This window comes from Acomys russatus, chromosome 23 (assembly GCF_903995435.1).
Source record: "Acomys russatus chromosome 23, mAcoRus1.1, whole genome shotgun sequence".
Classification (NCBI taxonomy): domain Eukaryota; kingdom Metazoa; phylum Chordata; class Mammalia; order Rodentia; family Muridae; genus Acomys; species Acomys russatus.
Window position 1 is genome coordinate 4,920,840 of NC_067159.1, and position 144,179 is coordinate 5,065,018.

Genomic DNA, 144,179 nt, shown 5'->3' on the forward strand with positions numbered 1-144,179 from the left:
GTAGCTCTGCTTCAATCTAGCCCTCAAACAATCCCCACAGATTAAGTTTAAAGGGAAAAATAAACAATTCACATTAAAAATTTACAAAGCACACAAAGAAACAAGCACCATTATTGATTGAAAAAAAAAAAACAACAGAAATGACTCTCTGGTGATTTCAGATATTTGAATGTTCTTACATGGAATAAATCCTTCAATATATTTAAAGATGTAAAAGAGGAGCTGAGAGCACGGACATGAGCAGGAGACCCTAAAGCAGTGATTCTCACCTGTGGCTCTCACACTGTGGTTCTTACACTGTGGTTCTCACCTGTGGTTCTCACCTGTAGTTCTCACACTGTGGTTCTCACACTGTGGTTCTCGCCTGTGGTTCTCGCCTGTGGCTCTCACCTGTGGTTCTCGCCTGTGGTTCTCACACTGAGGTTTTCACCTGTGGTTCTCACTGGTAGTTCTTACACTGTGGTTCTCGCCTGTGGTTCTCACACTGTGGTTCTCACCTGTGGCTCTCACCTGTGGTTCTCACACTGTGGTTCTCACACGTGGTTCTCACACTGTGATTCTCACCTGTAGCTCTCACCTGTGGGTCACAATCCATTTTGGGGCTGTATAGCAGATATACTGCCCATCAGATATTTATTTACATTATGATCCATAACAGTAGCAAAATATGGCTATGAAGTAGCAAAGAAATAAGTTTATGGTTGAGGGTCAGCACAGCATGAGGAACTGTATTGAGGATTACAGCATCAGGAAGGTGGGGAAGCACAACCCTAAAACCTAATCACACAAATTTGAGAAATGACCAAATAGACCCTTAAAATAAGAACCAAAACAGTAGAGTTAAATTCAGCGAGCACTGCCAACACCAGATTAGATGCAGCTTAAGAAAGGATCAGTCAATTGAAAGATGTGTGTGTGTATGTGTGTGTGTGTGTGTGTGTGTGTGTGTGTAAAATGCATATAATATATGGGTTATGTATAACCAGAATGTAGTTCAGCTTAAGAAAGAATTAGTCAATTGAAAGATGTGTGTGTGTGTGTGTGTGTGTGTGTGTATAAAATTTATATAATATATGGGTTATGTATAAGATAAAATGACACGAATCATGAAAGAAGGTGATAGTCACAGCGCATAGACTGTTGAGTTTAGCTCACACCCACATTAGACTTCCCATAGGAAGAATTGTAAAGACAGTTTTAGAGTTTAATGCTAATATTTTCTGAGAATTATTTGGAGTTATTTTTCAAATTTAGAAATTTAATCCAAGAAAGAAGAGAAACACACACACACACACACACACACACACACACAGACAGACACACACACACCCCACAGTGGGGAGAGAATATTAAAAACAGAAGGAAAAGGCAAACACCTTAGGGACAAATGGTCAGTTGGATGTCTTCTTAATAGTCACAATGGAGGTCAGGAGAGGGTCGAAGACACTTTTACTGTGCTAAGGACAGTTGTGTGAGCCAAGAGTAGACAATTTCTCTGAAGAATGAAAAGGAGACTCCCCGCCTGCTGCTCCTGCAGTGTGAGCAGTCTCAATACAGAAAATACTAGCATGCACATTTGGGGAGAAAAGGGATGACTCAATGCCTTAAATTCCAAAAAGTAAAGATAGTGTTAAATGTGCGGAGCAAATAAAATAGAACTTTATGAGGTAGTGGATAAGAAAACTATCCAGTCTGCTATGTAGCTGCATGTCTGGGTTGTCAGACGGGCTAAACCAGCATCCTGACAGACAGCAGCAGACAGGAAGGAGGTGCTGGGAAATCAAGCCTCCTAAGATCCTCTTCAGAGTACAGTGAAGATGCTGGCTAACTCTGGATTTCAGTCTATAACCCAGGTAGCTATTAAGAGAACCTAGAGAGAGCAAGAACCTCCCAATAAGCAATGCAAGGAAGAAGAAGAAGAAGAAGAAGAAGAAGAAGAAGGAGGAGGAGGAGGAGGAGGAGGAGGAGGAGGAAGAGGAGGAGAAAAGAAAGGAAGGGGGACAATCATCTTACTTTCAACAGAGAATGTGGGTCAAGAGGCATAGGGAAAGGATGAGGTGGATCGGCTGGAACCAAAGGGATAAGAGAAGAGCAAAGGAGCCATATGTGCAGTCATTGTGGTACATAAACATAGAGCGCCCAGAACAGGCTAACGAGCTCAGCTTCTACTATTAAAACAAAAAATTCAAAAGAAAAAAGAAATGCTGACCAGAAGGTAGGGCTACACCAAGAGGCATTAACCAGAATAAGATGGAGCCTCTCCAACAAAATCACATATAGGCAAAGTGTTTACAAGGTTAGAAAAGGCCACTTTATAACAGGCCTGTTATCTGGGCAGATAGTGACACCACTGAGCCTACCTGTCCCTAACAACATAGTCTCAACATTCAGGAAAAGTTTAATGAAAAACACAAGAAACTGAAACCTTATGACTTCACTGGGAGATTTAAAAGCAACTTATTTAGTAAATGTTGGGAAAATGCATAGGGAAAAAGTCAGAAATACAGAAAAGTTAAGCAGCATGTGACCAGGTGACCTGACATTTATTGAACGTCAAATTTATATTTGCATATCTTCTTGGCGTGCACATAGAATAATAAGGAAATGCTGACTTAAAAGCTGGCCGCACAGATAGAATCCGAAGGGACTGAAGTCCTTCGCACCGCCTCTGGGGTTAGGAATGCAAATATAGCCAGCTTACCTATAGCCAACCTGCCTTAGCTACTTTTCAATTGCTGTGACAAAGCACCATGGCCAAGGTGACTTAAAGAAGAAAACGTTTAATTGGGGGCTCCTGATTGTAGAGGGCTAGAGTCCAGGGTCTCATATCACAGTGGCAAGCATGGCAGCAGGCAGACATGGTGCGGGCGGGCGCTGGAGCAGTCAGAGTTTACATCCTAATCTGTAAGTAGGTGGCAGAACTATTAGTGGGTAAGCCACCCCAGTGAGCCTCAGTGATGCACCTCCTCCAGCTAAGCCACACCCAATTCTTCCCAAACAGTCCTACCAAACAGGCATCGAGTATTCAAGCATAGAAATCTTTGAGGATACCAGCCAGATTTGCTTAAGGATCTACCAATAGACAACGGCATTTTAACTCAGTTCTCTCTTTAACAGCTGTCCTGTGAGATACTGGCAATTAGGGTTTCAGTTGGTGAGCTGGGGGTTTTAGGCACCAGCAGCTGTTTAGAGAGATGGGAAATTGGAGATGCAGAGAAGTCAAGCAAATGGGGCCGGCCATGTGCTCACTCGGCATCACAGGTGAGGAGCACGCAGCCAGGTGACACAAATGGCTGAATGCTTCACATAGCCCCACACCTGGAGGTGGATGAGAGATGGAAAGGGGAGAGAGAGGGGGGAGAGAGGTAGGAGGTAGGGGCAGAGGGGTACGAGAAGAGAGAGAGAGAGAAGAAGAAGAAGAAGAAGAAGAAGAAGAAGAAGAAGAAGAAGAAGAAGAAGAAGAAGAAGAAGAAGAAGAGAAGAGAAGGGAAAACAGGGAGAGATGGATCAGCATTGAGAGCCCTTGCTGCTCTTCTTGGAGACCCAAGTTCAGTTCCCAGCACCCTTGTCAAGTGGCTCCTAACAGCCTGTGGCTCCAACTCTGGAACCCAGAGCCCTGTTCTAGAATCCTCAGGCACCTGCACACACATGGCCTGGACACACAAGACACACAAAGATGCCTTTATTTTTATACAAATGAAAGCAGAAACTGGCCAACACCAAGGAGCGCCGTGCAGTCAGTCCATTCTCGAAAACAATGGAGCTGAACCTGTTCAGTATCCAGGCTGGGCGGTCCTGCAGGCTCCTCTTTCAGAGCTTAACTTTGAGCAAAGCCTGAAGCTTTAGCTGACGCAACTACAGGGGGCCAGGAATTCAGCATTAGCAGAAAACCACCTATCTTGTGGGGAGCCAGGTGTGGCTTTTAGATTAAGACGGCATATCTGTTGGGCCCTAGAAAATGAAGGACTTCACATGACACGGCGGTTTTTTTTTTCCCATTTTCACGGCGGTTTTTTTTTTTTCCCATTTGTGAGTGCGTGCTGCCCTCTGCTGGCCAGATATTGGAATAGCCAGAACAAGCTACACCCTCCTGCATATCTGCTTTAATGTTTTCAGTGTGATGGCTAGAAGGCAAATCTTGGTGATTTAGCACAAGTTTTATCACTTCATACTTAAAAAGAAAATCATGCAGTTAGTGTAATAAGATAGGTTTCCTGGCTTCTAAAAGTGTGATTTACTGTGTGATAACATGAGGCTCCCACCATTTGGCTGCAGTATTTAAAAAATATATATTGATTTTTCACCAAAAAGGAATCAGAAGTGGTGGTAACGGGACTATAGTCCCAGTTACTTGGGACGCTGAGGCAGGAGGATTGCAAACTCAAATCTTGCTTGAGTTACAGAGTGAGTTCAAAGCCAGCTTAGGCCATTAATATTGATGTTTGGCTGCCCGCCAGAACGGGATGGGAAGACCTCGTTGCTGAGGACAACATTCACTGGCTGCAGGACAGATAGAAATCAAGCTGGGCTTAGCCAGAAACTTCTTCCCTAATGGTTGATTTATACAGGGCCAGAAGGCTGCTGGAGACAATTGTCACCGATGGTTCTACTCAACTGTGGACCTTGTGTGCTACCTTCCAGGCCAGATGTCCCCACTGGTGCGATAGTGGCATGATTGTTAGGGGGACAATCAATAGCTTTCTGGATGCAAGGCTTGTGTCCTAGGATGAAACCCTTGTCTGGTACTGTAGTCAAATGCTAATGGCCGTAGAGACGATAGGCCCTGGTGGGAGGCTTCTGTTGGCTTCTGTGAAACGGACACTATATGTTTGTCAAAATGCCCTCAACACACTCATGTTAATGTCTATAGATTTGTTCTGATGTCAGCGTTAGATGGAGAACCTTCTTCTTGCAATGGTCAGCAGTGACAGCATTAACTGGGCAAAGTGCTGAGAGTCAGCGGCTGCTGAAGGCTCAACCTTAAAGGGGACATCTTTGTCACCCACCACAAGGCTTGGGAAGTGTCCTGGAATGGGGGAAATGTAAGAGCTCATGGAAGGGGTGGGGTGTTGTGGGCTGCTGCCTTCAGCTACAGCACAGTCACTGGACTCTTGAGCTCTCAGGGGGTGTGGGCTCATTGCCATACCACTACCAGCAGGGGGCGCTCACAAGCGCCCTCCCTTCCTGACCGTTTATAACCAGTTAAGGGCAGCTTCTTCAGTGGTGTAAACACTAGAAGGTCCCCATTCTCCCGTTCCTAGTGCCTTATCCATGTTCTTGGAAAAAAACCCTTATTAAGGGCATTAGTTCACACACATGTACACACACACACATACACACACACACACACACACTCATACACAAAATTTCATACACGCAATGAAAATATCAGAGAGAAGCCAATAACTGTGTATGATTAATATATTCTAGTAAAAAAAAACTAATAAAAAAATAGAGCCATCCTGGGCAACTTATTGAGAACCAGCCTCAAAAAGAAAGGTCAGTGCAGCTCATCGGCAGGGCACTTGCTCAGCATGTAGAGGCCTCAGGCTCAGTCCCCGCCACACAGGTTTCTTCAAAGCCCCCAGATCCGTGGTTTGTACTTTTAGGAATATTACTTTGGTAAGCATATTTGGGGAGAATGCTCAAAATTCACCGAGGATCCCCCCTAGGGTTGAGAAACATTAAGAAGATGCTAAAAGAAGCCATGGTTTCTGAGAGGACCTGAAATCCCCAGACAGTGTACAGACGTGCCAGACGTGCCAGGCCGTGGGTCTCAGGGCTCTCAAAATGGGGGTGAGCAGTGCCTCACTGTCCCTCCCGGTGCTGCTACTGGAGCCATCACTTGAAATGTGCTTCAGACCGAGAAGTCTTCCCCAGAACACAACACTACTGCTTCCTCCTCAGCTTCACACACACAGCCAGGGGCCCCATGCCCACCCATCCCAGCCTGCCTGAGGTCACCATTCTGACTCCTTTTAGCTGTCCACACTTTCTCCCTCAGGATTGTCCTGTGACTGTATTCTAGCGGACTTCCTCCTGTATTTAGTGATGGAGTTTACGAATCTGCTGTTCACTTCCTATCTCCTCCAGGGAGTCTGTCTTGTTGTTCTCTCTTGTGCTCTCAGTGCCTGGCAAGTACGTATGTGTCCGCGGGTGAGCGAATGGGCAGAGCTAAGGAAGGCATCCAGACATGACGACGTGACATGGATGGAAGTTCTAGCCTTGACTGTGGTAGACAGGGCTGTGGAGTCGGGTGACAGCTGCACTCTTCTCTTGGATTTGCGCTACACCTCACGATGACTCCTCACACTTGAGAGAGGAACACCAGAACAGCTCCTCAGCCTGGATGGACTACTGGCCTCTGCTTGGAGTCAGAGGGGAGAGTTGTGAAGGACATCAGCCACCAGGTGGCGCTGTGTGTCACCGTGTAGGGTCCTGGTCCAGCCAGGCTGGAGAATTCTCCAGCCCAGACTCTGTGCTCCTGGGCAGACAAGAAGAGCCTGAGCAAAGAAAATCAGTCACTTGGGGAAGCTTTGATGTGAGCTGTCCCCAGAAGAGGTAGGGATGGTGAAATGCTTGCGTGGCCTGGGGCAGGAGCGGTTTGGCCTCTGATGAGCTAGCTGCCAGTGTGCTTTAGTCTCTGTCATTGCTGGCATCTCTCTAGCACAGAGTCCTGGCAGCTGACAGAGGAACCACCCTGAGCAGATGCCAAGCAGGAAGAAATGCAGGAAGGATTCCTTGGGCCACCTCAGGGTAGAGCAGCCTGTGGGTTCTTTAGGAAGAAGGCCACTTTCTGGGCTACAGCATCCAGCTCACTTGGGTTGGCTGACTGAAGGAGGTTGCTTTTTGGGACAAAATAGTGCTTCAGGAAGTGCTGGCTAACACATCTATGCAACTTCCGGACCAGGCGCAGGAGTGCTTGATGGAAGACCTGCCAATCCTTGAGGTGGGGGTATTTCTCACAAGTCCAGAAGAGCACGGTCTGAGGAGGAGAGATCGTGGGAACAAGTTGAGTTTTCACGGCTCTGGGAGAAGGAGCAAGGCATCTTGGGAAATCCGGACTCACCAGGAACTCATGATCCGTCCATTGCCTCACCTGGGCCCGGGGCTGCCTAGCTGCCACACCTCTCAGCTATCGTCTCTCCCTTCCCTCCGACACCCCAAACATCAACACTCTCCCATTGAGTCATTCCTTGCTCCGAGCAGAGGCGCTCTGCCTCCTAGCAGACAGAGAGCATGGAAGCCCTCATCTCCCAGACCAGAGAGTTCGACCAACATGGCAGTCTCATTTCCTCTTCGCATCCACCACCCTCTCACAAACCCCTGCCTCCCAGGAACCATGTAGGATCGACTCGCCTCTTAGAAGATGGCCTCTTGGCCTGGTCAGAGCCCTCCTGCTCTCCCGCGGCAGTGTCGTCCCTCCTGCATGCCTTTTTCAGCCTTATGCCTTCTCATCTTTCAGCGAATTAGACCGCCTGCCGCCCACACCCTCCTTTCTAACCAACTGCTCTCTTGGCCTCCCAGACAGTGCTCTTCCAGGCTTTCTCCTGGAATTCCAGCCACTCCTCTGCTCTGCACCCACACATGCGTGCTTTGCCTTGGGGTTCCTGAGGGTCAGTCCCTAGCCTCTTCTGCTCTTGCCCCTCCCCAGCCTGGTGCTCCTTCTCCATAAGTTGGAGGGCTCCCATGGCGCCTTCTCTGGGCCAGATTCTGCCTCTGACCTCCTTAGTCTTGGGTATAGGAAAGCTATCTCAGTTTCAACATGCCCGGACTGAACTCACGGCCTTTGTCACAAACCTGCTCTGCCTCTAAACCTGCTAATCTCACCAGCCTTGCCAGACACAACCTGGGGCAGCATCCTCCCTGTCACTCACAGCCCAACCCGCCCATCTTCCTGCTCACTGGCCTCTCAGACCTGCCACTCAGTTTCACCTCCCTCCCCCCTCCTTCTCTCCCCCCCATACACATCACTATCTTTGGTAGAAGTCTAACCTGTCTGTGCCTGTTCCAATGACCAGCCAGCCTGTCATTGTTTTCTAAAGTATAAATCTTCATTGGTTTTTGTCAAAATAACAAGTTCTCTTATGGCTGGTTAACTAAGACAGGGTCTCGCTATGTAGCCCTGGCTTGCCTGGCACTGTGTAGACCAGCCTGGCTTCATAGTCAGAGCTATCCTCCTGCACCACAATGCCTGGCTAAATATACAATTCTGAACATGCTTTGTGAGGTCTGCTCCCTGCCTTGCCTGCCAGCCTTTCAACCAACGCTGTTGTCTAGAAGAATATGGAACGATCCTAGGTGTCCTAGGTGCTTCCAGCTGTGAATGGACAAACAGGGCACAAAGACACAATGGAGGGCTGTTCATTGAGAAGGAAAGAAACCCTCTCCTGTGCAGCAAAATGGCTGGGAGCAAAACGGAAGGACATGCATTAAGTAAAAGGAGCCCGACTCAGAAAGACAAACACTGCGTGTTCCTTCCCACACATGGAAACTAAAAGATAGTGAGAGCTTAGTGTGGTGTGACGAGGACTGAGAAGTAGGAGAGGGGGTGGGGGTGAAGGGGGGGCAGGGTAAGGGCGTGTTGTAGCTTGTCCACATATGTAAAAATGTCACACCAAACCCCATTATATATGCAATTAAGCACGATAATCAAAAACCAAAAGCCGGGCAGTAGTGGCGTACGCCTTTAATCCCAGCACTCGGGAGGCAGAGGCAGATGGATCTCTGTAAGTTCGAGGCCAGCCTGGTATACAAAGTGAGTTCAGGACAGCCAAGGCTACACAGAGAAACCCTGTCTCGAAACACACACACACACACACACACACACACACACACACCAACTAAAGTAATCAAGTCCTGCATGAAAGAAGAACACCTGCCGCTCATCCAGAGGACCTGAGTTCAGTCCCCAGTCCCCTGGCCGGGCAGCTCCCAATGCCTGTGACTCCAGCTCCAGGGGACCTGTACATACATGGTATACAGTCACACAGGGACATGTACATAAGTAAAAAAAATTAATAATACATATTTGAGATTTTAAAGAGTGGATAATCCCTTCCATTAAAGTGGGCCTGGGAGATTGAGGAGGGAGGGAAGGCGAGAAAGAGATGGGGGAGAAAGAGAGAAAGGAGGGGAGAAAGAAGAACACACACCTCTCACCAGATACAAAATCAACTCAAGATGGATCGTGGTGCTAACACAGATGGCCTGAGGCTATGGAACTAGAGAAAACAAAGGTGATGCTGTGTGGTGTTGTCATAGGCAAAGATTTTTCAGGGAAGACCCAACAGTACAGGCAACAAAGGGGGAAACCAGATGAGCACGGACACATTGGGCTCAGAGGCGTCCGCACTGCAGGGGAGGAGGAATGAGAGGAAATGTTAGCAAGCCATACACTGTAAACATGCAGAATCCACTCAGAACTCAAGAGCAAAAGAACACACAGCACCATGGAAAGTGGACAAATGAGAGGAAGTGCCGCTTCTCAAGAAAAATGCACAAGCAGACAAGTGGACAAGTGGACAAGTCTCAGTCTTCTTCGGCGAAATGCCGGCAGAACCACAGCGAGATGCCGCCTCACCCAGTGAGACAGGCTGTTGTTAAAAAAGACCACAATAAATAAATAAATAAATAAATAAATAAATAAATAAATAAAATGAGAAGATAGTAAGGACTGGGGCATTCATACAGTGCTGGCAAGAATATAAATTATTACAGCTTTTGTGAAAAGCAGTCGGGAGGTTCCTACAATATTTAAAACTTAGGTATAAACTGAGCGTGGTGGCGCACACCTTTAAACCCAGCACTTGGGAGGCGGGCGGATCGCTGGGAGTTCGAGGCCAGCCTGGTCTACAAAGTGAGTCCAGGACAGCCAAGGCTACACAGAGAAACCCTGTCTCAAAAAACCAAACCAAACCAAAACAAAACAAAACAAAACCAACCAACCAAACAAACAAAAAAAACAACTTAGGTATAAGTATATTAAAGAGCTAACTAGGCTGTATTGCGGCATTAGTCAAAATAGCCAAGGGGGAAAAAAAACGACCAGCCTAGGTGTCCACCAACAAAAGAATAAAGGAAATGTGGCGTGTCTATGCGGTGGAATACTGCCCAGCCATGAAAGTGAGTGAAATCCTGTCATGCGCAGCAACGTGAAGAAAATGGAGGTGTTTGGTGAAGAAAGGAACCGGCAGACACTCACTGCACACACTCAGTCACACCAGCGAGCGCCAGGACAGCGTGCTCCACAAAAGGAGAGACGAAAACAGCGATTATAGGACGGGAGGGGAGAAGGGACAAACATAGGTTGGGCGATAATAACAAAATCCACAGGAGGAATCCGCATAAGCACTCGCCAGCACAGCGGTATGCCTGTAGTCCACAGCACTTCATTCTGTTTTGAAATAAGTAGAGGAGTTCAAAGGCTCCCAACAGGAAGGTGGGATAAACGTTTTAGGGAGAAGGGAAAACTGATCACCCTGGCTCTACACGGTGGACGTCCTGTGTGTCTCAAATTTTTATTCTACACACCACAAATACCACGCGATACAATGGGTGACATGCAATGTGTTAATCTGTACACTAAATCATCCCTAATGTCACATCAAGAAAAGGTGGGAGGCGGGAAGGAGAGAGCAGAGAAGCGGAGGGCAGGAAGGAAGGAAGGGAAGAAAGCAGAGTGGCTGTGGTGGTGTATGACACTCAGCTGAGGTTTATATGTCTCCTTGAGCAGAAAACGCAATGAGGTGTGGACATCTTGAAATCGAACACACAGGTCCCACAGCCCTGTCCTGATCCCCATCACGCATTGGGACCCACCTAGAGACAGTTGCCGGGACTCCCTCCACCACGCCCCGTGCTCACCTGCAAGTGGTGGGTGGTGATGACAGGCCGCCTCCCCGGACACCACACATCCTCCTTCAGCTGCCTCAAGACCTGAAAGCACTGCTTGCGGCAGCCCCCGTCCTCGTCCAGCTGCTCAAACAGCACCTGTTCCGCCTGCGAGAAACTCAGCTGCCAGTGATAGCTGGACCGGGCCACCAAGTTGAAGCCGAATGACTGGAAAAAGAGGAAAGGATCAGGAAAAAAACGAGAAGCACGTGGCTCCCTCAAGGGGAAAGCAGTTCACAGAGCCCGAGGGGTCCGTGGCCCATAGCACGTTGCCGTGTGTCTGCGTGATGGAACATTACTCAGCATGTAAAAAAGAATCGAATCCGTTTATCCACAGGAACATGGATGAAGTATAAGCCAGGAAAAGACACGCACGAACTGAATATTCTCACTCACATGTGGATTTCAAAACATGGAAGCGCGGGAAGACACAAAGCATCGTGAGTAAAGGGGTAGGCGTGGCTCAGACCCCTTTACAGCAGCTGCTTCTGCCCACGTCAGAGCCCTTAGGCACTGACAAGCCTTCCCTTAGGTCCTGGGCTCTGGCGCCACGCTCATACCGCCACCTGGGGAGGGGTGGTAGTGGGGCCACACACACATTGGAACAGCAGCTCTAAGGAACCCCACGTCCCTAGGAAGCTGTCACATGGCCAGTCATGTGCTCACCAAAGCTGTTAGCACTCTATAGAACGAACCCCCGCCGCCTGCTCACCCATACCTTGATGCACTCCACTCTGTCTGGAGAAGGCCACCGCTTCAGGCACCGAGGCCACTGGGCTTTCTCAGACCAGGCAGTGAGGATCTCCACAGCGGGGGCCAGCTCTAGCTCCACCTGGCCTGTGGACGTTTCCATGGCAACCCAAACAGCAGTGCGGTTTGCTAGCATACTGACCTTGCCTGATGGGAAAGAAGCAGAGAGACACTTCAGAAGAGAAAGCCTTGCTCTCCACAAGCAGCAGGGCAGGACTCGCTGAGCAGATACTCCGGGCAGCTGTCAGTGAGACTGCCACACAGTGTCCCCTTCCCTAGATACCAGTCAGCCACTGTCACAGTCTTACCAGGAAAGCTCACGGCCAGTGGGTCTTTCTTCCTACTCCCAGAGCTTTAAAGCATGGCTGGCGCTCGTGCATATGTGTGTGCACACATGTGTGCGTGAGTGTGTGTGTCTGTGTGCGCGCGCGCGTGTGTGTGTGTGTGTGTGTGTGTGTGTTTGAACCCAGGACACCTGCTGGTTACAATTCCTCTGAGCTATAATCCCAGCCCTGCCAGTTTCCATTTAAGTTGATCGGTTCTTTTCAGAAGGTACAATGAAGGAAAGTCATAGAATAAGTGGGAAAAGGGTCACATTGGCTACTGTGAGATGGACTCTGACACTTCTGTTTCACTTCCTGCTCTGTCCCAGCAGAGCACCTGGTTGGCAGGGAAGGCGGGAGTAAGAATAGAGCTCCTCCCTCTGGCCTCAGGACCTTGCTGAAGGGTGGCACCTCACTGGGGTGCCTTCCAAGGAAGTTCTACTAAGCTACTTTTCATTCGCACCAGTCTTGTGGGTGGTGCTTGCGTCTTTCTTTTCTTTTTTTCTTTTTCTTTTCTTTTTTTTTTTGGGGGGGGGGCTGGCCTTGAACTTTCTAGGCATTGAAGGATGACCTTGAATTTCTGATCCTCCTCTCTCCACCTCCCAGAGTGCAGCAGCATGCCTGGTGTGAGCGGTGCTGGGGAGTTGAATCCTGGGTGCTCTGCACATCAGGTGAATATTCTACCCACTACACTGCATGTTACCCAAGTCTCAGGATTAAATAATCCACACAATCTCCTTCTTACTTTCCACGAGCTATGAGCAGGGTGGAGACTCTCGGAGTTGTTCTGCTCAGCCTAGCAAACATTTACAAATGTATCCTCTGACACCATAATTTTCACAAGACGAGTTTGCCTGCGCATGTCTCTCTCAGCAGAGGCTGCGCACTGTCTGCCAGGCAATGGCGTCATCATTTACTGGGCCAATTCTCTTGGATAGGCAATTAGATTTTTTTTTCCTACTTAGTTACTATTTTCAAACCTAGGGCAGAGGATATTTTTGGCCCTATTTCTTTGTGTGTTTGCAAAAGCTTATTTGTTGAGTTGACAAGTAAGCGCATCATAAAAATAAATAATGGACAAATTGCCCTTTAAAAATGAAACACTGATTTTTGCTCCCGGAACAACATGAAAATGCCTGTTTCACCGGAGGCACCCCATACGCCGCAGAAGCACACAGTCCTCAGTGTTCTCCTCACAGCTGTTAGCCTGCTGGGCACTTTTACTATGCTTCTATTGGTGTTGGAATTCCTTGTCGTTGTTTATTTCAGATTTATTTTAGTTTTGATCCTATGGTGTGCATGGCTGTGTGTGTATGCACATATGCATGCAGGTACCCAAGGAGGTCAGCAGAGGGCGTCTTATACCCCGGGAGCTGGAGTTATGAGTGATTGTGAGTCACCTGACCTGGGTGCTAGGAACTGAGCTCGGGGCTTTCGCGAGTGCAGCTGTTGCTTTTAACCACTGGGCAACGCTCTGGCCCTGATGGTTGAATTTTATAAGACAGGGTCTCAAACTTGTAGTAATCCTCCTGCCTCAGCCTTCCCAGTGCTGGGATTACAGACATACACCAGCAACCATGCCTGGCGATCTGCTAGGATTTTTAGCATTTTAAAATCTACCTTTCTTCTTTCTTTCTTTCTTTCTTCCTTTCTTTCTTTCTAACTATTTATATTCTTCCCCCAGGATTCCTGTTTTTGTATTGCTGATTCCTCTTTTCTCTTTTTTTTTGTGTGTCATTATTCCTGTTGATCGGCTCATCTTTTTCCTTCCTGGTTTCTAACTATTTTTGTAATTAAGGAGTTTACCCAGCTTTCCCATGTGTGTACATGTGTTTATGTATGTGCATCTGTGTGAACATACATCAATCGCCCTGTGCTGTGGCTTCAGTGTTTGCAGTTGTCAAGGTCAGTGGATCCGAAGGTTACACGCCTTCTGCCGTGGTAACTTGGTGTCTCCAAAGCATGTGGTCTTCACACCCTGTGTGCAGTCAGGTGTTTGGTGTTGCACAGAAATGTGCCGATAACCAAGGTCTAGGCTGTGTACGAGTAATTTGCTGCTTTAAATAAGTACGTTGCAGTTTGGGAAGGGCACAAAACTCACAGCCTGAGGTGTGTCTGCCAGGGCGGTAATTTCCTGAGACACGGAAGTATTTCCTGAGAATAAATCCCAGCCCTGAGGGGGTTTCATTAATGGGCACTCACGCATGCGCACAATCCCCCCTCCCCCGCCATCACTATAATGCAAAAGATGACTAGCTATATCCCCCCTCCAACCTGCCCTTGCTCAGCTCACCTGAGAGGTGACAGGCTTTCACTGCGTTTTCCACCAGCGTCCGGAACACCTGCAGGACTTTGGCTGGCACGATGTCCCCCTCGATGTTCACATCCGCCTGGTGCCATTGCCACAGGGCCTTCATGAACTGCTCTGTCTCCAGCCACTGCTGCAGGCCTTCGGGGTCCCGCAGAGGGCAGGTGAGCTTGGCGCCCTGCAGATTGTAGTACCGCCAGCGCTGTGCCTGGGCTCCCTTGTACCCTGCGAGGCCTTTCAGTGGGACTGTGACGTGGAACAGGCTAGGGGCCAAAACCTAAGGTTCAAACCGAGAGTGGGGAGCTGAGTTCACACACGGAGGGGAGGTGATAGGCAGAGGGGTGCTGTCCTGTCCAGTCAGGCAGCAATGCGATGAGGTACACAGGAAAGAGACTCCGGGGATGGCTAAGAATTACATGGTTTTGGTTGTGAGCCTAGTCTTTAACGGCTGAGGGCGCACGCCTTTAATTCCAGCACTCGGGAGGCAGAGGCAGGCGGATCACTGTGAGTTCGAGGCCAGCCTGGTCTACAAAGTGAGTCCAGGACAGCCAAGGCTACACAGAGAAACCCTGTCAAAAAAAAAAAAAAAAGAATTACACGTGTTTGTTTTGCCACTAACCCATCTGAGGCTGTGGCAGACATAGTGACTCAAGGAATTCTGGGTTTTGTGGGGCCACAAGTTAGGCATGAAGAAAACCCAGAACTCTGGAGACACCTGAAGTTTAGGAGAGAAGAAATGGCAAGGAAATAATTCCACTGAGCACCCCCCTCCCTGGCCCCCGCTGCCACCGCCACCCCAACCAAATCGCTGGCTGTGCTTATCCCTTCTCTGAAGTCACACCAAAAGGAAACTCTGATACCACTTCCCCAGGCTCAGAGGGGCTCGCAGACCACCCCAGGGACACTGACAGCAAGAGGAAGAGGAGAAACTGGCTTCTTGTGGTAGTTTTGTTCAATGGTTCTACCCTGGGTGAGTTCAAGAATCAATGTCCTGGGACAGCTGAGCATCCTGGTGTGGAAGGGAACGTGACTGAACTTTAAAGCGCCACCTCTTCTTTTCGCCTGTCACAATGACCCAGGGTCGGTATGAATGACCAGTCTGTATAGAATCAAAAGTGTCTGTCTGAACGATGTGAGCCATGTTTAATGAGGAAAATGGATGTGAACCCACCCACTCCTACTCTGCAGAAACCAGTTAAGCAGCAGCCAGGAAGAGAGCCAGCAGGCACACAGTGCAAAGGACACAGTAAGCAGGTTGAGAGTGCCGATCTGCCAGAGGGACCCCGAACTCTGCCTGCACCCAGGCAGCTCACGGACAGCCTTTTTGTTCTTTCAGCCACAACTTTTTTTGAGGAAAGTTCAGCGTTCATCTCGGGTCTGGGTGGCGACCAGCTGCAACTGATCTAGCCTCATTTTCAGCGCCCATGTGACAGATTAGATGTGGAGTCATGTGACTTCCGGCGTCCAGGGGCTGGATTAAATGAGGGTAGACAAACTCCTAAACTACAAATGCAAAGTGTTCCCATGGTGTGAATCTGCTTGCACATGAGTTCGAGAGTCCAATGGTGGGGCTGGACGGGGTGGGCCTGTCCAGGCAGTGCTTGTCACCCAAGCGCGGCAGCCTGAGTTTCCATCGCCAGCACCCACAAACATGCCAGAAGCATAGTTGCATGCCAATAATCACTGGGGAGGCAGAAACAGGTGGCTTCCCTAGGACTTGTTGACGACCCAGTACAAATGAGCCAGTGTGCTCGCTCCTGGTTCAGCGAGAGACTCTGTCTCAAAATGTAAAATGAAGAGCCACTGAGGAAAATGGCTGAGGTTGGCTTCTGGCTTCCACAGGTGCATCCGCTCCTGGAGCGCACACCTGAACAGGTACATAGGCACCCACCCACATCCACAGTCCCCCCGATATCAGCATCAAGTGAGGACAAAATCTACAGCACCCCCAGTCACACAAAGGGGGTTCATTAAATACCGAATTTAGTCTAAGGTAAAAATTAAGGCCATCTTATGTGTGTTTTGCTTTGTTTTTTTAAACAGGGTCTCCTGTCAAATTTGGTATGGATACATAGTAGTTTGAGTGAGAATTTCCCCCAGAGGCTCAGGTGTTGTACACTTGGTCTGCAGCTGATGGCAGTGTTTGGGGAGGTGGTGTGGCCTTGCCGAAGGAAGTACACCACTGCCGGCAGACTTTGAGAGTTTAGAACCTGGCTCCATTGCTAGCTCATTCTGTTCCACGTTTGCGGTTCAAAATGTTTTCTGCTCGCTCCTGCTGCCAACGGCCCCCCACCCCCACCCCCGCCCCGCCTGCTGCCGTCAGCTCAAAAGAATGACTTCTCCCATAGCTTGCTTTGGCCACAGTATTTCATCCCAGCAACAGTAAAGTGAAACGGCACACTAACACATGTCAAAGGTGACCACACACGTGTCTGCCGTCCTCCAGCCTCACCCTCCAGCTCCACTTCCCAAGTGCTGAGATCACACGGGTGCTGGGGATCAAATTCGGGGTTTTGTGCATGTTACGCAAGCATTTTACCAAGCTGTATCTCCAACCTTCTTTCAAAGCCTAGTACACAGGACACAGTGTTAGCTAGCACAGGATATATTTTGAGCTATCGATCTACTTGGGACTATAAAAGGGCCCGGGTCTGGGGAGTGGTGTGGTGTTGCTATCTCTAGTCCTGGGGTCTGGATTTGCCTGACGAGATTGGCCTGGGAAGGAAGAGGTGGGAAAGTGTCCTAGAAGGACAGGATCGAAGCTAGTTTTACAATCTTTACCCTAGAACAAGTTTCTTGAAATTTGCTTCTGCTTCAAAATCCACACGTTTTAGGACCTCGTGAATGGCCCTGTATCTGCCAGCCTGAGATGTACCAGGCCAGTCATAGCTCTCGGTACCATGCTCGTACTGGACGCCGGGAAAGAAGCCACCAATCAGCACGGCCCTTAAAATCAAGGCTCTTACAGACTAGTGGGAAAACCGGCCATGTAAAACTACTGCAAGGTGAAAGAGATTTGTACGCAGAGAGAAACTAAGACCAAGAATGGCGAGAATTCTCGGAAGGACGCAGAACCTCACTTCCTGTTTCTGGGTGGAGAAGAGGATGCAGCCCCGCCCACAGGCGGGCGGAGCTTCAGAGTGAGATTGCTGCTGACCATCCCGCACTGGCCCTGGGTCCCTCAGCAGGGAGGGGCTCTGATGCACTTCTGTAGTCCCTCAGAGCCACTTCTACCTTCTTCCTACCCCTCGCCTGTTGCCTAGAGACTATCGCCGCCTTCAGCTGCCTTCCCATCAGTCCCCTCACCTCCCTCTGCCTAGTTCCTTCTCTAGCCAGTTGTGTTTCATAAAATGAACAGGTGCTTAATGGAGCCTTGGCCACGAAGCAGCATGCCTCAGGATCAGAGTCTCTGGCATGAGATCCAGCTTTGGGGCCAACCAAATAGGACTCAGTTAAGCCCTTTGGTCTTCTCGACTCTTGCCTCTGTAATCTAGGGTTTTCAGGGGGCCTCCCACAAAGAAAAACTTCCTGAGACGTTGTAAATAATGCCTGGAAAAAGGAGCTGTGGAAACCTGGGCCAGCGCTACATTCTCAGTCAGCTAAGTACCCGCTCTCACACATGGAGGCCGCCCCATCCAAGGGTTTGGGTGCCTCCTGGAACCCCTCAGACAGCAGAGCTCTGCTTACCTTAATGTGGTCATTGTATGTGTCCGAGATGGACACGGCTTGGAATCGACTGTCCTGGTGGCTGATTTCTGCCGTCAGGCGGTGGACGACTTCCTGTACCTCCTCCACAGTCTGAGCAATCTGCTGGCGCCTCAGGTCCACCTGGGTGTGAGGAGATCAGCAAAAACAGTTATAAGGCCGGAAGCACCAGTACAAGTGACAAAGACAAAGGCACAGTTATGTCTGACCTAGAGTTCAGGGCAAAAAATCTTGCCTCCCCGGAATCCAACAAAGGAGTTCATCTACTTTGGTCTGACAGTGACCATCATGACACTGTGGTTTCTTCTGAAACAGGTGCAGTCACTCAATATTTCTCCAGGAGTTACTCCTGGGCAGAGGCTGCAGCATGGTAGCACACACCTGTAGTCCCGGCACGTGGGAGAGAAAGGCAGGAGGGTCAGAAGTTCAGGACCAGCCTTGGCTCTGCAGTGAGTTAAAGGCCGGCATGCACCAAGTGAGACCTTGCCTCAAAAAATTCAACAGGAAGTTGGGTGTGGTGGCTCATGCCTTTAATCCCAACACTCGGAAGGTAGAGGCAGGCGGATCACTGTGAGTTCAAGGCCAGCCTGGTCTACAAAATGAGTCTAGGACAGCCAAGGCTACACAAAGAAACCCTGTCTCAAAAAAAAAAAAAAAAATCAACAGCAAATCAGATATGTAATTAAAAACACATAGATGTGCATGCAGACTGTAATGGTCCTATCAGTTTTAGTAAGTGCCATAAGGAATAATGAGTTAGGAAAAAGACCGGCGAGCAAAGTATACGGCTCTTTCAGATAAAGAGGTCAGGGAAGGTGACATTTGAGTGGGTCACGGAGAGAGCTCCGGAAAGCAGATCCCAAACCATTCAAAACAGCCCGATAAGAAAATCCCAAGATTTTCAAAGACAACAGCCTTATGCTAAGTCATCCACCGCTTCAGCCACCTGCGAGCCCCTACAGAGCCATCCTGTGGACAGACAGAACACACCTATTTGCACAGGCTTCATAGCCCACCAAGTCAGTGCGTAACTAAATGTTTATGTAGCACCCACTGTATGCAGGGTACAGCTTCATGCTGGGTGACAGCAACAGCGTGGACAGACATGACTATGTACTACTGACAAGGCTGAGGAAGCCGTATGAAAGAGAAGGCAAGTGTGGGGGCTCCATCATGGGGAAGTGTGGGGTGCGGCTGGACACAACAGAGTGGGAATCCCTGACTGCAGGATGAGGGCTCTTTGATATGTACACTGCCACATACAAAGTGCTGTCTTTGGAAAGCAAACTTGTACTATTCAATGCCAAACACTGCATCGAGTAGCAAGAGATTACAACACAATACAAAACAAAACTCTACAGACCCGAGAATTTCATCAGGAATATCAACTACACAAAATGCTCTCCTCAAAGTCCATGTATTCGGCTTGATCTTGAATCTGGCAGTCAGACCTGCAGCTTAACAGGTTCTTTTTTTTACCACTAGCAGCCACTCCTCAATTTCTATTCCTGTAAGGCCCACCCCACTACGTTCAACACGAGGAATGGCATTGAGGAGGTCTCTGTGAATGGCTATGCCCTGTGGAAGCCCGGCATCTTCCAGACTTCAAGTGGAAGGAAGAAAGTCATCACAGAAGGGCGGGGAAGTTCAGGATGTCAAAATTAAAGGAGCATGCTTTTGGAAACCTTTGGTTTCCCCTATGTGCCTGATTCAACTCTATTTGGTCAGTTTTCACAGAATGCTCACTTTTTTGCAGGACTGTGTACTGCATGGTAAGAGACTTGTGGGTAGACTGTCAAAGTAAGATGGATTAAAACAGTCACAGTCAACCATAGGATGCTGTGGGACAGCAAAGGACAGTTGTCTAATCTGGAGGCCAAGGGTCCTTCCTGGAGGCAGAAGGTAAGATTTGAGGAGTCAGCTGGGAGTTAGGGATCGGCTCCGTTGGCAGAATGAGTGGCCGCATGAAGCCCTGGGCTCCACCTCCAGCACTGCAGAAACTGAGCATGGTATGCGAGCCTCTAGTCCTGGTGCTTCTGGAATGGGAGCAGGAAGGACCATTCATGGTTTCTCAGCAAGTCCTGGGCTACATGAGAGCTTGTCTCAACATGTGTAAGGTCCTGAGAGGCCAGCGCCCCACAGGAGTCCCCCAAACAGAATAGGATGAGGAGCGAATGAGGACAAACTTATGAGGATAAAAAGATCACCAGGCCTCAGGAAGCTTGACCACGGAAGCAAACAGATTAGGCAAACCCAGTGCGGGCAGCGGTCGGCCTTCTCAAACTGACCTCACGGGGCTTAGGCATGTGTGAACATGGAGGGAAATGTCAGTTCAGGAGGAAGAGGCTGCACACTGAGGAGGGATTTCCCAGGAGAAAAGCTCATGCAAATCTTCAGGAACACATCACCACATTGCTTCAGAAGGAAAGAGGATGAGGGAGGCAGGGAAGAAGAGAAAGAGAGGGATGCTGGGAATTGGAGCTATTTCCTGCTTGGAGTCTGTTTTCTTCACTGGGTGGGAGACGAGGCAATATGGACACAAGAAGCCAGAAGGGTGCGGCTTCTCAGGGGGTGAGAGATGGCTTGGGTACATGGGTAAAGATGGCCAGGAAGTAAGGAGTTGTGGCCATGGTGGAGGCCCATGAGGTTGCGGTATATGGGTGGGCTCCGTTGTAAGACAGTCTGAAGGCCCTCTTAACCCTCCAGGCTGATGGGCTGAGCTTGGGGTGTGCTAGGCAAGAACTGGGGGGGGGGGGGGGGGGAAGCTGGACGCTAGGTGTGGTTTCAGTCATTGATTTTTTTTCCAGCCTGAGGATAAAGTGTTGAGTCATGGTTGGTAGATAACAGGGCACTGAACAGGGACTAATCAGCCAAATGAGTGCAATGGGGTGAAATTATACAGGACCATTACAAGTAGCACAAGACAAGAGCCATGCGAGATGCTCTGACTAGGTAAAAATTACAAGTAACACAAGACAAGAGCCATGCGAGATGCTCTGACTAGGTAAAACACTGGAGTCAGAGTGGCGAAGTTTTCAGAAGGCATGGAGGACCAAGGCTAATAACCCCCAAACCACCAAACCTTTAAGTTCATGATTCCACTGAATTTGAATGTGAAAAACCCAATGGACACATACACACACACACACGCACACGCACATGTGTGCACACTTGAATTCAAACGCTAAGTTGCCTAGGTTGCCTTCTATTGCTATGGAGAAACATGTATATTTGGCTTACACATTGCTAAATTATATTCCAACACCAGGGAAGCCAAGACAGGAACTCAAGCAGGGAAGGAACATGGAGACAGGAACTCAAGAAGAGACCATAGAAGAGTGATGCTTACTGCCTGCACTCCTCACCTATCTTTCTTATACAGCCCTGGACCACTTGCCCAAGGGTGGTACTGCCTCCTCTCACACCAATCATCGATAAAGAAAATGTCACCATAGACTTGCCTACAAGCCACTCTGATGGAGGCATTTCTCAATCAATGTGCTCTCTTCAAAATGATTCTAGGTAGGCCAGGAATGGTGGTGAATCCCAGCACTCAGGAGGAAGAGGCAGGCAGAGCTCTGTAAGTTTGAGGCCAGCCTGGTGAGTTCCAGAACAGCCAGGGCTACACAGAGAAACCCTGTCGCAAAACCCAAATCACCACCACCACCGACAAAAAGACTGGAGCTTAACTAAGCAGCACTACACACACACACACAAAAAGATCCATTATTGTGTTGGTACTACCAAGAAGAGGGCAGGGAGAAAAGCACTCCAAGAAACAGCCGTCCTTGGAAAAAAAATTCTTCATTGTGAACTTGACCACAGACTGGCCAGTGACTGGGCAGAACAAGACTGAACGCATCCTGGAAAGTGCCTGTAATCGCTCTCATTATCCGGTGTTTAGCTCTCGGTCCTGATGTGTTCTAGTCTGCAGACATGGAAGTCAGAATAAAGGACTCAGCCAAGTCTGAGCCGTGACTACAAATTCTTCTCTGTTACTTCTTACACTCAGATGCCTTAAGCTTAGCACCTTAGAATTATTTCACCTTCAGAAATCACCTTATCTGCTGTCACTGAATGGAGTGAGTACCAGAGCAGCAGGTGTCTCTCCTATGTCACACTGGCACTTAGAAGGGGCTTCCAATGCCGTTTTCCAGCACTTTAGACATACCTTCCAAGAGGGTGTAGGTAGAAACACCCCCTATCCCCCCTAGAAAAGGAGTCAGGGCTCATGAGACAGTGACTCTAGAGCCGCTGTCTTGTGGGTGCTACTGATTGTTCTTGCATGCCACAGGCACACTAGGGTAACACAGTAGGGGCCAGGAGTAGGGGCCAGGCAGTGGTGCAGGCATAGAGCAGAGCCCCAGACATGTCTGTCCTCACAGTGCCTGGGCTGCTGAAACTGGGTACAACTCTCATTAGGTGATGCTCAGCCAATTCCTCCCACACCACTGACCACATGCGCAGTGCTGACTCTCACTAATACAGGCTCACCAAGCCATCAATAGACCCCAAATGCTTTGTGCTGAGGTTCCCAGGGTTCTGTGGCTGGTCATGTCCCCAGCCTAGACTGTGGCCACGCCCCTGGACTATTGCCCTTGCTTATCTTGACTGAGGCCCAGAGATACAAAACAAGAGGATTTGGACCTTTGGGTGAGGCAATGCAGGCATGAGGCCCAAAGGCAGGGAGTGTAGACGCCTCCAATCCCAATCCAGAATCTTTTTCCTTTATAGTCTCTCAAGTGTCAATGAGCCAGCAAAACAGACTCATCACCAAAAGTATTTCAAGCAAAGAAAAGCTTGAAATTAAATATAAGGGGAAAATAGGATAATTGGAGAAAATAGACTTAAAATATAATTCAATCCAAGTTTGATCTTGGGGGCCTATCCAGGTTTCACCTACCTCTTCTGCCGAAAAAGTCAAAGAACCAAAAAAATGGTCCAGTCTCTCTTTTCAAAGGCTGCATTGTGGGTGTGGCAGAACCCAGGCAGTACCAAGCCACCCTGAATCAACCAGGCATAAGAAGCTGGATGCTCCAAGGTCACCCAGGGCAGCAGATGACGCCTTCAGGCCACAGCTTTGCCCAGGGCCCCTCTCTCCCCCAGGTGAGTCTACGTGCCTGCACACACGTCCCTGTCTCATCCTAGGCTCCCTCCCCTCCTTCCTTCCTGGCCTCTGGCTTATTGTTGACCCACAAGTCACTTGCTACTATTAATAGTGCAGGTTTGTGAATAATTTACTGTTTCAAATACAAATTATTGGGAATTCAAGACTGCTCCCTGTAAGAACAGCATGCTGAGTCACTGGTGTTGCAACCCTCTTCCTTGAATTCCATGGAAGGGCACTTAAGCAGCAGCATGCGGGAAAAGTTGTTTGGGGCCTTGCTGCAACCGGAGCAGGTGGTCTACATGCCTGAGCATCAACCAGGTGGAAGACAGGGAGAGAAAACGGCCGAGAACTTCCTCCCAGACAACAGGAAGTCGGGCTGCTAATCTTGGAATTGCTCTGAGTCCAATAATTGGCTAAACAGAATAAACAGGCAGTTCCCCTGTCCTGTAAAAGCAATTCTCACTTAGTTTAAAGAGCAGAAAGCATACATTTAGTGACAGATGCAGGGGAGACAGGGAGTCTTCCTCTCTGCTCAGGCTACTCTTGTGAGGAACGAGGACCGCCTGCAGCACATGGTATCTGTGGCTCCAAGCACAGTATGGTGGAGCTGCGGTTACTCAATCCTTCCCGGGTACCACGCACTCCGTAAGAACAGTAGCACCTGAGCCTCCTATACTACAGTGTTTGATGATGGTTCCCATATTACAGATAGGGAAACTGAGGCTCACGAGGCAACTCACGCCAGATGTAGTATGTTACAGACAGGCCTTGTTTCCTACCTCAGATTCAGAAAGGGTAAAAGAAAGGGTAGCTTAAAAGAAAGCTTAAAAAGAAAGGGTAGCTGAATACAGAATGCCCATCAAACGGGGGTTGGTGGGTAAATTGGGTTTTCTCCTGTAATTTTCCTCTTCATCTATTGAAGCCTAACACATCCTCCAAACCCTCATGCCCATCCCTTTTTCTGTGGACCACTTCTCCCATCCAAGAGCCAAGGCCCTTCCTTTCACTCTGCAGGGCTCTCCGTTGCGTGTGTGTGTGTGTGTGTGTGTGTGTGTGTGTCTGCCGCATGCTGCACTTGGCCCTCCCTCTGACTGTACACAGACCGTCATCGCCTTCATCCTAGGCTTTCAGAACAGACTCTGCAGGAGTGGCTGGCCATCCCTCAGGCATGCTTAGCATTTCTTTCCCATTTAGTAGACCTCGCATCTCAGGTTTTGACCTTCCCCCAAACCACAGACCAGGATTTGACATAAAGAGACACAGCCTCCAGGCCCAAGAGGCTGTGCTGACACCTCAGCATCGTCACCACACAGCCACGGGACTTTAGCGTCTCTACAAACCTCGTCCTTCCTCTATAGAAACGGAAGGTGGCTGACGGCCACTCTGAGTGTTAGGTGCACCGCCACCTGTCAGCACCTCTTACAGTGTTTTTGACTTCAGTGGACTCCGACGGTATTTCCAACCACATCTGTCCAAGAAACTCTGGGAATGTGGAAGCACAGGATGTGTCCAGGGTACTGTTGGTCTCTCCGAAAAGGTAGAAGGAACCACCAGCGTTTAAGTCAGCGGCCAAGGCACTGCCAGGAGGAGTCAGGGTGCAGCCAGTAACCAGTGTCAGTTCCATGGTTCCCAGGATGACAGAAGCACTCTGTGCCCGGGTGTTAGAGAACCTTTAATCCAACTCTGAACAGCGCAAGAAGGATTAAAATGAGCCCCCCCAAAAGGTGGGGGGGCCTGAGGTTTGTTTAGACATAGCTCTTAGGGAGCCAGAAGTGAAGGCTGACCCACCTTCAGATGACAAGAGAGGAGCAAGGATGGCGCTGCCAGACTTGAGGCCAGGGCCTGCAGCCTGCTGAGAACTGGCTGGCACTCAGCCACCATTTCTGGTCCAGACAACGGGCCTGTAGTTGCCAGGCACCCCGATTCTTTTTATCCCCACAGAGACAGAAGTCCAGATTCCTATGCAAGAAGTGGCTCAGTATTTTGAAATGAAAGGAAACTTTAGAAAACGCCCTAAAGAGCAAACAGACCAGGAGCCCAGGCTAGGTTCCGGGCCAAGGATAGCATGTAGGACTTTTGGTGGTGGAAGTACCCAGGGGCAGAGGGTCGGAGGACTGGATAGGCGAGACCATGCGAATGCCACGCTAAGAAAACCGGGATGTTGTTGTTTTTCCAGAAAACATAGGAGGCCAGGAAGGGGCCAGTCAACTCTGCCTCTGTGTAGAGGGGTGACGGGGAATCACCTTGCTCACTGTTCACTAGTGCTTCCTCCTTGTTCTCCCTTGATGGTTTGGTCTAAAAAGTCCGCTCCTGTCTCACTGTGATAATAATCTTTGCTCTGTTTATATATAAAGGCATGAAAGCCAGTCCCCACCTCTCAGTTCAAACCTCTTTGTTTAAACATTAACAACAAGCCTTAGAAGCCTCAGGTGTAAGCGGGACAATGGAGCAGCTTAAATTAAGTAATATTTAAGGTCCCTATAAAGTCCGACATCAAAAGAGCCTAAAATTGAAATTAGCCCTTTTCTTTCTCCCCATGCCCACCTCCCTCTTCCCCTCTCTCCCTCCCCTCCCCTCCCCCCTCTCTCTTTTTTTTCTTGAGACAGAGTCTCACTATGTAGTCCAGGTTAGTCAGGAACCCACTCTGTAGACCAGGCTAGCCTTGAACTCACAGAGATCTACATGTCTCTGCCTTCTGAGTGCTGAGACTAAAGGTGGGTACCACCATGCCCAGCTTACAAGTGAAGTAGTTTTTTAAAGGATTTATCGTTTTATTTTTATTTTATGTGTTTAGGTGTTTTTGCTGCACTCGTGATTAAGTGCCACAAGTGTGCCTGGTACCCACAGAGGACCAAAGAGGCCATTAGATCCCTTAGAACTGGCATTACAGATGTTTGTGAACCACCATGTAGATGCTGGGAATCGAACCTGGGTCCTCTGGAACAGCAGTTAATGCTCTTAACTGCCGATACCTCTTTCCAGCCCCCAAACAATATTTTAACACTATCAGTTTTGCAGTTTTTTAAACTTTGCCTTAACTTTGTTTGCTTTTTTTCTTCCTTTTTCTTTTTCTTTTGAGGCAATGTCTTATATAGCCCAGGGCAGCCTCAACTTTTCATCCTCCTGCCTCTACTTCTTAAATGCTGACATCATAGGTGTGTGCCACCATGCCTGTGCCTGACTAGCCATTTTCCAGTGATCCCATTAGGCCCTAATTTTATGGAAAAAAAAGAAAAGTCTGAGGCTCAGATAATTAACTGGCCAAATGAAAGCCTGTCTCAGAACCTCAGAGACTCGACTCGATGGCCTAACCCTCCTCAGCACACTGAGGGTAGTGGGCCTGTGTTCCCCGAGGACCAGTTATGACCTCCGGAAGTAGGGAATCCTTCTGACCAGTGTGTGTGTGTGTGGGGGGGGGGTGGCGATTTAGAGGGTGTGCCCAGGAGAGGGCGGGCCTGGCTCACCTTACTCAGCAGGCCATCAGCTAAGTCTCCCTCTGGAAGCGACTTCATAGCATCTTGGTCAATCCCCAGTATGGCAGCCACCTTCTGTTTCTTCTCCCGGTGGAGGACGAAGCTGGTGGGCAGCTTGCTCAGCACCGTTACTCTCTGGAGGAAACTCCTCTGGAATTGTGAGCATGGATCAGAGGCTGGGCCTCTTCTTGCCTGCTCGCTGCGGTTTTCCTTCCCAACCTGGGAGAATCCGTCTGCCATCCTGCAGGGAATAACTCCCTGAAAGAGAGATTAAAAAGGTGCCTTGATGAAACAAACTGGAGCCCACCTGATGTTACCTGATGTTGACTTAGCCCAACATTGTTTTATCCTCTGGGTGTACCTTGGTTGCTCAGTATCTTTACATCTCCTCGTCCTTATCCTGTTGACAGTAAATATCCCTTGCCCGCCACTCCTGAAAATTCTGCAATTGATTTACTTCCTTACCATAAACAAATAAGAAATTGCAAACAAGCCGTCTGGTTTCCCACCATCGTGCCCAGCAAAAAGCCTTGTCAATCAGATCAAGGCCAGGGCTGGCATTTAGAAAAGCATGAAATTCACAGAGACAAGTGTACACACACACACACACACACACACACACACACACACACACACACACACACACACACACGGGCTTACAAACAGGCAGATACATGCAGAGCAAAGCAGGGCAGAGTCCTGCCTCCCACCGGCTGACCTTAGAATGTGATTTCCTTCTCCCACTTGAAGGCTGGCATTCAAAAATAAACTCAATATAAACCGGCCCCTTAAGAGTCTAGGACACATCTAGTTTTACCAGTAAAACTCATCCTGGAAAACAGCTCAGACAGTAAGTTCCCAGTCTGACTGGCTGGGGCTAGTTTCTGTACAGGGGGGGAAAGTGTCCCAGCAGCCTGATCTTCCTGAAGTTCATGAAGATCACAGTCTGCTGCTGTCTGTGATCCAACCGACAGACAGCGAAGCTGGCAGGTCAGTTCACGTCTGAGCAAGGCTTCCAGGCAGGCGGCTCCCCAAACCAAGCTCCTCCGTGCTCAACCGCAGCCAATCCAGCCTCTCAATTCTCTCCTAGTGGCGTCGCATTTGCATATCCTCCTAGACCGCTCCAGGTGAGAGCTGCACCAGACCCCACCCACCTCGTTCCTCTGGGCGTTGAGGTCGCTTCTCCCTTCCCAGGCCGGCCGGCGTCAGTTCAAGGTCTTATACGGTCCTGAAAAGCTGAGCAAATCTCCCAGAATGCCCCTCAACGCCTTGATTGCCCACCCGCTTTCCTTGTCACGGAAATCCCCTTCTTTTTATGGCACATGCTCTCAGATGGTCCAGAATCTTCTTCCCTTGGCTTCTGCTACCACGTCAGGTGTTTTGTTTTGTTTTTAAATAAATGAAACAAGTAACGCTTCCCCTTCGCCTGCCTTTTGGAATTCTCTTTCCACGTCACTTTCACCGGCACCGAAGTCCCCATTTTTCCCACATACTTTTGTTTTCTGCCCTTACTTCTGCTTTTGCTGGAATCACTACCTCACAGTCCCTGCCCTCTGGTAGGGCGTTTCCTGGTAACAGTAAAGTTGCTCTGGGTTTCAGGATTCAAATGCCCCCTCATCGTTCTCACCGCGATGCCCACTCATCTCAATTTCTCCAGTACCGCAGATTCAAATGTTGTACCTGGGACTTTCTCTTGCTCCAAGATGGAAAGATACTTGCCAGGGGTGAAGAGGAAAATCAGATCACTGAGTGACGGGAGGAACCCGGAGAAGGAAAGGCTTCTGAGCTCAGCTGCCTTCCCGGTAGATGCACAGAATATCGGTGTGTTGTATGAACAGAGCTTCGACACACTGCGTAGCCCGGTTCCTAGTGGGTAAGCTTCCACAGCATGGGGCTACGGCATAGACACGGGCTCTGGCAGCTCCTGACAGGCTGAGGAAAACAAGCTTTCCAGGCTGATACAGATCTCTAGATAATTGGACAATAGGTCAGCAAGACTCTGTTGAGTGCGCCTGAAGCACTATGCTAGGCCACCAAGAGGGACCCATTTTATTCAGGTTTTCTTCCTTCCTCAGGAAATAAAAATTCTCATTCTTCATCACTTACATGCAAGGCAGGTTTGAAGATAGAAGCCGGCTTTAGCTCAATTCAGGTTGTGGGGACTGGGCAGGTGAGATGGCTCAGCAGATGTAAGGGTCTGTCACCAAGCCACCAGAGCTGACATCTGTCCCTCTCCACCTCCCAGGACCCACATGGTAGAAGGGAAGAACCAACTACTCCCCCCACACACATATGCACATAATAAGTAAATAAATGTAATAGATTGTGAGGACCAATAACATGTTTAATGTCTTCTTACCAAAGTATTCAAAATATTTTACTTATTTATAGTTTTGTATTGAGGTCAGGTAGTGAGGTGTGCACATAGAGGTCAGAGGACAAGTTTGGGTTTGGGTGTGTCTCTCCTCAGGTACTTTCCACCCTTTTTTTTTTTTTTTTTTTTTTTTTTTAAACAGTCTTTCATTCTCCGGGAACTTTGCCGGCTAGGTCAGGAGCTGGCCCAGAAGTTCCGGGCTTTTGGGCCCTACCTCCCATCTCACCATTGCTGTATCACAGGCAGATGCCACTGCACCTAGCTTTGTGTAGCAGAATCAAAAATAAATGGAATAAGTTGAGGCCTAGGCTGACTTCAGGGGCCATGGCTCAGTCAGTGACGTACTTGCCGCTCAAGCATGAGGACCTACGTTTGACTCCCCAGCACAGTGTGAAAGGCTAGACATAGTGTCCCATGCTAATAATGTGGAGATGACGAAAGGAGGAACCCTAGGGCTTGCTGGCCAGCCAGGCCAGCCTGCTCAGAGACCTCCAGGCCAGGAAGACACCTTGTCTAGAAAAATAAAGTGGACATAAATCTAAGGAGCTATATCTGAGGCTGACCGCTGACGTCTATGCTCACATGAACACACATACACACACACACACACACACACACACACACACACACACACACTCACACACACGGCTTCAACCCAGAAGGAGCAAAGCAACAGGAGAAGATATGTCTGCACCTGAAGGGAGTCACTTTTCACAGCCTAATGCTGGCAGGAATGCTGAAAAACTGCCCAATAGTGAGAACATGCTAGAAGCCCAGAGAAATCATGTTTTTGTAACAAAACAAAACAAACAGACAAAAAAACAAACAAAGAAAAAAAAAAACAAAAACAAAAACAAAACACCACTGCATCTGGCCATCTGAAGAACGCCACAGTGTTTCCTAGCTACTGGGATTATCCCAGCACCCTTCAGAAAAAAGAAACCTATGCTTGCTTACTTAACAGCAATGGCTCTGCCCTGTGCACAGTTTGAGGTCACTAATAGTGGAAAAAGCCAGGCTGTGAGCTCCAGCCTGTGGCAACAGGGCAAAAATGATCCTGGCTTAGCTGCAAAAACTCTAAGAAATGGGTCTGGAGAGATTGTCAAGCAGTTGAGAGTACATACTGCTTATAGGACCTGGGCTTGGTCCTGAGCAACTGTCTCTAATTCCAGCTCCAGGAGATCTAACGCCCTCTTCTAGTCTCCTCAGGTACTTACACACACGCACACGCACACACACACACACACACACACACACACACACACACAGATACATACCTACAAACATGAAGAACGCACACATTCACATAATTTTAAAAAATATAAAATGTTTTTAAAAGAGAGGAAATATGAGAAATGATTCAGTGTGGGCTGTGGTAGGGACATTTATTCTCCAGGTCTGTATCCATCCAATGCACAAGATCACTAGCACTTTTCTGGATCTTCCTTATTTAGTGAACTGAGCCCAGAAATCAGCCTGGAGACTTAGTATTTTATTTCATTTTAACAGAGAATAGTCATCAATGCTGTGAGGCTCTTGATTTGGCTTGGATAACATCTTATTATCAAATCTCTTTGCCTACTTCAGAAAAAAAAAAAAGAACTGTGTATTTTCATTCACAGCTCTTCTTGAATCCAGAATGCCACTCAAGTCATGTGAGGCCAGGCTATGTTTATGTTGCTATCATCAGAGACAGTGAGAATGTGGGGAAAGCAGATCAGGAAGTGAAGAGCTTCTTATTTATATATTTAACGCTGTCTGGTAACTGCTAAACTGCTGCCCACCTCAGTTTCTGGGATGTCTGAGTCAGGAGAAAACACCTGGTTGACGGAATTTGTAGTTTTACCTCTTGGGCATTCAGAGGAAAGCCCCTCCCCACCACCACCCATTGTTGCTTATGAACCATGCAAATCCATCTGATTGCTTACTCAAAAGAGACCAACATGAGGATATAGTTGGAGATAAAAGTTTCCCCGTCATGGATTTATGCAAATATGGCCACTTGATCTCTGACGGAGGAAAACAAAAAAAAAGAGCCATTGAAGAAAAGGTATTCACAGGTGGGATGGACAAGGTGTGAGCAACAGGTCTGTCATAGGCCAGGAAGTCAGATTTTAAAAGACCGATTGGACATGGCTCACAGATCTCAGTGAAAAACGTAAAACCTAAAGCATGTAGAAGGAAAGGCAGGGTAAGCCCTTGTGACTTTGGGTTAAACAAAGAGTTCTTAGAAGTGACAATCCAACAGCCATGACATCATTCATTGTAAAAGGGGCAGGTGTGTGTGTGTGTACACAGGAAAAAAGTCTCAGGAGAAACCAAGTGTGTCGGCACCTTGACCTTGGTCTTCTTCCCTCCAGAAGTGTGAGGCTTACTTCTGTGGGTCAGCTGGCCCAGCCTGTGCTGTTCTGTAGAAGGCCAGGAAGCGTGGTGCTCCTCTGTGGAAAGACTCACTTGTGTTTGCCAGAGCTGGACCAAAGTGTCCTAGTGGCTCTGCCCTTTACTTTACCCTCGCCACCAACCAATCGATCATCGGTTGCACCTACACAGACTTCAATCTTCTAGGCAGCATCTTCAGTTCCCAGAGGACCCCATTCCTTCCACCATCTCTCTTCAGAAGACTTAGTAAGTACTCTGTCAACAGGACTCTTGAAGCCCATATGCCTCAGAGTCCCTGACAGAGACATCAGCTTTGGTATAGGAAGAGGCAGGTGCCTCTCCTAGGATTTGCATATTGAACCTCATGGGTTAGCAGCAGGGGCCTCAGTATGCTGATACTGAGAGGGAGTATGGAGCCCTGAAGAGGTGACACTACTGGGAGGTAGGTCATTCAGTCTTGGGGGCCACTGCCCTTGGATGGAATTACGACATTCTCATGGTGTCACGGGTTGTTTATCACACGTGGATTTTCACAAAAGAGCAAGCCTGGCTCCTCTCCATACTCTGGCTTTCTGTCCTACCTTGAGACTGTCATGATGCCATCTGCCACAGAGTGCTCAATCAGAGAATAAGGGCAAATATAAAGGAATTTTATGTTCTGGACCTTCCAGAACTAGAATTTAACAAGCCCACTTTCTTTAGGAATTACCCAGCTTCAAGTACTGTGTCATGGTGATTTGAAATGGACCATTCAAGATCTCTAATTAAGAATGTAGTAAAATTTTCTACCACACTTGCCCTTGGGACGTCACTAAACTAAGATGGGCCACAAAGGCTGCCCTGGAATATACTGTGTTCTTCCTGAGAGTGATAACAATCTCTCAAAAGCAGTCCCGGAGGCCTCACCAGTAGGACAGATACGCAGCTTTCACCTCCACCATTTAGAGAGCACTGTGTTTGTTGTTGACAAAGGATTGAGAAAAATCAAGCACCAGGGAAAGAGTAGCTTTTCCCACACAGGCTTACCAGAGCATAGACTCTACAACTGATGCCAAGAAAAAAAAAAAAAACACATGGCTTTTGGGCAACTCCTCCATTGATAAGGGTGACCAAGGTCAGCCCGTTCACACCAGTCAGCCTGCATTATCAACCTGCTCGTGACCTATAACCAGGGCAGTGTGTAACGACAGGTACCAATTGGGATAGCGTTAGTTCCTAATCCTACTGTGAAATAACCTGAAAGTTTTCTTGGATCAGGTCTGTGTCTCAGTGCCTAAGCTTCTTGGGGGTCACAAGCCCATCTGCAGAACTGTAGGGTTCCTGCACTGTCTTCATATAACTCTCATGCCAGCAAGGGCAACATGACACTTCATGCCCTAGTCAATGAAAGGCTATCAACAAAGTCCTATTAACAAATGATGTGTAGGCTGTTTCCATCCTCTCTAACGCAGCATCCATCATAGTCATTTCTCAATGCATTTCCCCTATCACCATGGCAACCCCCATCAATCATAAGTAACTAGTACAACAGAATCCACAGGGAGAAAAAGGAGGCCCTTGTCTCCAGTTTATGTGGCTTTATTTCAAATAATGACCTTGTCTCTCAGTTTATTCTGGTCATATTATAATCCCAGATAGCCACTTGCTGACATCGGAAGGCTTCAAGGACTTTTGGGCTCTTGGCATGGAAGACTGCTAACATTTGTTTCCTCTTTAATGTTCAATTAACAGCAAGATTGCACAAAGCCTCAACTCCCCAGCTCAGTCTCTGCCAGGCATTAAATGAGACAAAAACAGTCAAGGAAGACAATGCTGACTGGCACAAACAAGGCAGCCAAAAGTCAGAGGAAAGCGTGGGAGTGGTACACCGTTCAGCCCCACCTACAACTTTGTGTCCAGGTCAGCTCATATCACTTTTTTTGATTAGTTATTTCTAGAAACTTCTACAACCAAATTATCTATTATAATTCCTTCAGATTAATGGAGATAAGCTAGTTAGAGATACACAGAGGCTTGGCTGAAACTACTCAGAACTTATAATAGCTTTCCTCCATGAGCTGGAGACAGTAATTCTTCATATAAATGCATAAATAATACTGCTGTCTGTACTCACAGGTCTACTGATAACCTGGTAAGTGAGTTTCACCTTTCCCCATTTAGAGTCTTAAGTCAAGTCTCTCAGGGAAGTAGAGAGCAGCTGTAGTCAGCTGTGGGACATCGCTGACCCCCTGCAATGACTTTGGTGCCACAAGGCAGAGTTGTCAGCATATCAGACAGAACGGATCTGGTCAAGGCTGAGACCCTCAAATGCAAGGCAGGATGACGGTTAAATAGAAGTAAAATCCTCACATGCCAGGATATTTATTAGCTAGGAAGTCATAGGAGGAGAGTTTACATTGAATCATGAAAAGTAGAAAGATGGTGAGACAGTTTAGAAAGAAGAGATTTCCAGATAAAAGCTGGCTGAAAAATAAAAGCCAGTGAGATCAGGGAAAAGGACAAAGACCTTCAAGACTTCCCCAGATTCAGACAAATATCACCTGCTTTCTTTCATTTGTGCTTCCTGGAATATATATATGTGTGTGTGTGTGTGTGTGTGTGTGTGTGTGTGTGTGTGTGTGTGTGTGTGAAGTTGTTAATAAACCCATGGCATTACTGTAGACACGAAGCTGTCCAGCGGAACAAACATGATTGATGAGGGAACAGTGTGGGTATGAGGGGACTATGCTCAAAGTGCAGCATATATCTCCATAGAAATGTCCAATTCCAACCTACTACTATGTCCAGAGTGAGGATACAGCAGGAGGAAACATTACAAAGTTAACCATGAAAAGCGCACTATGCAAACATAAGAAAACCAGTAAACATTGACAGAATGCGGTTTTTAAAGTAGGAAATTTAAGACTTGACAATCTGGGGGATTATTGAAGAAAAATAGCTGACTCTGAGTAAGGAGAATGAATTTTGTGAGTTTTGATGTTTCTTGTTTATCCATCATGGTAATTTTACTCGTATTTCCTTATTCAGCTCTGCTGTAGCATTGTAATTTAATAACATAGACTCATAGTTTAAAAAACAAAACAAAACAAACAAAAAAACAAAAAACCCAGCATCTTGGCAGGCCCCAGGGGAAACAAAGGGGACAAGTATTCCTCCAAAATGTCACCTGCCAGAACTTCACCCACTGCACTATTCCCACCCTTCCAGGTCTGGAACCTCACCTGTTACACCACTGCATACTCCCAGGCCTGGTTCCTGCCACCCAGCTCCTGTGCCAGTCTTTCCTGGTGAGCTCCTCCAGACCCAAGCCTGTCCACACCATCTCCATATTCCTGGGCCTAGGCCTGGGTGTGCAGCTTGTACACTGGACTTGCTTCCCCCTCATTAAGGCTTTTTTATTTTCTATTTTTCAGTAGATGGAGACCATCACAGAAATCCACACCTGGTCAAAACTGCAGAGAACCATTGCCTGTGGGATGCTCAGGCATCTCCAACATAATCCTTATACCTAAGGCTCAGGCAACGTCGCAGAAGGCGGTGTAGAAAAACTGTAAGAGTCAGAAGACCTGGGTGACTGCCGTGAGATAAGCATCTTTTGGACATGACAGCTAAGCTGCGCCCATGAAGTCTCAACAATACGGTCACTGAAGGAAGACCTGCACAACAACACCAACAGGAATGCCTGTGTGGATGGGGAAACCTCACAAGGCCCTAGCCCTCGATGAGGAGCTGCAGGCAACCAATGCCTGCCAGAAGAAAGAAGGCCAATCAGTCTTCTCTACAGTCAAGCCCTCTGATCAATTTCATTATCCCTAGTGGGTGGCCCTAAGCACAGGCATATGAACAACACTAACTGGGCTCAGCAGGTTGTATGTAAACACACACACACACACACACACACACACACACACACACACACACACACACTTAAAGATGAGGTCATGAGTCAGAAGTGGAGTAGGGGGCACAAAAAGGAGTTGGAGGGGAGGGGGGAGGTGGAAGGCTCATGCATGAAATTCTCACAGATTATTAAAAACAATACAAAACAAAACAAAACCCAGCCAACCAAAAAAAAAATGTCATAGACTTGCCACTATTTGATGTTCCCTTCCTAAAAGATTTTCCTTGAGGAGATTTTTTAAAAAACAATTACAAATAATTGTGTAATTTCATAACTGCTCAGACAAATGGGAAATAAGACAAATAACATATTTATTACTAAAGAGCAAGAAAAGAAAGACCAGGGCATGGGGTGTCCACAAACACTTTAATAAGCATCTACCTATTTCTGGACTTGAAAGTTCGTGCCTGTGTGAGTCGAGCCCATAACCAAGGCTGAGGAGATCCAAGGAGGCTCCAAGTTCTCAAGTCTCAAGGCTCAGCACAGGCAGGAGAAGATGGAGTCTGAACTGTCAGAATCCTGGATACTCCTAAAGACATGAGCCAAGCTACAGCAGAGTTTCTTGGCAACAGCTGGAAATCTTCCTGATTCCTGCTGAGATAGAAATCTGCCCAATGATTAGCTAATAAACAATTAAGCCTAGTGAACAAAGACATCTGTAGTCATACACAGAGGAGAACAATTTTACAGAATTAGTTCAGAAAAGTCACTAAACAAGCAAGAAATAGCCATCATAGCAAACAGTAGCAGAAACAAACGTTTTGATAATGGGGACGATAAAGCACAATGCTGATGTAATAAATGGGGCAGAATCAATAAAGAAAAAGGCCTGACTCTACTGAATGAAGAAGTATGTCCCTTACCACAGAAACAGGGAGATGCGGAGATGTCCAAGAAACCCTCTACATGAGAAACAAAGATTCTACAAGGAGATAAAAATAAAATAAGTGAATATAATGGGTCAAGAATTAGGCAGGCCTCAGACTGCTCTGTGGCAACACATGGTAACAATCAAGAATGTGGATAAAAGGAGGGAGGGGAGAACCATACCATAAACAGGAAGGGAACAGAGATGCTCTCAGGTGCACTGGACTTCAGAAGGCTTACAAGTGCACACCTGTCCTGAAATTGCACTGCAATTGATGCTGGGGAAGTCGAGACCCCTATTTGCAGATGAGTGCTATCTGATCCCTACTTCACATCAGATGCAATACTTCAAAGGGATAAAAGACCTAGGTGCAAACACTGAGCCCGCAGACCTTAGAGCAGAAAGCCGGAGGGAAGTCTCACGGCTTTGGATTTGGCAATGGATGTGATACTGAAAACACTGGCAAACAAAACAACAACAAAAAACAAACAGATAAATCAAATTACATTCAAACCTAAATTCCTCACATCAAAGGTGCTGCAGAGAAAAGGAAATGACAACAGGAAGAGAGAGAATACTTTTTTTTTTTTTTTTTTTTTTTTTTGGTTTTTCAAGACAGGGTTTCTCTGTGTAGCCTTGGCCATCCTGGACTCACTTTGTAGACCAGGCTGGCTTCGAACTCACAGCAATCCGCCTGCCTCTGCCTCCCGAGTGCTGGGATTAAAGGCATGCGCCACCACGCCCGGCCTTTCAAAGCGTGTGTCTGATATGAAATTGAATTATAGGGCAAACAGAATTCTGCAGCTCAACGAGGATGGCAAACCCCAACTTAAAATGGGCAAAGGGTCTCAAGAATTGTTTCTCCAAGAAAGCCCTAAAAATGGTCGGAGGACCATCTCTGCTTATAGGGAAATGCAAATCAAAGCCATAGTAAGATGTCCCAGCCAGCAGGGTGGCTGGAATTAAAAAATTAGAGATTAGCTGTTGTCAAGGACGTGGATGGATTACAATACTTGTGTGTTACTAATGGGGATGAGACATGGTACAACCCCTCTGGAAACTCATAGGGCAACTCTTCCCCCCAACTAAATACAACTGCAGGCTAATCTAGCATTTGACTTCTGGGGACATCGTTGAAATGGAAGTAGAGATTCAAAGAGTTATTCATAGGACCACATACACTCATGGCGACATTGGTTACATCAGCTAAAAGGTGGACGCAATCATGACTATCAACAGTCAAATGAATAAACAAAACGTGGCATGCACCTCGGATGGACTTCTATGCAGCTTTGAAAGGAAAGGGGATTCTGACATATGCTACAGCCTTGAAGACATCCTGCTAAGTGGAGTTAACCAGTCAGCAAAGATCAATGCTATATGGTTTATTTTAGATGGAGGCCACAGAGTAGACCTGCCGCTGCCAAGGCCGTGGGGACTGAGAACAGGAATCCTGTGTTAGTGAGTACGGATGACCAATTCTACATGAGCAGTTTCTGGAGAAAGCTGGTAATGAGAGTTTCACAAAAGCAGAAATGCACTTAATGCCACACGCCCGTCCACTGTCTGAGATGGTGAATGCTATCTTGATGTTTAAATCCATCATAGGAAAAGATAGGTGATATCTAGACTCTAGCAAGAGAGCGCACAGGTAGGAGATGGAAGAGGAGCCAGGCCTGCCCACTTGGATCTCTAACTCCAGCATGGAAAGGGCTGAAGTGGGAGGACCACTGGGAGCACTCAGCCAGCCTGGGCTTCAGGATAAGTTCCAGGCTAGCCCAGAATACAAAGGGAGACCATGCCTCAGAAAACCAGACCCAGATCCCAGCAAACCCAATGAGGAAAACTGAGGGCAAAGAGGCCAGAACCCAAACACCAATCGAGACTCTAAATATCAGCGGGTTGAAGTTCTCTGTGACTCCTGAGGCTGCCAGATGGTCTGTTCTCTGTAAGGACTGTGGAGATGTGTAATTCAAATGAGAATGTTTATGAGCCAGTAGACGGTAGATAATCACATGGGGAACAGACTGCTAGAGACTCAAAGGGTGATGGCAATGGTCCCAGGAGGGTCACATAACACCTTCCAGTCCTCAACAGGAGACAGAAATATCCCCAACATAAAGGACATGGTCAGTCTTATCAAGTGCTCATAAGCAATGAGGCCCAACCATGACAAAGATAACTTTAAAATGCCTAAAAAAGAAATTCCATTTGTATGTCAATGAAATTCATTAAGAAGTAAACACGAGCTGGGCATGGTGGTGCACGCCTGTAATCCCAGCACTCGGGAGGCAGAGGCAAGGCAGATTGCTGTGAGTTCAAGGCCAGCCTAGTCTATAAAGTGAATACAGGACAGCCAAGGCTACACAGAGAAATTCTATCTCGAAAAACCAAAAACCAAACCAAACCAAACCAAAACAAACAAAAAAACAAAACAAAAACAAAAAAAGAAGAAGAAGAAAAAGAAGAAGTAAACATGTACTACATAGTCTAAGTAACTAGGAAATTAAAGAAGATAATTTAAAAAAAAATCAACAACAGAGACATTCACAGACATGTTCGCTGATCTAAACAACTAGGAGGGAGAAAACGATACGCACACAGGGGTCAGAAAGAGAGACCCGTCTCCAGAGGCTTACGCTGTAAAACCTTTGGCCATCAACTTAAAACTGAGTTAAGCAGATGATGCCCCAAAAGACAGTGAGGAAAACTAGCTCAAAAGCAACAAGACCAGCTGTAAAGGAAACAAACCATCATAAACTGCACAGTTGTTAGTTCTGTCTCTCCAGAAAATGCTGGGCTGGCTCTTTTAAACTTCCAGCAAGTGTATAATTCAAACATATGTGCAACTCATGCACACGCGTATGTATTCTGTCACAGACACTAGAGAAACACAGAAAATAAGCCCAGGCTATGCCCAGGCTCTATACATGGAAGTATCTGTCATGTTTGCTGATTTTTTTTCTAGAAAATGTGACAGACAAAGTGGTCCTCAAAGGGTTGAAACCTCCTGTCTCTTCTCTCTTATAGTCCATTCCCTTTGACCTGTACCCTTCTGGCCAAGCTGCTACAAGCACCCAAGACTTCTGGATCCCTAAGGCCTGAGGTTAGGATGTCCTTTCTCTACATAAGACCTACCTTTAGGTGCTCTCTGCCCTATGAGCTCTCCGCCCCAGCCCAGGACAGCTTATTTTATTGCTGGAGACAAAAATGAAAGACGAGCAACTGGGGGGAAAATGCTCAATCCATTCAGAAAAATGTAATCCTAGGCTATCATATCACTTAATTCCAATAAACTAAGATATTAAGCATAACAAAGGAACTAGGGGAAAAGATGAAGTCAAAAGCACGAGGGACTTTTGTGGACAGTACGGCAAACTTCTGGTAACAACTTGAAACTTCAAAATTAGAAACCGTAAATTTGAAGAGGCAATCTTCAAAAGAAAAAAAAAAATAGAAATGCTTAATCAACATTTAAAGGACTCTATCTCTAGGCACTGTTGTAACAATAACTTAGCCACCCTACAGACAACTCCTACCACAATTGTTAATTTGACAAAGATTAGGATAAGGGCCCTGTGTTCAAGAGATTGTGAGAATACAGCCTTTCTATATTACAAATAGCTGTATAGTCTTATATAAGTGTTGTCGTTAAAATGTCCTAAGTTGTGCCCATTGACCTAATATGTCATCAGAAGGTACAATGGAAGGGACGCTCTTCGTATGCCTCATTTATAGGAAAGAAAAATCAGACAAGAGCGGAATCAGTAACAGTTGGAATTTGGCTAAGTAAACTACGATATAGCCAGGTAATAAGACCTGTGACCTTGAAAAAGTAGCTTAGAGAAAGGAGAGTTAATACCAGAAAGTGTCCATGAGCAATGTGACAAGGATGCACAAACGTGTAGGAGTGGCTGTCTCTAGTTGATAAGCTTGCATTGCTCTTTCCTTTGCTTTGTTGGGGCCGGGTCTCCTGTTAAGCTGAGAGGGTGGCCTTACACCAGAGGTTCTCAAGAAGTGGGTCATGATCCTCACAGGGGTTACATATCAAATATTTATATGATTCATAGCAGTAGAAAAATCACACTTGTGAAGTGGCAACAAAAATAATTTTTTGGTGGCTGGGGAGGTTACCACAACATGAGGGTCATAGCATTAAGAAGGTTGAGAACCACTGCTTTAAACTCTTGAAGTATCCCAGGCTGGTCTTGAACTCACCTCCTGCCTATTTTGGCCTCTCCAGAGATAGGGTTATTATTTATACACCATGTTTCATCAGTGTTTTCAATGTTAGCTTTTCTTTCAGGCTCCCATAATTTGAACTAGGACAGCGCCTTCCCCCAGCACACCTGTAAGCAGAGAAAACCTTTGCCTTCTTTCTTTCTGCAGAGCGGGTCTCAGCCAGCTTGCCTCCACTGAACCTGTGTTCACATTCATGGACACACACACACACACACACACACACACACACACACACATAGCAGAACCCTCAGTTCCCTCTCATCCCCACTTACCCCTTCAACCTGCTTCCGAAGAGTGAGAGGTCCGGGGTCCTTTGCTGGAAGAAGTGTTTTTTGTGCAGCCCTTCCACTCCTCCCACCTGAAGGCTGCAGCCTGGCCCAGGATTCCTCAGAAAAGTGGGAGGGGAAGTCAGCTTGCCCCAGGGGGAAGATGGTTTTACAGACATTCTTTCCCAGAAATGACAGGATGACAGGTCTTCTAGGACCATGAGTCTGGAGGGCCAGGCGCACGCCTTTAATCCCAGCACTCGGGAGGCAGAGGCAGGCAGATCTCTGTGAGTTTGAGGCCAGTCAGGTTTACAAAGTGAGTCCAGAACAGCCAGGACTACAAAAAAAAAAAGAAAGAAAGAAAGAAAGAAAGAAAATGACCTTTATAAACATCACATTTTCTGTTATGTTATTAGTTGCCAAACGAAGTGTCTCTAATTAAAGTAAGAGGCCACTTTAGAAAGAAATTTTTATTAAAAACCACCAAAACTTTTTTAAAAAATGATTTCTGGGGATTGACACCAGGGAATCTCTCATATGCTAAGCACAGAATTTGTCACCCAGCCACACCCTATTCTATTCTATTCTATTCTATTCTATTCTATTCTATTCTATTCTATTCTATTTTATTCTATTCTACTCTATTCTACGGGCTGGCTTGCAGCTCCTAGATTCAACTGATTCTCCTATCTCAGCCTCCCCATGAACTGCCATTGTAGGTGTGAACTGCTGGTCAAAAGAAAAACATATTCAAAAGTCATCACTTAAAAAAAAAAGTGTGTCGTGGCTGGGCAGTGATGGTGCACACCTTTAGTCCCAGTACTTGGGAGGCAAAGGCAGGTGGATCTCTGAGTTCAAACCTTTCTAAAATGCTCTTTGACATGTCCTGAGGGGCACACCTCATTTTAAGTCCTACTATGTGTGGTTTTTATGAACAGTTACCATTACACAGATTTACAGATAGGCTATTAACATTTTATATGGCAGATGGGGAGAAACGAGATGCCGCCCTGATTCTACAGATTTCTACCCGACCAGACACTGAGACCTCGGGAGGTGCTAAGGCATCTTCAGAGAATGGTTTGAACTATTCCAACACTAAACAATACTGACCACAAGATAAATGGATTTCCTGTTGCGATGTGAAAGAAAATGTGATGATATTTGGCAGGCCTGGTTGTCTGCCCTGGGCTACTAAATGTGCCGATGAGAGAAGATGGATATTTCTAAGAGGAAATGTACCTTTATTCACATTTCTTCTCTGTAGCATGCATTTTAGTCTTGATTAAAGTGCTGGGGATGGGGTGATTGGAAGTTACAGATTTCTTCAACATTCTAGCCACAATTTCTAAGATCTCATTCCTCAAGATATCTATTGTCCTTAGAAAGCAAATGTTGCTATTCTGAGTGCATTGCCCAGATGCGGATATCTGAGGTGTCCCAGTAACTTCACTTCAGTCTTTACGTCCTGAGACACTTCTGGTCCTTCTCCATCTTCCCCCACTCCCTAAGCACCCAGACTCCAGTCAGGCCAAACAGTGGGAAGGCTCACAATTTGCATCACCCGTCTTGCTGACTTTTGACTGTCCCAAGGCCACTACAATGTCCTAGTCCTCAGATTTCTTGAATGGACTCAAAAGCAATGCAGATTAACAGTGTCTCCAAAGTGACTGATAAGAGCAACCTCTGGAGATACCCCCGACATCTGCCAATGGCTTTCCAACGTCTTACTTGCTGTGGCCTGTTAATGAAGGTGCAGACTCCTGATGGTCCATATCACTGAGTGACAATTGCCTTCCTTCACTGGAGAGAGAAAAATCTCCATGATTCCCGCAAACATGGGATCCTTAACTACACTGATTCCTATGTGCCAGCTCTGCTCAGCCGTGTGCTGGTGCTCAGCAAATGCTGTTCTGAGAGCCACAGACAAGGTGGAGACATTGCTAGAGGTGGTTCAAACAGCACTACTCCCTCCTGAAATCTCTTCCTTCCACAGGAGGCAGAAGGGGCAATTACTTGTGTGAGCCCTGTCATTCCCCAAATAGGTCTAGAATCAGCACTGCCATCCCTTGCTGTGACTCTGAGAAGGTTACTGTCCCTCACCTCCCTGTTTTCACCCACCTAACAGCTATGAGAATATGTTAGACCCCTCAGTGTCCTTAATGTTGTGTCATAGAGTTGGCACCCTCTGAGCAGTAGTGACAGTGTGTCAGGTCTCTTCATCAAAGCCCAAGGAAAGATGAGCTCAAGGGGAAAACAAGTGTGTTATCTGGCAAGTCCTATACCTATTCTAATGAGACCCGGGATACAGAAGTCGCTGAGGAAACACCACACTTCCTGAGAGCTCTTGGGTTCTAGAAGCTTCTTGTGTTTTTCTGATCATTGATATACACCCACACAGGAGTACACTTCCAGCTCTGTGAGGCAGCCTGGAATGCTTTGATGGTTGAGATGTACAAGCCCTGGACTGTCTCCTCACTGCTCACATGACAGTGTCACATCCCCTCACTGCTCACATGACACCATCACATGGTGCCTTTGCCAGCTGCATTGCTGACCATTCCTTTCTCTGAGTAACCTGTTCTACTTATTCCACGTGACCCAAAGAGTAACCATTGCCCTCCTTCCCTCTAGGTGTCCCCTCCAGGGCACTCCCTAGGGTGACTGCTGTCTGAGGCCTCACCTTGCCATCACATGTCAGCTGACTGCGGATCCAGCCCTGCCCTGCCCTGTAGAATGGATTGGGATCATAAATTCTTTCCCCGTGAAAGTGAGCCTGTAAAACTGTCTCTGCTAGGATCTTGCTGAGTCAACAGTGTAGAATTCCACAGCACAGTGGAATCTGGATGTGATCTTTCTTTCTTTCTTTCTTCCTTTCTTTCTCTGGTCTCAGGTATGTTTGGGGGCCCACTACTAAGGAGTAAGTAGCTTTTTCTTGGGGCGTGTCTAGATGGAGAAATAAACACAGGGAGCTTGTCAAGTGTCCTCTTAAGCCTCATTTCCAGCTGTTTTCATTTTTCTGACTAATCTAAAGTGATGTGCATTTAAGTTAACCTTTGAAAGGCAGCTTTTGGGTCCTAACAAAGAAATCTAAACACTGATTTAACCTGGGGTTTTTTGTTTTGTTTTGTTTTGTTTTGTTTGTTTTTTAGTTTATTGATCTTTAAATACCTGGAGCCAAATTGACCGCATTCCTAAACTTCTGATGTGTATGTAAGCTGGAGTGGTGGCGCACGCCTTTAATCGCAGCACTCATGAGGCAGAGATAGGCGGATCTCAGTGAGTTCAAGGCCAGCCTGGTCTACAGAGTGAGTCCAGGACAGCAAGAACTACAAGAGAAACAAACAAACAAGCAAAAATTAAAAGCAAACAAACAGACCAAAAACCTGTCTGATGTGCTATTTCCATTAGATGAGTTACTTAAGAGACATGGACATTATAGTGTTGATGATTAGACCCAAAACTCCTCCAAAGAACACCTGCCCAGTGCAGCGATGGCCTTTGAGGACGGAAAGATGACCAGTTAAACACACGTTCATGCACACACACACAACACACACATCACATGCACAATACACAATACTACACTGCCACCTCCCAAACATCACCCACACAACACAAAGACTAATACATGTGTGTGTATATATATTGCATGCGTTCACACACATACTACCCCACACATACACAAACACTCATGTACAGACACATATCCACTACATATGCCCTATAAGCATAGTATATATGTCGCACATACATATACCAGACTCCTGCACAACTGCCACACACCCTACATATACAGACAGATACGTGCAGGCAAACACACACACACACACACACACACACACACAAACCACACACCCCATATGCACAGTACAAAAACCATACTCCCATACTCACACTTATACCACATTCCCACACTCCCCCACATTACACACACAAACCACAGACCAAATATACACACAGCAATACAGACACACACACACACACACACACACACACACACACACACACACACAGATCACATATACACCCCGCACACCTCACGTTCATTCTTCTGCACACAGTAGGCTACAGTTTTTTTTTTTTCATCATAAGTCTGAGTCTACATGGACAAGATAACGGGGTGACCAATCTCTTACTCACTTGTTTTGAGACCCTACCACCTTGCACAAAATGCCAGGGTTGTGTGGTGAGGGAGCCTTTGCCATTACATATGACTAACATTCCCAGAGCTAAACTAGCCACGGACATCTTCTCAGATTGATTTGGGAGAAGAGAAACCTTCTGCAGGGCTGACTAGATAAACCCGGTAACCAGCTGCCTTCTCACTCCAAAACCAAATAAACTCCTGCCCAGTTACTAAAGTGAATAAAGTAGCTCATTCTTGCCTTTGAGGTCAGTGTGACAACAGAGCTTTACGAAAGAGTGGCGAGAGCTTCGTGCGTTCTTTCAAAAAGGCTTGCATGTCTGTCCAATCCTGGATCGGGTCTCTGGACTAGACTATAGTGAGAAAAACAGATATGTACTCCACCTCCACAGAGCCTACGTCTTAGTAATGAAGACAGCAACCTTTATTAAACCACAAAGTTAGCACGAACATAGGAAAGTATATGCTGCTTTAAGAGAACCTAAGAAAGCATAGTGAACAGAAGAACTGGCCCAGCTGAGGAGACTGTTAGCATTAAGAGAAAAGCAGAGCAGCTGAGGGCTAGAGTGGGGGGTGGTTCAGTGGTAGACTGTGTGCTTGGCATGCCAGAGGCACTGGGTTCAAGCCCCAGCACCAACACAACAAAAAAAGTACAGCAAATGAAGCTCAGCAATCAAGACTTGTTAGCAACAAAGGTGTTTTGTAAGCAGCTCAGCTTATTCTTTCAAACAATGGCCTCAGTCGTGGGGTGGAGGGACCCCTGGCTTAGCCACACAGGTAGTGAACAGCTATCGCCATGATCTGTGTCTGCCTTCTGTAGCCAACTCATCATTGCATTGGATTTGCAATATATTGAACTACCAGATCAATAACAGTTGATCCATAGATGATCCCACATACTTCAAGAGGTGACAGGCTGGATGGATGACTCGAAGTCACTCACATGCCAGTCCCCAGAACCAGAACCCGTGTTATCTGTTAGTGCAAGGGATGCCTCTGCAATGTGAGCAGGGCTAAGGCTCTCAGATGGGCAGATTAAATGGAATTCTCTGTGTGCACTGATGTCTACACAGGAGCCCATCTTCAAGGGAGGCAGGAGGTCAGAGGGAGGAAAGGGCACTTCAGTGAGCAGGAGTGATGACATCAGGGCCAAGGAACGCTGCAGCCCTGGGGAGCTGCCAGAGGGAAGAAAGGAATTTTTCTATGGAGAATATGGAAAACAGTCTCGCTGATAGACGTCTTTATTTTGAAGGAGCTTTAAGACTCGGTTTTTTGTATTTCAAAACGATCATGTACAAACACTGAGTGCTATTTAGTTCCAGTAGCAACAGAAAAGGATGCCATCCCCAACCTCTGGGCAAACACACCTCGCCATCACTCCTGAACACTAAGGCCCTTGAAAGTAATCTTTATGGAATGGTTGGCTTGATCGGTACTTCTTCTTCTTCTTCTTCTTCTTCTTCTTCTTCTTCTTCTTCTTCTTCTTCTTCTTCTTCTTCTTCTTCTTCTTTTGGTTTTTCGAGACACGGTTTCTCTGTGTAGCCTTGGCTATCCTGACTCGCTCTGTAGTCCAGGCTGGCCTTGAACTCACAGCGATCCACCCACCTCTGCCTCCAGAGTGCTGGGATTAAAGGTGTGCGCCACCACACCCGGCGATCGGTACTTCTGATTGCTGGGTTTTTTTTCTGAACTCCATGAAAGCAAATGCTCTTTCCTCCTCTCCCCTTTGACCGCAGTGTCTAACCCCAGTAAACTATACTGGTAGCACTGATTTTTGGTATAATGAGAACAGCATGTGCAGACAAACTGCTGCTGCCCTGCCATGTTTCTCCCCTGGGAACTTCGGAATTAAATTTTCTGTTGTAGCTGCTGTTTCAGAACAAGCATAGTGTAGACATACTAATCCATTTCCGGGTCACTGTTCTCTGTCTCAGGGCAGTGAGATAGAGGCCTTGATGACAACGTCAGGGTTTTATGGCTTTGTGGAAGGGGCTGTCTGGCGAATGGCACTCCAGTAGTAGGCAGGGTCGAGAATTTCTGCTTTTACATTTAGGTACATGAGCTTGGTATTTGCTGCACAAGGGAGAGAAGCAAGCATCCACACGTGCTAAAATGTGTCTGTAATAATAAAAAGGGCTCTAGGAAGCAACAGGGATCGGGTATGAATAGAGCCGCCAAGACCACCATGGCTTCTGCTGTTCTGAAGGCACAGCTACTCACCGACTTCCGAGTGTCTGCAGAGGTATCTTTGCACACACTGGTCGGGGTGCTGCTCCCTCAGAACCTGTTTCCTCACTGCCCACTCCTCTGCCCTAGCATTGGGGACTCTTTAATTAGATTCTCCTCCGAGCATATTGTGTGTGTGTGTGTGTGTGTGTGTGTGTGTACGTAATCAGTTAATTCTATTTCTTCATCGTATGCTCTGAAGCAGAGATTCTGGAGAGCCAGTTTTCTTCCAAACCAATTATTCCACATGGTCCACACAGAGGCCTTTTTAATAAATCTCCCCTTACTATTTCTAAAACATAATCATTTCGAAGCTTTGTAAGCGCTAGAATTGTCCAGATGTTACTACAGGTGCCAGGCTCCCTTTCAGGAGACATTTAGGTTTTCCTGCGTCCTCATGGGTGCACCTCTCTATGGAGAACAGGGCTATCTCTTCATCTGCTGGAAAGAAGAACAAGACTTTCGTATTTGTGTAACACAATAGTAATTACATGAGTCACTCTCTTGAGATCTTCCCACCTCAATATTTAAACCTGGTTTTAGTCCATCATGTGCATATGAAACTGAGTATATGCATTCTCTGAATTGTCCATGTACATATATATGTAAATTTATAAATTCACTGTTTTACAACAACTAATAATGGCACAATGGAGCTTCTTTGCACATGTATGCAAAGAATATGTGCACTAAGCGTGAGTATGGCAGATAAGGACAGCATGTCTTTCTACGGCTGCATGCTCTGACTTCATACCTTGTGAATCACCTCAGAATCACCACCAGTATTCTGTTCTCCAGTGAAACAGGAAGTACAGCACAGTGTAGACATAGAGGGTAGTTATCTTATAAAGTTATGCTATGTGTGTTCTCTCTCATATATATATATATATATATACATACATATATATGTTTATATACATGTATATATAAATATTGTTTGTCGCGATGCAAAATTGTTTCTTACAATGAGTTGTTTAAAATATTGAAGGAAAAAATGTCTCACAATTATAGAATATGCATATTTGCAACCTGATTTGTTAAAAATCCAATTGAACAATTTTATGCTTCTCTCATGATGTAAATTCCTTATTCTTCACTTTCTTTTCTTTTATTTATTTTTTTCTTCACTTTCAATATCTGTAGTCTGACACAGACTGGAATCCTTTTTTGGTGCCACTTTTTTTGACCAAGATTACAAATTTCATAATTTAGACACCTGGAAAGTCTGGTTATTTACTATCGTTTTTGCTGTTTTTAAGGATGTATTAAGTTTCTTTTGCCTTAGCTTTCCCATGTGAATTCTGACACTATTTCAGGCTATAGAAACTTTATTTTGATTAACACTGCCATTGACTATCAACAGCTCTGGTAATATTGCCTAAAAGAAATCAAGTGGCTCCACCACTGTGAAATGCAGCTGTAAAAAGCAGGTCTCTACCTCACTTCCATATTTTTTTTTCGAGACAGGGGTTCCTGTGTAATAGCCTTGGCTGTCCTTGACTCACTTTGTAGACCAGGCTGCCCTCTAACTCACAGAGATCCACCTGCCTCTGCTTCCCAAGTGCTGGGATTAGAGGTGTGTGCCATTGCATGCAGCTAATGTCCATATTTTAAATTCTGCATTTGATTGGCCATAGCTAAACTGCATCAAGAAGCATAGCTGCAAGGGAAGCCAGGCAGTGTGCATTCTTAGCCTTAAAGCATCTGCAATGCATGGAGAATGGTGTATTTCAAATAGGGTTACAACTCACGAGAGCATCATGAGATTGTCTTATGCCACAAGTGATACTTTTAAAACATGAAATGAAACTGTCGAATTATATATGAAAGCTACACACACATTTATTTAATGGTTTATGCCTATTTAAATACCTTTAAGGAGAGAGAATATCTAGCAGCATTTAGTGGGCTGGGGAGGTGACTCGATGTGTAGAGTGACTGCTATGCAAGAATGGAGTACCCGAATTAGGATGCCCAGCATCCATGTAAAAGCTAGATGTGGCCGCAGTGGGAACAGGTGGGTCCTGGAGCCTCACTGGCAGGCCAGTCTAACCAGAACGGCATGCTCCAGATTCAGTGAGAGACTGTCTCAAAAAATTACATGGAGAATGATAGATTCTCAACATCAACTTCTGGTCTCCGCATACAGAAGCATGCAGATGTGCACACATTTGCATATGTGCGCACATATTGTGGGGGGGGTGCGTGTCCGTGCATGTCTGTGTGTGCATGTGTGTGGGAGCGTGCCTACTGCGATGCATGTGTGGAGATCATAAAACAACTTCATGGAGTCAGTTCTTTCCTTTCACTTTTATGTGGGTTCTGGGCATCAAACCAAAGCACCAGCCTTGCACTGCAAGTGTCTTTGCTCACTGAGCCATCCTGTTGGCCCCAGAACAGTTTTGCCTTTGTTGGGTTTGTTGGTGGTTTTGGTACTTTTTTTGTCTGTTTTTGCTTTATTTTTTGTTATATAGCATTTCTCTGTGTAACAGCCATTGCTGTCCTGGAACTCACTTTGTAGACACATGCCCCATAATAGCTTTTATTGCGGATCAGGATAAAGTCTGAAGGACAAGGTACCAGGGGATGCAGATGCCAAATACAACTCACCATATTGACTACAGTAGCCCTTACTTCTTTTTTTCCGAGACAGGGTTTCTCTGTGTAGCCTTGGCTGTCCTGGACTCACTTTGTAGACCAGGCTGGCCTCGAACTCACAGCAGTCCACCTGCCTCTGCCTCCCTATTGCTGGGATTAAAGGCGTGCGCCACCACTGCCCGGCAGCCCTTACTTTGTTAAGGGAGCTTCTGTGGAGGTCCTAGAACAACCTGAAGTCATAGGTTCTCCACTTCCATGATACGGGTCCCACACATTGAACTGGAGGTTGAGCCTTCTTGCTAGTATTTCCTGCATTCTTAGTCTGTTGATTGCTTTAACTCAGAGTGAGTATTGAATTCTGTGCCCACGGATGTGGTTGATGTAGGGCGTGCGTGAGTTTTCCACAATGCATCATCTTTGCATCCTTTGACACTGTTCTCCTGGGGTTCTCTTTTAAGCCCCTGACTTGCTTGTTACAATCCATCTCATACAGAACTAATGATTTCTGGTAGGTTCTGTACTTGTCAAAGTTGTTACTGTACTCCAGATGCACTCTGTATGAACAGAAAACCCACATCCTGTGATCCTTTATTAAATTCACAGAAGACAGCCACTAATACCTGGTTTTATTTAGTCAGAAAATCCCCTCACCTTCTCCACTTAAAGACCAATGATATCGGTAGGAAGAAGTTCTACCAAAAAGTGGGATGCCAGCTCCAAAACCTGAAGTGACAGTGGCTTGAACATGCATGTGCTAAGAATATAAACTATGTATTAAACTGGACAGTGTGTGCTCAGGCCTCAGTCACCGTAGCGGTGCTCCAGGAACGTGACTTTTGTAATCTGTTAAGGTGTTCATGTTCAGAATTGAAGAGCATCGCCCTTGCTTCAGAGCAGCTAGGAGATGAGCAGCCATGTTTCAGGGGCTGTGGCTTAGACGCAGCATCCAAACTCAAGTGTCTTTGCACAGACCGTGCAGTGTGAAGACTGCACAAGTCACCAGATCCCTGGGTCTGACATCTTACGTTTTCCTGCTTGTCCTACATTTTTCTTGATACCTTTAAGGGAAAGAAATCTTAATTTTAGTGTTTTCTCCCCAAACTTATGGCGTCATTGTATTGTTACATGTGTGTTACACACACATTTTACACACACACACACACACACACACACACACACACACACACCACATTCCTGTGTCCAAAGCACATGATGTTTTCAGCAATACAGACTTAAACCTTCCACTTTTGGGAGAAAACAAAGATAATAGCAATAGTATGTAATATTTTGGTCAGGGTTATCCCTGACCAACAACTCAAAAGAGGGATTATCTACCCAGTGTTGGGCTTCTTGCAAGTCTATAGCTCTTGGTGGGATCCTTGTCAGCGTAGATGGGAAATTTTTATTTAAACTCTCTGGGTATGTTTATATACTGACTTCCATGTATTATAGGTATTTCTAGGTAGATAGTTAATAGTATGATTCCTTATGACTTTTCAGACATCCTAACTGTTATTTAAAAGACATTTTTAATGAACTATGCAAACAAAATGTGCTACCTACCAACTAAGATTTCTGTGGCTTTGTACCATCAGTATTCATTAACAGTTATATTAGGGAATAAAATCCACCTTTACAAAGGCAGTGGAAATAATTATTAAACTATGCTAGAGGGCTACCCTGGGAGAAGAAAAAAATTAATAACGTATCTGACAGGAGCAGCCGATAGCCAACCGGTCTTCTTACACAACATTTAATTTAAACTGGGGGTCTCTATTTCTACCTCTTAGCCAAAAACCAACCAACCAACCAAAACAAGCCAAAACAACAACAACAACAAAAACAAACAAACAAACAAACAAACAAAAAACCATGGGGCCAGAATTATATGGCCCTTCATTTACTTAGTCAGAAACATCAGGAACCTCAACAGCAACAGGGAACAGGAAAATGTACATAGGAGGCAAAGCCATGGCACTGACTTCTGTGGTGCCTAGACTGACGGATACATTTTCTAACGTCTAGTATATAATTTTCTATAATGGGTTACATCACATAAAGAGAGATCAAATCAACCAAAGTTATATATATTGATTTTCTCCTTTATTTTAAACACTTATTTGTCAAGAACCAGGGGTTTCTGGAAGCCCTTTTCTTCCTCTCCTAAGGAGAGCTGGCCTTTATTTCCCAGAGAAGAGAGCAGCAGGACGCCACAGTTTGGGGAGTGGGTGAGGGCACCCTTTGTTGGGATTTGCAGATGTGACACTGCAGGAAGTTCCATAGTCTTTCTGACAGCTAGACACATGACCTCCTTCCTGTAGAGTCTTCACACCATCTTGGCTGGTGCCCTCTGCAGTGGTGGAGACGGCTCTCCATCATCAAGGGTACAGAGGGGAAAAAAAACATTTAACAAAGGAGCAAACGGGTACAGTGTGAGCCAAGACAGCATGGAGGAGACCAGAAACTATTGGAAGGCAACAGGATGCAGGTTCCTCGAGTTCCAGGAGCATCCAGAGAACACCTTTCCTCCACTCCTGTGTGCTTTCTGTTCCCAAGAGATTAGCCTGAGCAGAAATCCTAAGCACACAGCAACCTCCACGACTGGGGAACTGGACTCCTGGCTTATACGTCTGTTTGAGAGTGTTCGAGTTTTGTGAGGAACAGGTTGTTAAGAGTGACTTTGATTCCTTTGGAAAGCCATGGAAGCACTTAATGAAAACTCAACATTTTCTTTTAAAATCATCATGCCATTTGGACAACGAACAGGTAGAGACTGACGTAGGGCAGCGTCCAAGCCCTGGGGTGCTGTCCAAAATCCCTCCTTGGACATCGAATTGAACAAAGACTGTAAAAGACAATCTTCTCTCTTACTTATGTCATTTAAAAAGTGCTCAGCACATGCCTTGCTGAATACCCGCGGTTTGTAAAGGTTCACTGTGGACCGAGCATGATTTTGAAGTTATTTCAGACATTAGAATCTCACAAAGGAAAAAAAACAAAAAAACAAAACAAAACAAAACAAAAAAAACAAGTTCCCAAGCATTTCCAAGTGGCAACTGGAAGGAAACATTGCACAACCGAAGTGACAGAGGGAGCTACCATGCCAATGATCTGGGAGGCAGCTGAAGACTCATTTCACCAGCTGAGGGAAGGCTGGGGGCTCTGCACACATCAGCCAGCACTGGAAGATTCCTGGTGGGGAGCCCCAAGTGGCAGGGGTAGACATCAAGCTTACTAGGCAGATGAAATCTCCCGGGAAGGTCTGGCTAATTCTAGTAAAAGTGCCAGCACTTCCGCACACCGGCCCTTAGGTCATGAAGCACAGAAGTGGCACAGAACACAGGTCAGGCACCTAGAAGCTGGATCTCAGCTGTGTGGCCAGAGACACGGTGCTGAGGTCAGCCTCATCCTGGACAAGTTAGCAACGATTCTCTCAATGCACCAAGGTTCTCCCTCTTGGAATCTCTCCTCCAAGCTCCTCTCGGGTCTAGAGAGCAGTGTGGGCTGAGTGGTACTGAAGCCGAACCCGAGGCACTAATGATGATGGCGTTTTGCTTCCGGGCAGGAGTGTGGGCTTTTCACTTGATCATCTGCGTCTCCTCATCTGCATCGTAGAACTCTTCCTCCTCATCGCTCTCGCTCCCCAAGCTGCTGGCCTTGTCCAGGGCCTGAAACGGCAAAGGTGATCTTGTGGAGGCAATAAAATGATGTCGTGACCACCCAGAGGATGAGAGTCACCACCCAGACCCCTACAGGACAATTTTGCAGTTGTTTTGAGACAGGGTCTCATAAATATCAAGTTAACTTCCAATTAGCTATGGAGCTGAAATGACCTTGTGATTCTCCTGCCTCCACCGCCCAAGTGCTAGGTTTACAGTGTGCACCGCCACTCCCAGCTTTAGGTGGTTCTAGGGGCCAATCCCCAGGGCACCTGGATGGTTCCAGCAAGTGTCTCTGTACCTGTGGAGGATCCAAGGTCTGTAGAGACAAGGCTTCCTCCCCTAACCTCCTGTAGGAGTACATCTGCAGGTCAGAGAATGTCTCCAGCAAAGGGCTGTTCAGAGTCTCTGGCAACAGCAGGCTCAGGAGGCCTGAGGTCAGGCCTGTGGCTCCAAACACGATGAAGGGCAGAGACCACTGCACGTCCTTCTGTGGGGACAGGGAGTAGAGCGAGAACAAGCAGGTGACATCAGCAGCCTCGTGACCAAGGACTGACAGGTTTACTGTCTAGTCAGCACCTTCCTACAAGAACACCGTCCGCCATGTTTTCTTTGCTCTGTCTAAGGCAATTATCTGGGGAAGTCGCAGAGAGGCATGTGAGCCAAAAGAGCTGCAGGCTAATATGGACTAGAAGCCTTAGACCAGCCACAGCAGGCAAGGCACAGCCTGTGAGCATGGCAGGCCCTCACAGGCAGAGTTCACAGGAACTTTCAAGTCCAGCTTCCACCCGAGGGAAAAGTCTGCTCCACACTGACCTCCACATTCTCTTCATAAGGAGACCCTGGACTATTTGCTGATAATAAACTTTGCATTAGTCACATGTGTTATAACGTCATCACCGAGAGACCCAAGATTAAAGGAGCAAGAGCTGAAAGAAAAATGTCCCGTGACATGCAGAGTTTGGAAATTGTTTGAGTTGAACATGGTGCTACCAGCAATTGCTTCAGAGATTCAAAAGGTATTTTAAGAGAAAGTCAGTGTTTTCTTTCAATGAATACACACGCCCACAACCACAGGGCTGGTTCTACCCTTTGGGGTATTTTTTTCTCAAGACTCTCTAGAAAAGCCCTCCAAGGCACAGTAAGTAATATCTTTTTTTTTTTTTTTTTTTAGTAAGTAATATCTTAATGACGTTTTATTATATAAGAGCACATTGTGATAAAATACTTTAAACATGTTTCAGGATTTTAATGTGTGTGTGTATGTGTCTGTCTGTGTGTCTCTGTGTGTACATGTGTGTGTGCATGCGTGTGTGTGTGTGTGTGTGTGTGTGTGTGTGTGTCTGCGTCTGTGTGGCTGTGTGTGCTGGTGTCCATGGCAGTGTTGGATCCCGTGAAGCTATAGGCGGGCATGAGCTGCCTCTCAAGGGCTCCTGGATCGAACCAGGGTCCTCTGCAACAGCAGGCATGTTTTAGACCATTGAGCCGTCTCCCCAGTCTCTTTTATAAATGTTTCAGAAGCTGAAGCCACTGTTAGTGGACTCACAAGCTTGATGCAGGTGCAGTGTTCTTGGTTACTACACGTCTGACCTTGGGACAGCTCAGGGTCCTGTGATTGATCTCATGACTGTCTATCAGGTAGGACATTTATTGTCCCAGGGTTAAGACAGTCTGTTATTTTAAAAACAGCCTTTATCATTGAAATCTGAGTTCTATAATCGCTTGTCAGCTCCACAAACAGGGCTTGGACTATCTATACGCTCCCTTCTCCCAGCTCTACTGCCCAAGTCTGGCAAAACCAAGGTGAGACCTGCAGGCCCCCAGGGTTTTCCCAGGACTTGAGCATGTTAAGGCCTGGAGGATTTTAAAGCGGTCACTTATTTCCCCTGCTCCCCACCCTTGTTTTGGACGATAGAACTTAAAAAGTGCGAAGAAGACAGGGGCATGCATGCTCTAGATGTGTCTTTCCTCAAGTTTTCCTTCCCAGTGGTGAGCACATATTCAACCTGCTTCTAAAGCACTTCCTGTCTTTAGAGCTGGTGAGAGCCACTGCGAGGGTCACCTAACATATTCACAGCACTTAGCATAGAACCCAGCATGCCACAGAAGACTGTACATAGTACCCGGCTTCTGAATGTTGGTGGGAAGGGGCTTGCCGGTACCATCCCACCCCTCAATGAGTCCAGATGAACAGTCAGACCCACAAGGGGTGAACGCCCCAGTCCATCTGCCCTGACAGCGTAGTGGACTCTTCATCAGAAAAGCACAGGATTCACATTTGTGTATCTGCTCTTGACCGAACCTGTTCGGTACCTCTTTCTACACAAAAGAACAAGTGAGTTCCAAAGCAGAGGCCCAAGAAGAACAGAACCAGGAGGTACAAACCAACCAGTGAGGGGATGAAGGGAGCAATGATGCCACCAACTCGGGAGAACATGGAGCACGTTCCAAGACCAACATTCCTGGAAGGCAGAAGAAAAAAAGGCAAATTAATTAAGTAAGTAAAAGCACTACGTTTCAGGGGAACAATTTAAAGATCCTGGGCAGGAAGAATACAGTGAGCCCAAAATTGTAAATTCCTAAGTAGAAGGTATAGTGACTTTTCTCTGAGGCCGAAGCCACCCTATCTGACGTCACTAGACACACGAGGCTTCTCAGTACCTGAAATGTGACTCATGGGGATAAGGAAGTGAACTTCTATTTTAAAATCAAGTCTTGCTATGGTGACCCTCGCTGGTCTGGAACAGTGGCAATCCCCTACCTCTTCCTCTGAGCTCTTGGAACTGAAAATGTGAGCCCCTATGCTCGGCAGAAAGTAACTTTTTAAAAAAGACTTATATATTTTCATGTATATGAGTGTTTTGACTGTAATGCATGTGCACTGTGGGCAATTAGAAGGAGGTTTTGTGTCCCCTGAGACAGGATTTACGGTTGTGAGCTGCCATGTGGGTGGCGGGGAGTGGATCTGGACACAGGAACAGTCAAGGCTCCTTAACCACAGACCTATCTCTGATTTCTGCAGTTATAATTGATTTAAATAGTCACAGGAGGCTAACAGGTGCCATACTAGACAGAAGATGGTATGGAACGAGCATCGGAGTCTGTCTCAGAGAAAATAATTTAGTTCCTCTATCAGTTAACACAGCCGGAGAACCAGGGCTCCGGGAGCCAAAAACTTTGGCCGGTTTTTTTTTAAACTCAGCTAACTATTGAAAGCCAAATGTATAAAGTAAGGTGTGTGTCCTGTCAGGCAACCTAGAACAGCATGAATAGTTTAGGCAGAAAAGGTAGAGAGGGAGCAGAGAGAGTGGTACTATTTCCAGATAGAATGGCCACCGGGTTCTGTGGCAGCCTTCCTATCAGCATAAAAAGTGTCCCTGTGCGGATGGCATGGCACCCAAGTCACAGCACAGGTCACAGAAACAATCGAGGATGAGCAGACAAGAGCAGACGCAGCTGTTTCTAGGAAGAGACTTCAAGTCAATGAGCAGAAAGCATCCCTAGGCCTCTTGCTTGAGGGAAGGGAGGGGGTTCTTTAAAACGATGCTTAAGGAAGGCTGGCAAAGGGCTGGCACAGGGCTGGCACAGGGAGGACCAGCCCAGGGCGTGGGAGCACAGCGGAGGCTGCAGCCTCATCTCGATTGTGGGTTTGCTCTTGTCTTCATGAGGGGATATTAGGACAGGAGACGTTCTTTCTTACATAAGCATGCACTCACCACGCACCTAAAACGACTGGCCCTCTGAAACTGCAAGCACGCCCCCAGGTAAATGCTTCCTTTCGTAAGGGTTGCCTTGGCCACTGTGTCTCTCACAGCCGTGGAACAGCGACTAAGACAATGGGGGACTACATGCTCTTTTGATTGACACGTGCCCCCCTAAAGGTAGGGAAGGCCATCTCTGCCCTTAAAAGCACACTCGACAGAGCCTTGGTGGTGTGAATGGGGCGCGGCAAGATGAGGCCCATACCTGATGACAGTGGGGTACAGCTCAGAGGTATAGATGTAAACAATGTTGAAGGCAGCACTGATTGTCAGCTTCCCCAGCAGGGACAAGGAATGGCTGTTGACCACTGCAAACACACCTGTGCCTGAGGAGGACAGACAGCGCTCGTCAAGTCCGCGGTAAGAACTGTCAGCACACGGGTTTTTGTGGGACACTCAAAACCTAAGATATTGAAAGTATTCCACTGAAGTGAGTGAGGGGTAAGGGCAGGAAAGTTTTGAAGGAAGATATGACAGTGCTCTATAGAGAACAAAAGGTGAAAGAAATTTGGGGAAACATAGCTTTTTTTCTTCTCAATTTCTTGCTTGGGCCATTAACTGGGATTTAGATTTTAATTTCTTAATCTATTTACATAACATGCAAAAGTAGTCTGGTTTCATATCCTTACTAAAATACTATTGATTATCCTGTGGCTCTTTCCTTTATTGACGGGGATTCTACAGTTGGTGCCTGTCAAGCACACTGAATGCCTCCCCCTTCAAAAATCTACACACCTCTGCCTTCAAAAGAGCAATTTTCTCCTTGTGAAAAGAAAAACAATTCTCAAACTTTCTCTGCCTCCTCCTGTCTCCATCAGACTTGCCACTGCACTCCTCCCTGACTCCCAGTATTCCAGTCGGCTGCCTTCCTCTCCCTGAAGTCCTACTCGGGAAGGCCGGCAGCACTGTCTCAATCACCAATGTCTCTTCTTGACATTTCTACTAAATAGAAGACCTTGTCCCTTCCTTGGGACTTTGTGGCTCATGTAAGCCCTTCTTCCCTTAATACCTCAATGAAGCAGTCGCTCCTCCTGTGCCTGCCACTGACTCTACCTTCCAGTCCATCAACAGGCATGCCTCAAACTCAAGCACTCTCTCGTCACTCCATCTTCTTTGCCAAAAGTATATTTCAAGGCTCAAGCTAAGGTTGGTGTCTTATTTATAACTGTCAGAGTGACAGAATTCCCTGTCGAATAGGGCACACAGTTGATCACTAAGTATGTGTTGAGCTAAAAGGTGCTAAGACTCCAACTGACATGCATGTGGTAGGGAGAACCTGTGTTGCTGCTGCCTCAGCTATCAACAAGGAGGGCTTAGCACATGCCTCGTTCAAAATCTTGTTCGCCTCCCGCTTGACTGTGGGACTCAGCTCCATCTACTTTTAATATGGCGTCACGAAAGCAAGAACAGGCATATTAAACATGTGAGGCTACACTCAATGCTGCCAAGATATTTTGTGGTGACATTGGCTAGTGTTAGTTATATATTTAAGCTACAAGGTCTCTCTAGAAAGACAAGCCGTGCCTGCCAGCACTTGCTCCAAGGTATGTTCCTAGCACTCTGATCTCACTTCCTCTGGTAGCAGTTTAATGAGATTATTCACATGGCATTTAAACCAGTAATGAGGATACATGAGCCTCTTCGCTATTTTTTAGAAAACTGCATCAGGAAAAGATATTGAGTAGCACTGACGAAAACAAAAATGTAATTGTTTGTGTAAACTGAAATTCCTCAAAAACAGACAAGCAAGACACCCAAGTGGAAGACCCTACACGTAGGGAATGACTGGCTGGAACTTTGTAATTGTGGAGCATTAGACGCACAGTGCAATTCGCAGGCTGTCTTTAGCACCCTCATTTGCCACCCCTGTGTTTGAGCTAATACCCATAGCAGAATTGCTGCTGGAACCCATCTGCCTGTGGTCTCCACAAATGTAACTGGTAGCATATTTATTACTTTTTTTCCCTCTGTGACCAGTAAAAGCCTATGTGATTGCTTTTTCCTTAACGGAACATGTTCCCCTGGGCAACTATGTAGGTTCCTGGACAAAGGCCATTCACTTTTGTCTCAAGAATAACATATCTCTTGTTCCCGTTGAGGAGTGTTGGCTTTTTACTGCAAATGGTTTTTGGTACAGACAGATCCCCTCACACCCTGCCCCATGCACAGTGGCATCTTTCTAAACCACACAGTGGTACCCTACATCTTTACTAACAGGGCAGAGGATTGCCATCCACACAGAGGACACAAAGATGATCACTAGCCCCACAGGGTCCAAAGCTGCAAGAGGATTCCCTTGTGATGGTGGAAGACACCCCCAGCAGTAGCTCATGACGGGAGCCTGGTTCTGACCATCGGCCAAAGCCACCCCATCTGCTGCTTGTACCTTCTCTCCTCTGCTCCTGTCAACACACCTGCAGTACCCCTACAGGGGAACCCACCTCTCCCCCAAGATGGCTTATGTCAACAGCAGACAGCTTTCTTTGTTAAGGTTCCTGCTTGTGCAGCTGCTGGCCTGCTGGCTTTGTTCCCGAAGGCTCCACAGCCACTGAGCCAGTGCCCTGCCTTCCTGACCTACATTCCTAGTCACTCTCAGTGAGTGGTCAAAGTATTGTTTGGGGGTAAAAAAGGAAGTGATTTAAAGGGGAAGTTAAAATGAAATTGTGGGTTTTAAAAAGTAGATTTTTGCATAACGCTTTCATTGTGCCACACTCCTTGAGGTCATAACTTAGCTCCAACAATGCAACTATGTGTTCAGGACTCTTTTAAGCCTCTTGGAGCCATTGGAATAAATGTCTCTTTTGTCCACTTATCATTGAATTGTAAGATACCATTCTCTATTTTTGATTCAATCTTTCCCGATGTATGTATGTATGTATGTATGTATGTATGTATGTATGTATGTATGTGTATATATACATGTGTGTGTGTGTGTGTGTGTGTGTGTGTATTGTGAATAGGTTCACATTCCTCTGTGGCTCAGGTTGAACTCCTGGTTCCAATTAGCAAAATTTCATCTCAGTCATTCTCTTCTTTCACTGGATGATCATAAGGAAATTTGTTTTATTTTGCTGTGTTGAGAGATAGGCAGGGTTACAGGCAGCCCAGGCTGTCCTTGAACTTGCTATGTAGCCAAGGATGACCTTGAACTCTCTCCCTCTTCCTGAGTGCTGGGATTACAGGTGCCCAGCTAGATTTTATTCAATTAAAAATTTTTATTACGGTGAAGAGTCTCTTTTGCTATGACTACGGATGTCCTCTTCTGTGGCGTCCAGTCTCCTGTCAATCCCCTCTCTGTGCTGCTTTTGCGTGCTGCCTGATTCCTCTCTAGATACTCGGTGCACATCTTCTTTATGGCCTCATTTTTCTGCTCATTCCAGGAAATTATAATAGCTTCTTGGACTTGTCTGCTTAAATGCACAGAATGGATATAGTAGCTGCTTGGGCACTCTTCCACTTAGACGCATGGGACACAGTCACAGCCCCTGCTTGGATGCTCTGGCCTCCTTGTTTTATCACCCGTGCACCTCTGGGTTGTTTCTGCCGATTTCTTCCCTTGTGTGGAGGTTTTCTCCTGCTTATCCATGCCTGGAAATTGTGACTGAAAGCCGTGCGAGGCTGTTCCCTGGTTAGGCTTCATTAGTGTCTTTTAAACGCTACTTTGACTTTGCTCTGTGATGCAGCTCAGTTACTCAGAATCAGCTGATCCTGCAGTGTTTGTGTTGAGCACTCTTAGGACCAGCAGCTTTTCCCGGTTGGTCCAGGCTGTCTTCTCTGATGATTGGTTCCTGTCTAGCTGAAGGTTGCACGAAGCACTCATGGCCCTGAGTTCTAGTGACGGCTGGGCCTGCTACTGTCTGACAGTGTCCCCCTCTCCTATCTCCCTTCTCAGTGCAAGCCCATGACCTTCCCCACTCCTGTCTACCGGTCCTCCCCAGTTCTATCTCATGATCCTCCCGACTCATGCCTGGCAGCCCTCCCCAGTGCTCCTCATTTGCGTTGCTCCTCCCCACTCTTGTCTGGTACTTTTCTCCTGTCCTCTGGATTTGCCTCCACTGCATGTACAGGGAGGGCATGGAGGATTTTTCTGAAGATCGTTGAGGGTCTTGCTCTCTGTGTTTTCCTTCTCTCAGTACTTTTGCCCAGCAATGTCTAGCCACCTTAATATCTATTTCTCAATGTCTTTGCCTAGCAACTTCTAGACACCTTAATATCTATTTCATTGATTCAGTTAGTTGCCAAGATTGGCTGCACTTCCCTCTCTGCCCTGTGGCCTGGAGACCCTGAGCGAGGACCCTCTTGGAGCCCACTCTTCTTAGTCCTTCTGCCTGGTATTATTGCCGGATGCAGCCTGTTGTCCAATGGCTGAATATGAACATTTTAATGAACATTTTGTAGTTATAAAGGATTTATAATTTAAAGCAAGAAGGTGGCTGAAAGTTCAAGCACTTGTTACTTTTTCTGCGACATTGTTATTCATTAATTTTGGATCACTACGTTCCCTCATTAGACAGCCCCAAGCTGTCTGGGGCCAGGAAGTGGGTCTTGGTCGCAGACAGGACCTTGTATCCATAGATGCTGGAGAAGCTGGGACAGAGATGGGAGAGCGGGCTGAGGAAGGAGATGAGAACTGCTGGCACACACTCTTAGACTGTGAGGTTGCTGACCTGGCACATGCTCACATCTTCCAGAGAGGCCGCAGCTACATGAGCCTTACCCTCAGGCACTCAGTGCTAACCCTACCATCATCTCTTAAACCCTGGCTAACCCCAGCAGGCTTGGAGACTTAAGAACTGGCTCTAATCACAGCGGTAATGCTCAGACACCACGACATCACCATTTGTAATTACGATGATCAGTACATCTCCACTAGAGCTCTGGCTGAGTCTGTGAGTCAGGGAGGCCTGAAATGGCAACCCCTTGTTAGAAGGGTGGACACACTCCCTGACCAGCCTGAATTTTAGTTTCCTTATATGGTAAGTGACACATAATAATAACCTTCTGAATCCAGCACTTCATCAACACGCCAAATGGCAATTAATATTGTAAGATTAACTAGGACCCTCCTCTAAGCAAGAAGACAAACCAAGTAAGATGCCTGCTGACCAATCTGTGTAAACAAATGAGTAAGTGGCCCTGCCAGCATCCCTAGAGAAGAGTGTTCACCAGGAGGCTGACCAGGAAGGGAACACGTGGCTGGGGAGCTCGTCTCTAACACAGACTGAGGGTCTTTTTTTCCTCAAGTGCTTGGTCCATACGTGCTTCTGATTTGGGTAGACTTAGGAGCACATACATAGTGAGATGTCTTGGGGAAAGGACCCAGGCCTAAGCAGGAGATTTATATGTGATTTATAAACACTGTATACACTCAGCCAGGAGGCAGTTTCATACAACACTTTCAGTGCACTTGTGCTGTGACTCATCACGGGAGGTCAAACGTGGAATGTTCCACATGGGGCATCACGTTTGTTAGGGCACAAAATTCTCAGCGCTGAAGGTTTTTGGATTTTGGAACATTTTAGATTTCAGCTCTTTGGATTAGGGATATTCAACTTATAGTTATAAATCACAGGCTGCAAGACACTAAACATCTGGGTTTTTAGCATATTTTCTGTATCTCCTAGAGATATATTGTCACAATATCCACAAACACTCCCAGAAATTGAGAGCCACAATCAAATACAGATGCTAAAAAGAAGCCAGTGGGCAAAGGGCCCCTGAGCTGGCAGGAAGCGGAGAGCACAGGTGTGGAGTGCTGAGTGAGAAAGCTCAGGGAAACGAGCATGGTGGGGGAAATGAATGGTCTTCCTGCTCCCACAAGCCACTGGCAGACACTGCTAGGTCTCTTTCTTAATACATACTTACCAGAACGTAAGTTTAAAACTCTGGGGGGGGGAAAGGCAGATTTAAAATAAACAAAAAAAAATTTAAAGGGTAAATATAAATAGTTTAAAGAATTTTTAAAGCTCAAAGAGGAGTCCAGAAAGAATAGCAAAGGTTATACACAAAAAGTTGGCCATCTGTTCTCTCTTTAGCGATGAAGCAAATGAAGGGAAAACGGGCTCAAGCATCATGGGTAAGGATCATTCTAGCAGCCACGTCTCCTAAAACCAGAAATCATTAACTAAGGGGCATTATAGAGTTTCTTTCTTAGGAATCTTTAAAACTCGACAGGCTGTCCACTTTTTCTAAGCACAACAGCTGAGTTATATTCCCCAGCCTGTGGAAAACATTGCTCACTGTGTCTCAAGCCATGTCCACCAAAAGGCAAAATCCGCAGAGGGTTCCAGCAGCTCTCAGGAGAGCGGTGGCTGATGAGGGCTGGCTGACTGGGCAGGAGGCCACTCACGTGCTCGCCTTGGGTTTTTGTTTTGTTATTTATAATAGAGTTAACATTGCAGAAGGGTCGTGTGCTGAGTCTTAGAAGTGGTCTACCTGAATGTGCAAAGAAGCAAGAAGGAAAGAGAGAGAGAGAGCCCTTGGCCTGGCTTCCGGAAGTGGGATGAGGCTAGAAAACGCTTACGATAACAGGTCAAAGGTTTGCTCTCTGAGGTGATGCATCAATGCGGCTGCTGTGATACAGAACCATGTTCCCAAGTCACTTTCAGAAGACAAGGCTGTTATTTCCTGCCTTAGACAAGGGAAATGAGGAGCTGGCACTGGCAGAGGATAAGAAATGGGCAAACATCCTGGATTCTCTAGTTTCTGTGAGCTGACAAAAATCCCTGTCTAGTTGTGGTACAATACTGGCCTACATCACTGTTAAAGCTGAAGGACAGAGCTGGGCATGGTGGTGCATGCCTTTCATACCAGTACTTGTGAGGCAGAGGCAGGTGGATCTCTGTGAGTTCAAGGCCTACCTGGTCTACAAAGTGAGTCCAGGACAGCCAGGGCTACACAGAGAAACCTTGTCTCAAAAAACCCAAACAAACAAACAAAAATGCTGAGAGGCAGTATGTGTTCAGAGCACAGAACTTCAGGCGGTGACTGACAGTGGAGCAGGCACACTGAGGGTCAGGAAGTAAGGATGAGCAACCTGGAAGGCTCCAGATAAGAACCTGCAACAACTGAACCCCAAGGAGTAGCAACTTAGTAGAGGGGCACTTAACCTGCCGGTGCTCTGATGCTCTGATGGGGAAGGGACACTTCCTGCTTCCAGAAGTTACCAAATTGTAGTCAGACTATCGCCATGGTTCCCGTCCAGGGCACAGGAGCCATCTGACAGTGGTCAGAATACCAAAACTCAGCGCAGGGTGCAATTAGCCCACATCCCTTTGTAGCAAAGCTGTGAGGACCCTCCTCACTGAGAACCACATCTCTCTGGGCAGGAACTGTCGTGCCTCCAGAGTGCAAGTACCAACAAAGAAACACAAGAACCTATGTATCTACAGAATCTCTTTTTTATTGTTGAGAAAGTGTCTTGTTATGTAGCCCAGGCTTGCCTTCAATTTGCTACATAGCCCAGGTTGGCCTCAAACTTGGGGTCCTGCTGCTTCCTTCTCCTGAGTGCAAGCATACACTGTCACATCTGGCTTTACAAAATTCCTATGCAGGGGTAACTGTTAAATATGATGAAAAAGGGTTATTTATTTTAAATAGGGTCTCACGTATCTGACCTCAAACTTGTTACGTAGCCAAGGATGACCTTGAACTTCTGATCCTCCTGCCTTCATCTCCAGAGTTCTAGGATTACGGATTGGCCACCATGCCCAGGTTTCACGGTTTCCTGGAGCTTGAACCTAGGGTTTTGTGTAATACAAGAACTCTACCCAAAGGACTGCCTTCAGAATCTGTGTTGCTTAGCAAGCTGAAGAATTATAAAACCACTAGAGCATTTATTTATTTATTCACTTTACATCTCAATCATAGCCCATCCCTCCTCTACTTGCCATCTCACCCTCCCTTCCTCCACCTTCCTCCACTCCCCTGCCCTATTCCTTAGAGAAGGGGATCCCTTCCCTCCCAGCCCACCCCAGCTCATCAAGTTGCATTAGGACTGAGCACATCCTCTTCTCCTGTGGTCTGGGGAGGCTGCCCAGCCTGGGGGAAGTGACCAAAAAGTAGGCAATAGAGTGCGTGTCACAAACAGCCCCAGCTCCCCTTACTAGGGGACCCACATGAAGCCTGAATCGCCCATTGGTTACATCTGTGTAGGGGGCCTAGGTCCTGTCTATGCATGGTCCTTGGTTGGTGTTTCAGTCTCCACAGGCCCCTCTGGGCTCTGGTTGGTTGGCTTTTTTTGGTCTTGTTGTGGAGCTCTTGTCACCTGTGGGTCCTTCTATCCTTCCCTCTGTTTTTCCACAAGACTCCCTACATTTCACCCAATCTTTGGTTGTGAGTCTCAGCATCTGTTTCAATCCGCTGCTGGGTGGAGCCTCTCAGAGGATAGCTACGCTAGACTCCTATCCACAAGCATAGCAAGATATCGTTACTAGTGTCAGGGGTTGGCTCTCCCCCATGGAGTGGGTCTCAGGTTGGATCAGGTAGGTTGGACATTCCTAGTTTGTTTTTTTACGGCAGAGTCTCTCTGTGTAGTCCTGGCTGTCCTAGAACTTGCTCTATAGACCAGTCTGGCGTCCACACTCAGAGATCTGCCTGCCTCTTCCTCCCAAGTGCTCCCAGGATTAAAGGTGTCTGTCACTACCACCCAAATGTAAATTATTTTCAAAAGTGTGTGTGTGTGTGTGTGTGTGTATGTGTGTGTGTGTGTGTGTGTGTGTGTGTGTGTGTGTTCCACAGCATGAATGTGGACGTCAGAGAACAACTTGTAGGAGAGGTTCATTTTCATCATATAGATGCTTATGATCAAACTCAGGTCCTGAGGCTTTGCGCCAAGGGCCTTTACCAACTGAGTCATCCCAGCAGCCCTTAGTCCCTCTTGAAAAATGACCGCGAGCATAACCATTGTGATGGATGGTGAGTATTACTCTTACACTGTTGCTGTTATTATTACTAACATTGGGGTACCAGATGGAGACCTTTAGGGTCCACCATTAAGAACCAGTGCTCAGTCTCCAGCTTTGAGACTGGCCATAGTGTGCAGTTTCATTTGCAGCTCGGAAGGAGTCTCTTTCAGTGCAGAATGGGCCTTGGCCTTCCCCATCATCAAGTAAACAACTCTAACGTCACTAGTGCTGCATCCCAGACACCCCAGATGGTATCTTAATAGCGTAAAAGAATTAATAGCACACCTCCGAGGACACTATTCACCCAGAGAATAGTTCAGGCAATGCAAAGAACCCAGCCCATTAGAGCCCACACAATCGCTAAAGAATACGCAGTCACAGAAATGAAGCGCGGCATATGGTAATCCCTTTACTAAACCGAGGTTCATTGTAATAAAAGTGCTGTTCAAAATCCTCATGGAAATTTGAAAGGCATACCTCTTTTTTCTGGAAGAAACATCACAATAAGGCAGGCTAGTCCTCCGAGGCACAGAAACGCTGCTAGTGTCCGCTTCCGACCAAACCTGAACAATAAGACGAAATCACATTTCTCTCTCCAGGATCTTATAACGTTGTCGTCCCTTTCCTGCAACTTTCCCACTTAAATGTCCTCAATGCAATTTAAAAAAAAAAAAAAAAAAAAAAAGGAGTGTATAGCAAATGTAGCTGGCCAGGAGACAGATGAGGACATCATAAGCGTGAAAAGGGGGACCTCCTGGGTGGCAGGGTCAGATTGTGTACACAGGAAGGAATCCTTGTGTTCCCAAGAGTGTGCGCTGGGCAGGACTGCTGTGGCGCAGACCACCCATTACCTCTCTCAGCCCCAATAATACTCATGTAGGTGTGTGCTGTGCTACACGCTCCATCTTTTAGAGACTGGAGATGATAAAGGGAATGGAGGACTCTAGTTTGTTTTATTCTCTGGATACCCTACTCTTATGGCGTTGAAAGTTTAAAATACAAGGGTTCATGGGGCTTTTTTTTTTTTTTTTAATTTGTTGCTCTTTGTCTCAGTAGTTTAGAAATATAAACAAGAAAAGAATCCTTTTTTGTTTGTTTAGTTTTTGTTTTTTGTCTGTTTTTTTTTTTTTTTTTTTTTTTTCTTTCTGAGACAGGGTTTCTCTGTGTGGCCTAAGCTGTCCTGGACTCACTTTGTAGACTAGACAATCCACCTGCCTCTGCCTCCCAGAGTGCTGGGATTAAAGGCATGTGCCACAGCATCAGGCTGAAAAAAAAAGTCTTGTTAGTGTTTTCAATTCAAGTAAAACATACTACACACTTTAATTTACAAATAAAGTCTGGGCTTGGAAAAAAGATACTCCATTTACCTCCACTCTCCATGGACGAGCAATAGGCGAGGCCCCTCTGCTAGGAACTTCAGTATTTACTTGCAATTCTGATAACTAATTTGTCTGGGTACTTTTAGGATTACTGTTTTTAGACTAAGTACAAATGGAAGCTTGATTCCAAAGGCACTGTCCTCTCCCTTTCAGATTCCAGTCCTGCCTTAAGGCAGTGGCTGCTGTAAAGCAGGAAAGGTCTTTTTGACAGCTATTTTCTAGGTTATTTTTAATAGCTAGTATAGAATGGCTTTTGAGTGACATTGCTTATGATAGGCAAGCCCCAGGCATAGGCTACACCCATGAATAGCTTCCTGATGGTGCTAGAAGTGGCCGTCAGAGGCATACACAGGAACCTGTAGCTGCAAAAGAAGAGGATGTGCTCTTACAGGGATGATGTGTGTGATGGCTGTCCTGCTTTGACCATGAGATAAGTGATGGTCGCTAGCAGAGGACGCAAACAAGCCATGTGTAACACTCTGGGAGAAAACCCTCCAACCGAACAGAGACCTGCATTTGGGCTGCAGTGCTCTCAGCTGAAGCATACTGGCAAGTGTGGTGGCAGGCAAGTCAGGGCTGGACTATAAAGGACAGTAGAGCTCATGGCCCCAGTGCTTTTCTGGCCTTTTCCTTCAGCTCACTAGCCCACTCCTACTCTCAGCAATGTTTTACTCTTTACTTTTTTAAAAAAATAAAAATAAACAAGAACCTGGAATAGGTCGGCCTGGCACTTAGCACTTGTCTGTCTCCTGATTGTTCTCCTCATCCCCTTCAGATGCAGGCTAAAGGCTGAGCGTGTTTTCCTTGGCACCTGGGATGGCGCTGTGTCTCTGACCTCTGTGCAAAGCTCAAAGGCATGGCGTTCTCTCTATGTCCCCTCCGCCTGGACTTCCAGCTTGTCTGCCCTGTTATTTTTATCGGAAGTCTAATAAAACTGTTCTCAAGCTTCCTGCCATGTCTGTCCCCAAATTCTTTTTATTAATGAGGCTAATTAACCCCCAGAGGAATCTTGGTTTCCTGATTAATAGTAGCATGCTATGCAATGCTATAGTTTGGGTTGAAATGAAACCATCTAGACAATACGAAACGGAACAACTCAACTGTCCCTCACTTGCTAAGTAACAGAGGGAAAAACAGACAGACAAGGATGATCAGCTCTGGGTGTCTCTCCTTTGCTCACAGGCAGCAAAGGCAAGGCATGCTCTGCCCCTTCCAAGGAGTTCTTAGGAGGTAGGGAGCCTTTTTAGTTCTGTCAAATTTTGTCTTCCTGCTTAAAAGAACTTCTGAATTCTGAGTTAATGGGATTCTATCTGCATGGAGCTAGCAACCGCGTTGCTCAGGCCTGTGAATCTGCATCGACTACTCAACACCCCTGGGAAGGTGGTACCTTTTACACTGAGTTAAAGCCTACGTCACCACCCACATACACAAAACTCAAGAACTACTACAATAAAAGCAAGCTAACTGGCATTTGGCCTGAGAGAAACTCTGATGGACAGTGCTGGGCATGCACTGTCTGTGGGCAGAGAGCACAAGAACTGGGTGTGCCCATGTGGAAGAATGTGTGTGCACTACAATGCGTAGCCTCAATGTGAAGCCCCATTGTCATCCATACTCACCATCTTTGGTTAATCAGGTAGATGCAGAGAGGGTAGGATGGAATCTCTATAAGGCCAGATAAAGCCAGGTTGGCATAAATACTCCCCCCTAGGTCACCCGCACTCAGGGTGAGGCCATAGTACACCAAGCTGCACACGAACCTGCATCGGGGATCAAAAGACCGAGAGGTGAGAGAAAAGTCCATAGCACAGAAACAAGAATTTCCAGGAGAGATTAGACAGTGAGTTTCTCTCTCCCCCTGAGCTTTCTATCTTAAGCTAAACTTCTATCCTATGAAGAAACACAAGCATAATGGGGCTTTGGGAGTGATTTATGTCTACTTATTACATGAAGCAAATGAATGAACAATTCCTGCTTGAGGAAAGACATTGTTCCTGCCTCCTCAAGCGTTTCTGCACTGAAGTGGAAACAATGGCCCTATTCTTACTTTATTGGGTTCAACAATCTAGGGGACATTGGCCTGTGGCCTTGTGATTTTATCAGAAGGGCTGGGCAGAGCTTCCTGTGGGGAAAGCCAAAGGGGGGTAGAGGGGGATGATGGCTGGAAACTGGTCCCCTCAGGTGGGTCATCTGTAGGCCACAGATGCCTGGCTCTCCATCCCCCTAGTCTCTTCCCATCCGAGGTCTTCAGCAGGTGTACACTGTCTAGTTACCAGAGTAGAGAAGAAAAGGCCAGGTCACAGCAGAGCCAGGACCTTCTGGGAAGATCCATGGCCGGGGATGGGGAGGCGGCAGCTCTTGAGAACCAGTGACTTGTTTCTGCACACCATCCCTGAAATTCACACCCAGGGAGCACCTCCCAGCCCTGGTATTGTGCCAGACCCATATCTGTCTCCAGTAGTGGGGACTGACGTGCCAAGGAGCTCAGCTCAACTGAGCGTTAACCCGAAGCTCCGTATCAGAGTGAAGTGGCCAGAGGAACACCAGGGCCCAGCAAGCCGCTGTCTTAACATCACAACACAGACCAGCTGGTTGTAAGAACCCCGCGGCTGGCCCTTACTAGTATATGAAGACAGTACCAACCCGCAGGTTCCTACCCAAGTGAGAGATTACTGGGGCTTTCCACAAGCTGTTGCCGCTCACTGTCGCCAGTGCTTGCTAAACAGATTGCGCATTTGCTTCTATTTTGTTCTCCCTAGAAAAAGGCTGGTGTGCTGTGGCTACATTGAGGTCAAATGACAAAGGGGACACTTTACTTATCCCTCTGCCAAATCAACAACAACAACAACAACAACAACAACAAAGCCATAGCAGTGGGCTAGGAGTCCTAGGTTATACAATGGGTTGCAATACATCTCAAAGACAAAACAGGAGGACATTTAGCCTAACATCTTTAATGCCCCAAAGTCACTTCCTTACAACACACACACACACACACACACACACACACACACACAAGCTTTGTAAGTAGGTGCTTCCTCCAAAACAGCTGACCATACGCTGAGCAAACGCAGAGCTGGCTAGAGCTCTCTGGTCCCTGTACCTAACTAGTAAGGACCTCCAATCAGCAGAGTCGGCCTCACCCTGTGGGTTTGGTTTCCAGGGGCTCCTTGAACCTTTGTGCCTCCAACCTTGTGTCTTTGTTTGATAATCACTATGCACTTAAAGTTGCCTGAGGCATGAGCCTTATTGACTGTCTCCCTGAGACTTCCTTCTTCAAAAGGAGGCACCCAGAATCCTGGGTGCAGCTTATCCCAACTCAGAAGCCTGCTGAGAGGCAGGCTGGAAAACCTTAGCAAGCTCAGCGTGTTAACCCCTCATCTACTGACCTAATGTGTGGTTTTTGCCCAGCCCTTAAACCTCCTGGGAACCTATCAGTGCTAGAGATAACATTCCCAAGAGAGCAGACGGGTTCACACAGCAAGCACTGAGGGAGAGGGGCCTTGGTCTTTTGGGTTTTGTTTTGCTTTGAACAAAACCACTTCATACTGACAAGAGGTCAATATTTCTGTAGCTCTGTGGAAGGACTAGGCTATCAAGAGGCTTTAACATTCAAGTTGAAGATTCCACAGCGTCTCTCAGAATTACCAGATGAACATCAGGATCAGAGTATGTCCTAGGAGGATCCGGTAGCGGAATAGATCCAGGAAGCTTCCGGTTTCCTTGTAGCTCCTGTTGGCCGGATGTGTTAGTGAGAATGTGCATTTGAGCTTGCGGTTCCTCTTGGCGATGAGGTACAGAGCCTCTTCCGCCTCGCTCAGTCGACCCTGGGAGTATAACCAACGAGGTGATTCAGGAATGAATCTGAAAGACACGTCATTAAAGGCTGGATATTCATACAGGCGCACGTGCAGTGGAGGGAGACCAACAGCCGCCTCAGCAGGTGGTTTCCCTCACCATGGCTCAGCCTATGGCAAACCTGAAATATGACTTCCCCAGTGACACATGAGCGAGAACAAAGGGGCAATGCTGAACACGGAGGTGACGGTAAATGGTGGCTCGTTTTATTAGTTGGAACTGAGCACATGCTTTTCAAATATTGGTTTCAATAAAGGTAAATAGTTCTCTTTTCTTTTGAAACAACTTTCAGTGAGTGACTGGCAAATCTCCAGTACTGAAGGATGCATGTTCCTCACAAGCAGAGGTCAGGCACAGCTCTGAATCCCCACCTGATGGATGACATAGTAGTGGACATGGCCTAGCTTTATCTTTTTCTGAGACACGGTCTCACTATGTAGAACAGGTTGGCCTCAAACCTGCTACATAGCCCAGAACAGCCCTGAGTTTAAGACCCTCCAGAGTGCTGGGATTACAAGCAAGCACCACCAGACCTAAACAACTGGGTTCTTAAAGCTCTGGGAAAGTCTAACATTGAGATAGAAATCCTTGCTGAAGAAAATTGTTAAAGGTGGTGGCAACATGTAATTTAGGAGGTAGTGTTGCTTTAGGGTTGCACAGAGGCAGGAAACAGTGTAACAGACTTTTGTTACTCTGAATGTTCACTGCTTCAAAAGACTCAAACCACCCAGCACACCAGCTTCGCAGTGTCCTGAGGATCTTTCCTGTTTCACCTGGTCTGTAAAGAGTAAAAGTTGCTGGCAGGTTAACGTCTAGTTACAGAACAACAAGCATTTCCTAGTACACCACAGTGGTGAGGCACGCTGTGCTATGCCACTAGGATCTGCACAGTTCAAAACCTAGATACTGTATAAATTTTGCTCCATCATTCCGCCTGTGTTTTAGGAGGGCTTTCTAAAGACATGGCAGAATGGAAGCCTTTTTAAAAGAAGTATGGTGGAGTGTGCGTGTGTGTGTGTATTGTGTGTGTGTGTGTATGCATGTGTGGTGTGTGTGTATGTATGTGTATGTGTGTGTGGTGTGTGTGTATGTGTGTGTGCGTGCATGTGTGTATGTGTGTGTGGTGTGTGTATGTGTGTGTGTGGTGTGTGTATGTGTGTGTGTGGTGTGTGCATGTGTGTGTATGTGCGTGTGTGAGTATGTGTGTGTGTGTGTGTGTGTGTGTGTGCATGTGCGTGTATGTGTAGATTTATACGCTGTGTTCTTAGAAGCAGAAGATTATGTCAGGCATTCTAATTTACTCGGTCTTCGCCTTATTCCTTTGCGGCAGGGTCTCTCACTGAAGCTGGAACTAGGCTGGTGGCCAGCAATTCCCCTTTCTCTGCCTCCCACAGTGCTGGATTACTGGGCTATGTGGACACATTCAGTTTTTCATATGGGTACTAGGATTTGAACTCAAGCCTTCATGTTTGCAAAGTAGGCACTCTTTCCAGCCTGGAAGCTTTCTTTACTGAACACAATATCCAAGAGCTTTTTAAAAAAAGATTTATTTGTTCATATTATGTATACAGTGCTCTGTCTGTATATATGCCTGCAGAACAGAAGAGGGCATCATATCACATTATAGATGGCTGTGAGCCACCACGTGGTTGTTGGAAATTGAACTCAGGACCTCTGGAAGAGCAGTCAGTGCTCTTAACCTCTGAGCCATCTCTCTAGCCTCCAAGTACTTTATGTTTAAAAGTCCAATCTGACACTTTCTGCCTTAAGTCAAATGCTAATGGATAAAATAGGTTGTTGTTGTTGCTTTTTTTCTTTCTAAATTTCTGATATTTCTCAATAAGGATTGTGAGAGAAAGAAACACTACAGGATCTGGAAGCTTAATAGACAGTCATTCTGTCTAGAACCATTTAGTGAGCATTGCCATTTTATACAGGGCAGTATAGTGGGCGCTAAGAGGAAAGATGCTGGGACAAAAAGGAATTTTTACAGAACTTACCCACTGGGGATAAAGACACCCACATACAACACTGGACTGTCAATCAAACTCATCTATAATGTCTTATAAAATCCTTTCGTTACTTCCTTGCTGCCGTTTAATTATTATATTGACTAACAGGTAAACAGCCGAGTCACCACTGTTCTGTTGGATGCTGCATCTCTCAATGATCAGTTAGACCCACTGATGTGGAGCCGCTATGAACAATGATCTTGATATAAACAAAGTGAGCTGGAAGAAGACAGCAGAGCTGCCTAGCAGAGAAAACATATGAAAATAAAATTTAATGTGGGAAGAGTTGGAATGGGGGTGAAAAGAACCCAGCAGGAAGCACATCAAAATCCCGCATGATTATCTACAGTTAATGCAGCCATGTTCTCCCCAGCCTCTGTGTTTAATTAGCGACAAAGGCTCCTTCCAAGACGTTGCCAACCATATTGAGGGAGATATTTGAGAGTGATGAGACTTTTAGAACTCAGGTATCTTTCTCCCTCTGCTCTCTATTGTTCATGTTTTGAAGTCATTTCCCAGTGAGGACATTTCCTCATCCAGCACCAAGCAGTAACTAACTCAGACTGTAGAAAGAAGAAGAAGAAGAAAAAGAAGAAGAAGAAGAAGAAGAAGAAGAAGAAGAAGAAGAAGAAGAAGAAGGACACAATGGCTCACCCCATTCATTGATTTTGCACTGCTGCTGAAGGAGAGGTGAGAGCCAGGCTAGCTGCAGAGGTATGCGCTTTGTTAAATATTTGAAAAGAAAACTCATTTATTCACCAATACTTACATGACTCCTTATTAACTCAATGCACCATATAAGGCACACCTTTATTTAAAAACTGTACAATGTGCAAGCTAATGAAATACTATCATTTCCCTTTATAACAAAATCACCTCGCCACAGTTCACATAACATAATCCTTTGATGATTTCCCCCTTAAATACAGGCTAACTCTTCTGCTGCAGTCATTTTTGCATCTCAATATTCTCTTGTTTTCACAGACTCTAGGGAAGCAAATTTCAGTTCAGATGCCACCAAATCTCAGCTTAGAAACGGAATAAAGAGCTCGTAAGTTAGAGAGCAACTGAAAGTAAGATCCCACCAAGGTCTGTCTCACTGTATGCCACAGGGGAAACCCCAGATACTGCCAGACGCAATCTTTGTTTACACATAAGATTTTTGTCTGGAACCCTAGTGAGGAAATAGTTTTCATTGGCCACATTAAAGCCTGGTTAAGTGCACTGAAGTTGGTGGCTTACCACCATGACGGGACACTTGGGTGACTGACTGCTTATGGAGCCCACCCAGGCCTAGGAACTATTCTTGTACGTCTCTGAGCACTCCTGTAGACAAAGCATCTCTCCACACTCGGAGGCCCTGACACGAGACTCCTGTGCAAGGTGGACAGCTGTCCCTACACGTCCAGCAGTTAGACCTGGCTCCAGAACATCAGACCTCAATCACACACCTACCCCATGGTGACATGCAGCTTGAAGATCTTTAAGCTTAAGGCATTGGGTTAAAAAAATAAAAAAGGAACGGAAAGAAAGAAAATTTCAATAGTCTGAATGCCAAATGCAGTCTACTGAGAGATGGCTTTAAATATGAGATACCTGCATTCTGAACTAATTAGCTAGCACCTCTCTCTCTCTCTCTCTCTCTCTCTCTCTCTCTCTCTCTCTCCTTCTCTTTCTCTCTCAGGAGCTGAGAAGAATTGAATGTTTGCAGCTTAGCTCTTCCCAGAATTCACTACCGGTAAGCTCCTGAAAGAAGTAATGCTACTCGCTTGCTTGCTCACATCCTTCCAAGATCCTCCTATTTATGGCACAAACATCCCAAGGATAAAGGACTACTTACAAAGACAAGAGAAAGACTGCTGTTCCCTGGAGGTTGACCAGAACAGCTAGGGTCCTCCAGGAGCGGATGAAGTATCCTAACAGGGCATATTGTGCGATGCCAACAGCAAAGAAGAGACCGCCAATCGATCCTAATGCAGGGAAAAAAAGAATTGTCACTGGCAAAGACTACTCACAATGCTCTTTCCAACCCAGATCAGGGAGCATGTCCTCCTTGTGAGACATCAGCCTGCACTACTAAGTGTGAGAGGCAGAAGACAGAGAAGGACCACACAAGCACCCAGCTTAATGTTAATGATAGAACATCAAGAGGGTCCAGAAATCTGTGAAAATGGGTGAAGGGCAGGTGAAAACATGTGCCACATGCGGACAAGATGGAAGTTCAAGGCTTCAGTCAAATGCTTTCTGTTCTGGGTGTTGCACTGACTTCTGCCTGCATCTGGGGCCAGAGATATTTTGCAATGGAGGTGATGTGGATTTCAGGTCATGTAGCCCCTTCAATGCTGGTCTTAATCTTTTTTAAAAAGTTTTGTTCTGCTTCTGTTTATTGTTATGTGTGTCTCTATGTGTGTGAGCTTGTGTGTGCCGCAGTGCACTTAAGGAAGTCAGAAGATGACTTGTGGTAGCTGCTTCCTTCCTCCCACCACGTGGTTCCACAGATCAAACTCTATAGGCTGGTCAGAGTGTGTGCTAACCCACGAAGCCACCCTGCCAGCCCCTTTATCACAGAGGCTATTCATGAACATATCATCTTAAGCCTCTCCCAGTTCCCCCATCTTCCTTCCCTACCTAATTTGTCACCATCAGATGTTGGCACTTTACATTCTCTTGTTTCTCACCTGCTTCTCCCAAGTAGAACATATGCTGTTTGGAGCATAGATTTTTGTCAAAACACTAATGGGAAGATATCAACCACAGAATTTTAAAGAAGCCTATGTTTTTTTAAAAATAAGTGTTGAGATGAGTATTAAATGCAATGGCTTGCCTGATGTTCTTGCAAATTTTGTAAAAACCTTTGACACAGTTTCTATAATAGCAGGTTATTGAGCTACTTGTTGAGAATAATGGATTGTGTGTGATATTTTATGAAACAGGCACCATTATTAACCACATGTGGAAGCAATAAAATAGCTTGAGGGTTAGGGGAAGGTGTCTAGGACACAGCGTGCTGTGTATGGCAAAGCCAGGTCTGCTGGCATCCTGAGCCACTTGCACCTTCTTTCTCATGTCTATGGCAAGGCAGTGTGGGTTTTTTTGTTTGTGTGTGTGTGTGTTTGTTTTTGTTTTTCTGAGACAGGGTTTGCTGTGTAGTCCTGGCTGCCCTGGAATTCACTCTGTAGACAAGGCTGGCCTCGATCTCAGAGACCTGCCTACCTCTACCTCCCAAAAACTGGGATTAAAGGCATGTGCCACCCCTGCCTGGCTGGAAAGGCAGTTTTTGAATGGGATTTGCTGGTCTTGGTCTTAATTTTTCTATGATAATCTTATAAACAGATGGCTTTTTAAAAATCGCAGTTCATAACATCATTTTAGGAGAAAACATGACGACTCATGTACTATTTGCCCTAGCTAGAAAAAGAAAGCGCCAAAGGGGTGTGTGTGTGTGTGTGTGTGTGTGTGTGTGTGTGTGTGTGTGTGTGTGTGTGCGCGCGCGCACGCACGTGCACATGTGTGTTCAGAATTCTGAAAGCACAATTCAGCAAGTGAGGGAACAGAGACGGTATGGAGTTCCCTGAAATTTTAAGACAATCAATAGCTATTTGCAGGTTCATTATAGAGCGTCAGATAGCGCCTGGCTAGCTTCCAAGGGCAAGGCTTTCCCATCGCACAGTATTCACCTGTGACAACACAGACAACAAAAGCAGCCAGAGGATAAAACAGGGTGGTTTCAGAAGAACCAAATTTAAACTCCAGTTCTACCAAATAGTACAGCAGTGGTTCTCAGCCTGTGGGTTGGGACCCTTTTGGGGGTTGGCCAACCTTTCACCAAGGATGCCTATCAGATAAATATCCTGTGTGTTAGATATTTATATTATGATTCATAACAGTGTCAAATCACAGTTATGAAGTAGCAACTAAATAATTTTATAGTTGGGGGGGGGTCATCACAACCTGAGCAGCTGTATTGAAGGGTAACAGTATTAGGAAGGCTGAGAACCGTTGTGCTGCAGTGTGGTTTTGAGCAAGGCACCGAATCTTCCTGAACTGCAGTCTTCTCGCCACTGAAACAGGAACAACACTGGTCTCCAAAGGTAGTTCTCACTACTAATAGTTTCCAGACCATAATGCTTTTCATACAAGTGCTAGACTTGTAACCTCTCTCCTGTTCTCCTTGCTGGGATGGAGCGTATGACAGAAAGCAGTTTAAGGGCGGGCAGATTTGTTCCGGCCTGCACCCCGAGGGGCTGCAGAGAAGCAGGGCCGGCAGACAGGAAGCAGAGAGGTGAATTCAGGTGCTCGTTTATCTTTTGTTCTCCTCTTTATTCAGTCTACACCTTCAGTGGTTGGATGGGGCCACCTTCACTGGGTGGGTGTTCCCTCCTCTGTTAATCGCTTCTGGAGACTCTATCACAAACATGCCCCAAAGTGTGCGGCACTGAAGTATTCCCGAACTCAATCAAGTTGCCAATTGCAGTTGGCCGCCACAGCCTCCTATTACAATCTGGGCTTGGGTTTACACTCTCTTATCTATTAGGGTTGGGGGCAGGGAGGACACCTGAAGCCTCTGGGTGTGAGTGCCCACGTAAGAATACTTCTAACTTACTTTCCTTTCTAATTTCAAGAACTCCTCAGCCACTGCACTGCACTGAAGAACTGACTCTATCTTGTTACTCCTGTGCCACTCAAGTGGGGAATACCGATCACAGTTCCCTTAGCCGTAAGAGGAACCTTAGCTGGACGAACCCGGATGTGCTTGGCACTGCTGGGTCTCATCTCTGGCTGAGAAAGTTTTCAGAAAGGATGGAGAGCACATATGAGAAGCGCCTGACTTGCAGGTCTCAGGGCTCTCCTAGGCCTAGCTGCACCCCTCTCGAGATGTTGAGAAACGGTTTCTCTCCCTGTATGTGCTTTCCAGAGTTGGGCGTCTATAACAGGTACTTAGTTCTGACTTTATTCTGTAAAAGGTACCAGTCACTGATGCAATTTTCAGACCCAAACCCTAAAGCCTCCCTTGGGTCTCTCTCTCTCTCTCTCTCTCTCTCTCTCTCTCTCTCTCTCTCTCTCTGTCTCTCTCTCTCTCTCTCTCTCTCTCTCTCTCTTCTCTCGCTGTCTCTCTCTTCGCTCTGTACTCGTCTCTTCTTCTCTCTGTCTCTCTCTCTCTCTCTCTGTCTCTCTCTCTCTCTCTCTCTTTCTCTCTCCATCTCTGCTGATTCTTCTCCAGGTCACGTCCACTCAACTATAACTCAATCCTCTCTCTCTCTCCTCTCTTCTCTTCTCTTCTCTTCTCTTCTCTCTCTCTCTCTCTCTCTCTCTCTCTCTCTCTCCTCTTCTCTTCTCTCCTCTCTCTCTCTCTCTCTCTCTCTCTCTCTCTCTCTCTCTCTCTCACACACACCACACATACACACACACACACACACACACACACACACACCCCGCCTCTTCTCTGTTGCAGCTCCCACCTTGTCTGAACCATCACTGGCTTCACACAGCCAACTACACAGCTTCTTGAAAGACCCCTCAGGTTTTATTTTCTCTTCTCTGTTGTCATATACTCACGAGAACAATCTTTCTGTATGTGCTCCCATTACTCCTTTATGTGATATGAGCCCCATGACTTTCCTCTGAATTTTGAATAAAGATCCAAATTGCTCGTGCAGCTCACCTTAGGACAGGCACCACCTGGTCCACCCCCTACCCATCCCTTTCTCCCTCAGCCCTTCCTTTACCTTTTTCTACTGAACCACGGCCTCCTTTCAGGTTTGAAGAAGCTCCTCCGGCACCCCCTCCTCTCCATCAGGCCTTGGTCCTTGCCATCCCAACAGCTGGAATTTCTTTACCTGAACTGCACATGCTCAGTCCTTCCTCTTCATTCAAATCTTAAATCTGAGGCTTTCTTGAACCATCCTATTTAACTCTGGAAATTACTATCTGGCCCATTACATTGCTTAATTTTTCCTCATTGTCCTTAGAACTCTCTGAAATTGCTTATTTCCTCAGCTCCCCCTAATCAAAGATAATCTTCATGATAGCAAGCTTCTAAAGCAGGAGAGGCAACCAGCATTCCAGCCTAGCTACGACCCTAATGAATCATACCAACAACCAGCATGGCACAATAGCCTCAACGATACAATCGTGGCACACATCCCTTGGGCATAACCAATGTCTCTCTAATTGAACTTAAGACCTGCTGAATAAGAAGGAAACTATGCCTGGTACTAGAAACTCAGTATTGGTGAAGACATGGCTATTGGAAGAGATTCTACAAGCACTAATTTACGGAACCAGCAAAATCCGTAACAGTACTCTATAAGTGTCTTTATACTGACATGCAAGTATAGCAGTCTTCACTCCTGATCAAGAAAACTTTTCTTGGCAACAGATACAGACAGCTACTGAAAAACACAAACAACCAAAATGCAGAGCTGTGAAGCCCAGTCCCAGTGGACACACCTACAAAACACTCCCACACCTAAGGCTCAGGGACACTGCAGAAGAGGGGGGTTGAAAAGACTATACAAGCTAGAAGATCGGGGGTTTTCTGGGAGAGTGTGTCTCCTAGAAATGTTAGAAGTTATGGGGCTGGAGAGATGGCTCAGAGGTTGAGAGCACTGGCTGTTCTTCCAAAGGTGCTGAGTTTAATTCCCAGCAACCACATGGTGGCTCACAACCATCTTTAATGAGATCTGGTGCCCTCTTTCTGGTATGCAGGCACACATGGGGGCAGAGTTCTGTATAAACAATAAATAAATAAAATCTTAAAAAAAAAAAAGAAGTTATACCCATAAAGTCTCATGAACATTACTGTTGCCCAAAGGTGAGTTGAACAGTGGCAATACTAGTGGACATACCAAAAGAGACAGGGAAAAGCCCATGAGGCCTCAACCTTACACAAAGAGCTGCAGGTAACTGAGGAAAGCTGAGACTGACGGAAGAGGTCTTCCTTAGGGAAGAGCATGCCAACTGGTTGTCCAGTGTCAAATGGTCAGCCTTGAAAACTTACATATAAGTAACATTATATGGACTAATCAGGTTATATTTAGGGATATATACATAGCTATGTATGCATGTGTATAAACATTTACATATATGCACAGAATAACAATAAGTTGACGAGAGGTGGGGAGAGACATATGAGATGGCTTTGGAGGGAGGGAAGGGAAGGGAGAAATGTAATTATAACCTCAAAAAATTTTTAATTAGTGAATTAGTTCTAAAGAGTAGAAATGGTATTATCTCATAATATTGTCATTTAGATACATTTTATCAATCATAGGGCCAATTTTGTTCCCATATTGGTACAAAAGTATTGTTTGTACCAATGACTGCCAAAATGTATGTTTTTCTTAATCTCAAAAAGTTATCAGTGCAAATCTGTAATCTGAAAGGTAGAGGTTTAGACATACGTACTCTCCTAAGACAATAGATGAAGTCACATAATGTGTGTGTGTGTGTGTGTGCATGCGTGTGTGTGTGTGTGTGTGTGTGTGTGTGTGTGTGTGTGTGTGTGTAAAGGTGTACATGTGTATATGCATGTGTGTGTGTGTGTTGTAGGGATGTGTGTGCAGGTGCTTGTGCCAGTCCCCATGGAGGCAAAGGGCTGATAGTTTCCTCTTCTATTGCTCTCCACACTCTGGTTTGGAACAGTGTCTCTCACAGAACCAGAACCTTGCCATTTCAGTTAGGTGAGCTGGCCAGCAGGCCCCAGCAAAGGCAATGGACACACACCATCATGCCTGGCTTCTTATGCTTGTTTGTTTTCTAGAAAGGGTTTCTCTGTGTAACCTTGGCTGTCCTGGACTCACTATGTAGACCAGGCTGGCCTCAAACTCAGAGATCTGCCTTTCAAGGGTTGGGATTAAAGGTGTGCACCACCACCACTAGGGTGGTTTTTGTTGTTGCTGTTGTTATGGCTGGACTCTTATGTGAATGCTGGGGCACTGAAATCAGCAAATCTTTTCCTCACTGAGCCGTATCCTTAGCCCCCAGCCTTTATGCTGGCTAGTTTTATGTCAATACGACACAAGCTAAAGTCATTTTGAAGGAAGGAACCCCAACTAAGAAAAGGACCTTGCAAGACGGGTCCATGGGCAAGTCTGTGGTGCAGTTTTCTGATTGATGTTTGCTGGGCAGTGACACCGACACTCCCGGGCTGTAAGCAAACAGCTTGAGTAAACCATAAAGATCCAATACATAGCACTCCTCCATGACCTCTGCAGCCAGGTTCGTGCCTCGAGTTCCGGCCCCCAGTTTCCCTAGATGATAGACTACAAGGGGTATAGTGAAATAAACCTTTTCATCACTATGATTTTGGTCATAGTAACAGAAACCTTACCTAAGGCAACCTTTAATTACTAGGCTGGAGAGAGGGCTCTGTGGGTAAAGGTGCTTGCCGTCAAGACGGATGACCTGAGTTCGATCCCCAGGTGCCACATGATGGGAGGCAAGAACTGACCCTTGCTATTTGTTCTCTGACCATGTGCATATGGGCACAAGTACATACAAAGTAAATGTGAAAATTTTAAGTAATTCTCTTAACTGTGTGCGTGGTCCTGAGAGGATGCTGGAAGTACTAGAGATAATTCCAAATATGGCCTCGACTTAAAACTTTTGCATCAGTAAGAAATGCTACAATGAGGCCCTCTATTGACTGGGGAGAACGGTAAAAACTGGGGAGAGTCATGAACCAGGATTCAGTAGGATGCAGTGAGAGGCCTCAGGAGGACAGAGTTCCTAGTTCTTTCCCCTTGCACGGTTTCCCACTGCAAGGCACAAAGTGATGGACGCTGTTCTGAGAAAATGGGACACTCGCCACAGGTATCTGCCGGCGGGTCCTGAGGTGGGTGGCCACCTCCCTGTCTGTGAGGCAGGCCCAGGGAAGATGGCTACCAACAAATATGAACACCAACAATACCAACAAATATGCTCTGAAGAGCACACTGGAGAAAGACAGGCTGACGTAGCCTGAGCATCCCTAACATGAAACCCCCAAATCCCAAGTGTTCCAAACTCTGAAGCATTTTGAGAACACACACAATTCCTCAAGAGGAAAAATCCATACTTTACCTTGGACCCGATGGCTTGAAGCCAAAATAGAGTCACTAAAAATGCTGCATAACACCACCTTCAGGCTACGCACATAAAACACCTATAAAACGTAAGTGCACTTTGTGCTTAGAAGTGGCCCACATCCCCAAGGTATTTCATTATGTATAAAAATTATGAATCTGGATCACTTCTGGTCCCCAGCATTAGAGTAAGGAATACTCAACCTGTCGATATAAAAAAAAATGCCTCAAAATCCAAGTGTGTTTCCGGAGCTGCACAAGGTGAAGCAGTACCTGCAAGTGCCCAGTAGGCGGTGCCCACGCACTCGTTTTAGCAAGACAAAGGCCACCAGGGACATCCCTCCATTCATCATGCCCACCAAGAAGCGGGTTACTGCGAAGAATTCATAGGAGGGGGAAAATCCATTTGCGATAGCAAATAAGATGTCAAGAGCAAAACCTGGGAAGAGAGGAACAATATTCAATGACCCAGAAGCAAAACAGCATTTGAAGAAAATAATAAATTATATTCATCAGCTTGTGAAATAAACCTTTGTAAGCTTAAATGTCCTGAGCTATGTTATTTATTTATTTTTCTAACCATTTGCCTTGAAAACTATAGAGGGAAAGCAAAGCTTGCTTTCTTTGTTTTACAATTTCTGTCAATCACACACCATTTTCAGTTATTCATAATAATGCTAGAAATTGAAAATCCTCGCTCATACTCTGCCTGTCAAGACAGCTATGCCAAGTCCTGTAGAGCTCATTTGAAAATAAATCAACACAGAAAAATACAGGGAAATGGATGGGAAGGCTGTGGCAATCCTTCATTGCTCTCTTTAGAAGCAGGGCACTGATTACAATTTGGGGGTTGCAGAGAGCGCTGTCAAAAAATCTTTTTAGCAAAAATATCGGACCTTAGCCAGGTAAGCTTGTTTTAGAAAGTCACTTGGCCAGAGCCATTGCTAGCTAGCTACAGCACGGCCTCTCGCTCATGCCATAAACAGAAGCTCTCTGTCCACCAGTGAACTTTAAGGAAATAACTTCCTTATTATTTCCTCAAGAGTCTTAAAGAAGATTCAGTGTACGTGTGTGGTGACAGGTTACCTGTGAGGTAGACTTTTTTCCTTCCGAAGCGATCTGAAAGCTGACCAAAGGAGATAACTCCAAAAAACACACCACTGAAGAAAAAGGAGCTGGCCGCACTGACTTTATAAGATCGGTTGGCAATTAAAAACCACTAGAAGAAAAAAAAAACCACAAGGGGGACAGTTTAGGCCACAGACAGCAGTATATGCACTGAACTGAACAACACAGACTCATTCGGACACCTGACTGCATCAAGCAGTATTAGCCAGAATCTGGTAGAATATTCCTCTCAGACCACAGCCAAGGAGACCGCTTCAGAAACACTGGAAACCACTGCTGCTTTGCTGTGTTTTCAGGGTATTCTTTGTGTACTTCTATCAGAACGGAGCACAGCATGTAAGTGCTAAGTACGTATGTGATTATTGACTGTGGCTTTCTCCTGAGTCCTTGGCGGTATTTGGGGAGGAGGAGCTTTGTTCTATTTCCATTTTCTGGATGCCTATACATCACATGACACATAGGAAGTAATCAATGAATGTTCTTTCGTTTAACAGATTAGTGTGTTTAAAATTCCTTGAATACGTTCCTCAAAAAAATAAAAATGGAAGGGTGGCTGGGAAGGTGGCTTAGAGGTTAAGAGCACTTGGCTCCTCTTCCAGGGGACTCAGGTTTGATTGCCAGCACCTACATGGCAGCTGACAACTGCCAGTAGCCCCAGTTTTAGGGAATCCAATACTGTCGTCTGATTTCTGAGGACACTGGGTAGACATACATGCAGGGAAAACACTCAGGGACATAAAATAATACAATAAAAAAATTAAAATTGAACACCATATGATCCTGCAATTTCTCTTCTGGGTGTATATTCAAAAGAATTAAAGTGTGAGCAGATTCCAAATACCAAATTCAAGCTCCCCATCAACACCCACGTCACTACACCGTCATTCTCAATAATCCCTAAAGTCAATGTAACCTGTGTCAACCAACAGATCATCAGAGGAGTAAAGTGCCATACTCATGGACAATGGGATATTGTCCTATCTTTAAAACTAATGCTGCCTGATTCATGCTATAGCCCAGTTGAACTTTCAGAGACATTATAGCAAGTGAAACAAGCCAGGCACGAAGGCATGAATATTGCATGACTCTAATCACATGAGGTGCCTGCAAGAGTTAGCGTCACAGAGACAGAAGGAATGGTGGTTACAGGGACCAGGGGAGGAGGAGCAAGGGGTCAGTGTCCAGCAGGAACAGACTGGAGACGGACAGTGGCAATGGTTGCAGAATAGTGTGACTATACGTAAGGCCGCGGGATTATACGCTTAAACATTGCAACGGTAGGCTTTGTGCCATGCATCTTTACCACAATAAAAAAAAAATCCCTGCAGTGCGATTATCTACTTTAGGACAACTGTGAACTTAAACAGAAGGCGATCTCATTCTGATCAGCATATGACACCCTATCTAAATGATGGTTAGGAGTAAGGACCAGTAACATATGTTACAGAGATAATACTCTCAGAGGACACAAAGACACCCATATTCCATCTTCCCAGTCCCCTTGCAGAGCCACCCAAAAGCTCTTCTCCCTGAGAACTCTCAAGGTGGCACTCTTTCTGGGTTGCCTATTTCCATGTTTAATGTTACCTCTTCCCCCACGCTTTGACAGTTAGTTACTCAGTAGGGCTCCCAAGCTACATCTCGTCTCTCCTTGCTCTGTGCCTCCTGTAATCCTGGACTGATGGTGAAGGGCTTGACGAGTCAGTTCTAAGGACCATGACAGACTGGGTATAGTAAGTGTTAGAATTTCGCGTGAGAGAGCTCCGGCATTTGGGGGAGAAGGATTTTGTTCTGTGAAAAGCTTATTTTGCACACACTGGTAGTGGTGGAGAAGACCGTTCAACTCAGGAGGAGTGGCTATGGTGGCACAGTCTCAAATGCAAGAATGAGACATTAGATGCCACGCTGTCCTAGAGAAGATAGCTCAGCACTCAGCATGGGGACAGCCCTGCTCCTGTGACAGGTGAAACAAGGCCAATGGAACTGTTCTTAAGTACAATTAACCTCTCAATTCAGACACTTGGTATGTTCAGCATGTTTGCAATGTTCATGTTTACATGCTTTTAAAAGCTGGCTTGCAACTTCAGCCTTGGTTCTGTGCTTCAGGAACTGCCAGTCTGCTTACACAGTGAGAACTTCAGTGGACACTGAGCTGGGTCTGTTAATCAGGAAGAAACAACTATCCTGGTGACTGTCTTTACTGAATTTCTCATATCCACTGAAGAGGCTACAGTGTCATCCCTCAGCAACTGAATAGCTGTCAACTTATACAGCGATTTTAGGAAAAAATGGCCCAAGGGACGGTTAACCAGCAAATTCCAAAGCCTGGTTCTCAGGCTGCCAGTTCCAAGGGTCAAAGTAATTTCTACTAATTTTTCTTCAAGTCGATGCTGGTTAGGTTAATGCACCCTCCCATTCCTCCCAGAATACACTCAAGGACGAACAGAAAAACTGAAAAGCAGATTTTCTCAACGCTAACTAGAATGTGAGATCTGTCCCTCGCAGAGTTCCATGAGTTGAGAGTGGCCGAGGGAGGCCTCTCTCCCTGACAGACAGATGTGCACAACCCTGTGCTGACTGTTTTGCATGTTTCATTTTCACTTTTCTAAAGCATCACTTAAGTTCTTATTACTTAGTTACTAAAGTGATCAAAAGTGTTTTGCTTTGTTCAGACTTGACTAAGATGCAGTAAGACAGGATCCCTGTATCTTAAAGACAATGTGCAGGTATCGTAACTATCAAGGGTGGCTTGGAAGACTAGATCAGCTGCTAGCTCTTTCTTTCCCCTCGTGGTTGATACTTAGTGACAGGTAAAATCCAAACCAAGAAATCACCAGGACACAAGAAATTAAACTATAATATATCAAAGTACAATGACGACTCTGACATTCTCAAGAAACATCAAGTCCTTATTGGCTAGAGATTACTAAAGTGGTGACTCTTGCTTTTTGTTAATGGCAGGCCAAATTCTAAAGCAATTAGAATGAATGTTCTTTTTACACTAATCCATTTCAAATTGAAAAACCACTTGCAAATCCAAAGTGTAAAAAGCCCACTTTCTTTCCAAGTATATTAATAGGGAAGAAAGACTATAAAGAAAAAATATTTTTAGCCCCTCATGTTGACCTGACTAAATAACATACATCTATTTTATACACATGCTCTAATCACTAAATAGAATCCATGAGTATTTATTATATTTATTTCAAAATGGACTAGAAGGGCCTAGTGGAAAAAGCACAGATATCATCGCTCACTCAAATACAGAAGATGGGCCTGAGAGGAAACCAGCCACAATGTAGGGCAGGACCAAGAACATGTTCCTCTACCATAAAAGATGAGGGGAATATAAACATGGCCAACACAGGTGCAAGCCCAGCACCAGGTGCTCAGCAGAGCCTTCCAGCTCTTAAAGAGCGAAGGCAGGCGAGCAGAGGTGATGGGAATGAAGGTGGACTTCCTCTTGGCTGGGTGTCAGTGACACGCTTGGGAGAGGTTTTTGTTCAGTCTTCAGTCTTCCTTGTTTAAAGGTTGAGAATAAATGGGATGCCCTGATAAGGACATGGGTCCGTGGAGGGCAAATCTACTGTGGCTGAAATGTAAGTGTGTGATGGAGATGAGAAGCTGACAGTGGTAAGGCCCAAAATGCAAAAATCCCACTTTGTCCCTAGATATATTAACAAGAAAGCAAGACTATAAAGACAAATATTTTTAGCTCCAAATGCTTAGTGAGCCAGGCTCGCCTGGATAGGATGGGGGCTTCGAGAAGAGAACAGTCTCACGGTAGACATGCAGACTTGGTGCTCAGAGAGTCATCTGAGAACAGGAATACTGGAACAGATTACACCAACCAAACACAGAGAAAGCAGTGGAGATGAATTTTCAATGAAGTCATAAAATGTATCTTTAGCATGTCTTGAATTCATCAGACCTTAAGCTTTATGGAGGTGTCAAGTCAAATCAATCATTTCTCTGACGTGGCAGAAATATGATCATCTGGAACAAAAAAGAAAAGCAATGTACTTCCCTAAAATGGACTTCACGCTAAGGCACAATTCTAAAAGCAAAGTTAGCAGCCAAGTAGTGAAAAAAAAAAAAAAAAAAAACACAGATCTCAAAGAGCAGTCAAACAGGCAGATTGCACACCTTACAGCTAGATAGTTAACCGATCGACTTGGACACAATATTCTCCTCCTGTCCCTACAGCCTCCCTCCACACAGAAATGACAGCATATTGGGGAAGAACCTTCTACTTTTAATCCCCAGCATGTGTTCCACTCCGGAAACATGAGGGCAGATCACAGGTCAGAAGGAAATTAGGAATAAGTAGACCTCGTAACTTAGGGCAGTGGCTCTCAACCTTCCAAATGCTGAGACCTTTAATGCAGTTCCTCAGGTTGTGGTGGCCCCCAACCATAAAATCATGTTTGCTGCTGCTTCATAACTGTAATTGTGCTACTGTTGTGAGTCATAATGTAAATATTTGTGCTCTCTGATGGTCTTAGGTGACTTCCGTTCAACCCTCAAAGGGGTTCTCGACACACAGGTTGAGAACCACTCACTTAGCGGAACAGATTAAGGTATTGCTGGAAAGTAAAAGTGAAGGAGAAGAAGGGGGGAGAGAGAGAGAGAGAGAGAGAGAGAGAGAGAGAGAGAGAGAGAGAGAGAGAGAGAGAGAGAGAGAGAAGGTGGGTGCTCTACGGCTTCTGTGCTTAGAAAAAGGAAGCTGATGGTAGGAAAAAAATGATAGTGTTTTAAAGTCACCTTCCCAGCAGTTTTCACTGAATTTTTAAAATTTGGCTAGTCTTATGTCCCAGGGTGTGCCTCATTCCGTGGTGTGTGTGTGTCTGTGTTTGTGTGTGTCTGTGTGTGTGTGTGTCTGTGTGTGCATGTGTGTGTGTGTGTGTGTGTGTGTTAGATACAAATGCCCAATAAAATGTCTGGTTTTAAACTGGGTTTCTGTCACTGACTTGCAGTCTGTGTGCCATGCTCAGGTCCCCACGTGACACCAGCCATTGTTTTCCTTCCACAGTGCACAGTGCTGGACCACCCCCTCCTCCCTGACTGGCCCCACTCCCACCCTAGAGCACGGACACTGCAGCACATGCTCCTCAGGTGAGCAAAACTGCTAGAGGGCCTCCCTGTGAGCTTTGGGAACTGCAGTGTGTCTGGTCTGACTCTGAGCGGCCCAGGAATGCAATGGCTCTGTCTGTCCCATGTTCCCCCTGTGGCCTAAACGGCCCGCTCTCTTCTTGCTTACCCCTCCTGGGTTATGGTGACTCTCGTGGGACATAAGGCGAGGGGCGGAGTCTCAACACAGACCCCTCTTTCAAAAGGAGCTGGACCTGGTGAGTAAAGAGCTGTGCGTGGTCGGCTTTGCTGAGCATTAGGTCATTTCCCTCCTCCAGGGAGGCCTGGTCCTCTCTTGCTCTCCTTGTTTTGGCCTAGGGCAGGTGATGGCTCAACAGCAACCACACATCCATGATGCGTGACCTGCCTTGTGGGAGCCCATGTAAGGGCATAGCCATCCAAAGGGAAGCAAACATTTCTCCTTTTTTTTTTCTCCAGAAGCCTGATTCCTGTAGAAAACTGACCTTTCTTCATTGTTCATGGCTAGGCCCCTGCCTCCCTCTCCCCACACAGCACACACTCCACCCTGGTCTACCCTCCTCAGGAGACCTGACCCTCTCTTCTCCCTGCCGGATCTTCCCACGTTGTCTTCTGTGTGATGCACAGTGAGCCATGAGTTCCCTTGTCTCTCCCAAACGATGCCCTGAGCTTCCTGAGGGCACATTTGTAACCCACGTGCTAATCTTACAGTGCCTGCCAACACTAATTAAACACTCACTGAATTATGTATGTCGTGAGTGAATGCTATATAGTCTTACAGGCATCCTCACAAACTGAGGATTTTTTTTTTCCTGTTTCTGGCTGACCTTGAACTGGCAGTGTTCCTCCTGCCTCTGCCTTCCGGGATTCCACCATGTGCAGCCCTCTGTCCTGGTGTGATTACTTCAAGCCTTACATTTTGCGTTTACTAGTATGCAGAAACTACCTAATCTGGCCATCGTTCGTTCAGAGCCACTGAATGACTTCCTCCTCAAAAGGAATATAAGGGACATTTGGAATTTGGGATGCTGTCCTCCTTTCTACAGCCAAACTGACATCTAGAATACTTGAAGTTTCTCTCATGAAAGCGTGTTCTTGAATGCACAAGTATTTCTACTAAGAACAGCACCCATGATCACCCAAAAGGCAGTGCCATCCTGGGCCTCCTCCACAAGGTGGGCTTGTACCGGGGCCCAGTACAAGAAATGGGGGCAAACCCATGGCTGTCCAGTCTACCTAGTCAAAATGCAGAGGGAGAAGGCAAAGGCAGCTCCCTGGCTGCTATGGCAGACCACCTAAACATGAGCAAGTAAGACTGATCCAGCTCCCTGCAGCTTCAAGTCTCACTTTGGGAAAAAACCAAGTTATAACCACCACTTCCACACCCAGACTCCCAGCTTGTGGGTGCTGCAACACCAGGACAGACAGCAGTTTCCCAGCACCCCAAAATGACCTTGAGGGCTCTACAGGACCTTGAGGGATTACTGAGGGCAACTCCACGCAAATATCATCACCGACTCCCCTTCCTTTGTCCTTGTCTTCTCCATAAAAATTACAAATGGCTTTGTGCAGGGAAAACCTCGCTCCAGGAGCAAATCAGGTAATGAGAGCTCCCGCGAGTGGGGAGTACTTGGACAGGGCATTTCCAGAGCTGTTTTATGGTGATTAACTAACTTGCTTCATTTCCATGTAGTTGTCACTCTGAATTACCACTTAATGGGTGAAGTGTGCAGGCGATAGCGATCAGTAGCACAGGCGTAAGGAAGCAAGACATTAAAAAAAAAAATTAGCCCCTACAGCAATTAATTGCAGTGGATTTTTCAAATAGTTTTAATACTCTGTCTTTTGACCCCAGGGTGTAGCTTGGGAAAAAAAAATATTAATCTCAAGATAATAGTCAGTCAACTTCAGCTCTTCAATATCCACAATGATATTAAAGATTCCAGCCTTGTGCTTTTTGGTTGCAAACATTAATTAAGCATGATAATTGTGTGTCTCCGCGATATTTGGTATTTTCTGTAGGAGTCAGAGCTCAGGGAATAATTTGAATACAGCAGACAGCAATTTGCTACATAAATCCACCCCAATGGCTATTAGCTCATTTGAGAATAGTCAAGCTCCTAGATTAGAGGTTTTTAAAAAATTAAATACCATGTTAATCACATAACCTTTTATTCACCCTTCCCAAACCCTCCATAAAACCACTCTTCAAGATCAAGTACAGTAAGATGTTGGTGGAAGCTATAAACTGTGGATTTTCACACCCTATCCTAGACTGTGGAGTTCTGTACACACATTTATTTTATTAGGGTGTGTTTTAGTGGGGTGAGAGGCATGCATGCCACAGTGCATCTGTCAAAGCCAGAGGACAATGTGCAGGACTTGGTTTCCTCCACGTAGTCAGGTGTCAAACTCAGGCCACTAGGCTTAGCGACAAGTCACCGTCTCTGAGTCACCATCATGCTGGCCCAAGAACTTGCTTGCATACTTTGATTTCTAGACTAAATGTTAACAAGAGCCATGTCTTAGACCATGCCTATACCACAGACTGCTTCAAAACTGCCAATGTGAAGACTGTTAGAACAATTGAAAACTGAAGAGGGAACTGAAATTGGACCAGTGCTAAGAAGTGGAGCAGAGGTCGGCTTGGAGCTGCACTTCAACTGCTATTAGGATGAGCTTGACTTGGTGCTCAGACCGGTGAGTGGCCTGTGTTGCCAGCCATGGCTGATCTTTGCTCACCAGCCATTAATCTGCTCTGTTGCCAGTCCTTGGCTGGATGGTGGACTGGGGGAAACAGCAATAGGAAGGCTGGAAGCACCTGTACCATCCACTTCAAACAACCCCAAGAGACCTCTGAGGTGCCAGGCAGGAGCAGCCTGAGAGCTCACATGTGGCTCATGCACTCTGCGTGAGAAAGACAACGTACAAAGGGCAGACACCAATGCTGTGCCTGCCCCTTCCAATAAAATTAGACTTTGAGAAAAATGAGCAAGCCCATGTTTAAAATGTAAGACAGAAGAGTCCTATTATGTCTTCCTGGATCTCCACAGGAAGAGAGGAGTGGGCCATGGCGCTGCTGGGCTCCATCAACTGAGGAGCAAAGAACGTGTTCATTCCCCATATCTCCCCTTTCCTCCCTTTGGCCATCTCCTCCTTCTGTGTGTGTGTGTGTGTGTCTGTGTCTGTGTCTGTGTGTGTGTGTCTGTGTGTCTGTGTGTGTGTCTGTGTGTGTGTCTGTGTGTATGTGTCTGGTGTGTGTCTGTGTGTGTATGTGTCTGTGTGTGTGTCTCTGTGGTGTCCTGGTGTGTCTGTGTGTATGTCTGTATGTGTGTGTCTGTGTGTATGTGTCTGGTGTGTGTCTGTGTGTGTATGTGTCTGTGTGTGTGTGTCTGTGTGTGTGTCTTTGTGTGTCTGCGTGTGTGTGTGTCTGTGTGTGTGTCTTTGTGTGTCTGCGTGTGTATGTGTCTGCGTGTGTCTGTGTGTGTGTGTCTGTGTGTGTGTGTGTGTGTGTGATAGGATCTCATCTTCAGTCTAGGGTGAATTCAAACTCATAATTCTCTACTCCTTGAATTCTGAGGTTACAGCCATGTCCCATGAGGCCCAGCTTGTCATATCACATCTCTTTGGTATTTCCTGTAGTATTAGGAAGCATGTCCTTTCATGTGGCTTGACGAGAAAGCAGAGCTGAAGCCAGGCCTCTTCCACTGTCCTGTGTAGGTTTGTGTGTGCAAGACAGCGGCGTAGGCCCCCCACATGTCTAGAACCAATACCCTAAGTCATATCCTAGGGAGAGCAAGTGTGGAACACCATTCATAGACAGCTGCTTCCTTGCCTGCCTGCTTCATGCCTGAGTAGGAGGGCCACAGGAGTCAGGGAACAGGCTCCTCCATTTACCAGCAAGCTCCATGGACACACCGAGGACACATTATTCCTATTTCTCTATTTTTCCAAGAGGCACTCTCAAGCAGGACAGTGGCAACTGGGAAGGTTTTGTTTTTTTGGGTTTTTTTTTGTTTTTTTGTTTTTTTTTTTTTTTTTTGTTTGTTTGTTTTTTACTATCTATCTATCTATCTATCTATCTATCTATCTATCTATTTTAAACGCAGCCTTCTACCCAAAGTGTATGCACCACAGTCTCCTCATAGTCACCTTGCCTGAGTGCAGCAGCGTCACCAAACTTCCCAACCATATTTTCATTCCTCACCTCTTGCCACTTCAGTGAACTTAATACACAGCTCAAGAGAGTGAACGCTTGATCATGTTTTCCAAACAGGGGCTTCTGAGGCTAGTGGAGGCCGAGCTTGGCTTCAGCCTCTCTTCAAGGACAACAACAAAGTCCCCCAAATCTTAGATATGATAGGGCTGGATCAATGGCTCAGCAGTTAAGAATGCATGCTGCTTCTGTGGGGGACCTGACTTTGACTCCCAGCATGCATGCTGGGCAGCTCACAGGTACTTGAAGCTCCAGCCTCAGGGGATCCAGTGTCTCTGGCCTCTGCAGGCACCTGTACCCCTGTACACACACACTAGGCACATACACATATGCCTGTGTAACTAAAAATAAGAAAACATCTTAAATCTGATGCATTGTCTAGGAGATAATTTAAAACTAAGGTTTATATGGAAAAGTGTTTGGAAGTGACTCATGTAATGAGAAGAATACTGTTGCAGGACACTTGACTCCACTGTGAACCCCGAGACTGTTAACTGTCAAAACGTGTTTCTCGTTGTGGTGTGGCTCAGCCCTAGCACACACCTTTAATCCAAGAGCTTTCTGTAACTGAATTAAATAAAGTTAACCCTAGGTCAAGAGGTGGAGCAAGTAACCAGCTGACAGGGATTAAGCAGAAAGAAGGGACTTTGAACTGAAGGTATTTAAGACAGTGTGGAGGAAAAGGGGCTTTTGGGGGGAGTCCTTTCAGGATCTCAGCTAAATAGAAAGGTTTTTTTTTCCTCCTGGAAAGTCTGTTGAGTAGGAAGGTGAGCTGTGTGCTTTCTCTGCCTCTCTTAACTAGCAGGTGTCACCTTAATTCCTGGCTCCTGAGTCTTTATTGGAAAAATTGAACAATTGAGATTTTCTTTCTTTATAACAACAGAATATGGATTCACTGGAACCCAGAAAAGCAGCCTAAATGGCATATGGTTTAGAACAAATACTTTGACCTCTGACCTCTGTCTTACTTTCCTATTGCTGTGATAAAATGCCATAGCCGAGGCATCTTAGAGAAGAGAAGGTTTATTTAGGTTTTTTTTTTTAATTGTTTGTTTCAGAGGCTGAGCTCATGACCACCATGGTGGGAAGCATGGCAGCAGGCAAACAGAATAGCACTGGAACATTAGGTGAGAGCTCACATCTTGATCATCAACTAAGAAGCAGAGAGAGCAGAGGCATAGCCCCAGGTTTCAAAACCTCAAAGCCCTCCCTCCAGTAACGCACTTCTCCAACAAGGCCACACCTCCTAATCCTTTCAAAGCAGTTCCACCAACTGGGGAACAAGAATTCAAATATATGGGCCTAAGGGGGGGGCCATTCTCATTCAAGACCACAGTGGCCCTACTGTGGTTTACACAGTAGAGCTATTGGCCTATGGAAAGCCTGTGGCAGCTAGCCTCTGACCCATGAGCTGTGAAAGGCAGTCACACTGCCTGCCTCTCCATCTTATCCTCTATCCATGAATCCTTGTGGAGGTTCATCTTCCCACCTACAAACCTGGAGCAGTCTCCGAGGGGCCTGTGAGGGCAATGGCGTTCAGTCCCAGTAGTGGACAGTGATGCCACCTGTACTACTTTATGAACAAAGCAGACAGACCATGACCATCCTTGCGAGAGGTTCATGGACCCACTCAGGCTGAAGCAACTGGTTGAGAGCTGAGAAGGTCCACAGATAAGCATGACTCCAGAAGTCCTATAGCAGGGCAGCACATCTACATAACTCGGCTGTACACCAGAGCAGGCTCCCTCCTCCATCTCAGGTTTGGATACTGAGGAATTGATGGAGGTGCAGGCTCACCATATAAGGGCAATGCGTTTGTTCCCTGCAATGTGACTCTGGCAGGAAAGGGACAGACCATGTGCCTTTACGCCCCAGAAAGAAACAACAATGTAAAGTCAAGATGGATAGTAGCATAGAGACCCAGATGCGGGCATCTAAGTAGGTACTGATGAGAATGAAAAGGTGACAGACAAGTTCTACAGGAAGAGAGAGGGGCAGAGGGGAAGGGAGGATGAGAGATGGAAACAGAGAAGCACACGGAGAGAACAGCAAATAGGGTCTCACTGTGTAACTCTGGCTTGGCTGGAACTCACTATGTAGACCAGGCCAGTCTTGAACTCATGGATATCCATCTGTCTCCTTAATACTGAGAGGAAAGGGGTGCTTCATGGTGCCCAGCAAGTCAGAGAACTTGCAACATGAAAGCTTTCCAAGGAAGAGAAACTGGGATGTAAGTTCAGAGAAGGCAACAATGGAGAAAGGTGAAGACAGACAGAAATGACAGAGACGGGAAGAGAAATAATACACAGGGGACGAGAGGAGGAAGGAGCCAACACCAATGCAGACTGATAGACAGATGCAAGAGAGACTGGGACCTACAGAAACACTCCAGTGGGACAAGATGCAGCTAGTAGGACGACAAGGCCCATCCGAACCCTCCATCCGTGGCTCTCAGGGATGCTCTTGCTGGGGAAGGCACCTAATTCCATCTCTCCTTCACCAACCACCTCTGTCTCTGTGGAGGTAGCTCTCTGAGCTCCCACATGATAACTCCCCCTTCTGTCTACGCCCAGCCAGCCATGGAGCACTGTTTACTGAGAGCCTCCAGGGTAACAACCCAAGGACATGGGCAGACAGCTGGCCTCGTGCCGCTCCCATGAAGTGTAGAGTCCAATGGCTCTCCCTCCTGCCATGGAGTCCTTTCAATACGAGGCAAGCAGTAGTCTCTCAATTAACACTGGTGAGTAGTGGTATCCTTCCCGTAACAGAAGGGTTTCTAGTTATTCATGTCATTAGTGTTAATGTCACTCAGTTCTACTACAATATGTTGTGTGCCTGAGGCGCTGAAGCAGTGTTGCTCTATTACCTAAATTACCTTAAAGCATGCAGTAGAGTCAGTGGCTTAGTTTCCACTGGCCTGTAATCCCAACTACCCAGAAAGCTGAAGCAGTAGCCAGCCTGGACTAGAATAAGTTCAAGAAAGGGCCAGGCATTCCAGTGAGATCCTGTCTCAGCATAAAAAGTAAAAAGAAAGGTATATAGACGCTATGGAAGAATACTTGCTTAGCATGTGCAAGGCCCTATGTTCAATCCCCAGTACCACAGAAAATCAGACAGAAAAGGCTGCTGTTGGTGAACTGAAAGCATCTCGAAAATCACAGATTAGCTCAGTGTGCTTGGACGACGCTCCCTACACCTTATATGCAACTTCTGAGGTGAGTGATGTGGTCTGTATTCTTTTTTTTTTTTTTTTTTAAATTTATTCTTGTTACATCTCAATGTTTATCCCATCCCTTGTATCCTCCCATTCCTCCCCCCCACCCCCATTTTCCCATTATTCCCCTCCCCTATGACTGTTCCTGAGGGGGATTATGTCCCCCTGTATATTCTCATAGGGTATCAAGTCTCTTCTTGGCTACTTGCTGTCCTTCCTCTGAGTGCCACCAGGTCTCCCCCTCCAGGGGACATGGTCAAATGTGAGGCACCAGAGTACGTGAGAAAGTCGTATCACACTCTCCACTCAACTGTGGAGAATATTCTGACCATTGGCTAGATCTGGGAAGGGGTTTAAAGTTTACTTCCTGTATTGTCCTTGGCTGGTGCCTTAGTTTGAGCGGGACCCCTGGGCCCAAATCTGCCTATCATATTGTTCTACTTGTAGATTTCTAGGACCCTCAATGATCATAATGAGTGAGTTAACCCAGAAGCAGAAAGAATCAAATGGTATATACTCACTTATATCTGCATACTAGCCCAAGGGGCATGTCCCACGAAAGCCTTCACTTACCAGGAAACTGGGACAGAGGGGAAGGCATCCTATTGGGACTCTAAATGAGAGACGCGTGGTCTGTATTCTTTATGTACTGGGGTGACCCCATTTCAGCCCTGAACTATCTGAGCTCTGGAAGTGTTTCCTGCCTGGTCCAAGTGGGAGGGGAAAGGGAACGGTGTTTAAGATACCTCTGAGAGAAGAGAGTCTGGATTCTCAAGCCTGCCAGAAGGTATACTGTGAACTTCTTTGATGGTGATAATTAGGTTAAGAAGTGGTTGGTTACACATGTGGCAGACTTTGGTGTGAGACTCAGTTGCGTTACAGTGATAACAGACTTGGTGAAGACTGTATCTAGCGCTCTCACCTGCTTCACAAGCCAAGGGGAGACTAAATGGAACCTGACTACTACCACAGGCTGGACATGGACCTGAAAGATAACCTGGGATATATTAGGCAGAAGACATACAGACACACAGACACAGACATACACACAGACACACAGACACACACAGACACACACACACACACACACACACACACACACACACACACAAAACCTTCTCTTTCTTTCCTTTATCCTCCCCTACTCCCATCTTGTTGGGGATGGATCTTGAGGCCAGGCCCCCGTGCATGTTAGAATTCTGCTACTGGGCCACATTCCTACCCCTCCACAAAGGTCTCTCAAGTACTTTTAAAAATCCAAATGGCCCAGGAGGATGTCTCCTTTGTGAAGAGCAAAGGCACAAGGCAAGGACAAGGTAGGCATACTTTTCCTATTCTCTCCTAAACCCTGCTGAAAGAGAAAGAAGACAACTCTTAAAAATTAGGGGAAAAAAATCTATCCAGGACCCTAGAACTCAAGAAACGGCACAACGGTGTGCTCCCCACTTACTCCAGCCTCATATACAAGACTAGATGTTGGAGAAACCAGCAGATCAAAAGTGGCACACAGAGAAGGCCCCAAGCTGCCATAAAGGTATTGGCTGAGAGCTAAGTAAGCACTGCCAAGTACTGTTAAGACTGTCAGTGTCATCGAAGAGCTCACTGTGGGTACTCAGCAGTGCTTGGGTTTCCTCCAAATACACTGATCTGGTTAGGGCTGTGCTGTCAGTTTCCTTGAGCCTGAGACTTCCAGTGAAGCAGTCACTGAGCGACACCCAGCCAGAACAGCATCGTGGCGGCCCTGCTGCTTGAACCACTCCAGGTAGAAAGGGCTCTGTAACTACAAAGAATGCTGAAGCTATGACCCTTCAAGAGGCCTCGTTCAAGTTCTGACAAGTCAAAATTACACCTGCTTGGGAAGTCTTTGAATCGGCCGTGACAAGCCTCGGTGAACTTTGCGTTGCCCTACCCAAGGTGCAGCTGTTCTCGCTCAGGATGTGGGGGGGACTAAGCCAAAGGTTTGTGATTGGTGAAGCTAGAAACCGTGCCACAATGAAGGAGCGCCCAGTGAAAATGCCTGTAGACAAATATACAGGCTAAAGCCAGCTCCTAATGAAAAAAAAAATCCCCCAGATACTTTATACAGACAAAATTATTCTAAAGCTTTTGTACAACCAGAAACAAATGAAAAAAAAATATATTAACTTGGAAAAGAATCAAGCAAGAAGAACCAATCCAATCCACCCCAATCTCATTAGTAGCAATATTAATACAATCCTAGGCCAGCCGGCAGAGAGTTAAACCGAGCGAAGAAAATGGCTCACAACCAGTCTCCAGCAATACGATTCTAGTTTTTATGCTGTTCTTCAAGTGACAACATCTTAGTTTAGGAGAAAGCACCTGTAGACAGGAGGAACTAGGAAAGAGTGGGAGGGAAGGGAGACCACACTCTGAAAGGCTGGAGCAAATCCACGTGGAGCACGGCAGCCACAGCAGCGTCAGCAGCGTAGCTGAGACATCGCAGAATGGTTTGGGCAGGTGTTGCCGTTTGGAGAAAATGGGCAAAGGGCAATATGGCGGGTTTGTTTTTTGGGTTTTTGTTTTGTTTTGTTTTGTTTTTTGTTTTGGTATTGTTTTTTGCTACTTCATGTAAATTTAGTTATTTCAAATTAAATTTTTAATTAAACATAAAAAGGATACTTGGCTGGCAAACTGAGGGATAACTTTGGTAGTAAAATAATTAAGGGGCTGTAATAATCTATAAATTACTGAAAAGAGATCTACACAGACATACTTTTGATAGATATAAAGACCAAATATGCAGACACATGGGGCGCGGGGATAGGAAAAGATTCCAGCTTTCCGAAAGAAGCTAGGCCTCTCACGGGGAAGGGTGTGCTGGGTTAAGAAATAATCATTTGGCCTGTATTAACATCATCGACGCTGGTTCACACAAGAATCCTGGGTGGTCACTGAGCTGTGGGCGGAGATCAGGTAAACATCATTGACTGTAATGGTAAAGTCAGTCCCCATCGAAGTCTTATTTCTTAAAAATGAAAGAATAAGAACTGTACACAGAGTGGGGAGACTCAGATGATTCCTGGAAAACATGAAGTCAGTATCACTAAGACAGAGAGATAACTGAGACAGCACACAGCGGGCACACCCAACATACACAATAGCCCCGTTTGTCTCAAGGGGAGGAGTACAGATGGTCTAAAAATAATGTCACAAAGAAAACGAAGGTGAAAGGTCAGACGATATTGAACAGCTGAGGACGACTAATTGCAATCGAGGATCTCAGATCAGATTTGATATATTTCGACGAGAAAACAATCCTGTCGCGGGAGGTATTAACCAAACGACACAACCGGAGGTGGACAGAACACAAGTTCTAGCTAGGTAGCAATCCGTTAAGTTGGTATCTGAGGTGTAGCTGATAATTCTAGCTCTGAAATCGATAGGTGTAATTCTCCTCTTTGTGAGAGAATGTCATTGTTTTCAGGAAATACTGGAATACTTAGTGTGAAGATACTGGTGTGTACGACTTTAAAATTGGCTGAAAACCACAGACAGTGAAAGTCCTGCAGAAGCAAGTATTAACAACAGATGACACAATAGGACTTAAAGGTTCGGCTTTTTTTCTATCTCCATTCTTTAAGTTAGTTTCCTTCCCTCCCCTCTCCCCCAGAGTGCCAGACAAGAACAGAACCTAGGGCCTTAGATATTTCAGGCAAGCATATTACTACTGAGCTATATTCTTAGCTCTGTCAGCTTGAAATTAGTCACAAATAAGGGCAAAAAATACTAGGCTACTGTTGCAAATCAAGAAGAAGCTAAGAGATGTGCACCCCAGTGTGGATGCCGACTACACCCCAGTGTGGATGCAGACTGTACATTTTCTTTCTTGGAATCAGAATGAAGAGCACAGACTTCCCAGCTAAGACAAATCTAGATCCAAATACCAACACTGTTCTTATGAGTTAAGCTTGACCTTGGAGTCTTGGTCTCTCCATCTGTCAAACGGAGAAAACATCCTACCCCAACCCCATAAAATTACTCTGAATAAATAAGACAAACCTATAAAATGTCACAATGTCTGGTCTATAGTAAACAAGCAATGATGCCACTTGTCTCTTTAATAGGCTAGTGGTGGGCGGTACCACTGTTGCTGCTGGGCCGCAGATGTACAAAGATGATCAAAGCATGCTTTTGTAATGCTGCCCTCACTAGACTGTTCTCAGCTGCCTCATCTCCGGTTGGCTCCGCAGCACCAGAGTCTCCCGGTCAGCAGCAGCCCCTCAGAATAGGGTTTCCTGCCTACACCTGGGGCACCATCTGTACTTTATCCTGTGCAAATTGTCCTGTGTCCACATACAGCATGGGGCTGAAACACAAGCTCTGGGGGGGCGGGGGGCGTGGCGGCGGGTTACAGAGGGGCCACTTACACTCTTCGCTTTACTCTGCTAATGTGGGTTTTAATTGGAGTTTAAAAGGAGTCTACAGTCAAAATAGGCTCTTTCGGGATGTATATACCTTATGCCACCTGGCTGGTTGGGTGACCTACTTACCTCAGAGGCAATAGAGGTGAAGCTACTGCTGAAATGTACATGCTTGTGGATCTCACTGCCATTGGCGGTCAGAAGCCAGTTCCCGAAGGCCTGGTCTTTGCCGTCTGACTGGTTGCTGTGGCTCTGGTTGGGCAGGAGCTCGGCCATGTCCCAGTGGTATGGTGGTGTAGCTCCAATTAGTGCAATGAGGATGGCTTCTGTGGCCACATAAAGCTGAAAGCAAACACACACAGAATCAAATGCTGCAGACATGGGCCTGTGCATGGAAAACTTGGGAAGCCCCCAAACCTTAACTGTGACACAGTGATTGAGCTGGGGATGTAGGGCTATTGGTGGAGCGCTTGCCTAGCACTGCGTAACCCATGCGTGGTGCACCACTTCCGTAATCTCAGCATTTAGGAGGTGGAGGCAGGAGGGTCCAAAGTCCAAGGTCATCCTTCGTTACACAGTGAGTTCAAGAGAGCTTGAGGTACATGATGCCCTAACGGAAGAAGACAAAGAAGAAAAGGAAGAAGAGGAGGAAAGTGGGGGAGGAGCTAGAGAGATGGCTCAGCAATCAAGAGCACTGGCTGCTCTTCCAGAGGACCTCGGTTTCATTTCCAGCATCCAACATGGCAGCTCAAAACCATCCATAATTCCAGTTCCATAGACTCCTATACTCTTTTATGACATCCATAGGCACCAGGTATACATGTAGTACACATACAAACATGCAGGTAAAACATATACACACATATAGCAAAAAGAGGAAGAGGAAGAGAAAGAAGAGGTGGGGGGGTGTGGAGAAGAAGGCGAAGAGGAGGAGGAAAGGAGGCGGGATGCTCTTCTTGCTTCTGTTGTTTGTGTTGTTTCATTTTAGCTACAGAAACCCAGGAAGAAGAAAACGAAAAAGCATGCCATGTTATGAGAGGGCCATCAGCAGCCCACTTGCGGAGCACTTTGTCCTTCTGTAGTCAGTCTCTTTTTCCACATCTGGGATGCGTCTGATGCTGTGGGCCCTTGTGTGACGTTATACAACACTGGCCGCAAAGGCCACATCGTCACTGGCTCTGGTTCAAAAGACCGATATTCCAGTTCTTTCCTTCTCGGCACAGTATTTTCAGCTCAAGTAACCTGATACTGTGAGCCAAGAGGCTCTTGTCTTTAGACTCATAATGTAAGCAAGACACTGTTTTAAAATGTGGCATGCAGCTCATAGGACTCCATGGTTCATAATCTCAGGCATATTCAGATTGCAAAGTGTAGCTCTATTGAATCTTTGTTTAATCCAACCATAACTGTCCACTAACAAGGAAAAATATAGCACCAGTTCATTCAAGAAATATTTCTCGAACACACATGCCATCTGCTGATTGCGCTAGTTCTGTGGCTTCTCACAGCTGGGTTTATGGGGTGCTGGGCCCTATCAGACTTTACTGATATGGGCATCTGTTTGGGTTAACTCTTATTGTTGGGTGACTATTTCATATTTAAAATTCATGAAGAAAACACATATTTAGTCTACAGGCTAAGAAAGTCTTATTTTTAGGAAATAAGATCCCTGTTAACTTTGAGCTTGGCCCCAAAACACCATGAAACAGACTAAGTGTCTAAGAGATACAAAGTGTGTGATTCCTATCAGTGTGTGGCCATGAGGCCCCTTGCTGAAATGGCTGACTGAGGCTCATGAACACAGGGACCAGTCCACCAAGAGGCATGTTCAACTGAAGAGACACCAGCAGAGCCACTTATCAGTAGTAGACGATGGAATTAGTTATGGGGAGAGTCAAGGAGTTGTGACATTTCATACATTGTAACAGAAGTTAATGCAAACCTGGCTTGTGATTTCTCCCCTCTTGAGAGCCGGGGGATACAAGGCAGTCCCAATCAATTTTGAGCCAATGGACTGTGGACCTTTTGGGAGAAAGGCAACGCCACCATGATTCTGTATGATGCGAGATTTATTATAAGGTACAAAGGAAAATATGTTCCTAGGCTTGCATACTTCATGGACCTTATTTGCATACTATTAAGGACATTTTAGAAGAGGAGGCAATCAGCTTATAAAAATAAAAACCTTAATAATCACAAGAACAAATAGATTACACATCTAGCAGTCGCTATAATTACAAAGCCACTTTCATCCACTTAGTAACTGCCCCTCTGATTACAATCTGCTGAAATTTAATTGATGGGTATAAAGAAATGAAAAACATGGGCCAAGGGAATGCAGGAGATGACTCAAAGCACAGCCTTTCATCAGGCAAAACCAACTAGCCGCATTCCCTCTCTGACTGCGCCTCCCCCCACCCCCCCCCCCCCTCTCCCCCATCTACTCCTGTGCATCCTGCTCTTTCCCCTGGAGGCACCACCTCCTGTCAGCAATGCTAGAGCTGCTCTTGTTCTCTGAAAGTCAGCTTCGTTCACCTGCTTCCTCACCAACTCAGCTGCCTCTCCAGTGGCCCAGAAGCTCTGCTCATGCATATTTGTTATGCCTGCTTCGTCTTTGGGGTTCCAAAGTAAATAACCCAAGGTCCCCACACTCAATGTGGATGAATAAATGGCCAGGAAAGACACCAATGATAATAGCACATGCTTTTTTATAATACAAGCCATGTATCATTCCTAGCCTAGGTTTCTGCTGAATATATGTTAGCACATAATATTCTTATCTTGAGTGCTCTAGGATAAGCAACATTCCAGATAGAAGAGGAAATGCTCTAAAGGGTCCTCTCATCTGAGATGTACCTCATTATGAAAGACAGAGCATTCTTGGTGAATACTACAGTTGGGGGAAAGCAGTTGAAAATGAATGGGTGCCATTATACCACCTTATTCACAAAGAATGACGGAAATGTTGTAGTCAGCATTATGTGTCTCAAGCAGCGCGAGCTTGCTCCATTGCTAGCCCTCTGAAGAAGAATGAACACTTTCCAACTTTCTCATCCTCTCTGCCTTCCTCCCACTCCTCACAGCGTCTTCTCGGTTCCCTTTATAGACAAGCATAAGTGTGCATGAGCACATACACACTTGCACGTTCAAGGCCGTTAATATACGGGTCCATCATTTTATCTTAACACAAAGGCTACAAGTGTGCAACTCCTCTATGCAGTGCCAGCCCTTGGTCATGCTCGGCTTTGCTACTCATCAGGGAGACTCAGCAGGCAGGTAGCAGCCATGCTGTGTAATAAATGTCACGCAGGGCCACCATGAGATTAAGTCAGAGGCATCAGGCTCAAAGTCCACAGTTATATGAATGCCAGTCTTACTTACCAGAGCACAGCCTGGGGTTACTCGGTCATAGGAAGTCAGAGATGACACTACCAGCTATGGGATGTACCACCCACACAGAACATGGGGGTGTTTTTCCTTGGTTCGCCATTTATGACTGTGACACATTCATACAGTTCATACCCTACTCTGTCCCCCAGAAAAAAGCAGTCTTTCATTTTTCACTCTCGCTCTGACATTACCATGTGTACACTCACCTACATTTTTGTCTAATGAAATCACACCTATCAGCAGAGGGCCTTTAAAGCCACAGTAAGAAACCACCGTCTATTCTCCTTCCGGGTGGGACTAACAACATCTCAGATAAATCATTATCTCCCCTGGCTCCAGCTCCGGGGAAGAACAAGTGCCACAGATGGCTGGATTCCCCCAACTCGCCGCCCCCCCCACCCCCCGCAGTGTAATTACAATTACAAAATGACTCAAGGGTATTGGAAATTTAAGTTTCTGAAAGTGAAGGTTTCTAAAGTAATTTTATAGTAACACCATTATGGGCTTTATTGTACGTCTCAGGAAACCATCACAACCCTGCGCAGTGAAGTCATGGCTATGCCTGATGTTTACTCTGTGAGTTGGAACAAGATACGAGGCAATTACGGTTTCCTGTAACATCAAAACCAAGATAAGAGTGGGGTTACTTAACTTTCTAGACAGATCTTTTTCGGGGGAATATAAAGAGCAAAAACCAAAGTTGATCTCATTGCTGCCATTACCACTAGTCTTTCATGCGCTTAGGACTCAGCTGTTTAACTGGTCAACCAGAAATACCGTGGGAAGAAGCCCCTAGTCACGACAGCAAGACCACATCCCAGTGTCTGGAGCAGAGAGCATTATTGGATATGGACTGAGTGACTTACTGGTAAGGATGTATTTGAAGGGTTTGAGATATGGAACTCACACATTCTAAATGACTGATGTCTCTCTTCTCCACCCCAATCCAGTTCGAGAGCCTGAAACTCCTCAGGAAACCCTTCTGGTCAAAACATATTAATGGATGCAGGATTATTTTCCTAAAACCCAGTTGCTAACTGGTCCGCACCCAAGCCTTCTGCCCTGGCCTACTCACCCCCCAGGTGTGACTTACGGTGTGCTGGGAGTGCATGTGGATCTCAGACCTGAGCCTGAAGCTCAGCTACAGTCACACCTCTCTACACCTCACAGTTCAACTTGATGCTAATGGCGTGTCTGTGCCTAAGGCACTCCCATCTAACTAGCCTCTCCAGAGTGTCCAATGGGATACTTCTGGACTGAGCAGCATATTTGCATGTACTATGGGAACAGTATACACCAGGGCTTCCCAAACTTTAATAGGGAGAGACTTTCTAGATCAAGGGTGCAGACCGAGACTGTTTCTCACCATTGCCAAAACATATTCCGAGTCACTTGTTTGCTCATTTGTTTGTTTTAATGTATGCGTCTTTGTAAATGTATGCCACAGTGTGTGTGTGTGTGTGTGTGTGTGTGTGTGTGTAGGTCTGTCAGTGGAAACCAGAAGAGGATGTGAGATCCCTGAGCTGGTTACAGGTAGTTGTAAACTGCCTGATATCGGTGCTGGGAACCGAACTCAGGTCCAGAACTTTTAGGAACATCACATGGCTGAGTTTGGAGGAAACGGTAATAGTTCTAGGTTATTTCCATGGAGGCCTAAGAAGTGTGCTATTATGTAACGGTAATGTTTTCTCCTTGTGCTTGAGAAAGGTGGTGTCAATCAACACGCAAGAGGTGAAGTCCAAGGACAAAGAAGGGTCTAGCACTGCAGTGTATGGTTCTAAACCGGAAACGAGAAATTGATAAGCAAGCTAAGCTATGGTCATATATAGAAGGTCTTATGCTGCAATTGTTACAAAATTAAAATGTTAACAACTATGGCTGTTTCAACAGGCCTTAGCACACCGATGCCATGTTGAAGGCATCACTCTGACCTTAGAACCCAGCACCTAGGCACCAATAGCTGACAAAACAGGAAGAAAGACCTAACCAATCAAAGACCTAGTCCACAGTTCCAGGACCCAGAAGTCCCTAAATGCACTAACCTTGCTTTTTGGTTTCTGTAGTTTTGCTTCTTGCTAACTGTTCTTGCTAACCAAAGTGTGTCAGCTGGGCTGTGGCATATATGCATTATAAGACAGAGGACGGTGAGGTTTGAGGCTGCATGACTTGGGAAAGCTCCCTGTGTAGCTTATGGCCAGCAAGACAGACTTTCTACTGGGCTTCGAGAGCGCCTTCCCCATGTGTGTTCTTTAGTGGACTTACCTCTACACACTAGCAAGGCATCAAAACATTGCCCAGAGACAAAACCTAGTGAGAATATACATTTCTGCAAAAAGACAGCTATGCACATATTTAAAAATTCTGGGAAAATGTGACCTTGGTAGACACTCTTAAGAACTGTTCGGTTTTGTTTTCTATAATCTCTCCTCTCTCCTCTCCTCTCCTCTTCTTCTTCTTCTTCTTCTTCTTCTTCTTCTTCTTCTTCTTCTTCTTCTTCTTCTTTTTCTTCTTTTTCTTCTTCTTCTTCTTCTTCTTCTTCTTTTCTCTCTCTCTCTCTCTCTCTCTCTCTCTCTCTCTCTCTCTCTCTCTCTCTCATATAATCATCAAACACTATCTGTGGCATGCCCATAGTTCTTAAGAATGCAGACACTGGTTTGTTTGAGCTTTTGTCAAGAAAAACATACAGAAGATTACCAATATGTGTGCCTTTAGCTTTGATTACCTATTGTCATAAAATAGATTTCAACTGTGGTGAGGACACAATTTATTGTTGTAAAAACCTCTGGGTCTATGAATTATGTCAATTATTACATACTAAGTGTTGAGCAATTTTAAGAAAACCTTCAAACTGAAATCCAAAAGGATAGTTATAAACGCTTCTTTAATTAACTTGTTCAGTCTATACCAGACTCATATTCACATACGTCTGATAAAGTATTGAATGCTAAAGACTAAAAACCCCTGTAAATTTGCAAAACAGGCTTTCATGACCAGCCACCTCCAAAGGCCTGTTGATGACTGAAGAATCATTCACTCAGCCTTTTTTTTTTTTTTTTTTTTTTTTCCCCAGCAGTGATAGGTGTCAGGACCAGAGTTCTCATCACATCATCTGCTTTCATATTTGTAATGACTTCTTTTGTGCTTCCTTGGAAGGTGATACCTGTTCTATCAGGGCACTGTCAACAAGCTATGGGTGGCCCTGCCAGGTATGCTGTGCAGATCTAACTGCTGTGGAAGCATCAACTCCCGCTTCTTGAGGTATTCTGGACCCAAAGGAGCCCTCTGCAGTGCCTGGAGCTTCCTGTATCTTCCCAGCCTCCCCAAGAGGAAAGCATCTAAGGAATTTGCAGCTTGATCTGTGTTACCCACATGCAGTCCAAGGTGCTGGATGCTCTTTTTGTGCACTACATAAAGACCATCTTTGTATTATTCAAGTGCTGATTTCTGTGCCAGCAGAGAGCCGAGTACAGGCTGGACTTTGGTATTGTTACCTTCGGCTGCATCACATTTTCTAAACACTCCCTCCAACACCTCCAGACTAGTTTTTAATAAAGAACTGAACAGCCTATAGCAAAGGCAAAAGAGGAAGGCAGGACTTCCGGCAGAGGTAGGAACTCTGGGAAAGAAAGAGGAGGAAGGATTCACCAACCAGATGTGGTGAAAGAAATAGGGTGCCCAGGACTGGGAGACTGAGGAAAGGTAACAAGCCATGTGGCAGAACGTAGATTAATATAAAGGGATTAATTTAAGGTAAAAGCTAGTTGGGAACAAGCCAAAGCAATGACCGAACTTTAATAATAAATATAAAAAGTCTCTGTGCCATTACTTGAAAGCCTGTCATCCAAAGAAAAGTCTTACTTTACCAAGGCAACCACTGTTTCCGTGACCATGCTGAGGTAAGTATGGCTCAGGGCCCTGCCCACTTAAACTGGTATAAGCAATAGGGCCAAAAGTTCGCAGTTCATCACAACCCTCAGGAAGCCTGTGACAGCTGTTCTTGGTTGTCAACTTAACTACATCCAGAGTAAACTAAAAACCAAGTGGCTGGGTACACCAGTGGGGCATTTTCCCCCCTAGGTTGAATCATTTTAAGTGGGAGGAGCCTCTTTAAATGCAGATCTTTTTAGGCGGGAAGATACATCTTTCATGTGGGCCATACCTTCTATTGGCAGCCTATATAAAGAACATGAAAGAAGGAAGTTTCTGTTCTTTGCCTGTCTGCTCTCCTTCTTGCTGGCAAGTCCATTCCTCCACTGGCATCAGAGCCTATTTCTTTGAGATTCAGATGACCAGCTTAGACGCTCAGCTCCATGGACCAAATAACTACTGGATTCTTGGACCTTTTGTTGGTAGAGAGCCATTGTTGGAAGCAGGCTGGACCACAGCCTGTCCTGTGTGCGCGCGTGCATATGTGTGTGTGTGTGTGTGTGTGTGTGTGTGTGTGTGTGTGTGTGTATGTGCACATATGTGCACGTGTGCATGTACGTGTGTGTTCCTGACTAATTCAAGGCTCAATCAAGCTCTAAGTTCGGGAGCAGCATTAACCTTACTCCAATCCACACAGAACTCTGGTAACTGACTAGTCATCGTGTTTTGAATTCACCGTTAAAAAGCCCTTACTAGGTACGAGCAGGTTCTCTTCATGGCCGAACCCCTGTGTTGCTGTGGGCTGGACTTAGACTATGGTATAGTAAGGTCTTCAAAGTGCGTGTGGTGTGGCGCTCATCATTTGTTTATCGCAGGAGCTTCTGAATAACCAGCTATCATATCAGACACATATCGCATGATAAACTAGTCTTCCTGTGGAACTCCTGATGAGGAAGGGGCATGGTGACAAACACAGCCCACACTTACAAGAAAATCACACACTGCCCAAACAAACAAACAAACAGACAGACAAACCCTCTAAAACCTGGCAAATGCTGAGTACATGTCAATCAAAGGTTTGTGAGCCAAAACATCAGGAAGGGATTTCTCGGGGAGGAAGTATATCCTTAGGATTCTTGGTCAGACAGAATATTGTCAAAGAAACCAATATACATGGCGATGAGACATTGCAGTTACAGCCCTATGTCTGTATTAAATAATCTTTATTCTGCTAAGAGAAAGAGTTCCATGTGTCGCCACTGGAACAATTTTTCTGGCCAGTGGTAAAAATCAATTGAACGCTTGAAGATTTTAATGGGAAAAGAGAATCAATAAGTCGACTTTCACCTCGCTGCCTCCCTTACTGCTGCAGCGTCACTGAAATGTTGAAGCAACTCGTGGCTCTGGTTACGTCGCTCCGTGGCCAGCAAGCGCTTCCCTTGGAATAATACCAGCCCACCCGTAACTGCCGGCCTAGCTGTCACACCCCACTTCACCGCAGGAATGCAAGCCTCGCCAGCAGGGAGCCTCACCTTCAGCCCCTGGTGGCAGAGATCGAACTCAAGGCCTTGCCCACGCTGGGCTTTACCACTGGCCTGCATGCCAGGGACTCTCTAAGTAGCTCAGGCTGACTTTGAATTTGCCTCAAGGGGAGCCATCCTTCTCCTGCCTCGGTTTCCACAGTGCCATTACAAGAGTGATGCTAGAGGGGAACCGGGGTGGGTGGGGGGGCTGCGGGGGGACGGGAGAGAGGGAGGAATGGGAGGATACAAGGGATGGGATAACAATTGAGATGTAATATGAACAAATTAATAAAATATTTTTTTAAAAAGAGTGAAGCTAGAATCAAGGTTGAGGTGTACAAATGGGTTCTGAAACCTATACGATGAACCACACCGTGTAAATGGTATCGTTTCTCCATACCATCCGTCTAAAGCTGGCCTCAGCTGAATAACCCAGCAGAACTTTAAGCCAGAGAGAAATAAATCCCATGCGTGGAAAGCTCTCTTAAAAGGAAGTCCCCCCAAGCTAGGGATGGCTGAAGGAGGCCTTGCTAGATCAGGAGGGTTATCCGCGCTGTCTCTTAGACTGCAAGATTATATAGCCACTGATGGGGTACCGACTCCCTTTCATTTTGGCAGCGGATCCCAGGTAGTGGTTTTTCATCTCTTAATTAGCTCCCGGTGCTGAAGTGTCAGTGCCAGGCTCCGGGGTGCCAGCCTGTGAGAGCTCAGTGGCTGGCCCGCCACCACGCGGCGCCAGCGCCAGACCCCTCCTGCCCTGTGCTCTCGCGCCACACCTGGGGCACCCGAGCTGAGTGCACCCCGCGGGCCGCGGGGAACCGGGGACTCACCTGCAGCAGCACGGCCAGCAGGAAGCACAAGTACATCTGGTAGAGGCCCATCTCGCCTACCGCCTGGAACGCCTCCTCCACCTCCATGGCGGGCGGGGGGCTGAGGACCCAGCCGCCACAGCGCTGGAGCTGGAGACCTGGCTGGGAGGACCGGGCACCCGTACCGAGGACTGGGCCAGGCGAGAACGGAGGCCCGATCGGCGGGGACGGGGACCGAGGCGGGGACAGGGGACCGAGGCGGGGACAGAGGGCCGATCCGGGGGTGGAGGACCCGGCGGCGGGGCTCAGGCTCAGGCCCAGGCCGGACCCTGCTGCCGACCACGTCCCGGGGAGCAGCGGAGATGCTCGGTTGCTCGCCCGGGCGCGGCCTCGCCGCTTCCTGTCAGAAGTGACAGGAATTTTTGGCGAGCGGTTGGCTGGCGCACGGAAGGGAAAGAGGAAGTGGGTGCGGCGCGGGCGGCCACGGGGACTCACGGGAGGGGCCGGGAGCTCCACGCCGCTTCCCGCGGGGTTCGCTCCTTCCCACAAAGCAGTGGAATGCGGGGGCCACTCCGAGCTCTAGAGCCTTCGCAGGAGAGGCCCAGAGGCATCTGTTCTTCTCCTCGGTTGTCCCGCTTTAGGTGCAGGGTCAGATGTAAGCTACGAGATACCCACTTAGAGAAGTGCCCACAAGACCCACGGACAAGAGACATGACAGGTCATGGTTGGCAAGGTCTATCAAGGGCCACAGACGTGTGGGGACTATGTCCTTGTGCCCATACTCCTAATCCTTTTTTGTTTTTAACAGTTACTAGTCCAAGTATCTAATCTAGCGTTTCTCAACCTGAACGACCCTTTCACAAGGGTTGCATATCATCCTGCATATGAGATATTTACATTACGGTTCATAACCGTAGCAAAATTACAGTTATGAATTTTAGCAATGAAAATAAGTTTATGGTTAGGAGTCATCACAACATGAGGAACTGTTTTATCAGGTGGCAGCACTAGGAAGGTTGAGAGCCACTGATCTAAACCTTCGCTCAGTTTGCCGTTGCTTTCTGTTGACTCCTTTTCTTTCATTCATTTCAGGGCCCAACCCACGAAATGGCCTCAAGATGTGCTTTCCTAACTCAACCCAGTTGGAAAAAAAAAAAACCCTTCAGAAGCATATCCAGGGCCAACCTGATCTACACTGTTGCTCGCCGAGACTTCCTTCCGGGTCGAGGCTAGGTTTTGATAATTAAAAGTAACCACCTTCCAAACACAATGCAGAGCACAATGGATGACTGTCTATAACTACCCTTTGCTGGCCCTCTACCTAGTGACTTTAGCAAAAGGGTACTCAGGGTGCTTGACTGTGAGAGCGCTGGAGGTGGTGAGTGGAGCAGTCACATGACGTAAGCTTGAAGTGCTTATGCCAGTGACGGCTCAAGCCTTTAACACCAGTACTGCCCTGGGAAGGCAGAGGCCAGCCCAGTCTACAGAGTGAGGTCCAGAACAGCCAGACAGAGACACCTGTCTCAAAATACACACACACACACACACACACACACACACACACACACACACACACACACACACACACTTATTTGGCAAAACCTTCCTGTAACCATGATCTAACTTTCTTAAAGCACCTTTACTATCTTTTTCCAAAACAATCTTTCAGTTTTTTTTTTATCTTTATTTATGATTGTTTTGGGAATAAACTTGCTCCTTTTGCTCTCTTAAATCATGATCTGGCTGCATTTATACTCCACTTTTCATTATTTTTATTATGACTTACTTATTTAGTGTGTGATACGTTGTTATTTTTTCTACATAATTTGTTATTTGTTTTGCATTTTTTCCTACACAGGAAATATACTATAAAAATGTTCTTAGTGGACTTTGAGTTTGCCTATATTTGTTTAGTTTTGTTACTCTGTAACTCCTACTAGCTAGATAGCTTCTGCCTTTAGCTTGTTTGCTTTCAAGTGTCTTCCTGCCCATCTTTGTTTTATTTGAGATAAGGTCTCCTGTAGCCCAAGTTGGCTTTGAACTTGTTATGTAGCTGTCCTTAAACTACATGTCCCCCTGCCTTTGTCTTTCAGAAGGCTGAGACCGCAGGCCTGCAACCTCACTACAATTCTCCTTTGTAAAGCGTAATTATATCAGAGGACGTACAATTTTATAAGTACCATTATGCCCTTATTTACAAGTTTTCCTAAGCAATATTTTGTTTTAAAATATTTCATGACATTGCAATTTGTTCTTTAACCAGTAAGTTATATCTTAAAGCATTCTTTTCAACTTTCCAGTTAAAAGTTGTGCCATTTTAACATTTTTTATTATTTATTTGAACATTTCGTGGTCAAAGACAATGTTAAATCTTGGAACTGTCTTGATTTTCCTGTGACCTACCATGTACTCATTGTAAACAAAACAAAACAAAACAAAATAAAAAAGAATCACATCATATTTGTTGACGATAACATGGTTTCTTTCCATCTGTTGGGTTCAACACATTCTGTCTTGTGATCTTACTAAAATCACCAAACATTCATACTAAACATTCTTAAGGGCTTCTAACAGTTTTTTTTTAATAAACATATCAACCTCTTCCAGAATAAACATTTGTAAAATCAGAACCCAATCACTCATTTGTCTTCATTAATGCTTCTCTTGTAGCCTCGTCTCCTTACGTCCTCTTATGTCATCTTTTGGTTTACTGGTTTTCTTCCGGATGTCTATGGAAGAAGAAGGACTTCCTTTTTCCCATTCTTCTTCATGGTCTCTAACTTTCCATTCAACCTCATAGTCTATTGTTTGTTCCTTTGCTTTATGTGCTTGGCTTCTTTTCATGTTGTTGAGTTGGTTTTTGTTGTTGTTGTTGTTGTTGTTTTGTTTTTTCTTTTGAGACAGGGTCTCCCTATTTAGCCCTTGCTGGCCTAAAACTTGATATGTAAACCAGAGTGGCCTTGAACTCACAGGGGTTTACCTGCCTCTGCCTCCCGAGGGCTGGGATTAAAGATACATACCACTATACCAGACCTTTTAGTAGGAGAAGAAATCCCTCTATATTTATTATGAATTATATAATCAAAATTATTTCTGCCATCCCGGTCTGTGTTTCTTTTCACTTTCTTGGCCATCTGTTAGATTATTGCATTTATTTCTAGAGACAAATGTCTCTATGTCACTATGTAGCCCTGGCTGGCCTGGGACTCACTTTGTAGCCCAAGATGGAATTCAATTCAGAGATGACCCTTCCTCTGCCCCCAAGTGCTGGGATTGAATCTGTTTTTGCTATCCATTCTGCTCTGGGAGCTACGGACCACATTATTGTTAGTGCTTTGGAAGTGACATCAACATGTTCTAACACCTACAGAACTGGGCACTTTCCCACAATGCTTGTGTCTATGCACTCTACATAGACAGACTCTGTATGTTTCCTCCTTGCAAAGCGATGAAGATCCTATAGAAAATTTTAGGAATACTGTGTCTGAGAAAACTCATGAGGACATAAAGATGTCACACTCTGGAAATGTTTGTAAATGATTGTCAGCTTGACAAGTTCTAAATTACCTAGGAGACAACCTTCTGGGTATATCTGTGAGGGTGTTTGTAGGGAGGCTTAGCTGAGGTGACTGTGGGCTGCTATCTCAGAATGAATAAAAAGGAGAGAACAGTTAGGTACCAGCCTCTGCTTCCCTGCTTCCTGAGTCTCTAACCCTGTGACTCAAGGCTCATGTGAAGGGCTTTGATTAGAAAAATTTGGAACATTTTTTTATTGCTAAGAATAATTATTCTTAAGGTGGAAATAGTAAGAAGGCAAAAAAAGCTATGTGTTTTCATTGTAATGGTGACATATTATTTAGCAGGCCTGGCGCAAGTTCTTTTAGTAACAACATGAGAGGCTGTGGGTCAGCTGGCAGATGCAGTGTGTGGATGATGCTCTGGGGGCTGTTAATTCATTTGGGCCTCTTCTAGCAGTGCCTCTCGGACACTCATGTTCTGTACTTATTCATTCAGATGCTGTGGGGCCGTCTTTCCTTCATCAGTGCTCTTGTTGCATAAAACTTAGACAAGGCTTCACTCCACTTTGGACAAAAAGACATTTATCTATTATTACTATTATTAGCATTATTTATTATTATATATTTTTTGGTTTTTCAAGACAAGGTTCTCTGTGTAACAGCCCTGGCTGTTTTAGACTTACTTTGTAGACCCGGAAGGCCTCGAACTCATAGAGATGTTCCTGCCTCTGCCTCCTGAGTGCTAGGATTAAACATGTGCATCACCATGCCAGGCTTTTATTTCCTGGGGCTCACTCTGTAGACCAGGCTGGCCTCTGCCTCTGGAGGGCTAGGATTAAAGGCATGTGCCACTACAACCAGCAAGGTGCATTTAACTTTATTTTATTTTTAAAAGTTATTTATTATTACATATACAGAGTTCTGCATGCATGCACACCTGCCAGTCAGAAGAAGGCATCAGATTACATTATAGATGGTTGTGAGACACCCTGTAGTTGCTGGGAATTGAACTCAGAACGTCTGAAAGAGCAGACAGTGCCCTCAACTGCTGAGCCATCTCTTCAGCTGCGCATTTAACTTTAAACCCTTTACTTTGATATCATGAAGCGTTTAAGTGAAAAAAAATTAAAATTAACACTATATATGATACATACTTAAATTAATATATTGTTAAGTAGAAGGTGGACTTTTGATTCCTATACCCAAAAGCTGAAATATTTTAAGTTGACCAAAGCCTATTCTGTGTAGTTAGTCCCTGCTTTTAATCCTATATATTAGGACACACTTGCCAGAAGAAATGGTCTTCTGAAAACAGACAACGCAGCCTGAGGACTGTGTGAAGAAAGGCTTCCTGGACTGATGGGAGGCCAACAGACAGGAGCTGGGACTATCCCGCAGATGAGGGGGTCGCTGTGTAGCTCAACATTGGAGAGATGTGACTTGGATAATCTAATCTGGCCACAGTAAGGTGGAAAATGCACGCAAGAGCAGTGGGAAAGATGAAAGCAAGACCCACTGAGAGAGCTTAAACCTGAAGAATGGCAGACAGAGAAACAAAGTCAAATCCAAAGTAAAGCTAGCCAGAACTGAGAGAGATTATATTTTGTAAATACAATCAGGGTGAAACCGAGAAACACCCCCACATTCAGTCCTAAAACCCAGACTGAAGGAGTGGAGGCACCCATAAAGGAGGAAGGAACCCGAACTGTGGAGTAGGCTTGTGGTACAAGGTCAATGTCAGGAATGGTGGGGCCAACAGAAACTGCCCTTTTAAATGACTGTTGTCCCTTTAAGATCCTGCCCTCCCCCCTCCCCCTTAACCCAGTCAGGCCCCTGCTGGGTTTCCATGCCCTAATTTACAGTTAACAGCAGAGCTTTCTGAGCATGCGCTCAAGAAAGAGCCAGGCTAATTAAAGCTCTCCTGAGGTTCAAGGTATTGCATCTGTGGCTCTCAGCAATGAGTTCCATTTTGAGCATTTATTTTCCCCCATCTGACCTCCCATCCCCCACCTCATTTTGTTTTTCCTTAAGTCTTTTTCTACCACAAATTTATAATGCCTGTATCTTTTGTTTACCATCAGGGACGATACACATTGCTTTTTTTTAATAATTAAAAAAATTAGAATAATATTTGGAATGTAGTGTAATGGATCCTTTGGTCCATGAGAGAAGAGAAAAGGACCAACTTTGAAGCCCATGTTATCCATCGTTATCTTCTTCAGGTGTGAACTGTGTCCTGCCTTGTGTTTCGTTCACTGGGAATTTGATGTCCCACGTGTCTACTGGAATGTGGTGTGTGAGCTATAAGACTCGCGTGCGGTACGTATTCTACGCCAGCTACGTATGCCCAGGAGGACAGCTGTCTGTTTGTGTCTGTCCTTCCTTTCTTTCATCTGAAGAACAATTTCCTCTGTCAAACCTTCATTCACCCTGAGAGAACACTCTGCTGTGAGTATGGCACAGCCACCTACCTTGACGAAGACAGCCATTATTCACAGATATGTGTGTAAATTTTGTGTAAAAAAAAAAACACCAACAAAGCATGTAGCATATATAATAGGAAAGATTGCTCATAAGGAAGCCAATAGTATTTCCATGGTAGACGTCCAGGAGAAAAAGGTCAAGAAAGGAAAGGAAGAGGGAAACAGGATTCGCAGTCACGTGGATGCCTCTGCTTTCTAGGCTTTTGAAGTCACAACTTTCTTTCAAGAACTATTGTTAAGTTGGTGAAAAACATTAACCAGCCCCCAGTTAATGTGGCGAAATTGACCATTTCCATGTCTCCAGCCTTAGCAGCAAAGTGTAAACAGACCTAGGCTGACATTCAGGAGGTTAAAGGAGAGAAATGAAATATGAGGGAAATTAGCCATTAATTACGCTTGGATTTAGATAGGAGAGTGTTTTGCTTGCTGGGAGTCTAATTTTACAAGTTGTCCAAGAGGCACGGAGCCTAGATAATAGGGCATTCATTTAATTCAACAGACCCATCCTCGAGTTCATTTCTCTAATGAAAACGCCAGTGCTGCTGCTGTTTCTACTGCTGCTACTGCTGCTGCTGCTGCTGCTGCTGCTGCTGCTGCTGCTGCTTGCACTGACGTTCTATAACTAGGGGAAAGAGACTGAAGTGATGAATTTGGTATACTCCTGGGCTCAATAAATTGAGGTTATGACTCAATTGGATGGATGAAAATTTGCCCTGTATAGAAAAAAAATGCCTCACAGTTTCCCAGTATTCATATATGGAGACTTACTGGAATTGCTCCAACACCAGTGCAGTCGGTGGAGTGTTGCACAAGGCTGAAAATAACCCACATATCCCTGGGCTGACCTCTGTGGGCTTATAAATCAAGAGCAGCAATATTTATTGCTTCTGGGAAACAAAGTTCTGTAGACTTCGGAGGCCGGAGTTGATGTACTTGGTCTACTTAGGCTCAGAAAGAAGGTGCCATGATTCTGAAAATCTTCCACATTTTCACGCTCCATTGCAGAGTTGCTGATGCAGAGTCACTGAGCAAAGAGCTGGGCTGCTTTGGTGCTAACAACAGTGTGCTCACTTAGATTCTTGAGGAAGGCCTCTCCTTCCTGGCAGTATTGAATGGGATGACCAGGTGAGAGCAAGGAGGAGGAAGAGGAAGTTATAGTTTAGGAAAACTACAGACTTGTTTTGTTATCTGATCATAAAAGCAGGCCCAAATCAAAACAGCAGTGTATACAGGAAGGGTATTATCCATTAAATCTTCGCTGTAATGGCTTTTCTCCCTAGGGTTATCTGCTGCAGGAAGAGTGCAGTGGGGCCTTCTCTCCCTACAGTGCAAAGTCATACTGCAAAGTTATGTTAATGCACAATTCACAAAGAGAATTTACATGGTTTTCAGAGGCAAATTAATCCTTCATTTACTGCCATACGGCTATTTGAGCCAAAAGATCACATTGCATTTTAAACAATATAAACCCATTGTCTTTCTCAATCTTCAGGCCACCGACTCACTCTCAGCCAAATGGAGCAAATCAAACCCTCCTGTAACTTCCCTCTTCCAACCCAAAAACTTTGATTATTCTCAATGTCATTTTCCAGTTCTACACATAATCTGCCATGGCCAAGATTTGTTTTAACTGAAAAAAAAAACAAAAAACTTTTTTTTTCATATAGTTTATTTTGATCATGTTTTTCTTCCCACCTCCTTACTCATCCAATTTGGTTTCCCCTCCCCCCACCCCACCCCCATCTCTCTCAGCAAGGACTTGAACATTTTAACTTGATTTTGAACTTATTGATTCCTTGTGAACTTCACATCATGCACCCCAATCCCACTCATCTCCCCCTCCCTTTGTACCCACCCTCCATCCTTGCAACCTCCCGCCAAAGAAAATTAAAAAAATAAACAAACCCCCCAAAACAAACAAACAGAAACCCCACCTTGTTGTGGAAGCTGTAGTGTGTCCCACCTTATATACCCTTTTGTCCACATGCAAAAATTCATCCCAACAAGTCGTGCCTCTGGTTCTAGGCCGCTAGCTTCTGCTACACTCCCAATACTAGATCCTCACCAGGTCTCCTCTTAGATATCCTGGTGTTGCTCTGTGTCATGAAGATCCTGCAGCTTTGGACCTACAGGACCAGCTCTTTCATGCACTACAGGAGTTCATAGACAGGGTAGATATTGGGGTGCGTCAACTCAAAGCCCTGGATCTGGACCTGGGTGGTACCTGGGTTGGTCAGCCTGTCAGCTCTCCAGTGCTGCCCCAGCGAGCTCACCCAATGCCACAGCCAACAAGGGGGTGGAGTGGGGCAGCTCTCCTGCTCTCCTGCCCTCAGGGCCAAGCCACTCACACCTTAGACAGCAGGCCCAGCTGCCCAGACAAGTTACAGCCAGTGAGGGGCAGGGCCATCTCTTCTGCTCTCATGACCTTAGGGCCAATTCTCATATCTCCTGCAGGTGGCAAGAGGGGGAGGAAGGTATATCTCCCACACCCACACCATCACACAAGAGATGGGCAAGGCCAGCCCTCTAGAATTCATGTCTTCAAAGCCAGCTCACCCACCACCACCACCACCACCACCACCACCACCAGGGTCAGCTCTGCTGTGTTGCCCAGGCAAGTTGCAGGACTGCTCTCCAGAATGCTGCAGCCAGTGAGGGGGAGGGGTCGGCTCTCCCACCCATTCTCACGACCTCAGCACCAGGTCTCCCTCCTGCAGCAGGTGGTAGTGGGCAGATGGAGAGAGAATCTCTCAGGAGCCCACACCACCTCCCTGTAACCAGTGCTCTCCCCCTTCTGGTTGCCTCTCCTATGTGCTATCTGGGTGAGATCTACCAAGGGGTGGGTCCAGCTTTCTTGGAGTGCCAGAGCCAGTGAGGGGCCTGGCTAGATTTACCCAGCACTTTGGTACCAGATCAGGGACATTTGCCTGGCATTTGGTGGTAACAGGGGCCACAGACATGTGCCAACATACACCCCTGCCATTGCATGGCTGCAGAACCAGACATGGCCTTCAGTAGCAGCATAGGTTGAGACTTCACCATAGCCTCCTGTGGCAGGGCAAGGCTACTCACAGGAGGCTGCTCCTCTCTGCCCTTGTGTCTCCAGATCCACCTTTCTTCAGAGAGATCAAGTCATTCGGCTTCTGTGGTGGTTTAAATAGGACAGGCCCCCATAGATTCATGTGGATGCTTGGCCCACTATCAGGAGGTGCTGCCTTGTTGGATAGGTGTGGCCTTGTTGGAGGGAGTGTGTCACTGTCGGGGTGAGCTTTGAGGTATGTGCTCAGGCCTCCCCTGGCGTGGTACACAGTCTCCTTCTACTGCTTTTTGGATGCAGATGTAGGACTCTCAGCTCCTTCTCCAGCACCATGTCTGCCTGCGTGCTGCCATGCTTCCCGCCATGATGATAATGGACTAGACCTCTGAAAATGTAAGCCAGCACCGATTGAGTGTTTTCTTTTGTAAGAGTTGCCGTGATCCTGGTGTCTCTTCACATCAAAGAAACCCAAACTAAGACCGGCTTCTCTTTCTCTCCCATCTCCCCGCTATATACTTGCACACCATAGTGGCTTCCACTGTGAGAAGACCACAAGGCAGGTGGGGCCTCTAGGTATCTTCAAATGTCCAGCCCAAAGATTCCAAAAGAAATAAACCCAAAGTTAAACACAGCACAGCAAAACTAATTCAACAGAGTAGTCCAGTCTTGTGGTTGAGCCGCCACCATAGCCAGGTAGAGATTACCAGTAGGCCAACGGTGAGAAGTAAGCACAGCGGGACACTCCCAGGCAGTTGTGGGCCTCCACTCTGCAGACACTGCTCTTCCTCTTGGGCTAAGCTGCAGTCCTGGGACTCACAGCAACCCACATAAGTGGCTGGTTTTCTCAAAGAAAGAAAGCATAGGTCCCACTGGTATTTGCATTTATTACTGGTTCTATTGATGGACAGTGTAATTCACCATTTCCCAAGGAGCAAGCACAGCAACCCAACTGCCTCCAAGTCTCCAGCTTGGCCTCATTTCATAGCACACATTTCGCTCAGCTTCTCTGTCTTCCATTTCTCCACTCCTGCTTGCTCGCTTCTTTCTCTCCCATTACTCCACCACCTACTTAATCCCACCTACTTACTCACGGGCCTTAGAGCTTCCTCTCTCTCTCTCTCTCTCTCTCTCTCTCTCTCTCTCTCTCTCAAACAAAACAAACAATAATATACTGACCCCAGAAAAATGGAAATCAAACAAGCAAAGGACAAAAAAAAAAGTCCAAACAAAACAAAAATACCATTGAGCTTGTTTTGTGTTGGCCAACTACTCCTGGGCCTGGAGTTTGCCTTGGAGTGTGGTTAATAAAACCCAGAGAGACTCCATTGGAGAAAAATGACTTTCCCCTTACCCACAGGTATCATCCACTTTCGTCTGTCAGTGTCGAGACCCCATCTGTCTGGCGCCTGTGCAGGCTTTGTAGGTGCTGCCACAACCTCTATGAATTCATATATGCATCAGCCCTGTTGTTTTCTGGAATACACTGTTTCCCTGGGGTCAACCATCACCTCTGGTTCTTAAACTCTTTTTGCCTCCTGAGCCTTAAAGGAAGGTCTTGGATGAAGACATCACATTCAGGACTGAGTGCTCCAAAGTCTCTCGCTGTCTGCACATTGTCTAGTTGTGGGGCTCTGTGTTAGTTCCTATGTGCCGCAAGGAGAAGTTTATCTAATGAGGTATGAGCGAGGCACTGCTCTATGGGCATGGCACTAGGAATCATTTTATTATTATGCTCCCATAACAGAAAAATAGTATTCACTTTCTCCCTTAGGCCCACCAGCTATCTAGCCTCAGATTCTTGGCCACTTTAGCAGTGTTAGGTATGGGTTCCATGTAATGGAGTAGACCTTAAAGCCGATCAGAAAGTAGTTGGTTATTTCTATAACACGTGTGCCACTATTACACTGCTGTGTCTTGCTGGCAAGTCACTGTTGTAGGTCAAAGGGTTTATAGATCAGGATATGGCTTATTGCCTTTTCTCTTCTGATAGTGTGCAGAGTGCCTTCCAGTACCATGAATGCTAGTCTGTAGAGGTGAAGCTTCTAGCTAGGCACCAGTTGGACTTACTTCTCCATTTTTGATGGCATACAGATTGTCTTCTGCATTACATGGCTAAGATTCTTCTTCACATTTTTCTTAGTTCCTGGGACCTTTTGTAAATCTATGAAAACAGTAGGTTGTTTTTTTTTTTTTTTCCAGAAAAAATAGACACAGGACAGAGTGCTCTCAAACATACCACCATGATTCGAATATGATGTTTTTAACTTTTTCTTGACATTTATTGTTATATGTATGCACGCACAGCATACATGTGAAGTTCATGGGGTATCTGTTATCTTCCTTCCATGCATGGATTCCTTGGAACAAACTCAGTGCGTCGGGCTTGGAGGCAAAGCATCTTTAACAGTTGAGCCTCATTGACTTGGAAGAAGTCCATATTTTTAAGCAGTCACTGAATTTAACCCCACATTACGTACACATGTAAGTCTTGGGTCTGGCAGATGGCTTGTTCAATAAAGAACCTGCCCTGCAAGCATAAAAGGCCTGAATTTGGATCCCCAGAACCCACATAAAGGCCACAGTTTAATGCCAGCAGGGAAGAGGGGTACACACGTGCATAAGCATCCTTACACATACATCATGTAATGGACATTAAATAAGATGCTCAGAATGGCTAGTGAACATGTGGCTAGTCACCCAGCAAAGCCACAAATGAAACTACCTTCTCAAAAGTGTGTGTTCCCACCCCCGTGCACTATCATGGGCCACGCTCAGAATCCAGCTCTCATCTGTGGACCACTTTCTCCTCATACACGTTATCTTGGTATTCTGATTTCTCTGTCAGGAGAACCAATGTTTTTGTGTCCCCCAGTGCCACAATGATTTTAGGGTTCAGACATGGGCAAAAATAAGGGCTTTGCCACGTCTCCTAAGCCAGAAGCCCTAGCTGGGCCCATATACTAGCTCCACAATGCAACCACAGACGCAAACACAGGCAATGATCTGGCCTATTGTGTTTGAAGCCAGAGAATGGAATTGTGTTTGTCAGTGTCTGTGGAAGGTTATTCCTTACGTAATGGCCACTCCGCCTCTGGCCTAGAAAGATACTACATCTTCTGACCTGCTTACTATAAGCCTAGCACATGGCTGGTTACAATTCCCACCACCTTAAATGACCTACAAAGCACTAAATGCTGTTCAGTCCCTTTTCTTACTGTGTGTAGCATTTTTTGCAAGCAAAATAGTCCGTGTTTTCACTTGAGGCACGTGGAACCTTTCAGATGGGTGATGAGTTCGGAGCTGGACTGTTAATGACGCATCCTTAGCCTCTCTGTCCAGTGACACACCCCTAATAATGTGATGTCTGCCACTGTCAGTGTCCTGGTGACTGTCTTTCTCTTCCTTTTCTGCCATCCTTACATGGTGGATACGTTGTCTGTTGAGGATGAAATGACACCTAAGTTGGCGGGAGGTGGGCGGTGACAGGGAGTGACAAGGAAGCCAATATTTTAGCAACAAAACAACTGTAGCATAAAACAAATTTGTAGCAATGCTAATTAAAGACTTGAAGTAAGTCATTTGTTTTTATGTTTTATTTTTCTCTTGGCTCTTTTCAGCTGTATTTCTGAGGCAAAAATAAGAAGCGATCTGTTGCAAGGAGATGGTTGTCTCTTAAAACAACATATAATGGAAAGATGTTGGCTCTGTGTTAATTTTGTTTTTAATTTGTTAGATATTAAGTTGCAAGCTGATAACTAAACATCACTTAAGCAGAGAGGTTTTTCACATAATGAAGTGGCTTGCACGGGGGCAGGGGGCAGGGGGGACGGTCTGAGAGAGACAGCCTGTTTGCTGTCAAGTATCGAAGGGCAGGATGAATTTATCCCCAGAGTTCTTTGCTGGCCCTGCCAACAGGTGCCCAGCTGGCACTGGATACAAGCATGACAGCTTGACGCACTCAACTGAGACCCGTGTTTCCATTTTCCTTCAACCAGGGAGTAGCTAAAAACATGACATCTAATTCCCTTACTGCATGGAGGACATAGAGAAGTGAATGGGTTTCCAGTTAAAGGCCCTAAGTAGGGATATCTTCAGTAATTTTGAATTTTAGCTATAGAATAGGTTGAGAGTCCATTATCCGAAATACTTGGAACCAGAAGTGTTTCAGGATTTCTGATCGTTCTGTTTTGTTTGCTGGAAAAGTTAAGGCTGCAGAGACTCTAAGGGGACTGAATGCATTTGGCAGTGTGAGATGTCAACTGTGAGCCTAGGAGACCAGGGGCAACCAGGAGACCTCGGAGATTTGACGTCCATAGTGGTGCGGTGGGGAAGCAGTGGGATATGCAGGAGGTAGAAGTGTGAGGGGTGTGCTTTCCAAGGGAGTTCTGAGACAACCACTCTTTCCACTTCCTCTTTTGCTTTCTGGCCATGAGAAACTAGAGACCCCAAAACCATGAATCTGCTTGATCATGATCCTGAGCCCCTAAAACTGTGGCCAAACGAAATCTTTTTATAAGGCAGCTGTCTCGGGTATTTTGTTAGGGTTCGAGGAAAGTTACACACTTTTCTCACACCCTGGGGGTCTCCGTTGAGCTTTGGCTTTATGCTCCTAGTCCCGTGCTTCGCTCAGCATCTGTGGCAGGGACCGTGAGTCTGCAGGATACTACCAGGCCTCCCTTCTTTTCTTTGGAATCTTTGCAGAAGTCTCTTTTGCATAGCTGTCGCATACTGCCTGCCTACAAGGCCAACATCAAGTGTGTGAAGCCAAGGTCTGCCACTGGTGCGCTGTTCTGGGGCCTGCCTGCACCTCAGCTGCAGTGGCTTCTGCATATCAGGCTAGACAAATACAAATATTCCAGGGAAATGATTCTTGAGGTGGTCCTGGGTATGCAGGGCATGCTGCAGCTTTTTTATGAATGGGTTCAGTCCTAGCAAGTCTTTGAAACGTCTGAGGGTGAACCCCAGCATGTGAGAGACTCTGGGTTCAATCCTTGGTACTGAAAAAAAAAAGCCTCGGGGCTGGAGAGATGGCTCAGAGGTTAAGAGTACTGGCTGCTCTTCCAGAGGTCATGAGTTCAAGTCCCAGCAACCACATGGTGGCTCACAGCCATCTACAATGGGATCTGATTCCTCTTCTGGCCTGCAGGTGTACATGCAGGCTGAACACTGTATAGGTAATATGTAATAAATAAATAAATAAATCTTTAAAAAGTAATTGTTATAAAAAATGGAAAAAAAACCTCTAAAACCAATTAGCATTGCTGTCCCTTTGGACTGCATGAGTGGGATGGTCATGGGGAGTTTTGTGATGGACTCCTGACATCTTTTCCTACTGTTCCCACCCTAGATCACTTGCCTGCTCTTTATCCCTTCTAGCACTTGCATCCTTCTTGGGCACATATTTATTTGTATGAGCTCTGCTTTTTGTCAAGGGTCAATTTAAAAAATAAATCTTACCACTTGTCACCTCTTTGATCCAAATAATCAGGCTTCCTCCAGCTTGCTCCTCCACGCTCTTCCAAAATCTTCCTGAAAGCCAATGCTGTAGGCTCCTCTGTCATCAAGAATATCAATAATTAATGAGCTCCCTGTTGGTATCCAACTTTATATTGGTCAGCTTCCTGTCTCTCTAACACAATAGAGGAACTAGCTAACGAATTATAGAAAAGGGTTGTTTTGACTCACAGTCTCTAGTCTAGGATGAATGACCCCACATTTTGACCCTGGGTTGGGTGACAAGGTCTCATGCGGTGGCCCAAACTGTCCAGATTACAACTATGTATGGGGCTGGCCTTGAGCTTGCAGCAATCCTCCTGCTTCAGCTTCCTAAGTGCCTTTCTTTTCTTTCTGTCTTATATGTTGAGTTAGGGAGCAGGAAAAAAGAGAGGGATGCTGGGTTGAGGACCTGGTGGCTGCTCAGCCCATGAAGCTGGATCTATCAGCACTCCTAATCAGGCACTAGAGCCATGAAGGATTCCTGGACAGCTACTGGTCTTCAGCCTGTGTTGGAAGGCTGAAGAGGTCGGGTTCTGGGGTCAGTAAAGGATACACCAGCAGCAGTAACAGAATTCTGATGGGGTAGATGCAGCCAGATCCTGTCAGCAAGAAGCAAAGACAGGAGGCACTGAGTGTTCGTCGGACTCTGTGTATCTGGGCCCCCAGCCAACGTGCGGCCCACTCTGGGGGAAGAGTCTCCTCCTCTCGATTTGTCATTCCTGGAGATGCCTCCGGAGACCTGCACAGAGGCATTCTTTTAGTTGATTCCAGTGCTGTCACAAGGCCCTTCCAGACGGTTCTGCCTTGCTCTCAGAGGTTTCACTGTTGTCCAGAAGTCTCACCCAGCTGACCAGTCTTTAACACATGTCCCTTTGGGGGACAGTCACCACCTGAACTATAGCAGAGCCTCTTCCGTTTTCCAGTGACGGCTGCCATCCCTTGTTACTCACTCCTGTTTCGACTGGTCACGTGCCCTTCTCTTTCTCTACACACCTGCAATTACACCCCTCTCTTTCAGTTTTTTCTTACATTTAGGAGCCACCCAGATAATCCTGGATACCTTTCCCACACCAAGCTGGTATAGCTTTATCAGTATCCTTAATTTACCAAACCTGCAAAAACCAGTGGTAATATTCTTGGGTTTGAGAGCTTAGAAAAACAGCTACATTTAAGGCCCACCACCTACCCTATGACGGCTCCATTCCAAACTTGATCTATCAGATTGCCTTCTTAAATGTTTTAAATAGACACTCGTTTATTTGTTTGTTTGTTTGTTTGTTTGTGGTCATTATAATTGATCTTTGGAGTTCTAGAAACTATGCCAATAAACTTTGGCTCTAAGTGGGTTCATTTTCCTGTCCCCCAAACTGTTTTCATAAGATAAAGTGCACTGTGAGCCAACAGAACAATTTCAGCTTACCGTTGCCAAATCAGGGGAAGGCGCACAGAAGGGTTGCTGCAATTGGCTAAGTGAGCCAAATAGCTCGCTGCTTACACAATCAGAGAAGTGAGCAAACCTCCGGTGACACTGAAGGTTGGTTCACAGCCTTGTTCCATTGCACTAGCTCTGCTAGGCCAGGAGGGGAAGCACTCTCTCTGCCTCTGGCACAGATAGAAATGGTTGCAGGGTCATCAAGAGGTCATCAAGGCTTGAGACATCAAACCAATTGGAGGAATCCAGGCTGAGATGGTGCCTTCAGAAGCTGGAGCAATCAGCTGTGAATGTTGTGTAGTTTCCTCAAGGCATTGCTGGAGTGTTCAAAACCGCTGGCAGGAGAAGACTCTGACTGGGTTGTTTGGCTGACAATCCTTTTGCTCAAGGCAGCCAGGGCAGCAAGGGAAGACCAATAGTTATGGAGACAAATTGTTACATCTCCCAACATCTTTCCTTATTTGCAGGAAAATGAACATCAGAAAGCGTTTAGAATAAGAACCTAAGGAAACCATCACCCACACTAATAGTGATTTTAGCAGCTGTTAACAGTGCTTTGACAATGTCCCCAGAGAAATGTAGTTCCCTCTCATCTGTCTCCATTTACTACAAAGAAAAATATGCATGCCTATGTGTGGGGAAAGTGATATAAATACTGAATTGAACTTTTGTTTTTATAATGTACTTGATGATACTTATAACCATAAATTTAGACACTATTTCATTTTGTGACACTACCCTAGAATAGACTATTTCAATTTGTTTCATAGAACAATATAGTTCCCTCTATTTAAGTAAGCTTTTGATGCTTTCTCGTGTGTGTGTGTGTGTGTGTGTGTGTGTGTGTGTGTGTGTGTATGTGTGTGTGTGCACATGTGCATGCACACATGCATGCTTGTGTGCTCATGTGTGTGTAGGTGCACATGTCTGTGCTGGTGTTTGTCCTTGCATGCAGAATCCAAAGGACAACTTTAGGTGTCTCTCTTCAGGTACCACCCACTCCTCCATAGTGACACAGTCCCTGGCTTGGAGCTTGCCAAGTCAGGCCTAGCTGTCTGTCTTGAAGGCTGCTTCTTCCCTCACGGCATTTACTGCTTGAAGATTATAACTAAGGCATGAGAGGCAGGGTTTCTTATTCCTGATGTGTGTGTGTGTGTGTGTGTGTGAGAGAGAGAGAGAGAGAGAGAGAGAGAGAGAGAGAGAGAGAGAGAGAGAGAGAGAGAGAGAGAGAGAGAAAACGCGTTATTTATTCCCTCAATTTCATCCTAGGGATGCCAACTAACTAAGAGATTGATGATCTGGCCAAACCATCAAACTAAGCAGTAACAAATAAAGGCAAGACAGAAAAAGTTAGCAATAAAAAAAGATTTTAGTGACTTAGAGAAAAGCATAGTGTGGCGGTTTGAATGAGACTGGCCCCCATAGGCTCAGATACTTGGTCCCTAGTTGGTGGAGCGATTTGAGGAGGATTGGGAGGCGTGGCCTTAGTGGGATAGGTGTGTCACAGGTACCAACTTTGAGGCTTCAAAAGCTGCTGATCATCCCCAGTGTCCTATGCCTCCTGCATGCGTTAGAGAAACTCTCTCTCCACTCTCCAGGTCACCACACTTCTCCTCCACCACCATGGACTCCAACCCCGTGGAACTGTAAGCCCGATTAAATACTTTCTTTTATAAGTTGTCTAAGCCCAGGGTCAAGTTAATGTCCTAACTCTCTGCCAGGCTGGTTACAGTTCCCCACTTGCTGTTCTAGAGTCTCTCACTTGAGGTAGAATATGTCTGTGTCTGAAACAAATACAATAAGCAGAATGTAAGTCAAGGCCAAGGTCAGAGCACATTTAGTTAGAGCTGGGTAGCCATGCATAAGAACAACTTGTTATAATGTCTTGGGTTTTAGTTGTTTTTAGAAGGCCTGGCCTTTCGCCATAGTTCCTGTGTCAGGCACTGGGCCATTTCCGAAGCAGGTCTTCAATTGCTTGGTTGCCATTGTTTTCTTCCTTGATTTTCTTTTTCTTTTCTCTCTTTTTTTTCAATCCTAAGTTTTGTTTTGTTATGTTTGGTTTGCTTTGCTTTAGTTTTTCGAAACAGGGTTTCTCTGTGTAGCCCTGGCTGTCCTAGACTTACTTTGTAGACTAGGCTGGCCTCGAACTCACAGTGATCCACCTGCCTCTGCCTCCCGAGTGCTGGGATTAAAGGCATGCGCCACCATGCCCAGCTAAGTTTTGATTAAATGTTAGAACAGTGGGTATTGAGATAAATAGCACATATGTCCATAAGTAGACAGGCATCTTATTCTAAGAGGTTATCCACACAGACGGTTGAAGTAATCTAGTCAGAAGTGAGCCAGGTTTCCTCCCTTTGGTACAAGGCAAGATTTCTCCTGAGTCATGAAACCCCAAGCTAATGCCATTGACTTAGAGAAGATGCTCCCCAAATCCAACACTAGCAAGTGCTGGGGATCTAAAATATAAAAGTCAAATTTAAATCAACAGCAACAATGACAAGAAGCCCACTGAAAAGATGGGCAGTTCTCAGAAGAAGATGTCAGAGCAGCTAGGAGGAGAATACAAAGACAGGCTTGATTTTGCTCTTCAGAACTGAAAATTAAATTACCACTGTTCACCAGTCAGATTAACCAAAATTAAAACATCTGAATATGTGAAGTAGGGACAATGGGGACACAGGAATGCTGGCTGAGGTGTGAATTTGTGAGCAGGTACTGGCATTTGGCGAAATTACTAAAAGTGTCTCTGGTTAGAGTCTTACCTAGAAACACTGCCAACCGTACATCAGCCTCTCAGTAAATGCATATTTAATGAAAACATAAAGGTAGCATTGATCACATCAGTGACTGTAACCACTAGAGTTGGGGTGAGTCATCCCTCCATTACTAAGACCCCAGGAAGGACGTTGTTTTCAAGGGATGTGTTTGATGGTACCAGACATCCAAGGATCTCAGTGTGCCCGGTAGTCTGTAAGGGCCCCCACTACATGCTAATGTAGTTAGCCTCAGATGGCTGCACAGCATCTATTTTACCCAGAAGATACTGTCAGGTTAAGCCGGAGATCCTTCAAGCAATAAGTCAGAGCTGGGCTTGAACTCAAGCATCTGGCTCCTGCAGCCAATCACTGAACTCCAGGATTTCGGACCACCTGCCTTCTGTATCATGGTGCCCACAGCGCACCTGTCCCACCCACAGTGTGCATCCCTTCACTCCTTCTCTGGCAGTCTAGTGTTGCCGACCTTGTCCCTTTTTAAAGGTCCGCATTCCACCTCATCCTCCAGGACATAGAAGCATACTTCAACCCAACCCCCTCTTCCGCAGTGCCAGGGTCTCCCACAGTTTCTGCAGGTCCCAAGTGGAGAGCTGGGCCTCTACTTTCTAGTCTGCTTGGGACACATTTTCAAATACTTTGGAGTGGTGCTATGGTGGCCGGCTTGAGATCCCTTTCCTCTGGGCCGCAAGCACATCCAGCCTTACCTGTATCATTCAGAGACAGTCACAGGGATGTGTGTCACTGCAACAGACTGTGATACAGAAGTCTGTCCGAGATCGCTTACATCCATAGTGCAGTTGTTCCTAACGGAATGACCCCAAGCCATCCAGCCTTCTTATGTCTTTATTCTCTCTTGCAGTGCTGCCTGGGAAATCAGAATGCCTACTTAGGTAGAATTGTGTCCAATGAAGGCCCCAGCTCCTAGCCAAATAGTTAAGGTCTCTGCGCAGGCGCTTGGTGGATGCATTTCCAAATTTAAACGCAAACATCTGCGGACTCATCACTGAGCACTGTGGCCTCGGTTGTGCTGTGAACCCCTAGTTCACCGCATGGCTTCCTTGAGAGAAGGTGGAGCCTTCCAGAGAGGAAATAGTTAAGGGCTGCCAGGCTGGGATTCAGTTCCAAGTCTTTCAGCTTGACTACCTCAAAATCTTCCATTCTTATTCCCCCCCCCCCTTCTGATTTCCATGTTCTGAATTGCCAGTTAATTAACCTCTATTTAGAAGTACATTTATGCATTTAATTTCCTTTTTTCATCCCAAAAGCAAGTTACCTATCATCTGAAATACTCTCTGACTTTAGAATGTTCAGGGGCTTGTAAGAGACTAATTAGAAAATGGAAATTTCCAGCAATGGCAACACATCCCTGCTACAAGCAGGAAGCACAATCCACCCCCTTTCAGCTCCATTTGCCACAGCCTGGCAGCCCTTCCATGGAGGACTCTGCCTCCCTGGAGCGAGTGTATTTACTGACTTAGCAAATACTTTTATGGAGGGTACTGTGCACTAAGCACCATCCTGGACCCTTCACAGATAGTGCTTTGCTCAGTGAATTCATTCACTTTGTCCTGCAAGTAGAAATGAATAATGTCACCCGGACTTACAGGTGATAAAAATGAAGTTCAGAGAACGCAAGGTATCGGTAAGCTGCACAGGCAGGATTTGAACCTGGCAAGTTTGTCTCTGCTGTCCAGGGGTGGAAGCTGTCCACATTCCCTTCTTTACTAGCACCCGCCCCCAGCTGTGTTACGCCAGCCTAGTAAAGTGCCCTCAGAGGAGGGATCCGAAGCCGGAGACAGATAAGGGAACTGTCTCTGTGGCAGGGCTCCCACAGCTTGGAGAACAAAACAGCCTAAGTGGAGCCCATCTGTAGAGCCTCCACTAATTCCTCTGTGTTACAGGGTCAGTGTCTCATGAGTAGAAAGGAAAATGGCCCCACCACACCCTTCACCCCCCCCACACCCTTCACCCTCACCATACCCTTCATCCCCCCCACACCCTTCACCCCCACACACCCTTCAACCCCACACACCCCTTTATCCCCACACCCTTCACCCCTCCACACCCTTCACCCCACCAGACCCTTATCCCCCCACATCCTTCACCCCCACCACACCCTTCACTCCCACCACACCCTTCACCCCCACACACCCTTCACCCCACCACACCCTTTACCCCCACCACACCCTTTACCCCCACCACACCCCTCACCCCCACACACCCTTCACCCCCACACACCCTTCACCCCTACCACACCCTTCACCCCCACCACACCCTTCACCCCCACCACACCCTTCACCCCCACCACAGCCTTCACCACCACCACACCCTTCGCCCACCACACCCTTTACCCCCACCACACCCCTCACCCCGACACACCCTTCACCCCTACACACCCTTCACCCCCACCACACCCTTCACCCCCACACACCCTTCACCCCCACCACACCCTTCACCCCACCACACTCTTCACCTCCCACACCCTTCACCCCCACCACACCCTTCACCTCCCCACACCCTTCACCCCCACCACACCCTTCACCCTTACCACACCCCCCACCCCCCACACCCTTCACCCCCCACACCCTTCACCCCCACACACCTTTCACCCCCACACACCCTTCACCCCCACCACACCTTTCACCCCCACCACACCACTGGCCTACCTGGCCTAGTTTCATCTGTGGGAGGACTGTGGTCATGATTAGCTAAGCTACAGCAAGATGGCTGTCCACTCCTCCTTTTCTTTTCAGACCTTCCTTGGAATTTTAGAAGAAGGCAGGTTTTGAGTCAGAAATACATTTTTTTTTTTTTTTTACAAGAAAGTTCATGAGATGTTTAGCGTATACTAACAAAAATGTAAAAGAAAAAAAATGGTTCTTTGTTTCTTCTTTGGCATTTACAGAGTGAACACCACTCTCAGTTCTGTCTTCATCCACAAAGGGGAGCAATGAGGTTGTTATAAAAGCCTGGGTTTTAACATGAGTTAATCAGGTTTTGCCCTTTAGCACCTGCATTTTGTTTGTGGCCTGTCCAGAGGGCATCTGCATGCCAGCCTCTACAGAGTGCACATGAGCTTTCCTGGGATGCTTGGTGTTGGGCCTCACAGCATCCATTCCCTTACCTTCAGCTTCACCGAGAGCATCCTCAACTTTTCCCAGTTTCCATAGAGCTTTCCTAGACAGATAGCACAAGCCAAAGGGCACCCTAACTTGATGGCCCCAGGCACGTTGAGCGTGGTACTTCCGTTATAACAATTAATGTAAAGCATGCATGCCCCAGGTTCAAGGTCTAGATAGAGGTGGGTGCCGCTCTTAAGGATGCTTGGAGGTGGACAAGCCCAGTAGGTGAGCCCAGTGCAGGCCACGGGCAGCTTGGATAAGATGAGTCCATTGCCTGCAGTCATGCTTTAAGGTAACTTCAGCTCCTGGGCCTGTGACTTCACATTAAAAAATGATCAATATCTTCAAGGCCCTTCCAAAGCAGACCCCTCTGGATGGACTCCAAGGTCGATGCCTTTGATACCAACTTCTGCAGAGGTGAACAGCAGGGCGCAGATTTCCTAGAGGACAATCTATGGCCTTAATTTATGCTAGTAAAAATAAGAGGGCAAGTTAAGCCGGTTTGTTGGAAAAGCTCCAGGCCTTTGCAGGAGGCTGGGGATCGCCACACAGGCATGCCCATCTTCAAAGCACAGGCAAATCACACTAAAGGACTTGGTTTGAACCTGGCTCACAATAAGAACTCAATAAGTGGCCAGGGAGATGGCTGAGAGGGAAAAGGCACTTGCTTCACATGTGTGACAATCTGAGTTTGAATCCCCAGCACCCAAATAAAAAGCTGGTTGTGGCTCTGTGTCTGTGACACCAGCACCGGGGAGTGGAGGAAAGCAAATTCAAAGAGCTCGCTGGCTGGCCAGCCTGGCTGAAAGGTAAACTTCTGATCCAGTGAAGAACCCTGCCTCAAAGCAATAAGGTGGAGAGTGGTAGAGGACAGCAAATGTCCTGCTTTGGCCTTTGTATATGTGTATATGGGAGTATATACCTGCACACATCCACATGCATGCTCCATAATACACAGACACACCCACACCCACACAGACACACACATACACACACCAACACACACCACCACCACCTCCAGCACTGCCAACAACACTTAAGACCATCACCACCACAAAAATCGGACTTGCAAGTCTCTGTGCCCATGTCCCTGGTCACACATCAGGACTGGTAGGCTTGAATGTAACTGAGAGGCTGATATTAAAAATGAATGACTAGACATTTGGGATTCTCCAAACTCTAGCAGGATCCCTGGGTCATTCCTGTTCCTCTCTCTCTTCCCAGGTGATGAGAGAGAGCCATAGCCCCGATGACATCAGTAGGCTACGGCTGCCACTGCTCATCCCAGAAGCTCACACGCTGACCAGCACTGGCCCAGCATGGCACACAGTGCTGCCACAGGGACTGCTGGCCACCAACTGACTCTCACTGGTTCTTTTCCTTGCTCCTGGATTCCAGGCCATGTGGTAGCCATCTTAGCATATGTGGGAAGATAATACACAGCGGCAGCTGCAGACAGCAGAGGTGGTTGAAAGAGCCTGCAGGCTGCCTTCCTCCCATCCCCGTGATTAAGCTATTAGGCTTGAAGCCATTTTAATTTCTTTGAGATTTACTTATTAATGTTTTTATGTGTATGGGTGCCCTTTCCTCTTTGTGTGTCTGTGCACCATGTCAATGCAGTGTTAGTGGAGGTCAGAGGAGGGTGTCAGATCCCCTGGAAACTAGAGTTACAGATGGTGATGAACGGCCATGTGGGTGCTGGGAATTGAACCTGGGTCCCCCGGAGGAGCAGCCTGTGCTCTTAACTTTTGAACCTCGTTTATTTATTTATTTCTTTGTGGTGCTAAGGATTGAGTTCCAGGTCTCATATATGCTCTTTAAGCCCTGAACCACTGAACCAGATAAAGTTTCACCTTTATGGTCCATATATTGCTGCAGTTTTACTTAGACACAGGGTGCACTGATGTGCTTGCTTTCAGTTGGCGCCATACAGTAGTCAAAGTTTGCTCCCTAGAACTGTCAGGAGATGTAGACTAATAGAGTAAGGCCTCTGGAGGCATTCCCTTGGAGGGAATGTCGATACTCTAGTCCAGGGAGAAAGACAGAGAATAAGAGAAAGAGAAGCATAGAGTTTGGGCCCTGTCTGTGCTAAAGCCCAGTACTTCCTGGACACACCTGTTACCTGTTGGGTCTAACACAAGCTCACTGGGAAGGGCTCCTGAGATGCAAGTCCTCTGAACCATGAACATAATCAATTTATATTCAACTGGGAAATAATTTTACACTCAATGATAACTTTATTTTTGTCATTTTTATTTTATGTTTTTAGGTGCTCAAGGTTGACACCAGGGCCTCATTTATGTTACGTATATGTTCTACCATCTAACTTGTTTCAAAGTTAGAATAAAAGTGACATATAAATGTATAGTCTATGCAATACTATATAATCATGTGTGTATGGTGAAATAAAACCAAGATTTAGTTATGTAAAAATTTTAAGTCTAGGTGTATTCTTGGCCGGCTCTGGCTGGCATGACACATGACTACAACAAAACACCACAGATGGGTGACTTAAACACCAGAAATGTATCTCTCCTGACTGGGGAGACTAGAAAGGCCAGGGTCAATGTGGTGGCTGATAGGTCTAGGTAGGCGTTCTTGTAGAGAGAATGCAACCTTGCCTTAGGCCGGGCCCAAGGTGAAAGCAATCTTGGGTGGCTTGACCCCACTGAGACCCACTGAGATAAAGATCTTTGATGGACTCAGAGAGAAAGAAAGCTTCAGCCCAAGACTAAAGGCAGGCTCTGGCGCCTCCGCCCCGGATATTGTATTGCAAAAAGGACCATGGATTAAGAGGAGAAAGACATTGGAATGTGAGAGATCAGAGCTTCCTGCCCTACAGCACTGCTCGAGCTGAGTTGGAAGATTCACCAGTGAGCTCAGTGGAGAGTTCCAGGTTCAGTCCACGGAAGGAAGGTGCAGCTTCCTCTGTCGGATAGAGGATCTGCTTGACTCCTGAGAATTACGCCAGGGGATTTGCCCCTCAGAACTGATACCCAGAAGGTTTCATTCTTGTTCTCCTTGACCTCATTTCCCTCCTATTTAGGGTAGTCAGGTTGTAAGGGAGGTACATTCTTTTAATAAATTACTAATAAAGAAAAATCATTAAGGAATCAGAGCCAACAGGCTCTCTTCCCGGTTCACAGACAGCTGCCCTCACATGACCTTCCTCCATGTTTTGTGCTTACGTGCACAGACAGGGACACAGACCATGTTCTGCTGTCTTCTCTTCAGTGGCATTAATTGCATCAGACCAGAGCCTGGCCCTCATGAAGTCATCTTACCCTAATTACCTCAACAGGCCCAATCTCCAATATATGACCACAATGGCCACTAGGGTCTCTACCACTGAATTTTGGGGTGGTAGGGAAAGTGTAAACATTTAGTTCCAGCCTCACAAATATGTCAGATATATTGGGCCAGAAGGCTGAAGACGATGCTCCAATGTTATAGAGAGTTTTGGGTGACTATTCAGGCAGCAAACTGTCTCTGTCATCTTCTCATTTGGGAAGCTGCTAACCTGTACTCCCTGTATATTCAGGTAATTAATTTTATTCCTTCTCAAGTCTCTGATGGGGCTGAAGACCAGATAGTTTAGTTTTACAATTAAGCTCAGTTGTTTAGGGGTTTGGATGTTTTTTGGTCTAGATAGCTGCTTTAAGTTGATAATGATGAGATATGATAGATATTGATTTACATTCAGAATTTTAGACTCACCAAGATGGGAAAGATGTTTTCTTTAAACCTGCCAAAGACAAATAGCCATAACACTGTGAATATAACATATATATGTATATATATGTGTGTGTATGTATATGTATATATAATTCCTTATTGTTTTGTGGTTCTTCTTGCTGTAGGTAGTTTATTGTATTTATGTGTAATAATATAAATGTATATGTAAAAATATTTAATAAAAAAGAAGAAAAAAAGGAAGAAAATTCAGTCCACACTAAGTACTATGTTTAATAATATGTATAAATATCAAAGGCGTCTGTTTTCACAAGTGGAGAACAAACAGCCCTCCATCTACCTACTGTGTGCCAAGTCTATGCTCTCTCAGGGTCTGAAATCCTCAGGCTCCTGCGGCCCATCGTAAACATCCTCATCACCTTCGCTCTTTCGCTCTGGCTCTCATTATTACCTAGGTCTGTCTGTCTGTCTGTCTGTCTGTCTGTCTTTCTCTTTTTCTCCTGCTTTCCTCATGATTGCCTAGTGAATAGATTTCCCATGGGGGCTTAAATACTTTCCTTCTTAAATTTTCACTTTTCCTTTTAATGTGGCCAGGCAAGCAGAGCCCACTGCGCACCCCATGCTTCTCAGTGTGACCTCCCTGAGACTGCTTAGCGATTAGTTTGCACCGTCTCACAGGCGAGGCCTCTGTGCTCACAGGTGCTATATTTGGCAATTGAGTGCTTAATAATTAATTGCTCAGATTTGCGATTCTTTTCTTCTTATGAATTCTAGCTGGCATCTAATTCACTTATAGGGCTCATCTGGATTTTTAAATGGCTATTTTTTTTTAAAAGGAAAACCAAACAAAAGCCATATCTTTAAACTCATGTCTATATGGTATTAAGAATTTTGTTTAAAACAGTTTTCCCATCACCCCTACTGCACTGATGGAGTTAGAATGGAAAACTGTGGCTACTGGAGAAAAATAAGGGTTGTTTTGCCCATTGTTAGAATTATAAATGCTGGTATTTCCCAGGAGCAGGCTGTACTCCAGCACATTCGCCAGTGTAGGTTGGTTGTACATTCACCTACCTGCCTTGAATAACGACTTTCTTAAGGTTGAGGAATGTGGTTGGTTGACTGTACTTGGGGTTTCCCATGCAGTCATGCCTTTGTGTCATCTGTAAAGGTTGTTTTTATTTCCTCAGATGATGGGATGAGACGAGAGCGGCACCCATGCTCTACAAATACATGGCTTGAGCTGAGTCCAGAGCATTTCTGTCTAACCAAGCCTAGGCCTAGACCTGGAAGCTTCTAACCTCTATACAATATAACCTTCTGCAAGCCTGGACTTTAAAGGTGTCAGCTTCCAGTCTCTGTACAATCTAATCTTCTCCAAATCTGGACCTTGAAGGCTTCAGCTTCTAGCCTCCGTCTGCTAACTTAGGCCTACAATGTTTTCAGCCTCTGAGACTTACTGCTGGGTAAGCTCACCCCTTCTAGTTCTTTCGGTGTTGGGGACAATAGGTCATATGGCCAATGTTCAGCCATCTTGTCAGAGCCTGCACCTTTAAGTCTCTATTTATTTTTCCCAGAGCTTGTCTTTCACCAGAAACTAGCTGACCCTGTTGTGGGTCAGCAGTTAGAATAAAGACAGATAGAGATGGAGCAACCCTGTTATGGGTTAGCAGTTAGACTAGACAAAGAGGGAGCCAGATACCCTGTGTGGCAGGACATTATGACCCTGCCTGGAATTCCCTGTGTTTTGAGAAAAGCCTGCAGCTGGGTTGCTATAGCAATATGCTTCCCTTCCTTCTGACTTATAAAAGCTGCTGCCTGACTAATAAAGTTTGAGAGCTTGATCATTCAGACTTGCTCTCCTTCTTTGTGTCTTGCATTTTTAACAGGTGAATTTCCTCCTGAGTTCTAGTCGAACCCCGCAGGCCGGGGCATTTAGGAGGTCTGACTGGCTGGTTCAACTCAGTTGTTCTGGGTCAAACTCCTCGCCAAGCTGACTGATTCAAACTGGCTTCTCTTGACTTCTCACTGAATTGCTTTGCTTGGAAAAACTCCTCTGAACTCCACAAACTGAAGTGCACAAGCTCAACTGCATTCAACGGAATGGCGCTCGACTGTACTGACCTGCACCAACCTGTCGATACTCTCAAACTCTACTGTGCTCTTACACTGTGCCCCCTTCACTGTCTGTACTCTCTTAAGTAGCCTCTTCTTCCTGGCTGTTCCCCTGAGAGTTGGAGCGTATCCTATTTGCTGACTCATTCTGTCAAATCTTTCTCTGACTCCTCACTTTGACCACCGCCGCTTAATTAGATGTCATTATTTGGGATTACAGGTGTGTACTAAAGGTGTTTCTGTATTCCAGCCAGAGGGATTAAAGGTGTATACTAAGAGTGTGTCTGTATTCCAGCAGGATCACACAGACCTAGGTCTTTGGGATGTACTCCCTTGCCAGAGTAGCTATGTTGCTGGATTAAAACTTTTCTACAGTCATGCATGTCAGGAAGTCTTTGGAGCTGACTTGAGGGTGGAAGATATAATGGAGAGAAATATCAGATTCTCAGCAGTCTCAACCCTTCCCAACAACCCTGGGAGGGCCCAGGTGAGTGTAGAACTGTGAGTAAGCCCAGTTGTCCTACTCTGCTTCTTTGTTGCTGTTCTAGAACATTCTGAACAAAAGAAACTGACAAGGCAAAGGATTATCTGCCTTATTGACGATAGTCTACCATCAAAACAGGATCGTGGGTGCAGAAACTGAAGAGGACACGGCAGAGGAAAGCTGCTCCCACCAGCTTGCTCAGCTATCTTTCCAATACAGACCCGCCCCACCCACCCACCTAGAGGTATCACAGCTCACATTGCCTGGGCCCTCCTGTGTCTCAATCAGCAATCAAGAAAAATGGCGCATGGGCACACCTGGAAGACTAAGTCCGTGAAGGCAGTTCTTTATTTGAGGTTCCCTTTTCCCAGGTGTGTCAAGTCGACAATACGTCAAAGCAGCACACCAGGTGAGATAGCAGAACGGTTCCCAAAACACACAGTTATGAGAAATACTAAATAATTGGGTTCAGTCTCTCTACATTTGGGGGGCTTTTGTATTATAGGGTAATCAACAATTACAATGCAGGCTTTGCTTATTGTCCGTGTGTGCTTGCATCCACTCCAGAGATACCTGGAGGAACAAGACAGAAGAACACCTTCACCCGTTCAAGCAGAGCAGGAAGAACTGTTGATTGCTCCGGGGCGCCCCCTGCAGCCTGAGGTGGTGCACTGGAGGTTAGGGAAGAAGCTGGGATTTCCATTTTAGAGTACTTGTTCAGTTAGGGACAGTTTCCTGGCATGCCATTTCCTGGTTTGTAGTTCACACCATCGAAGGATAAAGGTGTAGTCAGTATTAGTCAGTGCACAGTTTGGGGACATCAGCCTCAGAATTTCCACGTACGTAATCCCTGCCGTGCAGGGATGGGTCACACAAATAAGGGCAGGCCTGGCTGATCAGAGTTCAGTTTCACGGCAGAGGCTGGAGCCCTACTCGTGCCAGGTACAGCACTCCCCCTAGACTGGCTGTAGGTCAGGTTTTTCCATTTGGGATTTATGAACTGAATTTGTGAAAATCCCATGTCTGGGGCCTGTCCTGTCCCCTTTTCTGGTCTCTCGTTAATGCCTTTCCTTCCACGCGTCTCGTACAGCTATTTGGTTTTAGTTACTATAGAAATTCAGCAGTTTGGCTAAAGTCACTTGGTTACTGGCACTAATGTTATTTTTGCCTGAATCTCAGTTGAAGACTATACATTCAAAAGTTGATTCCAAAATTATTTTGGGGTTTTGTTGATCTCTTTCCTTTCGTTTTGCCTGCAGGGAAATGCATTCTCACTGAGGAGAGCTAAATTCTTGGCATTTTTCTTTGTTTGGTTTTGTACATCTCAGACAAGTATATACTACCAGTGAGCCTCTGTGAACTAAATTCTTCAACTTCTGTAAACTAAATTCCCACAGTCCTGGGCAGCCAGGCTTCTGCAGGCATAATTGTCTAAAGCAGAACAGGGTTTTGGGTTTTTTATTTTGTTTTGTGTGTGTGTGTGTGTGTGTGTGTGTGTGTGTGTGTGTGTGTGTGTGTGTGTGTTTTACAAAAAATGAAAAGGTGGAGTAAGTTATTACATTAGCCAAGTGTACTGGTCACAAGGCCTTGATCCCCAGACCCTATCTCCCCACTCCCCAGTAGGTGCATGTATGTATTTGTATATGCACCACTACAGAGGGAGCTACCGAATGAGACCTAAAGGTAACAAGTGTTGATACGGATTGGTACTTCTTATACCTTTAATAATTTTAATGATCACAAGCCGCTGTGTCGCCCAACTGTTTCCCCGCCCGACCCTCAAACCAGAAGAACAAATACCTGAGACGAAAGCCACGAGGACCAACAGAAAGGCTGCTTAGCCACCTAGAGGTGTTCCAAGTGATACAGATAGAAAAATTAGTGTAATAAGCACGGACTCGCTCAGTAAGCCCTATTTGAGTTAGAGTACGTTGAATGTGTGGAAACGAGGGGAGCCATCTAGAAAATAGTCCTCAAAGCATGGGTTTAATTAGTTGAGTATGGAGACTAATTAATATGCAAATGAAGAGCTTACCAATATTAATCATCTGTTTTACTAGGCTGCTTTTTACTAAAGAGTTTCTAACGAGTTTGCAAATTAAGTTTCTTTGACATTAAAAATCAGCTAAATGCTTGTCTGAGAATAATCTCTTCTAACTCAAGGGTGGGAAGGGCTTTTTTTTTTTTTTTTTTTTTTTTGGGATGAAAAACAGCAGTGTTGAAAAACCAATTCCCATGTTGGCAAGCATGGTGCGAGAGTTCTGTATCAACCCTTTCCAGGCTCTAATTGAAACCATTTCGGCAGGAGAGACACCAGAAAGCAGTTGGAATGGGGACAAATGTGAGCTGCGGGGATTTAAAGACACACGCGAACTGAAAAGCTGTATCACAAGAGTCACGTGGAAAGTTGGCGGCCGCTGTGTCACGACCCTGAAGAGGTTACAAGTGTGCTTTGACTCCCCCTTTACGGCATGTAAAATACCCCTAATGTTTTGTTTTCTTGAATCCACTGAAGATGGATCTGCCAACGATGACTTCAGGAGTAGGGTGGGTAGATTAGCAGTCTACCAGTGGCCACTTCAGGATTCGTTCTCCCTCTGCCTGGAAAGGTGTACAGGCTTGAATCCAATTATGCCAATCAGGCTCTGTCTCTGTCAAGTCTATCATTGTTATAGCTGGCCATTAGTACAAAACAGTACAAATGAAGACACTGCTTTGAGGGTCAACATCCTGAAAGAATGTCCAGAAGCACCTTGAACCAGAGGAGATGAGACTTGGCCTTCTCAGAGCTTTAGTTCTACCAACTGAAACACAAAGTTGTTCTTTTTTGTTTTCTCCCACACAGTAGTTCTCCTCTCTGCTTACTTTTGGTATGTTTGTGTGTGTGTTTGTTTGTTTGTTTGTTTGTGGCAGGGAGGCATTATGTTATCCTAACTGGCCTGGTATGCTATGTAGACGAGGCTGGCCTTGAACTCACAGAGACCTGCCTGCCTCTGCTTCCTGTGTACTGAGATCCAAGGTCCTTGTGCCTTCAGAAGCCAGGAGAGGGTGCCAGATCCCCTGGAACTGGAGTTACAGAGGATTGTGAGCTGTCGTGTGGGTGCCGGGAATTGAATCCAGGTCTTCAGGAAGAGAACCAGTCCGCTGTCTTCTGAGCCATTTCTTCACCCTCACGCAGTTCTTAAAGCGTCCTAGCCACCCCCCCCCCGAAGGCTCAAAGACACTTGGGAAGGACACCTTTCCAGACAGCTTGTGCTCTGAAATTTGCACCTCTTTCCTCCTCCATCGTTTCCGTAGACAACAGAGGAAAGTTGACACATTTCTGCCTTGACATATTTGTCACTGATGCCCTTTTGCTTGTCCATTGACTTAATAAATATTGATTGGGGGATCAGGAAGATTGCTCAGTGGCTAACAGTCCTTGCTTTGCAAACTTCTGGGCCTGAGTTCTATTCCAGAACCCATGGTGAAAGGAGAGAACTGACTGCCCCTCCCTCAACTTATCCTCTCATCTCCTTGACATATTTGCTCATATGCATGTGCACATATACATGTACACACACACACACACACACACACACAAATAAAAAAATAAAAGTAAATAAGTCTCAGCACCTCCCACCATGTCAGGTAGGGTGAGAAGCGAATATGTGAAAATCAGTTTCAAGCAATTTACAGACTATCAAGAAAATAAGACAGGTCTAATGAGCTCACTCTGAGCAATAAAATGGATAAGAACCAATAAAGATGCATATCTCATGATATCACTGAAAATGACTTTGAGCCATGTTATTCTGTAGAGGCATTCTCGTCCATTCTCCTGACATTTGAAAGATGCTCTCGGAACTGAGAGATTCTGGAGAACGGCATAGCTTGAAGGTTTTGCTTTTTGCTACTAGTTTTTTTTACAAGTCTAAAATGGCAAATGACTGGAGAAAATCCCCATTATCCTTGTAGGCAGAGACCTTTCTTCAGTCTGCAGGATATTTTTGATTGCTGACTGTCAGCCACCATGAGCCAACGGCATTTACGTAGCCATGGGCACTTCAGAGCCCTGCCCTTGTCCTCAGGTCTCGGATACAGTGCTGACTTGTCTGAGGCCTTACTTCTTTTGATCAGTGCTGATGCTAAATGTCATGGCTGGTAGGGAATGCTGCTCAAGTCCAGAGTCATTGAAATTCATGACAGAAAGAAAGAAAGCCCTTAATCAGAGGAGCGGGCTGGATTTTGCAAGGAAACGTCGGCCAGAAAATTAATCTGCACCGAGCTTCGCTTTGGGCTTCTGTACAAGCATGTCTTGGCGGCAGGTCTGGATGGAGGTCCGGGGAGCTGCAGGAGTGGAAAATGGAAACGGCTCATCTGCACCTGCCCTTTCTCTGGAGACTTGGCTTTCCTTCCGCTGTGACACACAGGGCCAGTTCACACTCTGACAAAGGAGGCTCCAGGCCGCCCCTTCATGCCAGGCTCCAGCAGACTGGCTCTGCAGTCATTGTCGGTGAAAACTTACATATTGCTTTCCAAAGGACTAAGTATGATGTACTTCTGCAGTGTATGTGGGGTCCAGTCTTTTGCAAAACAAAAAAGAAAAAAACAAATAGCGTGGCTGGAGACAATACTGGCCACATGTGGCTAGGAAGTGCCTAAATTGGGATGCTCAGTACTTTTGTTTTGTTTTTTTAATTTAACTTAAATCCATCTTAACTTAAATGGGTTATGACTGGTACCTACTATGATAGAAACTACGTCCATTTGGATTTCTGTGAGTGGGAAAGGATCTATGATCACCCTACAAGAATAACTCAGAAAACATGAGCTAATTTTCATAGTTCTGACATAGGTGACATACATAAATGTCCGAAACGTTTTATTCCCAGCATTAGGCGGCATCTCAGGCCACGTATCTTCAACACCCCAGCGTCAACATAAAAGTAAGATAGCTGAAAATTCCAGATCTGTTAGCCAGTGCTTTGAACCTCAGTAAGTAATTACAGCCAGATTTCTCTCTGTCCTCGGTCTTCTGACTTCTGGAAAAGAGGAATGACATAATAAAAGAGGAAAGGGAAGAGAAATATCCAGGGCTGCTGCTACCAACAGAGCAGGACTTGAAAGCCAGTCATTTTGACTTAATATTTTAGTTGCCAACCACCCACTATAATATATATTTATATATTTATATTTATAAATAAAAAACATATTTAGTCTGCATTTTTCTATCTTATTCGTAGCCATTGACAAGTAAGAATAAGCTTTTTATTTCACTAGGTTTTGTTTTGTTTTGTTTTGTTTTTTCATCTTAAAAGCAACACAAAAGACTCTCAAGATACCAAATTATAGAGTTGGGTGTGATGGCACACACCTGTAATTTTGACACTTAAGACATCAGGAGTTGTGGGTCATCCTCAGCTATATGGGGAGTTCTACACCAGCCTCAGCGATGGGAGACCCTGCTTCTATAGAATCCCAGCCCCCTAGAGGTGCTGGCAGGAAGATCAGATGGTCAAGGTTCAAGATCATCCTAGGCTACATACATCTAGTTCGTGCAAACTGGAACTACCTGAGACTCTAATGTAAATGACTGTAAATAACAATATGAATAACCTCCAGATAATTTTAGATCCTGGTCTGCATTGAATTAAATTGGGCATTTTTGAACATTATAAATTCTAGTATTATGAACAGTATGTTCCAGTGAGGGAAACAGCCTGTTTAGAGTACATGGTAATTTACATACATGATGAAGTACAACCTCGATAACGATGGCTAGTTACACATGTACATGTACATATCACATATAAAAATGACACAAAGCAAATGCAAAGCCACAAATGGTCAAGAGATTCTCAGTTTAGGATTTGTGATGTCTCCAAAATTAGCACAGAGATCATGTCTGGGAGGAAGTGTCCCCATTGTCTGCAGCAGAGTTCCCGGTCTGGAAGTTACCTGAGGCTGATTCCAAAGGCTGGAGAGTGAGGTCCCCAATTCTGTGCACCCTCCCACCTGCACCCACCCCTCGCGCCACAGACTGCCCTGTATCCATCAGCATAGATGTACCCAACATGCAATAACATTATTGCTTTTAAATCAACCATTAGGTTGGGGCCTCGTCCACTAATATGATTTAGGAAAAGACAGAGAAATGTGATGGTTTAGGTAACCAGGCAGGTCAGCCCGAGTCTGGTGG

The 144,179-nt window shown here is 46.0% G+C and overlaps 2 protein-coding genes across 2 annotated transcripts; both read right to left on the reverse strand.

The window, feature by feature from the left end:
- Positions 1 to 6,646: 6,646 nt before the first annotated feature.
- Mab21l3 (mab-21 like 3) lies at positions 6,647 to 27,568 on the reverse strand. The gene is made up of 7 exons (XM_051165464.1): positions 27,281 to 27,568; positions 26,554 to 26,820; positions 17,962 to 18,102; positions 14,260 to 14,551; positions 11,612 to 11,790; positions 10,867 to 11,061; positions 6,647 to 6,985 (listed from the first exon to the last, which is right to left on the reverse strand). The coding sequence occupies exons 2-7, from the start codon at positions 26,800 to 26,802 to the stop codon at positions 6,752 to 6,754; spliced, it is 1,290 nt and encodes a 429-aa protein (XP_051021421.1). The 5' UTR covers positions 26,803 to 26,820; positions 27,281 to 27,568; the 3' UTR covers positions 6,647 to 6,751.
- A 25,496-nt stretch (positions 27,569 to 53,064) lies between these two features.
- Positions 53,065 to 110,004, reverse strand: Slc22a15 (solute carrier family 22 member 15). The gene is given in 13 exon segments (XM_051165461.1): positions 53,065 to 53,231; positions 53,524 to 53,712; positions 55,612 to 55,684; positions 57,189 to 57,309; positions 66,367 to 66,452; positions 68,888 to 69,028; positions 70,917 to 71,132; positions 74,979 to 75,108; positions 82,477 to 82,513; positions 82,515 to 82,642; positions 83,290 to 83,422; positions 100,382 to 100,594; positions 109,863 to 110,004. Coding segments are annotated over 13 exon segments (1,644 nt in total). The 5' UTR covers positions 109,950 to 110,004; the 3' UTR covers positions 53,065 to 53,141.
- Positions 110,005 to 144,179: the final 34,175 nt, after the last annotated feature.

What these genes read in the sequence shown, in the direction of transcription:
- Mab21l3 (XM_051165464.1), bottom strand. Translation starts at nt 26,802, where the DNA reads ATGGCAGACGGATTCTCCCAGGTTGGGAAGGAAAACCGCAGCGAGCAG. An exon ending in CTGATGGCCTGCTGAGTAAG is followed by an intron (nt 18,103 to 26,553) that starts GTGAGCCAGGCC and finishes CCTCACACCCAG; the next exon opens with GTGGACCTGAGGCGCCAGCA. An exon ending in ACAGAGTGGAGTGCATCAAG is followed by an intron (nt 11,062 to 11,611) that starts GTATGGGTGAGC and finishes CTCTTTTTCCAG; the next exon opens with TCATTCGGCTTCAACTTGGT.